We start from the raw sequence: 142455 nt of genomic DNA, 5'->3' as shown, positions 1-142455 counted from the left end.
CCCTTTTTTTTGGGGGGGTGGGGGGGTAGAATGTCTGCAAATTAGAAAAAAGGAAGTAACAACGTGCAATTCACACCACTCAAACTGAGCAACTTAAAACATTGCGTATAGTTTTGTGTATTCCTTTCAATTCTCTTCTCTAATCAGCTTTCACTCTCCAACAATGAATTGGGCCGCTTACCTGTTGGCTGGTCTTCCGGAAGAAGCGTGTCCTCATAGCGCAGGTACTCCGAAGTCTGTTTGCACTGCTGGGATCCCTGCATCCAGAGCACTTTAGCCACTCCGCAAGCAAGGATCCTAACGGCTTTGACACGAGTAACTTCACACACCTCCACTATCACCCGGCCAGCCACCTTCTCACCACTGCCGTACACCTTTTCAGGGTCGTTAAAGACCACCTCGAAAGACTTGATCTTCTTGAACATCACCATGATGGGACGGAGTTGGTTTGAGAGTTAGAAAAGACCGTGGAAGAATTTAAAAAAAAAAAAAAAAAGCACCAAATCGAGGAAACTCCTTTGCAGCAAATTATTTCACTCTTCCTAAGGAATGAAAATATTCTTAAGCAGTTTGAGCTTAAAAATAAAATAAGATTTAAACAAATGAATTTTAACTAGGTTTTCGAAAAGGCGTCCAAAAAATTTACGCCGCTGGTTACACTAAGCGATTTCAGAGAAAAAGTCTTCTTTCCCCCCGATTGCTAGAGAAGAGATCCGATCTCCGCAAGCACTCCTTCACAGAGAAAGAGAGGTTAGTTTCAAGCAGCAGGCGGAAACGGCTCTATATAGAAGCCCCGGCCAGAAGAGCCACGCGAGCGCTGGGCCGGAGGCTCGTGCTGCCCTCGTGCACATCCCTCCCATTGGCTGCCCGGTCCTTGTTTACCAGGCGCCCGACCAATCAGTGAGATCGCTGAGGCGCGTGGACACGGTGTGCTCCTGGCGGGGAAAATGGTTGTTGTGCTCGGGAGCGGCGCAGGGAGGGGGGAAGGAGAGGAATGAGAGGAAGGAGGGGGCTGTTGAGTCTTCACCCGGGCCTAGTGGAAGGAGGATACCACTGACCCTAAAACCTAGCCAGGGCGACAGGCCATCGGAGGGCGGGTGTGGACGTTTCTGGTCTGAGAGCGGTGGTTTGAGGTAAAAAGAAAATGTGCTTATGAGGGAATTTCATGCCTAGTCTTAGCCAGTGCAATTACTTTATAGTCTGTCGTTTATTCATGGCTTGTAAATAGCAAGTGTGTGAAAATCCCATAGCTCCAAGAATACTTTTAGGTTTGGGGCCGTGGAGCACAGAATGCTTGGTGTTACTGTTAAGGAACAGCCCCTTTGTCCTTCTCTTGCCCCGCATCCCTATTAAATGTAAAAAAACACCACCATCTCTGAGGGAAAGGAGAACTTTCAGGCCTCATTGCGGCTGTAGGACTGATGTCTTCTACTTCCCGTTCCAATCCCTTGGGGCTAGGGCTGGGGGCTGCGTGCGTGTGCTGTTCGTCACCCCCCCGCCCCTTGTACCCTCTCTTCCGTTCTCTCTGTTCTCTGGCACGGAAATAGGACAGGCGTGTTTACATCCTGTTGCTTATCCTGTTATCTCTTCAATTTCTGCCTGCAAAGTTGGGGAACACTTTTTCTGTGTTTCCAATTTACCTCATTACCTCTTTAGTGAGGTGTGTCCAGGCGCTGATAATCTTGCACTCCCTACTTGCTTCTGGAGGAAAAGGAAGTGGGGCGGGGGGACAAGGATGCTTCACTTTTTTCACTTTCTTCCAGAGTTATGTTCACTCTTTCTTGTCTCCCTCCCCTCTCCCAACTCACTAAATCAAATGTACGTCAATAAATCTGGTTAAAAGCAAGAAAGTTCTCTTGTTTATATCCAAATTTCCAGTGGAGAGATGGCCACACACCTGTTTGAAGGAACAATTTTTAAAAATATTTTCAAAGGTTTTTCCCTAAACGGTTTAGAAAACAGTAAGAAGGAAAAGAGAAGGAAGATCAGTCACCAGAGCACTATAAATTCAAGCCAGAAGAGACCCTACCCTCCCTTTGTTGGTTTCATTCTTTGTTGGTTTCGTTTGGCCAGCTGTCAGATGGATTTTCCCCTGCTGGCTGTGAGATGCTTTAGGAGCTGAGTACTGAGAACTTACTCTTAAATGTAATAAGAAAAACCTGTATGCAGAAGTGCAGGGATTCTTCCCCCTTTTCTTTGATTCATAGACCCTTCCCATATCTGTGCTGGGGTATCAGAAGATTATTATCTCATTCCTTGGGCTGGAAAGAGGAAGATAATGTCCCAAGATTGAGATGGGGAAGTAACTAAGAAGCATTCAAGTATATTGAAACCCTACCCAGTCAGCAAAAAAGAAACCTGTTCATCGCTGTTAAGGAGACTTCTTCCTTCCTCAGACACCCTAGCTGGATTGATACCCCAAGGCTAACAAGTTACAACTCAACCCCAATATTAAACAAGCTCAAGAATAGGCATCATGAGTCTCTTGGAAAACACACACACACACGCACGCATTAAACCCCAGGAACTTGTTGATCCTTAGGGCGTGTTTGAGGTGGCACCCTGTTCTAGAAGCTTAAGCAACTAGGCTTGAGGTGTTTTCAGTTGGTTAACAATAATGATTGAGTTACTGGGAGTAGAGGAGGTGGGACTCTGAAGTAATTTTTTTTGAGATAGAATCTCACTCTGTTGCCTAGGCTGCAGTGCAGTAGCCCGATCTTGGCTCACTGCAACCTCCGCCTCCTGGGTTTGAGCGATTTTCCTCCTCAGCCTCCCAAGTACTTGGGATTACAGGCATGTGCCACCACACCCAGCTAATTTTTGTATTTTTAGTAGGGACGGGGTTTCACCATCCCTTGAACTCCTGATCTCAAGTGATCCACCCACCTTGGCCTCCCAAAGTGCTGGGATTACAGGCGTGAGCCACCGTGCCCGGCCTGACTGAAGTAATATTTCTTTTTTTTTTGGAGTCCCGCTGTCTCCCAGGCTGGAGTGCACTGGTACGATTTCAGCTCACTGCAAGCTCGGCCTCCTGGGTTCACGCCATTCTCCTGGCTCAGCCTCCCAAGTAGCTGGGACTACAGGCACCTGCCACCATGCCCGGCTAATTTTTTGTATTTTTAGTAGAGACGGGGTTTCACCGTGTTAGCCAGGATGGTCTCGATCTCCTGACTTCGTGATCCACCCACCTTGGCCTCCCAAAGTGCTGGGATTACAGGCGTGAGCCACCGTGCCCGGCCAGTAATTTTAAAAGTTCCTAAATTGTGGCTTCTGGGAGAACGCTTAGTTTGATGGGTATGAAAGTGTAAATATCAAACATCAAAATGCTGACAAATATATGAATCAATATTGTTAACTACATAGTCAATATTGTTAAATATTGATAAATCTTAACTACATACATTTTGAGGGAATAGGAAAGATGGTGGCTAGTGATGGATCAGGGTGGTGGTAATATGGGACATCTTAAGAAAAGGGAACACTGATATTTATTTGGGCATGTCTCTGAAGTACTGAATTGCTGAGTTTTTAAAAATCCTATGACAATTCTCTTATTCTAAGTTTCTCTCCTGGGCTCTAGTTTCCTCGTATCTTCCCATTTGCAGAGCTCACTACAGACTATGTTGCTCTGTGTTATGCCTGGGTTCCTTTAAATGCCAAAAAATTATTTAGCTTTGGCAGCAGCTGCTGCCTACCAGGCCTGTAGCCAAGGCATGTTCTGAAGTGGAGCCCTCCTGGACACAGTTGTTTACAACCTTTCACCTTGTAACCTGGTATTCTGATAAAAATCTGCCCCCTGATTCTCCTTTCCCAGTTCTTGGGTCTAAGAAGAAAGACATTTTGTAAACTCTTGTCCTAAAATCAGGGTATAAAAACGCTTGTGAGGTTTGGGAAAAGACGTGGGCCAAGGAGGAACAGCAAAGTAGGGCACAGTCCAAGAGTTTTGCAAGTTGGATCATCTTTATCAGCCCCTTCAGTCCTAGTGCCAATAGGAAACCAAGTGGTGATTGTTGTTTGTTTGCTTTACTGCAAGTGATAGAATAAAGCCAGCACTTTGTTGCCAGTCAGAGACAAGACACTGATTGCATTCTTCTTTTCTTTAACCTGTGGCCTGACAAACATTTAGGACATGAAGACTCTTAGTTCTTAATGCAGAACAAAGCCCTTTCTTGGTCCTTTTAATCACTTCTGTCACCTCTACTCTGCAAACTTCCCTTTTACCCTTACTCATTTTCCTTTCTCTCTCTCTCTGTTTTTTTTTTTTTCAAGATGGGGTCTCACTCTCACCCAGGTTGGAATGCAGTGTCACTTGGCTCACTGAAACCTCCACATCCCAGGCTCAAGCAATCCTCCCACCTCAGCCTCCTGAGTAGCTGGGACTATAGATGTGCTCCAGCACACCTTGGTAATTTTTGTATTTTTGGTAGAGATGGGGTTTGCCATGTTGGCCAGGCTGGTCTCAAACTCCTGCTCAAGCAGTCCGCCTACCTCGGCCTCCCAAAGTGCTGGGATTATGGGCACCCTTTTCCCTTTCAATTTTTTCCCTAAGGAATTTAGAGGCAAACTGAGAGTTTGAAGACTGCCCAAGTCATAGATAAATAAGAATCAATTAACAATTGTAAGCCAGGTGTGGTGGCTCATGCCTGTAATCCCAGCACTTTGGGAGGCTGAAATGGGAGGATCACTTGCGGCCAGGAATTCAAGACCACCCTGGGCATTGTAGTGAGACCCCATCTCTATTTAAAAAAAAAATAGGCTGGGCACAGTGGCTCACGCCTGTAATCCCAGCACTTCGGGAGGCCAAGGCGGGCAGATCGTAAGCTCAGGAGATCGAAACCATCCTGGCCAACACGGTGAAACCCCCGTCTCTACTAAAAAATACAAAAAAATTAGCCGGGCATGATGGCGGGTGCCTGTAGTCCCAGCTACTTGGAAGGCTGAGGCAGGAGAATGGCATGAACTCTGGAGGTGGAGCTTGCAGTGAGCTGAGATCGCGCCACGGCACTCCAGCCTGGGTGACAGAGCGAGACTCCGTCTCAAAAAAAAAAAAAAAAAAAAAAATTGTATAGCATGTTACAGTTCCAAGTGACTTTTTAAGTAATTGCCATTTATTGAGCACCTATAACGAACCTTGTCCTTTATATAATTATGTCAGTGATATGTATAAGGTCATCTGTCATGTTGTTCTAGAAAGTATTTGAGATTAGATTGTTTCATTTAATTCTCTGAATAGCCATGTGACTCAGTGTTGGTTCAGTCAGGCTCAGAAGTGAAGTAATTTGCCTGAGGTCACAGATTTTGTAAGTAGAGCAAGATCTTAAACCCGCGCCTGTCTAAAAGTATGTACTCTAATGTGTTGTCTTGGCTCTCAGTGCTTTGATGCACAGTATCTTGTTTGATTCTCACAACAGTCTTATAAAGGTTTCAGGGCAAGACTCAGAGAATTTTAGAGTTAAAGGGGACTCTAGCAGTCTTTTATTTTTTTTTAAAACCAGTTCTTATTTTGGTTAAGTGACTTGACCTGGGACCTAAGCTAGTATCTGGTGGAGCCACTCTCCAAACCCAGGATTCTCTTTATTATCTATTAGTTTATTTTGTTGTTGCCCAGACTACAGTACAGTGGCACAAGCATAGCTCAGTTGTGGGAACCACTAGGAACATACACCATACCCAGCTAATTTTTTTTTTTTTTTTTTTTTTTTTGAAAAAGGATCTTGCTCTGTCACCAGGCTGGAGTATAGTGACATGACCATGTCTCACTATAACCTCAACCTCCAGGGCTGAGGTGATTCTTCCACCTTGGCCTCCTGAGTAACTGGGACTACAGGCACATGCCGGGCTAATTTTTGTATATTTTGGTAGAGATGGAGTCTTGCCATGTTGCCTGGGCTGGTCTGGAACTTCTGGGCTCAAGCTATTCACCCACCTTGGCCTCCCAAAGTGCTGGAATTATAGATATGAGCCACCATGTCCAATCTTGTTTTTTAATTTAGTTTTAACTTTTAAAAATATCTCATCTGAAAGCCCACATTTCATGTTTACTGAGATCAATTTTTCTACCATGATAAGCAAAGGACAGAGATCTCAGTATTGTCCAATGTCATGGCAAGATGGGGAGAGGGGCTGAATTAACTTGTTCGGAGGTATTGTAGTCTCATTTAAGATAGTTATTTTTGGCTGGGTGCTCCGGTGGCTCACTCCTGTAATCCCAGCACTTTGGGAGGCTGAGTCAGGTGGATCAACTGAGGTCAGGAGTTCGAGACCAGCCTGACCAGCAAGGAGAAACCCCGTCCCTACTAATAATAAAAAATTAGCTGGGTGTGGTGGTGCATGCCTGTAGTCCCAGTTACTCGGGAGGCTGAGGCAGGAGAATTGCTTGAACCTGGGAGGTGGAGGTTGCGGTGAGCCAAGATTGTACTCCAGCCTGGGCGATAAGAGCAACACTCCGTCTCAAAAAAAAAAAAAATTTTTTTTTCTTTCTGAAGGCCCTTACAGTAACTTCCTAAAGGTAGTTCTTCTTTTTCTTTTCTTTCTTTCTTTTTTTTTTTTGTAATTAGCTTCATTTATTTATCTATTTACTTTTGAGACAAGGTCTTACTCTGTCACCCAGGCTGTAGTGCAGTGGTGCAATCTCGGCTTGCTGCAACCTCCACCTCCCAGGTTCAAGTGATTCTCCTGTCTCAGCCTCCCTAGTAGCTGGGATTATAGGCACCCAACACCATGTCCAGCTAATTTTTTTGTATTTTTAGTAGAGGCAGGGTTTCACCCTTTTGGCCAGGCTGGTCTTGAACTTCTGACCTCAGGTGATCCACCCGCCTTGGCCTCTCAAAATGCTGGGATAACAGGTTTGAGCCACCATGCCCGGCTTTATTTATTTATTTTTTATATAGAGTCTCACTCTGTCACTCAGGGTGGAGTGCAATGACACGATCTTGGCTCACTGCAACCTCTGCCTCCCAGGTTCAAATGATTCTCCTCTGCCTCCAGAGTAGTTGGGATTACAGGCGTTGGCCAGGCTGGTCTTGAACTCTTGATCTCAAATGATCCACCCACCTCGGCCTCCCAAAGTGCTGGAATTACAGGCATGAGCCACTATGCTGGGCCATAGTTCTTAAAGTTGCCTTTATACATGATAAAAATATCTTATTCCCCTTCTCATGCTGTTACAGTATTCTTGGTTTTTTTTTTTTTTTTTTGAGGCAGTCTCACTCTGTCACCCAGGCTGGAGTACAGTGGCTCGATCTCAGTTCACTGCAACCTCCACCTCCCGGGTTCAAGCGATTCTTCTGCCTCAGCCTCCCAAGTAGCTGGGATTACAGACATCTGCCATCAAGCCCGACTAATTTTTGTATTTTTAGTAGAGACGGGGTTTCACCATGTTGGCCAGGCTGGTCTCAAACTCCTGACCTTAAGTGATCCACCCACCTCAGCCTCCCAAAGTGTTGAGATTACAGGCATGAGCCGCCGTGCCCAGGCGGTATTCTTTTACTGTCAAATTTCTTAAGAGAATAACCTATATCAGCTTTCTCTGTGGACTGAACTTGTCCCTTTGTAGTCTGCCTTCTGGTCTCTCTGAAACGATTTTCTTCAAGGTCTCCAGAGGAAATTAGAGTAGTTTTTATTTTCTTTTCCTTTTTTTTTTTTTTGAAATGGAGTCTTGCTGTGTCACCCAGGTTGGAGTGCATTGGTGCGATCTTGGCTCACTGCAACCTCTGCCTCCTGGGTTCATGCAATTCTCCTGCCTCAGCCTCTCAAGTAGCTGGGATTACAGAGGTGTGCCATCATGCCAAGCTAATTTTTGATTTTTAGTATAAGAGACCAGGTTTCGCCATGTTGGTCAGGCTTCTCTCAAGCTCCTTACCTCAAGTGATCCACCTGTCTCGACCTCCCAAAGTGCTGGGATTACAGATATGAGCCACCGTGCCTGGCAAAATCAACGTAGGGTTTGTTTTGTTTTGTTTTGTTTGAGACAGGGTCTCGCTCTGTTGCCCAGTCTGGAGTGCAATGGCACGATTTTGGCTCACTGCAACTTCCGCCTCCTGGGTTCAAGCAATTCTCCTGCCTCAGCTTTCTGAGTAGGTGGGATTACAGGCATGTGCCACCACGCCCGGCTAATTTTTGTGTTTTCAGTAGAGACAGGGTTTCACCATGCTGGTCAGGCTGGTCTGGAACTCCTGACCTCAGGTGATCCACCTGCCTTGGCCTCCCAAAGTGCTGGGATTACAGGCATTAGCCACTGCGCCCAGCCAATCAGAGTACTTTTTATAGGCTTTATTCCTTTTGACTTCTATATAATTTGAAAACTGCCATCTTTTAAAATTTTAAACACTTACCTTGACTTTTGGACTTCATCCTTTTCTCCTTTGCTAACAATTCTTTTTTTTCTACTCCCTAAAAATTCTTCTTAAGGGCTTGTCCTTGGCCTTCTCCTTTTCTTTCTTGAAGTTTCACTTTTCAGTTTGACTATCTGTACATCACTCTGTGTAAATTACTTTAAATCTATGCTATACCTTTAGCCTGTCTCCAAAGTTATAGCTGGTATCTCAAATTCAGCTTGTCTAACAATGAATTCATGATCTTTCCTTGGTCCTCAGACCCATTTCTTTGCCTTGTTTCCCCCCTCCCCCACTTCTTTCTTTCTTTTTGAGACGAGTTCTTGCTGTGTCACACAGGTTGAAGTGCAGTGGTGGGATCACAGCGTACTGCAACCTTGAACTCCCACGCTCACGGGATCCTCCTCCCTCAGCCTCCCAAGTAGCTAGGACCACAGGCATGGCCACCATTCCCAGCTAATGCTTTCATTTTTGGTACACATGGGATCTCATTTTGTTACCCAGGCTGGTCTCAAACTCCTGGGCTCAAGGGATCATTCCACCTTGGCCTCTCAAAGTGCTAGTATCATAGGTGTGAGCCACTGCACCCAGCCCCCTTGTTTGTTTTAATAGAACCATTGTACATTCCCCTAGTTATAAAGGCTTAAAATCCAGGGATTGCCTTTAATTCCTTCCTCTCTGGCATGCCCCATGTCCAGTCAACTGCTGAATTCTATAGAGCCATCTTTCTAGTGTTTCTAGCACCTAGCTCCTGTTTCTTATTCTACTGCCACCATTGTGGTTCATGTTTTTGTTATTTTTGCCTAGATTAATAGCTTTTAACTAATTTTCCTGCTGTAATCTATAGAACATCACTAGATCAATCTCACAAAATTGAGTTCCTGTGTGTTCCTATAATACTGCAAAATGTGTTGCTTACTGAATCACATTTAAATGCTTCAACCTGGCATTTAAAACCTTCATGAAATGTCCTCAACCAAATTTTCTCATTCATTTCCCACTATTTCCTCATATATGTACCCTATACTTCAGCCAAAACTGAGTACTCAGTGTTCCCTTAATATATCCTTCTCTGTCTTTACGTCTTTGCTTACATTTTTCCTTATACCTGGAATGCCTGTCCTTCCCTATCTCTGCTTTTTGAAATTTTACTCAGTCTTCTGTAGACAGCCAAATAATTTTTCCTCTATTAAACCCTTCTTGGCTGGGCGCAGTGGCTCACACCTGTAATCCCAGCACTTTGAGAGACTGAGGCGGGTGGATCACCTCTGAGGTCAGGAGTTTGAGACCAGCCTGGCCAACATGGTGAAACCCCATCTCTAATGAAAATACAAAAATTAGCCAGGCGTGGTGGCAGGTGCCTGTAATCCCAGCTACTTGGGAGGCTGAGGCAGGAGAATTGCTTGAACCCGGGAGGTGGAGGTTGCAGTGAGCTGAGATCATGCCGCTGTACTCCAGCCTGGGTGACAGGGTAAGATTCTATCTCAAAGCAACAAAGCAAAAACAAAAACGTTTCTTGCTTCCCAATCCCCTCAATCTCCTCACTTTTTTTCTTTTTTTAGATAGGGTCTCACTCTTTTACCCAGGCTGGAGTACAGTGGTGCTATCATGGCTCACTGTAGCCTCGATCTCCCAGGTTCAAGCAATCCTCCCACTTCAGCCTCCTGAGTGGGGCTACAGGGGCGTGCAACCACACCTGGCTAACTTAAAAACAAAACAAAACGAAACAAAAAACTTGTAGAGACAGGGTTTCACCATGTAGCCCAGGCTGGTCTTGAACTCCTGAGCTCAAGCGATCCACCTGCCTCAGCGTCTCAAAGTGCTGGGATTATAGGTATCAGCCACCACGCCCAGCCAATCCCCTCATGTTTTACCTTACAATCAAATATTTTTTCATTTTCTTTGGAATACTCCGTAGCACATTTATATTTCTCACATAGCACTGACATGTAAAGTGCCTTTTCTCTCCTAATTAATTCTTAGAGAATAGAAACTATGCCCTTTTTAATCTTTGTATTCTTCCTAGCATCTATTAGAGTACATTTCACAGAATAAATATGTTATTAAATATAAATTGAGGCCGGGCGCAGTGACGCTTGTAATCCCAGCATTTTGGGAGGCGGTGGCAGGTGGATCACTTGAGCTCACAAGTTCGAGACCAGCGTGGGCAACATGGGGAAACCCTGTCTCTGCTAAAAATAAAGTAAGTTAGCTGTGTGTGATGGTGCACGCCTGTAGTCTCAGCTCCTTGGAAGGCTGAGGTGGGAGGATGGCTTGAATCGCCATGTCAAAAAAAAGAAAAAATATGTATATATACATACACACAGACACACACATACACACACACACACATAGAGATAGATTGATTGAATTGATAGATTGGGTTATGTCTCTGGATAGAATATACCACTAATTCAGATCCTAGTATTATTTCTTATTGCCGTTAGACTTGACGCCTCAACTTCAATTTTGTGTGCTAAACTGTATCATATTTGTCCCTCCTCGAAGCCTATGGCCCAAGTATGTATCAGAGCAGGGACGGTAAGGAGGCGAGAGGTGATGGTTTGTTTTTCTGTGGGAAGAAAATTGGACTGCGTTGGTGTTTATAAGTATGAGGGAGACGGGACATTGTGTACTCAACCCAACTTCCCCTTTTCTGAGAAATTATTTCTTACACAATTCAGAAATACAGTTGACTCAGCTCTGCCACCTAGTGGGCAGCTTAATATACTGTCAAAATTCTTAGTCCAAAAATTGTCTCAAACAAGTAAAAGCTTTTCTGAGAGCGGAAGCAGCCCAGATCACTCCCTTGAGTGGCAAAGATGATTCTTGATCAGGAGAAGGAACAGATGAAGGAAATGTGGTGTTCATGACTGAGGGAAAGAAATTATACGTTAAAACAAGTTTCTATTTTTTTATCCAGACTGACAATTAACAATACTTTCTTTTCTAAGAAAAATTTTAAAACATTTATTTATTTTTCTAGATCCACCAATGCCTTTTGAAAAAATTAATTAATTTTTTTAAGAGATGGGCCTCTCTCTGTTACCCAGGCTGGAGTGCTGTCGTGCTATCAGCTCACTGTAGTCTCCGACTCTTGGGCTCAAGCAACCCCCGGCCTCAGCCTCCTGAGGAACTGGGACTACCACCATGCCTAGTTAATTTTAAGTTTTTTGTAGAGATAGGGGTCTTGCTATGTTGCCCAGTCTGGTCTCCAACTCTTGGGCTCTAGTGATCCTCCCACCTCGACCTTCCAAAATGTTGGGATTATGGGCATGAGCCACTGTGCCAGGTCAGTACTTTTTTTTTTTTGAGACAGAGTTTCACTCTTGTCACCCAGGCTGGAGTGCAATGGGGCGATCTCGGCTCACCACAACCTCCACCTCCCAGGTTCAAGCGATTCTCCTGCCTCAGCCTCCCTAGTAGCTGGGATTACAGACATGTGCCACCACGCCTGGCTTATTTTGTATTTTTAGTAGAGACAGGATTTCTCCATGTTGTCAGTCTGGTCTTGAACTCCCGACCTCAGGTGATCCACCCGCTTTGGCCTCTCAAAATGCTTCGATTACAAGTGTGAGCCACTGTGCCCGGTCAGTACTTTCTTTGTTAATTATATTTTGTCATCTATATATCTATATTTATATCTATGCATTATAACACAGTTGCACAAACATTTTATTCTCACCAGGTAAGCAGAAAGACATTTTGCAGAAGAGAATATTGTGATTCGGAGAACTCAGATGACTCCTGTGATCACACAGCAAGGACAAAATTCCTAGTGAGTCCCTGAGCCTTCGAAAAAAATCATCTTGGCCAGGTGTGGTGGCTCACAGCACTTTGGGAGGCCGAGGCGGGCAGATAACCTGAGGTCAGGAGTTCAAGACCAAGCTGGCCAACACGGTGAAACCTCATCTCAACTGAAAATACAAAAATTAGCCAGGCATGATGGTGGGCACCTGTAATCCCAGCTACTCGGGAGGCTGAGGCAGGAGAATCACTTGAACCTGGGAGGTGGAGGTTGCAGTGAGCCAAGAATGCGCTACTGCACTCCAGCCTGGGTGACAGAGGAGACTCTGTCTCAAAAAAAAAAAAAACTAAAAAGTCATCTCCTTTGTAAAACTTTCTCTGATTTCTACATTTATTTTTCATTTTTAATTAATTTGTTTTTAAATTTTTATCTATTTATTTTTTGAGACAAGATTTCACTCTGTCACCCAGGCTGGAGTGCAGTGGTGCAATCTCAGCTCACTGCAGCCTCGACCTCCTGGGTTCAAGCAGTCCTTCCAGCTTAGCCTCCTGAGTAGCTGGGACCACAAGCACACGCCACCACTCCCGGCTAATTTTTTTGCATTTTTTGTGGAGAAGGGATTTTGCTATATTGCCCAGGCTGGTCTTGAACTCTTGAGCTGAAGCAATCCGCCCACCTCAGCATCCCAAAGTACTGGGATTACACGTATGGGCCACGGCACCTGGCCTTTAATTTATTTTTAATTCTTTTATTGAGACAGGGTCTTGCTCTGTTACCCAGGCTGGAGTGCAGTAGTGGGAACATAGCTCACTGCAGCTCCAACCTCCTGGGCTCAAGTGATCCTCCCACCTCAGCCTCCCAAGTAGCTGGGACTACAGGCACATGCCACCACAACCAGCTAATTTTTTATTTTTTTGTAGAGACGGGGGGGTCTCACCATGTTGCCCAGGCTGGTGTCAAACTCCCGGGCTCAAGCAGTCCTTCTACCTTGGCCTCCCAAAGTGCTGGGATTACAGACATGAGACACTGCTCCCAGCCAGCCTACTTTTTTGAAAATTTGACTTAGTTTCTCAAAGGTAGAAGTGTTGTATCAAAGACTGACTATGTGAAACCCTTAATATTAAAAATATTGGTTCTGTGCCAGGTGTGGTGGCTCACGCCTGTAATCCTTGCATTTTGGGAGGTGGATTGCTTGAGTCCAGGAGTTCGAGACTGGCCTGGGCAACATGGCGAAACCCCATCTATACAAAAAATACAAAAACCAAAAAGTGGTGGCTAGCACAGTAGTCTCAGCTACTTAGGGGGCTGAGGCAGGAGGACTGCTTGAACCTAGGAGGTCAAGGCTGCAGTGAGCTAAGATTGAGCCACTGCACTCCAGCCTGGGTGACGAAGTGAGAACCTGTCTCAAAAAAAAAAAAAAAAAAAAAATTGGTTCTTTGAACCAATAGCAAAGAATGATTCCAAAATAGCCCTGTATTGGAAGTAGAATCTAGTTATCTTTCCTGGTTTTTCTTTTTCAGTTTCTCAAAGCCTACCCTCCATTATCTCAGGAAAGGTATGTAACTTATTTCTTCTGTTAATTGTTGGAAAAATGATTAGTAATTTGGTTTGGGAGTATACAGAAAAATTGAGGAAGGCCTTTTATTTCCTAGTTTTATGTCTTCTTTCCTTTCCTTAGTGCTGGTATAGTTTCCTGGCACTGATTTTGAGAACTATAATTACTGGGCCATGGCTATTATCTCTGTTTCCTTGAGAAGAAATGTGGGAAGGAACTTGCCATGAAGTACATAGGGTGGAGTATAGTAGGGAGGGAGGTGTTTGGTTGATCTGAGAAGTGGTTGAGATGGCCACAAAGTTAAGGGGAAAAAGCTCAGGCCAAGGTGGAAATGCTCCTTTTTTTTTTTTTTTTTTTTTTTGAGGGTGGGAGATGAAGTCTCACTGTTGTCCAGGCTGGAGTGCAGTGGCACAATCTTGGCTCACTACAACCTCCGCCTCCCCAGTTCAAGTGCTTCTCCTGCTTTAGTCTCTCAAGTAGCTGGGATTATAGGCGCCAGCCACCACACCCGGCTAATTTTTGTGTTTTTAGTAGAGTCAGGGTTTCGCCATGTCCATGGCTGGTCTCAAACTCCAGACCTCAAGTGATCCACTTGCCTTGGCCTCCCAAAATGCTGGGATTACAGGTGTGAGCCACTGCACCTGCCCAGAAATACTCCTTTTATTGGTTTTTGGGTTTTCTTTTGAGAGGGAGTCTCACTCTGTTGCCAGACTGAACTGCAGTGGCACAATCTCAGCTCATTGCAACCTCGGACTTCTGGGTTCAAGCAATTCTCCTGCCTCAGTCTCCCAAGTAGCCAGGATTACAGGCATGCACCACCATGCTAATATATGTATTTTTTTTTCTTTTTTTTTGAGACAGAGTCTTGCTCTCTTGCCCAGGCTGGAGTGCAGTGGCACGATCTTGGCTCACTGCAAGCTCCGCCTCCCAGGTTCACGCCATTCTCTTGCCTCAGCCTCCCGAGTAGCTGGGACTACAGGCACCCGCCACCATGACCGGCTAATTATTTATATTTTTAGTAGAGACGGGGTTTCACCATGTTAGCCAGGATGGTCTGGATCTCCTGACCTCGTGATCCACCCGCCTCAGCCTCCCAAAGTGCTGAGATTACAGGCGTGAGCCACTGCACCCAGACCCAATTTTTGTATTTTTAGTAGAGACAGAGTTTTACCATGTTGGCTGGGCAGATCTCGAACTCCTGACCTCAGGTGATCCTCCCACCTCAGCCTCCCAAAGTGCTAGGATTACAGGCATGAGCCACTGCGCCCAGCCAAATGCTCCTCTTTTTAATCAATGTAATGTAACATCATGTAGTTAGAAATCACATGATATTAAATGATTTTACAAAAAACAGCAGTCCTCAAGCCCAAGCCCCCTTTTCTTTTTCTTTCTTTCTTTTTTTTTTTTTTTTTTTTTTTTTTTTTTTTTTTTTTTTGAGACGGAGTCTCGCTCTGTCGCCCAGGCTGGAGTACAGTGGCGCGATCTCGGCTCACTGCAAGCTCCGCCTCCTGGGTTCCCGCCATTCTCCTGGCTCAGCCTCCCGAGTAGCTGGGACTACGGGCGCCCACAACCGCGCCCGGCTAATTTTTTGTATTTTTAGTAGAGACGGGGTTTCACCGTGGTCTCGATCTCCTGACCTTGTGATCCGCCCGCCTCGGCCTCCCAAAGTGCTGGGATTACAGGCGTGAGCCACCGCGCCCGGCCCTTTTTTTTTTTTTTTTTTGAGACAGGATCTCACTCTGTCACCCAGGCTGGAGTGCAGTGGGGCAATATCGGCCCCAGGCTGGAGAACAGTGGTAGGATCTCGGCTCACTGCAACCTCCACCTCCTAGCTTCAAGCAATTCTCCTACCTCAGCCACCCGAATAGCTGGAATTACAGGCCCACACCACCACATCTGGCTAATTTTTGTATTTTTAGTACAGACGAGGTTTCACCATGTTGGCCAGCTGGTCTCGAACTCCTGGCCCAAGTGATCTGCCCCCACTTGGCCTCTCAAAGTACTGGGATTATAAGAATGAACCACTGCACCTGGCCCCTGCCCCCGCTTTTTTTTTTTTAAACAGGATCTCACTCTGTCACCCAGGCCAGAGTGCAGTGGCATGATCATAGCTTACTGCAGCCTTGACTCTCTGAGCTCAGGTGATCCTCCTGCCTTAGCCTCCCAAGTATCTGGGACTACAGGCACACACCACCATGCCCAGCTAATTTTTATATATTTTGTAGAGACAGGGTTTTGCTATGTTGCCCAGGCTGGTCTTGAACTCCTGGGCTCAAGGGATCCACCTACCTAGGCCTCTTAAATCCATGCCTAGGATTACAGGCACGAGCCACCACACCCTGCCCCTCTTTCAGCTTTTTTGTCTGGTATGCACTTCATATTTCTTTTTCTTTTTTTTCTTTCTTTCTTTCTTTTTTTTTTTTTTTTTTTTTTTTTTTTTTTTTTTTTTTGAGAGAGAGTCTCGCTCTGTTACCCAGGCTGGAGTGGCAGTGGCGCAATCTCAGCTCACTGCAACCTCCACCTCCTGGGTTCAAGTGATTCTCCTGCCTCAGCCTCCCAAATAGCTGGGACTACAGGCCACACCACCATGCTGGGCTAATTTTTGTATTTTTAGTGGAGATGGGGTTTACCATGTTGGCCAGGCTGGTCTCGAACTCCTGTCCTCAGGTGATCCACCAGCCTTGGCCTCCCAAAGTGCTGGGATTACAGGCATAAACCACCTACCTGGCCTGGCCTATTTTCCTTTTTAAAAACATTTGTAAATCATGTGCCAGACTGGGTGTTGAAAATATAAAAATACACCTAGGCTTGGTGTGGTGGCTCACGCCTGTAATCCCAACTACTTGGGAGGCTGAGGCATGAGAATTGCTTGAACCTGAAAGGTGGAGGATAGGGTGAGCCGAGATTGGGCCACTGCACTCCAGTCTGGCGACAGAGTGAGAACAACAGAGCCTACTTCATGCCCCTTTGTAAGCCATTCCTCCTCCTCTCTGCCCATCCCTTAAGCAACCATTGATCTCCTTTTCTCACTATATATTTGCTAACATTATATATATATTTTGAGAGGCTGAGGTGGGTGGATCTCCTGAGATCAGGAGTTTGAGACCAGCCTGACCAACATGGTGAAACCCATCTCTATCAAAAATATAAAAAGTTGACAGGCCTGGTGGTGCATGCCTGTAGTCACAGCTACTCGGGAGGCTGAGGCAGGAGAATCGCTTGAACCCAGGATGCGGAGGTTGCAGTGAGCTGAGATTGTGCCACTGCACGCCAGCCTGGGCAACAGTGAGAGACTCTGTCTCAAAAAAAAAAAAAAAAAAAAAGGAAACAAAATAAATATTAGACGTATCTACTCTCTTATGGTTATAGTAATTGAAATTTTAACTCTTACATCATGCTGTATTCCCACCTTTCCTTTCCCCTTACCTCATCCTCCCAATAGAAAGTTATAGCATAATTCTGGCTGAATCAGTAGTCAGTGTTTAGTATTACTGTGTAAATGATACCCATCAAGGAGCCAAGTAGTATATATCGATGCATGTCTTGAACAACTCTTTATTTATTGTTCAATTATAATTTATTTAAAATTTTACTTCGTTTACTATGTTCCTATCTTCAATTTATTTCCTAAATGTCAATTCTGGCAAATGCCTATTAATATTTTCTCTCAAATGGTCAACATATCAAATAATCTTAGACAGTAATTTTTCTTTTCCTGGAAACTTGCCTCTTGTCTGCCAAGTCACTTTTTAGTCACTAGCACCACCTGCTGACTCTTGGTGAAGTGGAAAGACAGAATTATGATTCACAGAGTTGATGTTCTTAAATTGGAAAACCTCCTTCCTGTGGTCTCTGACTTTGAGAATGACATTCTGAAGGAAGGAATGTGGTCCTTGTCATAGGAGTAGCGGAGAATATAAAATTACTAAATATTCTCTTTCCTTTGTTCTGTCACTCTCTTCTTTTGTATGTTTCCTAGAAGAAGGAAAGTCTCTGTTGTAATCTTCCTTGTCATGCTATGGTCATTCTAAGCCTTTTGTCTGATCCACCAAGAAAAAAGAGAAAGATGTGCTACCCATTAAAAAAAGAAATCTACAGCCTTATTGAAGTATCCTTGATGTATGATAAATTGTACATATTCAAGGTGTATCATTTCATCGGTTTTGACATATACATGTATATATACGTATATAGGTATATATATACACACACACACACATATATATATCTCCATGAAACCACTGCCACAAACAAAGCAATGAACATGTCTATCATCCCCATGAGTTTCCTATTGCCCCTTTGGGTTGTTTTGAGAGAGAGTCTTGCTCTGTTGCGTAGGCTGGAGCGCAGTGGCATGATCTCGGCTTTCTGCAACCTCCAGCTCCTGGGTTCAAGTGATGCTCGCGCCTCAGCCTCCTGAGTAACTGGGATTTCAGGCTTGTGCTACCACACTCAGTAGAGACAGGGCATTTTAGTGGAGACAGGGTTTTTAGTAGAGACAGGGCTTTATATTAGAGACAGAGTTCTGCCATGTTGGCCAGGCTGGTCTCAAACCTCTGGCTTCAAGTTATTCACCCTGCTAAGCCTCCCAAAATGCTGGGATTACAAGTGTCAGCCACCATACCTGGCCTACTTCATGCCCCTTTGTAAGCCATCCCTCCTTCACTCTGCCCATTCCTTAAGCAACCATTGATCACCTTTTCTCAGTATATGTTTGCTAACATATTATATATATTTTTTTACAGTCCATGATCTGCTGAAAACTTTTAATAATTGGATATGAATGGAAGCAGATGGTATGTACTCTTTTTTTGCAGGACAACAGCTTTTTTCACTTGCGTTATTACTTTGAGATTTATCCATGTTGTGTGTATCAGGAATTGATTTCATTTTATTGCTGTGTAGTATTCAATTCTGTGAATTTACTACAATTGGTGTATCCATTCACCATTTCAACACTGAGTTGTTTCCAGTTTTTGCTTATTGCAGATAAAACTGTTAGAAGCATTTGTATATACGTTTTTGTGCAGCACATGTTATCATTTCTTTGGGTCAGTACCTAAGTTTGGAATGTCTAGTTTGTATGGTAAGTATACACTTACCTTTTTTTTTTTTTTTTTTGAGGCGGAGTCTTGCTCTGTGGCCCAGGCTGGAGTGCAGTGGCGCAATCTCGGCTCACTGCAAGCTCCACCTCCCGGGTTCATGCCAGTCTTCTGCCTCAGCCTGCCGAGTAGCTGGGACTACAGGCGCCCACCACCACACCCGGCTAATTTTTTGTATTTTTAGTAGAGACGGGGTTTCACCACGTTAGCCAGGATGGTCTCGATCTCCTGACCTCGTGATCCACCCATCTCGGCCTCCCAAAGTGGTGGGATCACAGGTGTGAGCCACTGCGCCCGGCCACACTTTTAACGAACTGCCAAACTGTTTTACAAAGTAGTTGTACCATTTTACATTCCCACCAACAGCACATGAAAGCTCCACATTTTCCCAACATTTTGTAGTTCATTTAACAGTCTTTTTCATTGTAACCATTCTAGTGGGTATGTAGTATTTTTTCACTGTTGCTTTGATTTGATTTGTATTTCCCCAATGACTAATGATGAGCATCTTTTCATATGCTTATTTTGAGCTACCTATTTAAAAATGCTCCATTAATAATAGGGCTAGTTGGGCTGGGCATGGTGGCTCACGCCTGTAATCCCAGCACTTTGGGAGGCTGAGGCAGGCAGATCACTTGAGGCCAGGAGTTTGAGACCAGCCTGGCCAACATGGTGAAACCCCATCTCTACTGAAAATACAAAAATTAGCCAGGCATGGTGGTGGGCACCTGTAAACCCAGCTACTCAGGAAGCTGAGGCAGGAGAATCACTTGAATCTGGGAGGTGGAGACTGCAGTGAGCCAAGATCACGCCTCTGCACTCTAGCCTGGGTGAGACAGTGAGACTTGCCTCAAAAAAAAAAAAAAGAAAAAGAAAAAAGGAAAAAAAAAAGTAATAAGGCTAGCTCTAAGCCTAGGCGAAGGAAGAATATTACATGACAGTTGTCATCAAAGAATTTCACCTACCAGTTGGCTGTGAAATTCTTCTCAATTTACTTGGAATTCCCACACCTGAGGGATAAAGTTGCTCTTTTAAGAGAACCAATACAAACAGTAGTTCTTCAAAAGGATGTTTTGAGTTAAAATACCTATATTTTCTGTGAAGTGAAGCGATAGCCCTGGATATGTCTCTTCCCCCAATTTTTTTTTTCATTATAACACAGTATTTTCTCCATTAGCTAAAGGTTATTTTGGAAAGCATAGAGACAGTGCTTTGAGGGAATGACATAATGGCTGTGGTCCTTAGGAGAGGTGGAGAGGAGGGACTAGAGGATAAAGAATTGCAGGAGAAATTTGAAATGGCAGACCAGATAGGACACCTTGTCTGGTAAGTACTGGCCAAAATGGTCCCTTGATAGACAAAGGGGATTGGTTCTAGGACCACCCAAACCCTGCAGATACCAAAATCTGAGGACGCTTAAGTCCCTTCTATAAGATGGCATAGTATAGTATTTGCATATAACCTATGCATATTCTCCCGTATACTGTGTGTTTTTTTTTTTGTTTTTTTTTTTGTTTTGTTTTTTGTTTTTTTTTTTTGAGACAGAGTCCCACTCTGTTGCCCATGCTGAAATGGACTGGCTGACTCTCGGCTCACTGCAACCTCTGCCTCCTGGGTTCAAGTGATTCTCCTGCCTCAGCCTCCCAAGCAACTGGGACTACAGGCAAGCGCCACCACACCCAGATAATTTTTGTACTTTTAGTAGAGACAGGGTTTCCCCATGTTGGCTAGGCTGATCTCGAACTCCTGGCCTCAAGAGATCTGCCCCCCTCGGCCTCCCAAAGTGCTGGGATTACAGGCATGAGACACTGCGCCCAGCCCGGTATACTTTAAATATTCTCTAGATTGCTTGTAATGCCTAATACAATGTAAATACAATGTAAAAAGTTGTTGGCGGGCATGGTGGCTCATGCCTGTAATCCCAGCACTTTGGGAGGCTGAGGCGGGTGGAGCACCTGAAGTCAGGAGTTCAAGACCAGCCTGGCTAACATGGTGAAATCCCGTTTCTACTAAAAATACAAAAAATTAGCCCAGCATGGTGGCGTGCGCCGGTAATCCCAGCTACTTGGGAGGCTGAGGCAGGAGAATCACTTGAACCTGGGAGGTGGAGATTGCAGTGAGCTGAGATCATGCCAATGCACTCCAGCTTGGGCAGCAAGAGCGAAACTCCATCTCAAAAAAAAAACACAAAAAAGTTAACACTGTATTTTTATTTGTATTTTTTTATTATTGTGTTGTTATTTTTTTCCCCAAACATTTTCTTTTCTTTTCTTTTTTTTTTTTTTGAGATGGAGTCTTGCTTTGTAGCCTAGGCTGGAGTGCAATGGCGTGATTTCAGCTCACTGTAACCTCCGCCTTCCAGTTTCAAGTGATTCTCCTGCCTCAGCCTCCTGAGTAGCTGGGATTACAGGTGCCTGCCACCACGCCCGACTAATTTTTGTATTTTTTGTAGAGACGGGGTTTCACCATGTTGGTCAGGCTGGTCTCAAACTCCTGACCTTGTGATTCGCCTGCCTTAGCCTCCCAAAGTGCTGGGATTACAGGTGTGAGCCACCGTGCCCGGCCACTTCCCAAATACTTTCAATGTGTGGTTGGTTGAATCTGTGGATGCAGAATTAGTAGATACAAAGGGCCCTACTATAATATTTGTTCAGGGGAGTATTGTCAGGTGTCAGGGACTGAGAGGAGAGGTAGAAGATAACGGTGAGTACTTGATTAGGGCAGGGAGGACAGGCCCTCGGCTATGGAGTACCTGAGTGGGGAGGATGAGACCAGAAACGGGGAGGATATTAAATATAAAAATTACCTCCTTTATAATTTTGTTGAGTGCAGCATTGTTACTTTAGAGCGCCCTCACCTAGAACAGCGTCTCTTCTTAGTCTTTTTTCTACAAACTAGATTCCTTCAACTTTGGGCTTTCCCTCCTTTTCCAACTCTCTGTTTTTGGCTTTATATGAGAAGAGAGTAGAAGAGAGTAGTTTTTTTTGTTTGTTTTGTTTGTTTGTTTGTTTTGACAGTCTCACTCTGTTGCCCAGGCTGGAGTGTAGTGGCGTGGTCTCAGCTCACTGTAACCTCCGCCTCCTGGCCCTGGTTCAAGCAATTCTCGATTCTCATGCCTCTGCCTCTCGAGTAGCTCGGATTATGGGATTACAGACTTGGGCTATCATGCCTGGCTAATTTCTTGTATTTTTAGTAGAGATGGGGTTTTGCGGTGTTGCCCAGGCTGGTCTCAAACTCCTGGCCTCAAGTGATCCGCCCACCTTGGCCTCCCAAAGTGCTGGGATTACAGGTGTCAGCCACTGTGCCCAGCCTCAGAGTTGCTTTTGTGGTGACATCGACCACCACAGCTCCCCTTTTAGAATCTTTACCAGGTCCACAACTAGAATGTTTAATAGCTCTCTGCTTCCTTGACAATATAGTAATAGTATAGTGATTAAAAATTAAGTTTCTGGATCCAAACGGCATAGGTTCAGTTTCTGGCTCTGCCTTTGTTAACTGTGTGACTGGAGGCAAGTTCCATAATTTATTAGCTGTGTGACTGGAGGCAATTTTCCTTATATAAAAATAGAGATAAGAATACCACCTTCCTTAGAGAGCTATGAGAATTAAGTCGATATTTTAAAAGGGTTTAAAACATTGCCTGGCAGATTTTAAGCTTCAATAAGTGTTAGCTATTAATCAAATTGAAACCCCTTACCCCCTTTTTAAGGTGCTTCATAATCTGGCCTCTGCCCATCTAACCTCCTGTCCCATTGCTCCTTATCTACTGCATTTGAGTTTTGTTCATTTCCTCACTGAATCATGAATCTATGCATAACTCCAGATGGTTTTTGTTGCCTGGAAGATCGTTAACAATTTGAATCTTATCCAGTCTTCAAAGCTCACTTCAAATCCCATCTTCTCTGTTACCTTTTATTATTCTTATTACTTTAGTTCAAATCTACCATCTTCCCGTCTGAACACACCGTACTGTAGGATTTAGTGAGTAATTACACACTCATCACTCTTTCATGTGAATGGTTTTGTCTCTCCAACAGCCTGTAAACTCCCTGAGATGGAAACAGTATCTGATACTTCCCAGCCCTCTTTCAGTGGAGTGAACACATTGCATTTACTCCATTTCAAGCATCTGTAAAGAGATTCAACATAGGCAACAGAGGACGGTGTGAAGAATTTGTAGCTTTAATAACAGATTAGTTAGGGGGTAGGGATGATACTTCTGTCCTACCTGTGCCATTCTTCCAAAGCAGAGACTCCCTTCACGTAAGAGCTAGACAACGCCCGCTTCGTTTTTGAACCAAGAAAGCAGAACATACCTTACACACACATATTCATCAAATAGACTTCTTTCCCTAATTACTTCTTCTTCCTTTGAGTTTCTTATGGCTAATGATCATGTCTTCTGCTTTCAGCTCTTGCCTCTTAAAATTCTCAACCCTTAAATCTTTACTGATTGTTAAAACCTTCATGACCTCTAAGCTTATAGGGTGAAATCTGCAGTAAATGGATTAGAACAATTTGTTTACTGTAAATGGGGCTGGAAAATTTGGTGAAGAGGTCTGGAATGCAGAAACCTTGCCCAGAATCCTTATTCTGTGATCATTTCAACCCTGGACTGCAGCCTCATCTGACTCTGGATAATGTCATTGTTTCATGTGTCTTCTGGGCCCTGCTTCCTTTAATGATTGTTTACATTCTTCTATGCCAATCTCTATCCCCAAATCATTTCCAAACTAGTAATAGGACTGATGGCTTCCTTACTGAATGCAAAGCCACAGAACAAAGAGCCCAGAAAGGAGTGGGGCTAGGAGGGTTGCTGAGGAAAGAGAAACCCCAGCATCTGAAGGGAAGAGATGCAGCTTCTCTAAGTCTGGCAGGAAGGCTCGGGCATCCTCCAGTGCTGCCTGAGCTGCCACAGTAAAGTTGGGATCACCAGAAATTAAAACATCAAAGACACAGGAATGGAAGTAAGCATCTTCCACTGGAAGCCCTTCCTTGCACAGCCGTCTGGCAGTATCAATGGTTATAGCTCCCCGACGACTGCGCTCTGATCGAGAGAGTCGCTGACTTGGAGGGCACCCCCCAACACAGAGCTGCAGGTCCTGTTCAGCTGAGAAGGCCATGGCCACATCCTCTGCTACCTTGATGGAGAAGGAGAGCTGCCCAGCTGTCTGCCGAATGATTATAGTTGTGCCAATGTAGGCAGCTTGGATCTCCACGTGGTTCCCAGGGTTAGCAGTTTGAATGGACAAACTGGATCCCCCAGGTCGGTCACCTCCATTGACAGAACCATCTTCAAAGGCTGCAGGAAGATTATCCACCTCAGCCTGATAGACTTTCTGATCAATGCATTCCTGCATGTTCTTAAATATGATGGTGAGCTGTGAGGGCAAGAAGGAAAACAGTTCATTTTGGGTTCAGTGCATCTTCCCCCCAGTCAGACCTCATACATAGTTAGGGATCTGTTCCAAGTAGAGATGCAGGACTATTATGGCCCTCAATCCTTGATAACTTCTCCTATTTACGTTCCAGTATTACCTCATCCCTACTTAACCCCTCTCTCTACTTAACCTTGGCAACTTCCTAGGAGAGGGAAAAGTTTCCCTTCTGAAACTCCTCAGGTCTGCTCTCTTCAATATCTCTTCAATGTTTTCTGCATTTGAGTGAAATTCCCATCAAGGGGAAGTGATTTACAGCTCCAAGTGTTTGGTAGAAGGGAGTGATTCAAGATGGGGGAGAGGTTGAGGAAGAAAAGGGAATTAGGGAGCACTGCTGTTGACTAGTGGCGATGGGGGGGAATGGTGCCCGTGGAAGAATCTGATGAGGTAGATCGGAAGGAAGATTGAGTGCCTGACCTTCCGGGTAGCGGTAGCGTTGGCCCCCAACGCCATGGGGGAGCTGGTGGCTTGGACAAAGAGGAAGTCGTTATCCAGTAGAGGCCAAGCTCCTTGGACACGGCATGTGTGAAAATGGTGGTGGAAGCTGCGCACATGGGGGTCCCCGAAGGAAGCGCAGTGCAAGAACCCCGGGGGACGACCATGCAGCCGGGAAAACCGGCCTTCATAGTCACAAGGGTCCGGGGCAGGGAGGCCGGAGCCGGCGCCTGGAAGGGCGGGGCCCCGGGGCGGGGGAGGGGCTGTAGGGCCCTGGCGCGAGCAGTTGTGCTGGATCATCAGGTCTTCGATGCCATGTACCGCCGAATGGAAGGCGAGGTCCCCACGGCAGGTGCGGGCGGTGCGCCGGGTGCAGAGCGCATAGGAGCGGAGGGCTCGACAGAGGCCGCCAGAGCCCACCCCTCCACCCCGGCCTCCTCCTCCTCCTCGAAGTGCTCCTGATGAACTGCCACCTCTAAGGCTCAAAGTGGACGATACATACTCAGCATTGCAGCGGAGGATCTTGCATTGAGAATGAGCTAAAGACAGAAGGGAGAGGATTGTGAAACGGTCCTCAGACCTCTGCTCTATCGGAGTATAGTTTGCTCATAACTCTTCCAAATCTCATCAGAGGATTCCAGTCTTCCTAAAACCTAACTAAGGGCCTTCCCCAGCCCCCAACCCCCTTGTCCCTAGTTCTCTCGGCTGTCTTACTAAAAATGTGTAAGCCCACATCTCTTCTGCCTGTCGACCAAGGGCTTCCCCAGTGGCCTTCCCCAAACTGAACGGGCAATAAAATATTCCTGTTTGAGAGCAGGGCGAGTGACCGGGACTCTCAGCGCACATCTCTCTTCACTCATTCAGGCTCGCATGCCCACCCTTACATAGCAGCCTACCCTCTAGATTTCCCCAAACCCTTCCCTGGCCCTTCCTTACCATGTCCACAGAGGAGCAGCAGGAGAGTGAGAGTGCTTAGAGTTGGGGGACTGCCATGGGAGGACCTGGGACTAGGGGACTGGCCTGGCTCCCCCATACCTATCCAGCCAGGTTCCCCAGGCGCCGGTTCTTCCCAGCTGATGACCCTCCTACCTAGTGAATTTTGACCGGAAGCCCTGTAAGTGACTGAAAAAAGAAATTTGGCTGGACATGGAGAGAGAGAGAAGAGTTGAAGACTGGTCAGGATAATGTGAAGCGAATCTGGGGAAATCAAGAAAAGGATGAGCAGATTGGAATTTGGGGAGATTGGGGCTCCTCAAACTGTAAGTGTGGCAGTGAAGTCTCTTTGCCCTGTTCCTGTGGCCACTTTTAGGGCCCTTGTGCAATACCCCTAGGTGGGGGTGGAGGGAAGGTTGAATGAACTCAAGGGGCCAGAGTCCACTGTATTGCTCCATCCTGAGCTACCAAACAGCAGATATGTCAAAGATGGAGGAATCATGGGGTTAGATCTGATACCAGTAATCCTAGTGGGTACCCTAATAAAATTAGGACCTGAAAATATTTCAGAAACATACTTCTTACTTGTCCCTCTCCATTAGGAGGAGATGCCTTCTAGGAGTCATACATTTCTTTGCCTCCTTTGTGTCAGAAGAACACAAGAAGGAGTAAGGGTGGCATACCCATCCCCTCTAGAACATCAGTATTCAAACGAAAAGGGAACCGATATCTTTTCATCAGCTCTAGCGAGCTGCAATTTTAATCTCTCCCTCTCATGGAATAATGGGATGCAAACCAAACATGCAAATCAATATTTGTTTTTTCTAAGTCAACGGTTCTTATATTTTCCCAAATTTCACTGAAGAACCACTTTCCATTAATCTCTCCCTTTCAAATTCTGAAGTTCTCAGTTTTTTTATGAGGACAGGAGTTGGGGAGGGGCTAAATTCCTCCTGCCTAACTCCCCTGTCTTATGGGTAAGGATATGATTGGCAGAAGAGTCCTGTGAGAGGGAGAATAGAATGGAGGGACTAGAGTTGTGGGGAGAAATAATTTAAAGGAGCAGCCCCCACCCTTGGAATCTCAATGTGAAGGGCATTGCTAAGTGGGGGCAGGATAGGAGGGTGTCAGTGAGGTCTGAGAGGTCATATTTGGCCTTGGTAAGAAAATTACGGAATAGCGGACATAGGGAACTCCTAAAACTTCATCAGAAGTCTTGAGGTAATGAGGTAAAGAGAGGGCTAAGACTGCCAGGGGGAGACAGAGAATTAAACTTCAAACAACTAGAGGCCAGAGGCCAGAAAGAAGACAGAAAGAGAAATGGAGATTGGGGCACCTTGGTAGGGAGAGATCCCAGCATTTGGACGAGAGACATCCAAGTAGGTGTTTGTAATTTTATAAAAGTCTAACTTCAATATAAAAGCTTATTAAAGGAATTGCAATTTGATTTTGACTTACTGTTTCCAGAGGTCAAACATTACTCTGCTATCCAATTCTCCAGCCATGATTCCCTACTCTGTGGGTCAGCTCCAGCCAGGGGGTCCTCTGTCTCTTTCTCCATGTCTCCCCCAGGTCCCAGGCCGGCTGCTGTCTCACTGAGGTCAGGGAGCCAGAGAAGGTTTGGTGTAGGGGGAAGGGGGAGTATATGGCTGGCCAGAGTACTGGACAGCTGAGCAGGGAGGGAGGTGGCTACTGAGTTGACGGTTTTAAAAATAGCTGAGTCCAAAATTCCAGGAACGTTGGTGGGGGTAGGGTGTGGGAGTTGGGGGAGTGGGGAGGGTTGGAGGATTAGAAAGAATATGGAGTATTGGGTGCCAAGTCAGGGAGGGAGGAGAGAAATATGACAGACAAGTCGAATATCCAATTCCAGCTTGTGTGACTCTGGTCACTGCCTACTCCAGGCAGCCCTCCAGCATTTTTAGTAACGATGAGCTCCTGGCCTTTAAAAATTACAGTGGGCAGTTGGATACCTTTCATTTACCATCTTCATCCCTGCTATGCTGAATATTACATTTAGGTTCTACAGATAGTATCTAGGAGGTAGCTGACTTTAAATAAGATCCATAGCAGAAGTAGTTCACAGCCCCTCCCCTATCTTTGCAGAGTATTTCAGAAGGACGAAAAAAGCCAGCTGTCCAGAGAAGAAATCTGAGCTGTGAGTTGCTTAGGATGAGGGTTTGTTCAGTCTATCCAGCTCAGATCCTTGCAGCTGTCTGTCCTCCTACCTACTCCATTTTCATTAGTTTGTACAGCAATTCCTCTTCCTGTCCCTCATCAATACACAAAAAATAAAGGCTCCTGAGTTGCTTAGAGAGAAGGTTAACAAAGGCAAAGAGGTGAAGAAAGAATGGAAATATGATTTTTTGAAAGAAAGAAAGACTTGGAGAAATAGAAAAAGATTCAAAGAGATACTTTATTTCCTTCCTTCCTTCCTTCCTTCCTTCCTTCCTTCCTTCCTTCCTTCCTTCCTTCCTTCCTTCCTCCCTCTCTCCCTCCCTCCCTCCCCTCCCTCTCTCCCTCCCTCCCTACCTTCCTCCCTCCTTCCCTCCCTCTTTCTTTTCTTTTCTCTTTCTTTCGGTAAGGTCTTACTATGTTGATCAGGCTGGTCTTGAACCCCTGGCCTCAATCAGTCCTTCCATCTCAGCCTCTCAGAGTGCTGGGATTACAAGTATGAACCACCATGCCTAGCCTCAGACAGATACTTTTGTGGAATAACATAATCTTGTGACTTAAAATATTGCAAAATCCCAGAACTTTGGGAGCTGAAGCAGGAGGGTCACTTGAGCCCAGGAGTTTGAGGCTGAGTGAGCTGTGATAGCGCCATTGCATTCCAGCCTGGGCAACAGAGTGAGACCCGCCCCCCACCCCCCTTAAAAAAGAAAAGAGAGAGGCTGGGCGCGGTGGCTCATGCCTGTAATCCCAGCACTTTGGGAGGCCGAGACGGGTGGATCACGAGATCAGGGATTGAGACCATCCTGGCTAACACGGTGAAACCCCGTCTCTACCAAAAATACAAAAAATTAGCTGGGTGTGGTGGCGGATGCCTGTAGTCCCAGCTACTCTGGAGGCTGAGGCAGGAGAATGGCATGAACCCTGGAGGTGGAGCTTGCAGTGAGCCGAGATCGCGCCACTGCGCTCCAGCCTGGGCGACGAGCGAGACTCCGTCTCAAAAAAAAAAAAAAAGAGATATTGCAACCAAGGGATTTAGCCATGTCATGTTTTTGCAGCCATAGGCGTATCTGAGATCATCATCTTTTAGTACTTGCCAAGTGAAATTAACACAAGGACCAATTCCAAATAGGGTCACTGTATTAGGGTTCTCTAGAGGGACAGAACTAATAGGATATATATCTATATCTATCTATATCTATATAGAGATCTGTATCTATATCCATATCTATCTAGCCATCTAGACTGGTCATCACCAGTCTCCTTTCTGTCTCTCTAGATTTATTAATATCTATATGGACATGGATATCTATATAGGTAGACATATATAAAGGGGAATTTATTAAGTATTAACTTACACGATCACAGGGTCCCACAGTAGCCTGTCTGCAAGCTTGAGGAGCAAGGAGAGCCAGTCTCAGTCTCAAAATTGAAGAACTTGGAGTCTGATGTTCGAGGGCAGGAAGCATCCAGCATGGGAGAAAGATGTAGGCTGGAAGGCTAGGCCAGTCTCTCATATTTTTCTGCCTGCTTTTTATTCTAGCTATGCTGGCAGTAGATTAGATTGTGCTCACCCAGATTAAGGGTAGATCTGCCTTTCCTAGCCCACTGACTCAAATGTTAATTTCTTTTGGCAACACCCTCACAGACACACCCAGGATCAATACTTTGTATCCTTCAATCCAATCAAATTGACACTCAGTATTAACCATCATAGTCACTAAGCCATCTTTACCAGTTGGCTCTATTTTAATACAGAATCTAGAGGCCCACATAGCACTCTTATCAGGATGCTTCTAACCAAACTATTCAAGTGACTTTAAAACATAATAATTTGACTATGACAGCCCAAGTGAAATATACTATAATGCTGAAAAAGAAATGCAAAAATATTTTTAAATAGCCATATTATGGTGATAATGTTGGTATTGTTATTCTGAGATTATTTTAGGTATATCATGAGATAAAACAAATGATTAATAATGTTGGTGTCTCTGAGAACCAGAATTTTTGGTGTGGAATAAAGAGATACATATTTATGATTGATGAAGTTAAGAGAAAACTCTGTAATTCTGAATTTAAATTGCAAATATAACTCTGAGCTCATGGTGTATTGTATCCTTAAAATTTTCCTAGCTTTATCCTGAAAAGGCCTGGAAACAATGATCCAGTAAAAATAAACACCTCTAGTATTCAAATTGTGCTATGTAAATACCATTTCCTGTTAAAAGGAACCAACCAACAACTCCTTGGGTAAGTGGCTGATTTCAGGTTTGGGGCAGGTATTGTCCAAGATAGGCAAGGAAGCTTTCAAAGAGTGTTAGGATTGTAACAAAAGAACTTAGGAGCCAACTAGAGTAGTTCCCACTGGCCAAAGATGGGACAATTTAAGTATCAAAATGGATACTATCTGCAATGGATTGAAATTCATAAAATATGCTTAAATCTATGAATTCACAGTGATACTTAAAAACACAATGATACTTAAAAATCATTGGTCATTGTTGGAGAATGCTGGCAGATCAACTCATTATTTTAAAAACTGCTAGTAATTGGAAAGAATCAAGTGTTTATCCTGGTTTTCTTATGGGAACTGTATCTTAAGATGAGGGGGATATTTCTCTTTATAGAAGCATTCCAGTAAATAAATTAAGAAGGGATAATATAATTAGAATATCAGCATCTTGTAACTCCAAATGAATTAATATATCTAGGCAATGGTCAACAATGACTGTGGCAGGACACAGTGGTTCATACCTATAATCCCAGCATTTTGGGAGGCTGAGGTGGGAGGATTGCTTAAGCCCAGGAGTTCAAAACCAGTCTGGACAACATAGTAAGAGCCCATCTCTATATAAACAAAACAAAAAAAAGGCTGTTATTCATCATAAAAACAGAGATAAACATGTTTTCCTGATCATAGAGTATATAACTCCACCTTGCATGAAGTAGCCATACCAAAAACAAACAAGCAAACTTCAGTCTGAATCTGATTAGAGCTAACTACTAATTTACAGGAAATACAGGAGACATTAAATGGTACCTCAAAGGTGCAAATTCAAACTTTGCGAATACTCTACAGGACAAATGACCTGGGTTCGTTCTTTCTTTTCTTTTTCTTTTTGTTTTTCTTTTGAGACAGGGTCTCCCTCTCTCACCCAGGCTGGAGTGCAGTGGTACGAGCTCGGCTCACTGCAACCTCTGCCACCTGGGTTCAAGTGATTCTCATGCCTCAGCCACCTGGGTAGCTGGGATTACAGGCATGCACCACCATGCTCAGCTAATTTTGTATTTTTAGTAGAGATGGGGTTTTGCCATGTTGGCCAGACTGGTCTCGAACTCCCGGGCTCAAGTGATCCACCCAGCTCGGCCTCCCAAAGTGCTGGGATTACAGCATGAGCCACTGCGCCCGGCCAATATGTTCTTATATAAATATGTATATATTACATACACACACACAAATATATATATATATATATTCTTCACATAGTCAATTGATATTGGAGAAGTTTGATCATTATCTTTGTCAGTGCTCATTAACTAAACACCACTGGAAACAAATCTGTAGTCAAAAAAGTTAAATCTACTGGCTTGCTGTAGAAAGGGAGAGAATGCCCCAAAGGAATTATGGGACCGTTTCCCTAAGGGGAGGTTAAAAGGAACCTCTTATAGAGTTTCAGCTTCTGTTGGATATTTCTGAACTAGAGTTTAGAATATTGAGGGCTGATTTTGTTTTTTGTTTGTTTGTTTTTTCCTAGTCTCTAAAACTCTGAGTGAGGACTAATTTGGGATTGAATATTAAGAAGTGGAGGCATTTCAGTGATTGAGTGTCTAAATGATTCTTATCTAGGAAGCAAGAGGATTATAACCCAAATTGGTAAAGAGAAAAAAAGCATTAGTTACTCATGTTAGTCTGAAGAGGGGATTATTTGGTCATTTTTGTGGTAGCAGAGTGGTGTGTTGTGTCTATTTTGTTGAGAACACAGCTGTGGTGTGGCTCTGATAAGCCAACATATAATAATTGCCAACCTAGACTTCCATACTCAGCTAAAATATTATTCCAGAATTAAAAATAAGTAAAACATTTTCAAGCACACCAAAACCTGAAGGAATTTACCAACAAATAATTTTTTTTTTTTTTTTTTTTTTTTTTTTTTTTTTTGAGACAGAGTCTTACTCTGTCACCCAGGCTGGAGTGCAGTGATGTGATCTCAGCTCACTGCAACCTCCACCTCCTGGGCTCAAGGGATCCTCCCACCTCAGCCTTCCAAGTAGTTGGGACCACAGGTGTGCATCACCAGGCCAGGCTATTGTTTGTATTTTTAGTAATGATGGGGTTTCACCATGTTGGCCAGGCTGGTCTCAAACTCCTGACCTCAAGTGATCTGCCACCTCAGCCTTCCAAAGTGTTGGGATCATAGGTGTGAGCCACTGTACTTGGCTGATGTCGTCAACTATTTTTCAGTCATTCTGATAGGTGTGTAATGATATCTAATTTTGGTTTTAATTTGTATTTCCCTCATGGCTAATGATGTAGAAAATATTTTTATGAGCTTACTTGCCATCTATATATTGTCTTTGATGAGATGTCCCTTCATGAATTTTTGCTTGTTTTAGCATTTTCTCATTGGATTTTTTTGTTTTAACTGTTGACTTTTGAGAGTTCTTTATACATTCTAGATAATAGTCCTTTGTTGGGTATGTGGTTTGCAGATATTTTTCTTTTAGTTGGTAGCTTGTCTTTTCATACTTTTAACAGGGTCTTTTGCAGAGCTTAATTTTAATGAAATCTAAAATTTCAGTTTTTCCTTTTATAGAGTATGCTTTTGGTGTTAAGTCTTTGTATACCCTAGATCATGAAGATTTTCTCCTATGTTTTCTTCTAAAGATTTTACATTTCGCATTTAAGTTGGTGATCCATTTTGAGTTAGTTTTGGTATAAGATATTAAGGTATGAAACTTAGGTTGAGGTTTTGTTTTGTGTTTTTTTTGTTGGTTTTTTTCCCCTATGGATGTCCAGTTTATTCAACAATATATGTTGAAAAAGCTCTTTCTGCCTTTGAATGCTTTTGTACCTTAAAAAAAAAAAAAAAAAAAAAAAGCAGAGGCCAGGTATGGTGGCTCATGTTTACAGTCCTAGCACTTTGTGAGGCCAAAGCAGGAGGATCACTTGAGGCAGGGAGACCAGACTGGGCAACATAGTGAGACCCCTGTCTCTATAAAATATTTAAAAATTTGCTGGGCTCAGTGGCTCACACCCGTAATCCCAGCACTTTGGGAGGCTGAGACGGTCGGATCATCTGAGGTCAGGAGTTCGAGACCAGCCTGGCCAACATGGCGCAACCCAGTCCCTACTAAAAATACAAAAATTAGCTGGGCCTGATGGCATGCGCCTGTAATTCCAGCTACTCAGGAGGCTGAGTCAGGAGAATTGCTTGAACCTGGGAGGCAGAGGTTACCATGAGCTGAGATCGCGCCATTGCACTCCAGCCTGGGCGACAAGAGTGAAACTCCGTTTCAGGAAAATAAATAAATAAATAAATTAGCCTGCTATGCTGAGACAGGAGGATTGCTTGAGCCCAGGAGTTCGAGGCTGTGGTGAACTATGATTGCACCATTGCACTCCAGCATGGGCAACAGAGTGAGCCCCTGTCTCAAAAAAAAGAAAAATCAGTTGGGTATATTTGTGTGGGTCTACTACTGGGTTTTCTATATTGTTTCATTGATCTGTATATATAGCCCTCTGCCAATACCACACAGTCTTTAATTCATGTAATTCTTTTTCTCTTCTTTTTCTTTTCTTTTCTTTTTTTTTTTGAGACAGTCTTGCTCTGTTGCCCAGGCTGGAGTGCAGTGGCATGATCTCAACTCACTGCAACCTCCGTGCCTCGGGCTCAGGTCATTCTCCTGCCTCAGCCTGCCTGGTAGCTGGGATTACAGACACACACCACCACGCCTGGCTAATTTTTGTATTTTTAGTAGAAATGAGGTTTTGCCATGTTGGCCAGGCTGGTCTCAAACTCTTGACCTCAACTGATCTGCCTGCCTCCGCCTCCCAAAGTGCTGGGATTACAGGTGTGAGCCACCACGCCCGGCCTCATTTAATTCTTTTTTTTTTTTTTTTTTTTGAGACGGAGTCTTGCTGTGTTGCCCAGGCTGGAGTGCAGTGGTGCGATCTCGGCTCACTGTAAGCTCCGCCTCCTGTGTTCACACCATTCTCCTGTCATAGCCTCCCGAGTAGCTGGGACTACAGGCACCCGCCACCATGCCCAGCTAATTTTTTGAATTTTTATCTTTTTTTTTTTTTTTTTTTTTTTTTTTTTTTTTCCTTTTTGTGGAGAACGGGGTCTCGCTATATTACCCAGGCAGGTCTCGAACTCCTGGGCTCAAGCTATCCTCCTGCCTCTGCCTCCCTGAGAGCTGGGATTACAGGCGTGAGCCACCGCGTCCGGCATTTTTTGAATTTTTAGTAGAGACAGGGTTTCACAGTGTTAGCCAGGATGGTCTCTATCTCTTGACCTCGTGATCCTCCCGCCTCCACCTCCCAAAGTGCTGGGATTACAGGCATGAGCCCGGTCTCTTGTCTTAAAGTTACAGATTTTTAAAACAAGGTAGTCGCTCATGCTGTAATCCCAGCACTTTGGGAGGCCGAGGTGGGTGGATCGCCTGAGCTCTGGAGTTCAAGACCAGCCTGGGCAACATGGTGAAATCTTGTCTCTACCAAAAATACAAAAAAAATTAGCTGGGTGTGATGGCATGCGCCTGTGGCCCCAGCTACTCTGGAGACTGAGAGGGGAGGATCGCTTGAGCCTGAGTGGTGGAGACTGTGGTGAGCTGAGACCTCACCACTGCACTCCACCTGGGTGACAGAGTGAAACCTCGTCTCAAAGGAAATAATAATGATGATAATAATAATAATCTTGTCTGTATCTGTAGAATCCTGCTAGGATTTTCCCTTCTTTGTTTTGTTTTGTTTTGTTTTGTTTGGACAGAGTTTAACTCACTCAGTGTTGCCCAGGCTAGAGTGCAGTAGCATGATCTCAGCTCACTGCAACCTTCACCTCCCAGCCGCCTGCCTCAGCCTCCCAAAGTGCTAGGATTACAGATATGAGCCACCACACCTGGCCCCCTTCATTATTTTTTTATTGTGGTAAAATACAACATAAAGTTCACAATTTTAAGTATTTTAATGTGTGCAATTCAGTGGCGCTTAGTACATTGAAAATCTTGTCTGCTGGGCACGGTGGCTCATGGCTGTAATCCCAGCACATTGGGAGGCTGAGGCAGGCGGATCCCCTGAGATCAGGAGTTCAAGACCAGCCTGGCCAACATAGCAAAACCTCATCTCTACTAAGAATATGAAAAATTAGCCGGGTGTGGTGGCGTGTGCCTGTAATTCCAGCTATTTGGGAGGCTGAAGCAGGAGAATCACTTGAACCTAGGAGGCAGAGGTTTCAGGAGGCAGAGTTTGTAATGAGCTGAGATCGTGCCACTGCACTCCAGGCTGGGTGACAAGAGCGAGACTGTCTCAAAAAAAAAAAAAAAAAAGAGAAAGAAAAAAAAAAGAAAGAAAAGAAAATGTTGTGCAACCATCAAACCATCACCTCTCTCTAGTTCCATAACATTTTCATCACCCCAAAAGGAAATCCTGTACCCATTAGCCAGTCAGTCCTCAGCCTCTGGCCATCACCAGTCTGGTTTCTGTTTCTCTAGATTTATTAATACCTGTTCTGGACCTTCATATAAATGGAATTATACACTATATATTTTGTGTATAACTTTGACCTTTTGTGTCTGGCTTTTTTTTTTTTTTTTTTTTTGAGACGGAGTCTTGCTCTGTGGCCAGGCTGGAATGCAGTGGCACAATCTCGGCTCACTGCAACCTCTGCTTCCCGGGTTCAAGCGATTTTCCTGCCTCAGCCTCCAGAGTAGCTGGGACTACAGGCACGCACCACTACGCCCAGCTAATTTTTTTTTTTTCATATTTTTAGTAGAGATGGGGTTTCACCATGTTGGCCAGGATGGGCTTGATCTCCTGACCTCGTGATCCACCTGTGTCAGCCTCCCAAAGAGCTGGCATTACAGGTGTGAGCCACCACGCCCGGCGTGTCTGCCTTCTGGAGCATAATGTTTTGAGGCTTATACAAGTTGTAGTATGTATCAATCCTTCCTTCCTTCTTATGTCTGAATAATATGCCATTGTATTTGTATACCACAGTTTATTTAGCCATCCATCTATTAATGGAATTTGGATTGCTTCCACTTTTTGACTGTTATAAATAGTGCTGCTATCAACGTGCATGTACAAGTATTTTTTTAAGTGCTCGTTTTCAGTTCTTTGGGGTATATACCTAGGAGTGAAATTACTGAGTCATATTCTATTTTTAGTTCTATGTTTAGCTTACTGAGGAACAGCCAAACTGGTTTTCACAGCAGGTGTGCCATTTTACATTCCCACCAGCAATACAAGAGGATTTGAATGTCTCCTTATCCTAACACTTGTTATTTTCCATTTTAAAAAATTATAGCCATCCTGGTGGTGAAGCGGTATCTTATTGTGATTTTATTTGCATTTCTCTAATGACTCTTTTTTTTTTCTTTTTTCTTTTTTTTGAGGCTGAGTCTTACTCTGTCCCCCAAGCTGGAGTGCAGTGGCACAATTTCGGCTCATTGCAACTTCCGCCTCCCGCGTTCAAGCAATTATCCTGCCTCAGCGTCCTGAGTAACTGGGACTACAGGTGTGTACCACTACACCAGCTAATTTTTGTATTTTTATTATAGTTTCACCATGTTGGCCAGGCTGGTTTTGAACTCCTGACCTCATGTGATCTGCCCATCTTGGGCTCCTAAAGTGCTGGGATTACAGGCGTGAGCCACTGCACCCAGCTGGCATTGAGCATTTTTTCACATATTTACTTTTTCATTGGGTTATTTGTCTTTTTTTTTGTTGAATCATACATACCCCCTTCATTTTTAAAGGATGTTTTCACTGGATATAGCAATCTGAATTGACAGTCTTTTCCCACAGCACTTGAACAATTTTGTGCCACTTCCCTCTGGCCTCCATGGCTTCTGATGAGAAATTGGCTTTCTAACTTGGTTGAACATGGGAGAAAACCCAACAAAACAACAAAATTAAAAAGAAAAAGAGAAAGAAATCTGCTTTTATTCAAAGTGCTTTCCCCTCACTGCATTCAATATTTTTTCTTTGTCTTTAGCTTTCAGCAGTTTGACTATGATGTGTGTCTTAGTTCATTTAGTGTTACTATAAAGGAATAGCTGAGGCTGGGCAATTTATAAAGAAATATGGTTTATTTGGGTCATGATTCTGATGGCTGGAAAGTTCAAGATTCGGCATCTATATTTGGTGAGGGCCTCAGATTGCTCCCAACCGTAGTGGAAGGTGAAGAGAAGCTGGTTTGGGCAGAGATCAATGGCAAGAGAAGAGGAAAGAAAAGAGGTAGGTGTGCAGGAACTAAAAGTGAGAACTCATTTGTCCGTGAGGGAGGGCATTAATCTATTCATGAGGGATCCACCCTGATGACCCAAATACCTCCCATTTGGCCCCACCTCCAATATTGGGGATCAAATATCAACATAAGTTTTGGAGGGGACAAACATCCAAACTATTACAATGTGCCTTGGCCTGAAGTAGTTTGGATTTATCCTGTTAGGAGTTCATTCAGCTTCTTGAATTTGTAGGTTTATCCCTGTACCAAATCCTTTGGTACTTTTTTTGTCATGTTCTCTTCCTCTTCTCCTTCCAGGAATTTGCTGATGCAAATGTTAAATCTTTTCTTTTTTTTGGGGGGAGGGGCTGAGTCTCGCTCTTTCACCAGGCTGGAGTGCAGTGGCGCGATCTTGGCTCACTACAACATCCGCCTCCCAGGTTCAAGTGATTCTCCTGCCTCAGCCTCCCCAGAAGCTGGGACTACAGGCACGCGCCACCATGCCCAGCTATTTTTTGTATTTTTAGTAGAGATGGGGTTTCACCATGTTGGCCAGGATTGTCTTGATCTCTTGACCTCGTGATCCCCCCACCTTGGCCTCCCAAAGTGCTAGGATTACAGGCATGAGCTACTGTGCCCAGCCTAAATCTTTTGTTATAATCTCACAGGTCCCTGAGGCTCTCGGCTCATTTTTTCCCCCAGTCTATTTTGTTTGTTTTTCAGATTGAGTTTTGTTTTGTTTTGTTTTTGAAACAGGGTCTTACTGTGTTGCCCAGGCTGGGGTGCACTGGCACGATCTTTGCTCACTACAACCTCTGCCTCCCAGGTTCAAGCCTCAGCCTCCCAAGTAGCTGGGATTATACGTGTGTGCCACCATGCCCGGCTAATTTTTCTTGGATTTTTAGTAGAGATGGGGTTTCGCCATGTTGGCTAGCCTGGTCTTGAACTCCTGGCCTCAAGTGATCTGCCTGCTTCAGTGTCCCAAAGTGGTGGGATTACAGGCATGAGCCATTGTGCCTGGTCCAGATTGAGTAATTTCTACTGTTCTTTCAGCTCACTTATTCTTTCCTTAGGGGGTAGCCTCATTACCACTCGCTGAGTTTGGGTGAAAATCCTGACTCTCATATTAAGTTTCTTCTGCTACCACCCCAACGGGAAAGGGAAGGGATGACTCCTAATATACTTGCTGGTGGTAGAAGTCTAGGCAGCCCATTCAGTCTTTGCCGGAATAGGAGAGGACAAGCCACAGTTTGTTTCTGCATTTGGCTGGAATAGAGCAACTATTGTCTAAAAGTTTTCTGTTTTGCTAGACTGCCTCATTCCTAATCCTCTGGCTAGAGATAACAGACTTTTGGTAGGGATTTTTTAGGCTGCTCCTATTGAGATTTCCAGGTTGCTGATTCCTTCAGCTCCAAGTATGGGGTATATGAGGCAAAAAGAAATTCTACAGAAATCAGCATTGTGTCCTGCCTTTGTTTCTGGGGCTCCTAACTGATCTACCTCCTTCTCTCCACATTTCAGTCTTCTTAGGGTTGTTTTATATATAATGTCCAGGGAGGAGGACTAGGGAAGATCACATCTACTCAATCCTCCCTGATCCATTCTCTTTTATTCACTTGTTCATATGCCCATCACCACGCCCAGCCTAGGTGTATTTTTATATTTTCAATACCTAGTCTGGCACATGATCTGTAAATGTTTTTAAAAAGGAAAACAGGCCAGGGGCAGTGGCTCATGCCTGTAATCCCAGCACTTTGGGAGGCTGAGGCTGGCAGATCACCTGAGGTCAGGAGTTTGAGACCAGCCTGGCCAATGTGGTGGAACCCCGTCTCTACTAAAAATACAAAAATTAGCTGGGCGTGGTGATGGGCATCTGTAGTCCCAGCTACTTGGGAGGCTGAGGCAGGAGAATCGCTTTAACCCAGGGGTGGAGGTTGCAGTGAGCTGAGATCACGCCACTGCACTTCAGCCTGGGCGACAGAGCAAGACTCTGTCTAAAAAAAAAAAAAAAAAAAGGAAAATAGATCTCAGAGTGAAGTGAATGCATCACACTCCTTCCTCATCCACCATTATTGCTGGCAAGAGGAGGAGGCTTAATCCTGTCTTGGTGCTTTGACGAGAGTCTTTCTGGTGCTTTCATGTTGAGACAAGTGGCTAGCTCCCATAGCTCATAGTTTTTTTCCTCCCTCCTTTCTTAACAAAAAATTACCAGCAGGTGGCAGAATAATTGATGAAAAAGTACTGTTGACCAAAACAGGAGGCTGATTTCCTCTGCAACATAGAAAAATAAATTCTGCTACCTTGTCCCCACCCTGGGTGAGATCCCAAGATGTTGTTTTGAAGGTTAGATGCTTTTTGTTTTTCAGCCTTTGTCCAGTGAAAACAGCTAGGGTAAAAGGAAGTGGGCTCTGTTAGGCTCCTTGGTGACATGATAACAGTATTCTTGTTGTCTTTGTGAAAATAAATGTCTAGCATTTAGTTACTTGTCTTCCTAATTTATGGCATTTAAACCTATAAAAAGGTGGCGACTGGATGAGTGGAAGATTTAAACAGTGTTTCTTAACGTTTTAACATTGATATTTCAAAAGCAAAACAAGACCAGGCTTGGTGGTTTATGCCTGTAATCCCAGCACTTTGGGAGGCCGAGGTGGGAGGATTGCGTAAGCCCAGGAGTTTGAGACCAGCCTGGGCAATATGGTGAGGCCTAGTATCTCTGCTACCACACACAAAAAATTAGCTGGGTGTGGTGGCCGGAACCTGTAGTCCCAGCTACTCAGGAGGCTGAGGTAGGAGCTCACCACTGCACTACAGTCTGGGCAACAAAGTGGGACCATGTCTCAAAACAACAACTACCAGAATCCCCCCAAACTCCATATCTCACCATCCATTTTTTTTTCTGTCAGGCCCTGCTGATATACACACGTCAGTGATGATTCAATCTTTCAATTTTTAAATTCATTATCAAAAGTATTTTCTGATGTAAGAGTGTGTTTGAGGAGTGGGGTTGCTTTTAAAAATTTCTGCTTGAACTCATGGGCACAGAATTCATCACTTGGGGTCATCTGACCAAAAAAGACCTGAAGGGGAGGCTTTTAATTGTTTCATTTTTTCCTCAACCTTTTATTTTTTAAAAACTTCAAGCTTACAGAAAAACTGAAAGTACAATATAGTGAACACAATTCACTAAGATTTTTTTCTTTATTATTATTATTATTGTTGTTGTTGTTGTTGTATTTTTGGTACAGACAGGATTTCACCCTGTTTCCCAGACTGGTTTCAAACTCCTGAGCTCAAAGCAATCCACCCACCTCAGCCTCCCAAAGTGCTGGGATTACAAGCTTGAGCCACCGTATCCAGCCCGCATTTGCTTTCTTTTCTCGCTCATGAAGTTAATTTGCAACACATTAATGCATGCACCCCAGTTTTCTTTCTCTTCACTCCCTCTTTTCCTTCCTTGCAATTTTTATTTTGTGTTGCTCTTGTCGCCCAGGCTGGGTGCAATGGCGCCATCTCAGCTCACTGCAACCTCTGCCTCCCGGGTTAAAGGGATGCTCCTGCCTTAGCCTCCGGAGTAGCTGGGATTACAGGCAGGCGACACCATGCCTGGCTAATTTTGTATTTTTAGTGGAGACAGGATTTCACCTTGTTGGCCAGGTTGGTCTCGAACTTCTGACCTCAGGTGATCCGCCTGCCTCAGCCTCCCAAAGTTCTGGGATTACAGGTGTCTGAGCCACCGCGCCCGGCTTCCTCAGGGGTTTTTTTTTTTTGAGACGAAGTTTCACTCTTGTTGCCCAGGCTGGAGTGCAATGGCACAATCTCTGCTCACTGCAACCTCCGCCTCCCGGGTTCAAGTGATTCTCCTGCCTCAGCCTCCTGAGTAGCTGGGACTACAGGCACTCGCCACCACGCCTGGCTACTTTTTGTATTTTTAGTAGAGACGGGGTTTCACCATGTTGGCCAGAATGATCTCGATCTCTTGACCTGGTGATCTGCTCGCCTCGGCCTCCCAAAGTGCTGGGATTACAGGCGTGAGCCACCGCGCCCGTGACCTCGTGAGTGTTAAAGGTTCAAGACCCTGAGCTTCTCTTAGTCTCCCACTAGTGAGTTGAGCTCAGATCCTGCTGAGCACCAAGTACCTGTTGGCCGAGGGATTTTCACTTGTCAGTAATATTTGTTTTAACAGTTTGTCCTACAATTCACACGACATGAAAAAAAGGTACAGTGGGCCCAGGATCTCCTAGTGTTACTCTCATGACGTCCTTTATATTCCTTAAGTAAAAGTTCATGGTTGTTTTTGACAAAGACGTAGCTGGGTCTCTACTTTTCTAATGGTCACAATTCAGGAAATCACTGCAACTACAAGGTGGTGAGCTTCCTCTCTGTCTCACCCTCTTCTCTCCGGACGTTCATCTCTGGTCTTGGAGACTGTAATCACGTGTACGCGATGCTCCCTAGGCTCTGAGAGCCGGGTTGGAGAATTCTTTCACAGTGTTTTCTACTCCAGGAAAGAAGTATCGGGAAGAAGCCCCAACATAGGAAAGGCCCAGTATGGAAGTATCTCAGAATCTAGGCAGTGAAAAATAATATGTAAAAGAATAAGTGGAAATAAACGTTTAGTTAGAATCATATAATTTTTTTTTTTTTTTTTTTAAGGAAGGATCTAGCCCTGTCATCAAGCTGCAGTGCAGTGGCGCGATCACGGCTCACTGCAACCTCTGCCTACCGGGCTAGAGCGATCAGGCCTTCCGAGTAGATGGGACTACAGGCAAGCGCCACCAAGCCCGGCTACTTTTTTTGTGCTTTCGATGGAGCCCGGGTTTGCCACTTTGCCCAGATTGGTCTCGAACTCGTGAACTGAAGCAATCTGGCCACGTTGGCCTCAGTGTTTTAGGAGTTACAGGCATGAACCACAGCACTTAGTAGAATCATATATTTGTAACAGCAGGGTTTTTAACAGCTTCCCTGGTGGTCTAGTGGTTAGGATTCGGCGCTCTCACCGCCGCGGCCCGGGTTCGATTCCCGGTCAGGGAAGGAACGGTTTCCTTTTTTTTTTTTTTCTGCTTTTCCCTCAGGATCTTTTAAATAAACGTTATCTGCTAGTCAGTCTCCCCCATCCCACTAAAATCTGAAATACAGAAAATGTAAAAAAATACAAATAAATCGCTCACAATTCTATCACCCAAAGACCACTCTTAATATCTAGATTTTGAAACAACGTGGAGGTATGCTGTACGTACTATTTTATCTCCAGCTGTTTTTGTTGTTGTTGAGACGGAGTTTCGCTGTCTTTGCCCCAGGCTAGAGTGCAGTGGCACGATCTCGGCTCACTGCAAGCTCTGCCTCCCGGATTCAAGCGATTCTCCAGCCTTAGCCTCCCAAGTAGGTGGGATTACAGGCCTGCGCTACCACGCCCGGCTAATTTTGTACTTGTAGTAGAGACGGGGTTCACCATATTGGTCAGGCCGGTCTCGAACTCCTGACCTCAGGTGATCCACCCTCTTCTGCCTTCCAAAGTGACGGGATTATAGGCATGTGCTACTATACTCGGCCAACACCAGCTATTTTTAAGGTTAACAATATATTTCTAACACTTTGCAGTGGAAATAAATATCCTTCAATAACGTATTTTCTTTCAATTTAATTACTGAATTTTCGAAAAGGTCATATATTTACATGGTTTAGGATTCAAATATGCAAAAGGACAGAACTGATAAACCTGACTTTAACCTCTACCATTTATTTTCTCTCTAATGATGTAACCGCTGTTAAGTTTGTTAATTATAATGTTAAGAGATGTTTTATGCAAATGCAAGTACATGCATATATACATACGTATATATATTTAAACATTCTCTCCCCCTTGTACAAATGGAAGTAATCGATACATACTTTCTGCACTTTGCCTTTTCCATTTAACAGTATATTTTAGAAGTACTTACAGATTAGACATGAAGAACTTCCTCATTCTTTCTTCTGGCATATAGCATTCCGTTCTATGGATTTTCCGTAATTAGTTTAGCCAGCTTCCTACTATAGACACTTAGGTTATTTCTAGCTCTTTGCTATTTGGAAAAAAAAAAAAAAATGTTGTCGTGTATGGTCTTGTACATATGTAATTTTGCCCATGTGTGGAATAAATGCCCAGGAAACTAGAATTGACTTTTCTTAAAGCTGTGAAACAAGATACTACCACAAAATTTTCAATGGGAGAAATTCTAGAGAGCTTCCTTTTAATTTTCCTCTTGTAGGTTTTTCCTGCAGTCTAAATTTCTTAGTCTAGAAATAAACGGGAAACCCAAACCTGGTTATTTAGTTCTCATAAATAAAGGAAGGAGTTTTCCTTCAGATGCGTTGGTGGTATAGTGGTGAGCATAGCTGCCTTCCAAGCAGTTGACCCGGGTTCGATTCCCGGCCAACGCAGGTTTGGTTTTTCCTCTCAGCTTTTTAACTGAGTAGGCCTGGAAACCGAGCAAAGCAGGGAACAGAGGAAAAGAGCTTTTGACAACTTTTGTGTCCTGCGTCTGCACCAGTATGGTCTGTCCCTCCCACAGAAAACATCTGTATTTTGGTAACTGCACGTGCGAGCGCCAAGCCCATCTGATGGATTCGGCCGCCAGCGTCGCCTGAGTTAACAATAACTCTCCTTCTAGGGGTCTAGGGAAGTGTCTGAAATAGAGGCTGGTTGGGTTTGTTTTTCTGAATCTGCATAGGTGGCTCTGATATACTGATGAGTGAAGATGAGGAAGTCAGCACAAGCTCCCACAATGCCAGTGAGAGAGTACGCAGCGCTTCTTGTGCCTGTGACGGAAGCAAAAAATAATTAAGACGGGGCTCTCATCCCCTCCCCAGCTCACTTAGCTCCGTTTTTCTTCCGCTTCCACCATTCTGGAAAGAGAAACCTCAATTCCATGGTACAGGCTGCAGATGTAATTTGTAAAATCCTTCGAGGCTGCCCCTCGCATCCCTGGGCTTGATTGATTCTTTGGAGGGGGAAGAGGGGAATGGAGGCGGAGAGGCGAGAGGCGACGTGGTCCCGGGTTGCAGCTGACGCTTTCTGCCTTCTAGTCAGGACCTGGGCCCGCCGCCGCCCGGCGGAGCGGGTGGTGCTACAGCTATCATCAAGGGATTTAGCGTCTAAGAACTGATTCGGGTGTCGGAGCTTCAAGGTTGCAGAATGGAAAAGTTTGGAATTGATTGATGTGGACCTCACGCACCTGCCAAATAGCACGAAACAGCCATTCCTCTTTCAAGAGGCATTAAATCCAGCTGCAATGCGCCGCCTTGCTGGTGGCTCGCCGTGATCGTATAGTGGTTAGTACTCTGCGTTGTGGCCGCAGCAACCTCGGTTCGAATCCGAGTCACGGCATGTTACGCCTAACTTGCTTCGGTGGCTTTTCTTTTTCTTTCTTTCTTTTTTTTTTTTAAATCAGCACTTTTAAAAGAGTTACATGCTTGTAATTCTGCCTTTGCTTAAGGCATCCCCGCGGAAGTGCAGTCCACAAATTCAGTGAATAACAATAGCTCCAGGCCGACGTGGTGACTCCCGCTATTAAGTAATCCCAACAGCTTTGTGAAGTCCCGGAGGCGGGAGAATCCCGGGAACCCAGAAGTTCGCGACCAGCTTGAGACGCCTCCACACACGCTTAGAAAAAAAAATTTTTTAAGATGGTGGCGGGCGCTTTTGGTCCCAGCTACTTAGGGAGGGTGAGGTGGGAGCATCGCTTGAGCCCGGGAAGTAGAGGCTGCAATGAACTGTGATCTCGCCACTGTACTCCAGCCTGGGCAACAGAGCGGGACTCTGTCTCAAACAACAATAGTTCCAGTTGGCTCACACTGCGGCTCGCCCACCAAGGCGCTAGGCAGCCCAGGCGGGAAGCTTTAGAGCAGTATGGAGGCCCACGGAGCTGGGACCACGGCTGTTCTTTTGGCCTTCACTTGAGCAGAGGAGAGAACCCTTCCCTGGTGACTCTGGAACTCAGTGCCTCTTTCAGGATGGAGAACTAAAATGCTTTGCAGAGAGGTCTTTGCACCTCTCATCTGAGTTTTCTCGGGCTCTTTCGCACCCTCCTCTGAAGTCGGTGAGGAGGTTCCCTCAGTGGAAGGAATCTGCGGAAACACTAAGGTTTCAGACAGGACTCGTGATTCCCTAGTCTTCCGCGAGTCTTCCTGGCTGTCCGCAGCCCCCATCGCTCTCTAAACCTCGGATTCCTCCGTGGCAAAAAGCTATTATGAAAAGGCTATTGCCGTGTCCTCCAGTCCTAGGTCCTGAAACCTCTTTCACAGGAAATAATATACAATTAGATCATACAACCTCTACATCAGTGGAAAATGATTTCATATAGGAAGCACACATCAACGGTTGCCCGGCTAGCTCAGTCGGTAGAGCATGAGACTCTTAATCTCAGGGTCGTGGGTTCGAGCCCCACGTTGGGCGCTGTGATTTTATTTAACCCTCTCGGTTTGCTACCATAGAAACATGAAGTTCTAAATCGCCACCGCGGCTACTGTCCTTATATGGTAACTGACTCCAGAAATCGTCTCCATTCACCCCAAATTCATCAAGAAAACAGGAATCTGGGCCAGGCGCGGTGGCTCACGCCTGTAATCCCAGCACTTTGCGAGGCCGAGGCGAGCGGATCACCTGAGGTCGGGAGTTCGAGACCAGCCTGACCAACATGGAGAAACCCCGTCTCTACTAAAAATAAAAAAAATTTCCGTGTGTGGTGGCGCAGGCCTGTAATCCCAGCTACTAGGGAGGCTGAGGCAGGAGAATAGCTTGAAATTGGGAGGCAGAGGTTGCGGTGAGCTGAGATCGCGCCATTGCACTCCAGAATGGGCAATAAGAGCAAAACTCTGTCTCGGAAAAAAAAAAAAAAAAAAAGAGAAAGAAAATGAGGGAGCCACTGATAGTCCAGAATGGTACACTGTGATAGATTGAAAAATATGACTGGGCGCGGTGGCTCATGCCTGTAATCCCAGCTCTTTGGCAGGCCGAGGCGGGCAGATCACGAGGTCAGGAGATCCAGACCATCCTGGCTAACACAGTGAAACACGGTCTCTACTAAAATACAAAAAAATTAGCCGGGCGTGGTGGCGGATGCCTGAGGCTGAGGCAGGAGAATGTCGTGAACCTGGAAGGCGGAGCTTGCAGTGAGCCGAGATCGCGCCACTGCACTCCAGACTGGGGTACAGAGCGAGACTCCGTCTCAAACAAACAAACAAACAAACAAACAAACAAACAAAAAAAAAAAAAAAAAAAGAAAGAAAAGAAAAGAAAAAAATGGTGGTTATATTTTGCAGCTTCTCTCAAGAGAATCTATTTCTCCTCTGTCTGAATCTGGGATTGGCTATGTGACTTCCTTTGGGCAAATGTTGGTGCCTTCGCAAACCTGGCAGAAGAGAGGCTTGCACATGGGGGGATTACCTGCTTTTTCCTTCACTTGAAATCCTGAGACCATGATCTGAAGATCCCCCCAAAGCAAGCCTGCTGGAGAGATCACATAAAGAAAAAGATCCATACATTCCACTTGTTCCAACCTATCCAGCCATACCCCAGATGTGTGAGTGAGGCCATCCTAGACCATCCAGCCCCAAATGAATCAGCTTGGACCAGAAGAATTTCCAAGCCAACTCACAGAATCACTAAAAATAATAAATTATTGTTATTCTAAGTCAATAAGCTTGGAAGGGTTTATTATGCAGCAAAAGTGTATCAAAAGGGTGATGGTAGTTGCAGGAAATATATACCTTTAATTATATATGCATAAACATCTTTGGAGTGATACCTCCGAAATATAAATTCCTATATTGAAACAGCACACTGAGTACCCAGCATAGTGGATGAAAATAGATCACGAAGTTTCAAAATAGTAGGAACAAGTAGAAGATTCTATAAGCTTTTGGGAGGAGAGATGGGAGAACAGTTTAAGGCAAATAACAAAGAATCAGAATGGGCTGGGCGTGGTGGCTCATGCCTGTTATCCTAGCACTTTGGGAGGCCGAGGTGGGTGGATTCCCTGAGGTCAGGAGTTCGAGACCAGCCTGGCCAATATGGTGAAACCCCATCTCTACTAAACACACACACACACAAATTAGCCGAGTGTGGTGGCGGGCGCCTGTAATCCCAGCTACTCGGGAGGCTGAGGCAGGAGAATCACTTGAACTTGGGAGGCAGAGGTTGCAGTGAGCCGAGACCGCCCCATTGCACTCCAGCCTGGGCAACAAGAACAAAATTCTGTCTCAAAAAAAAAAAAAAAAAGAAAAGAAAAAGAAAAAAAAATCAGAATGGCATCCATCTTCTCTACCATGTGGAGGCGCTCTAGTCTATAACCATCAGGAACAAACCTATAGTCAAACCTGAGTATATTGGCTCATTGCAACAGAGGAGACAGCAAACACTATGGGGAAATTGTGGGACAATTCTTCCTTTGGGAATCTCAATATTTTTATCTAGAAAGTGGGAGGAATGGTTGCAGGACTAAACACATAATTGGTAAAGAATCAACAGTCAATACAAAAGTTAGCCGAGCATGGTTAGGCATGCCTGTAATCTCAGCTACTTAAGAGGCTGAGGGAGGAGAATCGCTTGAACCCAGGAGGCGGAGGTTGCAGTGAGCTGTGATGACACCCCTGTACTCCAGACTGGGCGACAGGGACTGTGTCTCAAAAAAAAAAAAAAAAAAAAAAAAAGGCCGGGCGCAGTGGTTCACGCCTGTAATCCCAACACTTTGGGAGACCGAGGCAGGCGGTTCACAAGGTCAGGAGTTCGAGACCAGCCTGGCCAATATGGTGAAACCCCGTCTCTACTAAAAATACAAAAATTAGCCGGGTGTAGTGGCGGGCGCCTGTAGTCCCAGCTACTCAGGAGGATGAGGCAGGAGAATCGCTTGAATCCGGGAGGCAGGGGTTGCAGTGAGCCGAGATCACACCACTGCACTCTAGCCTGGCGACAGAGCAAGATTCCGTCTCAAAAAAATAAAAAAAAGAATTGACAGTCACTATTAGTAGCTGGGAAAGTGAGATGTTTGATCATATTGTGGTTTGAACAGTGTGCTCTGTTTGTGCTCAAATGCGATTGTGAAATAGTCTTTCTTTCATCTTGGTGAGAGGGTAACTTTGATAATGGTGTTGTGAAATTTTTAGTTTTAACCGGAGAACATCATGACCTAGGTGTTGTCAGACCAGCTTTAGCTGAGAGCAGAAAAGGGTTACTTTTTTCTTCCTCAGAAACGACTATGGAAAACAGTAAACAGCAAGGGCCGGGCCGGGTGGCTCACGCCTGTAATCCCGGCACTTTGCAAAGCCGAGGGAGGCGGATCACTTGAGGTCAGGAGTTTGAAAATGTAGCAGGAGGAGTCCTAGACAAAATCCCTCAGACACCGATTGTGGAAGATAAGAGCTTTATTCAGCGGGGAGCGTCGGCCGACTCACGTCCTAGAAATCACGCCCTAGAAACCCAGCTCCCGGAATAAGTAACTCCTGGCCCTCTTAAGGGCTCACAATTCTAAAGGGGCTGTGTGTGTGTGTGTGTGTGTGTGTGTGTTGGGGGGGGGTGGGTCATGATCGATTGAGCAAGCGAGGGTTACGTGACTGGGGGCTGTATTCACCGGTAATCAGAACGAAACAGAATAGAAAAGGGAGTTTCATAATGCTTTTTTATACAATGCCTGGAATTTATAGATAGCGCAAGTGGTGAGGTCAGGGATTGAATTTTAGCAACCAGGACCGAAATGTGGCGCCCGGTTGCCTGACGGTGATTTTTACTTCTACCCATTGTTTCAACCTCCACTTTTTCAGCAAACAAGAAATTAAGTATAAGACAATATGAGGAGTGGTCTCCTCTCTCAAAACCAGCTTGGCCAACATGGCGAAACCCCATCTCTACTAACATTTAAAAAATTAGCCAGGCATAGTGGCGGGTGCCTGTAATTTCAGCTACTCTGGAGGCTGAGGCGGGAGAATCACTTGAACGCGGGAGAATCACTTGAACCCGGCAGGTGGAGGTTGCAATGAGCCGAGATCCCGCGGCCGCACTCCAGCCTGGGCGACACAGCCAGGCAAGACTCTGTCTCAAAAAAAAAAAAAAAAAAAGCAGTGCCTTTAAAAATCTGAGAGAAAAATTATTTCAACCTATCTCTTGGTTTTTTTTTTTTTTTTTGAGACGGAGTCTTGCTGTGTGCCCCAGGCTGGAGTGCAGTGGCGCGATCTCGGCTCACTGCAAGCTCCGCCTCCCGGGTTTACGCCATTCTCCTGCCTCAGCCTCCCGAGTAGCTGGGACTACAGGCGCCTGCCACCACGCCCGGCTAATTTTCTTGTATTTTTAGTAGAGACGGGGTTTCACTGTGTTAGCCAGGATGGTCTCGATCTCCTGACCTCGTGATCCGCCCGTCTCGGCCTCCCAAAGTGCTGAGATTACAGGCTTGAGCCACCGCGCCCGGCTAACCTATCTCTTTGTATCTCTATTTAGTAAAATATCAATTAAGTGTATGGGTATAATAGACATTTTCAGACATGCAGTGTCTCAGAAAGTTTATTTCTACGGTAACCCCTTTATAGGAGGTTTTGGAGGATATGCATCATCAAAAGGAAGAAGAGAGTGAGGAAGGAACCGCCTTGAGATCCATGAAGCAGGGGATCTGACAACAGAGAGAGGTAATGGAAATCCCAAGATGCTGCTGTAAAGAGAGATATTATGATAACAGCTGTGAGATAAGCCTGAAGAGCAAGTCATCCAGAATGGAGCAGGTGGAAATGTGCCAGGAAAAATTTATTTCTCTTTCTTTCTTTCCTTCTTTCCTTTCCTTTCCTTTTCTTCTTTCTTTCTTTCCTTTCCTTCTTTTGCCCAGACTGGAGTGCAATGGCGTGATCTCCACCCACTGCAACCTCCGCCTCCCGGGTTCAAGCGATTCTCCCGCCTCAGCTTCCCGAGTAGCTGGGATTACAGGTGCCTGCTAGCCTCAGTTTCCCTAGGAACTGGGAGTACAGGTGCCCGCCACCATGCCCAACTAATTTTTGTATTTTTAGTAAAGACAGGGTTTCACCACGCTGGCCAGGTTGGTCTGGAACTCTTGACTTCAGGTGAGCCACCTGCCTGGGCCTCCCAAAGTGCTGGGATTACAGGCATGAGCCACCACGCCTGGCCAGGAAAAATTTCTTGAACAAACATATAAGCAAGCAAACCAACCAAAATGATTGTGTGTTTCTATGTGTTGAGGGGAGATTTACAGAACTGGGGAGAAATTGGCTAGTATTAAGTAATAAATACATGGAAAATTTACCAAATGGAAAAATAAGATGACTATTGCCAGGGTAAATACTGTACAAAAAAAAAAAAAAAAAAAAAATCACTATCTAGAAGCTAGGAAGAGGACTCTCACCAAGAACCAAACTTGCTGGCACCTTGATCTTGGACATCTCAGCCTCCAGAACAGTGAAAAATAAATGTTTAAGTCACCCAGTAGATGGTATTTTGTTACAGCAGCCTGAGATAACTAAGACATCCAAACCTCTGAAAGAATCAAAATAAGACTTGACTTCAGTGTAGCAGGACGAGCCCAGACAAAACTCCTCAGACACCGAGTTAAAGAAAGAAGGGGTTTATTTGGCCGGGGGCATCGACAAGACTCCTGTCTCAAGAGCCGAGCTCCGGGAGTAAGTAATTCCTGTCCCTCTTAAGGGCTCACAACTCTAAGGGGGTGCGTGTGAGACGGTCGTGATTGACTGAGCAAGCAGGGGGTACATGACTGGGGGCTGCGTGCACCAGTAATTAGATCGGAACAAAACAGGATAGGGATTTTCCCAGTGCATTTCTACACAATGTCTGTAATCTATAGATATGTCAGGGGTTAATCTTCAACTACTGGGCCCAAGGTGCAGCACCTGGCTGTCTGCCTGTGGATTTCATTTCCGCCTTTCAGTTTTTACTTCTTCTTTCTTTGGAGGCAGAAATTGGGCATAAGATGGTAGGGGTGGTCTCCTCCCTTACTTGGTATATCTACTTGAGAATCCATCCTCTATTTCTATTTGCTTAGCTTTAAAGAAAATTTGGGGGTGCTATGGCAATAGGTGTAGGGACCACTGCAACAGAATATTGCAGTGCAGGAGAGAGATTGGACTCAACTCCTATTTCTGTTTCTTATGACCTTTTCTTTAGCTACTTGCCTATCCAGTTCACCAGACAGTGTTTCATAGCAAGTACCATGTACCAGCATAGACCAAACAACTCCACAAGAGCAGTGGAATAGCCAGGATTATTACATTCCAACAATAAAAACTCAAGAATGCAATCTCTCCTCTTGTTGCCACAATAAAATAAGAAAAAGATCTATTATATAAAGTCTCAATTAGATGAAAATTTAAAATCTCCCCTTTTCAATTTTTGTTTAGCTAAGGACCAAATATGTGCCAAAGTAAAGGTCCCGCTCTGGAGGGTTAGGTCCGAGTTCTTCTTCAGCAGCTGAAGTCCGGGCTGTCTGTCACAGGAACAGTGGGAACACCCATTGTCAGCACTTTTACAGTCAGGTGAATCCAAACTCAAGTCTCTTGTGAACGACTTTTCCAGAATTCCCAGGGGTCAGGAGAACAAAGGAGAACAGCGTAGCACCAGCTCCTTACCTGTAAGATTCAGGGCTATGTGTGAGACCAGCAAGCAATAACAATCCCCAAACAAAAGTGAAGAGTTTGTGCTGCTATTAAATGTCAGATAGTGTGGCCAAGGAAGGAGCATTCTCTTAGGGTGTGGGAATATGACTAGGCCCAACTTCATTAGAGGTCAATTAACCATCAATTAGAAAAATTGGAAAGGCACAAATACTCTGACCAGGCAAGTCCATTTCTAGAAGTGTGTTTTAAGAAATCCTTACCCAAATGATGAAATATATTTGTATAAGGATGTTCCCTGAATAATTTTTTATAAGAATAAGCATTAGACACAATTTTGTATCCATTAGCCAAGGACCATTTAAATAAATACTGATTCATCCATCCTATAAAAAGATAAGCAGTTGTTCAAAAGGCTGAGGTAAAATATGAAACTGGTGATGATGATGCCACTGAAAGTAATTACAGCAACTACACATTTAATGAACATTTATTAGGTGCTTAAATGCTTTATGTGTATTTCTCATGAAATGTGTAAATCAAAAGTAAAATTCTAAGGCCCCCCCAACCATCTGAATGGACCCCTCCTCTAGGTCAAGGGCATTCCAAGGTTAACCTGAAAAATCAGGCCACAATGGGAAGGAGAGGTTGGACATGCCTCTGTATACCCTCCTTCCTTTTGGAACTCAGGAAAAGCCAACCAGCATTAACATCAACACAGACCTTAAGTCTGATGAGAAACATTTACAATCTATTTTCTCTGAAGCCTGCTACCTGGAGGCTTCATCTGCATGATAAAACCTTGGTCTCCACAACCTCCCTATCTAACCCAGAAATTCCCTTCTGGAATAATAACCCTTTCAACCAATGGCTAATCAGAAAAATTTTAAATCTGCCTATGACCTGGAAGCCCCCCACCCTTTGAGTTGTCCCACCCTTCCAGATTGAAGCAGTGTAAATCTTACATGTATCAATCGATGTATTCTGTCTCCCTAAAATGAATAAAAGCAAGCTGTACCCGACCACCTTAGGCATATGTTACCAGGACCTCCTGAAGCTGTCACTGGTGCCTCCACCTTGCAAAGTAAACTTTCTAAATTTATTGAGACCTGTCTCACATACTTTTGGATTCACAAATGTTAGATGAATCCATGAGGGAAGCATTATTTATTATTATTATTATTATTATTATTATTATTATTATTTTGAGATGGAGTCTGCTCTGCCACCAGGCTGAAGTGCAGTGGCACAGTCTTGGCTCACTGCAACCTCTGCCTCCTGGGTTCAAGTGATTCTCCTGCCTCAGCCTCCCAAGTAGCTGGGATTACAGGCACCCGCCATCACACTGGGCTCACTGTTGCAGTTTCAGTAAAGATGGGGTTTCACCATGTTGGTCAGGCTGGTCTCAAACCTCAGGTGATCTGCCCACCTCATCCTCCCAAAGTGCTGCGATTACAGGCGTGAGCCACCACGCCCCGCCAAGGGAAGCACTTTTTTTTTTTTTTTTTTTTTTTTTTTGGCTGTTTTTTATAGACAAAGAAATTGAGGTGCAGAAAATTCAGTAATGTTTTGAAAGTCACGTTGTGAACAAACCAAGATTTCAACTCAGAAATTGAGGCTTCACCACAAGTGAAGACTGGTGTTTTCTTGAAAGTTTTCAATAATTGGGAGTTTCGGATTTCCAGGAATGTGCAATTGTAAAAACCCAGCTTCAGGAAGTGATGAAATAGATGCAGTGGATATGGGGTAAGCTCTGAAGCCCCAGGCTCAGGCTCTATTGAAAAATTACTTTTGCTGAAATATTCCTGTTTTTAGGACCTTCCATGGAACTTGAGCCTTCGCGCAGCATATTTTGGCATCTGATTTAAAGCTAGTAGAGGTCCGGAGGATTCCCAGGATTAGAGTCTTTAAACAGAAAGCGTGAATCTTGCTTAAGTAAAGGGCACGGTCCCTGGGTGGGCTTGAACCACCAATCTTTATGACTAACAGCCCAACACGCTAACCGATTGCGCCACTGAAACTACCGGGTTGTGCCTTAAACTCATTTGCTGATACCAGAAATGGCTTTTTAATCTCTGGCTGCAGATAATCTCAAATGTTTGTGGCCTGTCCAATCCCGCGCACTCCAGAAACCCAGAACACGGGAGACAATGAAGCCAAGAGTCGAGTCTTTGGGCACGTTTGGACATTCTACCCGGCCAGAGTCAGCTGGGGGACTCCAGCGGCCAAACGGCCGCCTGCTCCTCACCGTCTGCTCCTCACTGCTTCCCCCGCCTGCTCTTCACCGTCTCAAAAGTCGCCGGCCCCTCCACAGGCGACAACTGCAGCCTCTCCGGCGGAAGTCACTCCCTTTCCCATTCTTGGCCCCGCTTCACACCTTGCGCTCACAGTCATTTCCTCCCGGCCTGGGCCAGTGGACGCGCGCGTGGGAAGGACCAGAACCCGTGGTGTCCTCACCGCGCAGCCCTTGGGCCTTCAGAGGTGGAATCCACCGCACAGGGACCTGGAGTTTGCACAGGCTGCAGCCCAGAGCCCAGAGCCAGCCTAGCACCTAGTAGGCGCCCAGTAAATGCTCGGTGAAGGAAGGCATTCCATCGCAGGGTTTTAGAAGAACCATGAATTCCCGTGTGAACATTAAGCGTTTAGTCCTACTAGGAAGTCTGGAATATGGAGACCTGAACTGTTTCTCAAAGGCAGCTGTTCTTGTATTCCGAGAGCTAGTTTAGAACTCAGCAAAGGTCCCCGCTCTGTGGATCCCACCTCTGGAGACCAGAGGATGGTGCGGTGCGGGGCACTGCGGGTTATTATCCTTCCCAGGCTCACGTCCACCGGCCCAGGCCCAAAGGAAATGGCTGTGAGGGCAAGATGTGAAGATAGTTACAAATACCAGCTAGGGCCAGCGACAGTTGCAGAAATGAGGACTTGTAATAGTTATGAGTATTTCTTCATTATTTTGAGATGAATACATTTGGGTACATATTAACCAATACTTTTCTTAATAATTCTCCTCTTCCATCACCCTAGCTAGCATATTCATTAATAATTAACCTTTAGAAATCTCCATATTTAGGTTACAGGATAGCAAATATGGAATGTGATCTAGCTAAAAAAGGAGTGAACATCATTCAAAGACAAATAAAGGACTTTATCCTGTTGGGGAAAGGGTTGGCATATTTTCACTGAATGAGAAAAAGTATGATTTTCCTATTGTCTTTATTTGAACCTTAAGTATGGTTTTACGAGGAGGAAAAAGGAGGAGGAAGAAGAGAAAGGAAAGGCCGGGTGCGGTGGCTCAAGCCTGTAATCCCAGCACTTTGGGAGGCCGAGACGGGCGGATCACGAGGTCAGGAGATCGAGACCATTCTGGCTAACACGGTGAAACCCCGTCTCTACTAAAAAAATACAAAAAAACTAGCCGGGCGAGGTGGCGGGCGCCTGGAGTCCCAGCTACTTGGGAGGCTGAGGCAGGAGAATGGCGTAAACCCGGGAGGCGGAGCTTGCAGTGAGCTGAGATCCGGCCACTGCACTCCAGCCTGGGCGACAGAGCAAGACTCCGTCTCAAAAAAAAAAAAAAAAAAAAAAGAAGAGAAAGGAAGAAGAGGAGGAAAAGAAGAGGAGGAGGAAGGTGTACATTGATGCCACGTTGAGAAGTGAACTGTGGTGGATTTGTAATGTGTCGGTTTTGCTAAGCTGAATGCACATTTCCCAGATTTGCCTCTTTAGATAGATCTGGATTAGCCTGGGCCACAGGAGACATTTGGAAGATAGAATTCAAGTGGCTGTTATAGGCTTTTGTATACTGGGAAGGGCGTTGTTACAGCTCAGGCATGATCTTCAGCTTCCCTAACCCTTGGACTGGTGGGTGTTTTGCTTCTTGATCTAACATTAAGGTTAGAAATTGCAGGATTCCAGTTGGGTTTTGTTACATCCAATCTGGTTTAAGTTCCCATATTATTAGGAAAGCTTGAGGGCGCTTCAGGAAAACGCTTTTTAAAAAATCAAATTTGGAAAATATCAAATGGAATTATAGGCAATAAGCATAATAAGCATAACCCAGTGGAAACATGAATCAAACTCTCTAAAGCAGGGTTGTCTACATTTTGGCTTCCTTGGGCCACACTGGGAAAAACAAAAACAAAAACAAAAACACAAAAAAAAGAAATGAACACTAACTGCAATTGAACTGTGCATGTAAAGTTTGTAAACAAAATGTGTCTGTAACAGGCCGGGCGCGGTGGCTCAGGCCTGTAATCCCAACATTTGGGAGGCCCAGGCGGGAGGATAACTTGAGGTCAAGAGTTCAAGATAAGCCTGACCAACATGGTGAAACCCTGTCTCTCTCTTTTTTTTTTTTTTTTTTGAGACAGAGTCTTGCTCTGTCGCCCAGGCTGGAGTGCAGTGGCGGGATCTCAGCTTACTGCAACCTCTGCCTCCCGGGTTCAAGCGGTTTTCTTGCCTCAGTCTCCCGAGGAGCTGGGATTACAGGTACGCCTGGTTTATATATATACACATATATTTATTTTGTATTTTTAGTAGAGATGGGGTCTCACTGTGTTAGCCAGGATGGTCTCGATATCCTGAACTCATGGTCCACCCTCCTCGGCCTCCCAAAGTGTTTGGATTACAGGCGTGAGCCACTGCGCCTGGCCCGGCGAAACCCTGTCTCCACCAAAAATTCAAAAAATTAGCCGGGCCTAATTTTTTGGTGGCCTGCGCCTGCAATCCCAGTTACTCCGGAGGCTGAGTAGTCTCTGGCTGAGGCAGGAGAATAGCTTGAACGCAGGAGGCAGAGCCTGCAGTAAGCCGAGATCCCTACATGCACTCCAGCGGGCTGTTTGCTGTTCATAAATGTCCACAATTGGCTCCCAGGGGGAAAAGAAAAACAATTTTTATAGAACAACAACAACAAAAGCTGAGAGAGTAGTAAAGAGAAGTTCACCCATATTGGACTCCTGAGCTCGAACGACATTAACATAAACATCGCGTGGGATTACAAGCGTGAGAACCACTACCCGATAAAATCTCTAGTTTAAGCGTAAATTGTAACCGGGAAAAAAAAAAATTTGTGTGTTAACTCACGTTTAACGCCTAGCATTAGCTCTTGCAACGCATTAGATCTACTTTTAAAACGACAAAACTCAGGGGAAAGCGCGAACGCAGTCCCCCACTACCACAAATTATGCAGTCGAGTTTCCCACATTTGGGGAAATCGCAGGGGTCAGCACATCCGGAGTGCAATGGATAAGCCTCGCCCTGGGAAAACCACCTTCGTGATCATGGTATCTCCCCTGCCAGGTAAGTATGAGTTCCGCCACCTCCGCCCCGACACAGCCTCATAGTCTCCCCTTTTACACGCACGGTCACTTGCCTTGCGCGCATCCCCGAGCCCTCCTAGCCCTGACACACAGCTGGAACTCTAAGTTCCGACCAGCGGTCCCAGACTCGCTACCACAGCACGGGAACCCCTTCGTGGCGAAGCAGCAGGCGGCGAAGCGGCAGCCCCTGCGCTGCCTCATCTACATAGAAGTCGCCCTCTCCGTGATGTCACCGACAGCGCATTCCGGGTCCTCGTCTGTTCCTCCGCCACTCAGCGGACCAACCCGCCGCCGGAGCCGGGAGGAAGTGACTTATACCTCTCCCTTCTATCTCTCCTGTCCCCGCCCTTCGTCTCCCGCAAAGAAGCGTGTACTTATCTGTGTCCTATGGAGGTCCCCTTTGGCGGCCAGCTGGAAGCCCGTGCACCCTTCTTCAAATAATGGCTTTCAATGAGCAGACTAGAACGTTTAGGATTACAAAGGAAACCTATTCCTTTCAAACCTGATTATCTTTGTGATGTGGCACTGTGTGCATACCTTCGTTAAAACGCATTAAAGTTAAAATGCACTCCACCCTGGGCAACAAGAGGTGACTGAGTATTAAAAAAACAAAAACATTCCCCCCTCGCCCCCAAAGCATTAGACGTCAAGGTTGGCAGCGATGTCTGTTCTCTTGAAAGTTCAATATCAAAATACTTGGAAATTAAACTAAAATTCGTAGAAGCAAGAACAAAAATTAAGTTGAAGATAATGTCAAGAATATTTCCCAGAAACAAAAATACGAATGTAAAAACAGGAGAGAAAAGTTCAGGAAGTTCAGGAAGGTATGTTCAAGGTCCAAACATGATTAGCACGCATTTCAGAAAGAGGATAGAAAAAATTAGTACAACAATTCAAAACACTTTCCATACCAATAGGTTGAAACTACAGTGAATTTAAACTATTGAATAATGATATTGAACTTTCAAGAACATCTCCATCCCTTCCTAAGAAAAGCATGAATATTCCTCCCCTTGCTCATTCCCTTCACTAAAGGTCCTCTATATTTGTAACTTCCTGGTTCTCAGTAGCTGAGAAGGAGATTTGCAAACTATACAACTTCTCCAATTCCATGCTATGCTCCTAATCCTCCAGTGCCATTGAATAGAGCCTGTGCTGCTTGACGCTCACTCTTGCTTTCATACATTGGCTTTGCAATACTAAACAGGAAAGAGTCCTTTTTGGGGTGAGACCCCTCAGTAACTTCTGCAGCCCCTCTAAATAGCCATCTCAAAGTATACCAAAGAAGTGTATTTTGGGGTGGCATATTTTGGGTTTCCTGCATGGCTAAGCCAACATAATAGAATTCTTGCTGAACGCAGGGTGATCAGACATCACCTAGAGGATGGTGAAGGATGAGGAGCCCTATTAGATATTATGAGTGATCAGCTATTGAGGATGGGGAGTTCTGGCTAAATTGACTGAGAAGGATTCTTGCTGAGATTGAACAATGCAGGGAGGAACACAGAAGCTCAATAGTTGAGGCCTAGTGAGAAGAGGACTCAGAAGAGCCTGATTAGAGTTTGACCAAGGAGATGTCAACCTGAAATAATTGAAAGGTTCAAAATTTGGTATTAAAGAGTTTATTCAAAAGGGCCTGATTCAGTTTTTTCTCCAGGGCCATGGCGGCTTTCATGGCATCCGGGGTTTTACCCCACTCATCTTCAGCTGGCTTCTTGACGTCCTGAAAAAGAGCGCGGCCGCCACGCTGGTTTTGCATCTTCAGGAGACGCTCGTAGCCCTCGCGCTTCTCCTCGGCCAATTCGCGGAAGAAGTGGCTCACGCCTTCCAGAGCCACATCATCGCGGTCGAAATAGAAGCCCAGAGAGAGGTAGGTGTAGGAGGCCTGCAGGTACATATTGACCAGGCTGTTGACGGCTGCCTCCACGTCGGTGGAATAATTCTGACGAATCTGGGAGCTCATGGTTGGTCGGCAAGACGGAGCTAACCACAAAAACGGTGCTGGTAGGTCCCAGAAGCAGGAGATGGCCGAGAAGATGGTCCCGGAGGTTCATGCCCTGGGTTCTGCCCACACGGATCCCCATCTCTGTGACTTCCTGGAGACTCACTTCCTAGATGAGGAAGTGAAGCTCATCAAAAAGATGGGTGACCACCTGACCAACCTCAACAGGCTGGCCGGCCCGGAGGCTGGGCTGGGCGAGTATCTCTTCGAAAGGCTCACTCTCAAGCACGACTAAGAGCCTTCTGAACCCAGCGACTTCTGAAGGGCCCCTTGCAAAATAATAGGGCTTCTGCCTAAGCCTCTCCCTCCAGCCACTAGGCAGCTTTCTTAACGACCCTAACAAGCCTTGGACCAAATGGAAATAAAGCTTTTTTGATGCAAAAAAAAAAAAAAAAAAAAAAAAGAGTTTATTCATTCTGCTTGTGGGAACTAATGGTAAAAATTTAAAAAGAGTGTATTCAAACAAAAATCTGGGAATAGCCGATCAGGGTACACAGACTCCAGAGAAATGGGGTCAGTGCTCCAAAGGCAAAAGTCAAGCTCTTGCTTACATAGAAAGAAAAAAATATTTAATAGGATCACAACATTTTCTTTTTTCTTTCTTTCTTTTTTTTTTTTTGATATGGAGTCTCACTCTGTCGCCCAGGCTGGAGTGCAGTGGCTGATCTCAGCTCACTGCAAGCTCTGCCTCCCGGGTTCCCGCCATTCTCCTGCCTCAGCCTCCGGAGTAGCTGGGACTACAGGCGCCCGCCACCTCGCCCGGCTAGTTTTTTGTATTTTTTTAGTAAAGACGGGGTTCCACAGGGTTAGCCAGGATGGTCTCGATCTCCTGACCTCGTGATCTACCCGCCTCGGCCTCCCAAAGTGCTGGGATTACAGGCTTGAGCCACCGCGCCCGGCCTGGATCACAACATTTTCTATACAGGGCTGCTTTAACAGCTACAACAAATTAGTTGCAGAATTTTTTTTTTTTCATTGTTGTTCTGAGATGGAGTCTCATGCTGTTGCTAAGGCTGGAGTGCAGTAGCACGATCTTGGCTCACTGCAACTTCTGCCTCCTGGTTTCAAGTGATTCTCCAGTCTCAGCTTCCTGAATAGCTGGGATTACAGGTGCCCACCACCATGCCCAGATAATTTTTTGTATTTTTAGTAGAGATAGGATTTCACCATGTGAGCCAGGCTGGTTTCAAACTCCTGACCTCTAGTGATCCGCCTGCCTCGGCCTCCCAAAGTGCTGGGATTACAGGCATGAGCCCCACTGTGCTCGACCTCTTTTTTTTTTTTTTTTTTCCATACTGCTTATTTTCTTTCTCTATAGCTGGCTCACATTTCCTTTCCAATTTAAAGGAGTGTACTGAACACTGGATCTTAAGACAATGCAATAACCATGAAGTCTTTATGAGAGCAAGGTAAGAAGGAAGTTCATCTACAATGAAAATCGGCAGTGAAAAGGGAAGCAATCTTCCCTGGCACCCTTCAGTAATTTATATAACATGTTAGAAAACAATGCATGTGGCCGGGCGCGGTGGCTCACGCCTGTAATCTCAGCACTTTGGGAGGCCAAGGCGGGTGGATCACTTGAGGTCGGGAGTTCGAGACCAGCCTGACCAACATGGAGAAACTCTGTCTTTACTAAAAATATAAAATTGGCCGGGTGTGGTGGCACATGCCTATAATCCCAGCACTAGGGAGGCTGAGGCAGGAGAATCGCTTGAACCTGGGAGGCAGAGGTTGTGGTGAGCTGAGATCGTGCCATTGCACTCCAGCCTGGGGCAACAAGAGTGAAACTCCGTCTCCAAAAAAAAAAAAGGAAAGAAAACAATGCATGTGGCCAGGTGCGGTGGCCGGGCGCGGTGGCTCACGCCTGTAATCCCAGCACTTTGGGAGACCAAGGCGGGCGGATCACGAGGTCAGGAGAACGAGACCATCCTGGCTAACATGGTGAAACCCCGTTTCTACTAAAAAATACAAAAAATTATCCGGGCATGGTGGTGTGCACCTGTAGTCCCAGCTACTTGGGAGGCTGAGGCAGGAGAATGGCATGAACCCGGGAGGTGGAGGTTGCAGTGAGTTGAGATCATGGCACTGCACTCAAGCTTGGGCCACAGAGCAAGACTCTATCTCAAAAAAAAAAAAAAAAAAAGAAAGAAAAAAAAAAAGAAAGCAATGCAGGTAAGGAAGAAGGCCAATCTATAATCAGAGAAACAAAGGTTATAACTGCCTGGTTTACAGGTACCTCTCATGTGGCTTAGGCTCTATACTCACATTTTCTTTCTTTCTTTTTTTTTTTTTTTTTTGAGACAAAGTTTCACTCTTGTTGCCCAGGCTGGAGTGCGATGGTGCCATCTCAGCTCACTGCAACCTCTGCTTCCCAGGTTCAAGCGATTCTCCTGCCTCCACATCCTGAATAGCGGGGATTACAGGCATGCACCACCATACCCGGCTAATTTTGTATTTTTAGTAGAGATGGGGTTTCTCCATGTTGGTCAGGCTGGTCTCGAACTCCTGATCTCAGGTGATCTGCCCGCCTTGGCCTCCCAAAGTGCTGGGATTACAGGTGTAAGCCATGGTGCCTGGCCCATATTTACATTTTTTTAAGGCTCAAAATAATTTGGAGTTCCAACAACTTACATTTTAAATTACTTAGTTTTTCTTTCTTTCTTTTTTTTTTTTTTGAGACGGAGTCTATCGCTGTTGCCCAGGCTAGAGTGCAGTGGTGCAATCTTGGCTCACTGCAAGCTCCTCCTCCCAGGTTCATGCCATTCTTCTACCTCAGCCTCCCAAGTAGCTGGGACTACAGGCGCCCGCCACCACGCCTGGCTAATTTTTTGTATTTTTAGTAGAGACGGGGTATCACTGTGTTAGCCAGGATCGTCTCCATCTCCTGACCTTGTGATCCACCTGCCTCGGCCTCCCAAAGTGCTGGGATTACAGGTGTGAACCACTGTACCTGGCCTTAAATTACTTATTTTTCACAGAAAGAATCTTTGTCAGTTGTCACTCACTGATTCCTCCAAAGACCATAGTCCTGTCCAGTGATCCTCCCCGAGGCAATAGGTCTCTCTAGTAACTACTGGTTTTCTTTCCCATTTCAATTTCCACTCCAGTTGACTGAATTGTGAACACCAACTCCCACACTTAAATGTTGAAGCCCTAACCCCCAATGTGATGGTTTATGCAGCTAGGGCCTTTGAGAGGTAATCAGGATTAAATGAGGTTATGAGAGTGGGGTCCTCATGATGAATTTAATTTCATTATAAGAAGAGACACTAGAAAGCTTGCTCCTCTGCCTTCCCCCTGGTGCACAAAGAAATGGTCGCATGGGCACACAGTGAAACTACAGCCACTTTCAGGCCATAGAAAGAGACCTCAGAAAGAAATCCGCTTTGCTAGCACCTTTATCTCGGACTTCCCAACTTCCAGAAGTGTGAGAAATACATTTCCATAGTTTAAGCCACTTGGTGTATGGTATTTTGTTACGGCAAGCTGAACAGACTTATACAACAATCCAGTCCTACAGGCAATATAACTTCTCCACTGATTCTAGATTCTGAGCGCCTCTCAGTCCTTTGTTGGGTTATTTTGATCCTGTCTATATATTTATAAATATTCTCTTCATAAAACTCTCTTTAAATCACACATCCGAGTGTGCCCCTTGTTTCCCATCAGAGCCAAGACTGATTTGAGATGATTTCTTAAGGTCAGGTTGATGTCTTAATCCAGTTGTGCTGCTATAACAAAATACCACAGAGTAACTTATAAACAACAAAAATTTATTGCTCACAGTTATGGAGAATATGTCCAAGATCAAGTTGCCAGCAGGTTCAGTGTCTAGTGAAGGCCCATTCCTCTGTCACCCAGGCTGAAGTGCAGCGCTGCAAGCTTGGGTCACTGCAACCTTCACCTCCCAGGCTCAAGTAGTCCTCCCACCTCAGCCTCCTGAGTAGCTGGGACCACAGGTGCTCACCACCATGCCTGGCTAAATTATTTTTTTGGTAGAGATAGGGTCTCACCATGTTTCTCAGGCTGGCCTCAAACTCTTGGCCTCAGGCAATCTGCCAGCCTCATGAGGGAGTGCTGGGATTACAGGCATGAGCCACTGTGCCCACCTCCAAAATTCCACTAATATGTATGCATAATTAAACAGTTACCAGCCATTATTTTCTGATACTTTGCTTGGCAATTGGTTGAAAGAGTTTATCTAAAGACCTGGAATCCACAGAAGGGAGTCTCCTGTTAAGGGGTTGTTCGTATTATGCAGATGAAGCCTCCAGGTAGCAGGCTTCAGAGAGAATTGATTGTAAATGTTTCTTACCAGACTTTAAAAGGTGCCTGGATTAGGGAAAAGACCTGGAAAGGGATTCCCTATAGCATGTAGACTTTCCCCACAAGAGACAACTTTGTAGGGACATTTCAAAATATGATAAAAAAAATATTTTAGGGTAAAATATTTGTATTTCTTTCAGGGCCTGCTATCTGTCATGTAATGCTACACTAGAGTCAGGCTGGAATTTGGTGTCTTATTGCTACAAAAAGTGTTAAGATTTCTGTTGTAATGCCTGTTGGGCCTGGTCAGATGTGCTGGTCAGTTGTGCCTGAATTCCAAAGGAAGGAGGGTAAATGAGGCATATCTCACCCCTACTTCCCATCATGGTCTGAACTAGTTGTTCAGGTTAACTTTGGAATGACCTTGGCTGAGAGGAGGGGTGCATTCAAATAGTTGAGGGGCTTAGAATTTTATTTGTGGTTTACACTATAGAAAGTATTACTTGGACAATGTGTCTCCCTGTCAGTATCCAGGGAATGGCACCTGGATTAAGCATTTAGTATTCAATTGCTACACTCTCACCTAATCCCTCATTTTCAATATTTTGCCATGTTTTCCAGTGACCTAACTGGCCACCATGTCACAGACTTTATGGTCTCCAAAGGAGACCCCTCCATTTCATGTTTTGTGATTTGAGCAACAGAATAGAATCTACTTGTAAATGTTCAATGGTCTTTGACTTGGGCTTTCCAGTTTTGCTCTACTTCACAGTGTTTTCTGGGTTATATACAAGGAATATAAAATACTAATATGAGGTAAGCACTAAGGTTCTGAGATGGCCGTGGAAGAGACGACAAAGTCCATCACCATGCCTGAGAGTGTCCAATCGTCTCTGCGTGGGCCTCATATTTTTGTATTTCACTGTATTTGAAACAACAACAACAACAACAATCCTTCAAGATTCATGAAATTGGACAACTGTCTTTGTAACACTTCTAGTGGTAAAACCAGTAAGGATGGCTCGTTTGCACCCTGGTTTCATAGCCTCTCTGTTTTCATAGGTATGTTTTCTCTCTGACATTGAACGTCTTTCAACTTGAAGTGGAATGCTACATCACAAAGATAAACAGGTTTGAAAGGAAACGGTTTTCTTTGTAATCCTAAATGTTCTAGTCTGCGAATTAAAATACATTATATGAAGAAGGGTGCACAAACTTCCAGTTGGCTGCCAGAAGGGTTATCTGCAGGACACAAGTCAAGTATCACCCTCTTTGGGGAAGGCCAGATGCGGAGTCTCTGCGCACCTCCCCGAAGAACAATGGCAGGAGAAAAAGGAGGGAGAGGCAGACTGTCACTTCCCCCACCAGCTCCGGCAGCGGGTTGATCGGCTGAGTTGGCGGCGGGTGGGGCGGAAGAGCAGACGGGGACTGGGAAAGGCGTTGTCGGTGACATCACGGAGAGGGCGACTTCTATGTAGATGAGGCAGCGCAGGGGCTGCCGCTTCGCCGCCTGCTGCTTCGCCACGAAGGAGTTCCCGTGCTGTGGGAGCGAGTCTGGGACCGCTGGTCGGAGCTGAGAGTCCCAGCTGTGTGTCAGGGCTAGGAGGACTCGGGAGCACGCGGGGCAAGTGACCACGTGTGTAAAGGGGGAGGCATGTGAGGCTGTGGCGGGGCGGAGAGTTACAAACTCATACTTACCTGGCAGGAGAGATACCATGATCATGAAGGTGGTTTTCCCAGGGCGAGGCTTATCCATTGCACTTCGGATCTGCTGACCCCTGCGATTTCCCCAAATGTGGGAAACTCGACTGCAAAATTTGTGGTAGTGGGGGACTGCGTTCGCGCTTTCCCCTGATGTTATTGTGTCTTACATGATAGATAAACGCTAGTGTTTCTGGGTTTCTCTGCAGCGCATTATTTTATTGTTGTTTCCTGTATAGTTAGGTGTTTGTTTTCGCGTGATTTGGGGTTCAATTTATGAGTTCATACTTGGGGCCAGATACAGCTGTTATTCACTTTCTTGGAAGGCGAGTTCCCGTCTCTGTTGGGGTGGTCTCCCAGGTTAGATGCTGCGGTACATGTTAGGCGGAGCTCAGGTATCTGGGCCGGGCAGTTTTCTAGTTTGTTCTGCGGTCCCAGGGCTTCTGATATCGCTTAAAAATTTTGTTGTTTTCCCGCCGGGCGCGGTGGCTCACGCCTGTAATCCCAGCACTTTGGGAGGCTGACGTGGGCGGATCTCGAGGTCAGGAGATCGAGACCATCCTGGCTAAAATACAAAAAATTAACCTGGCGTGGCGGCGGGTGCCTGTAGTTCCAGCTACCCCACAGGCTGAGGCAGGAGAATGGCAAGAATCCGGGAGGTGGAGCTTGCAGTGAGCCGAGATCGCACCACCGCACTCTAGCCTGGGTGACAGAGCAAGACTCCGTCTCAAAAAAAACCACAAAAAACAAAAAAACTTTGGTGTTTTCCGCTGTCCTCAGAGTTACCTCTTAGGCTCTGTTCCGCCCTCCCCCCCCCCAAATACAAGAGTCTCGGTGTACCGCCCAGGCTGGAGAAGTGGCCCAATCTTCCCATCTCAGGCTCCCGAGTAGGACAACCACACGCCACCACGCACGGCTAGTTTTTTTCTTTTTCTTGTATTTATTTTCTTTCTTTTCTTTCTCTCTCTTTCCTTTCTTTTTCTTTCTCTTTTTCTTTTCCTCTTTCTTTTTTTTTTCTTTTTTCGTAGAGGTTTCACCATTCTGCTCAGGCCGGGCTCCAACTCCTGGGCTCAAGTGATCCGCCCAGCTTTCTGAAGGGCTGGGATTATAGGTGTGATCCATCTTGCACGTACGTGCAGCTCCTGCTTTTCACCACAGCATTCACGGGAGTTTGTAGGATTTCTGTACTGGGGAAACGTGTACTCAGCTAATAGAGGCAGGTAGAAGTTGTACTCAGAACTGGTGGTTTTCTTTGGAATGAAAACAGTGCATTTTGGGGGCTCTTAGTGTCCCCGTTCGGTTGTAGATATAACACCCTTGCTTTGTGTAGGGGAAGGTCTTTGCCCGTGCCCTGGTGCCCCTGCGCAGGTCATCAAGGACTGCAGATCAGAACCGCAGTCTAACCTATGTCTTGGCGGAATGCCCTGCTATTCTCCCTGGAATGTAAGATGGGAGGTCTTGTGAGGAGGTTTCTACAAGTAAGTTTTTATTGACTCAGTTTTTATTGACAAAATTGAAAATTATAATAACTGAGTCCAGCCTCTCAGACGACAAATGTCTTTTGCACTGAGAGCCGAGAACTACCGCTTGCCTCAGTTCCCTCGTGCAGGTGCAGCCCTCGCTTCCCTCCACACTTTCTCCAGCGGGGGTCACTTCCTCCACAAGAGGGAGACAGCCTTCTGGGGGACCACAGCGCTCAGGGCCTTCCAGAGCCAAAAAATCTCGGAGCCAGCTGCCCTGTCCTGGCTGTACCTCACAACTGACCTAGAAATGGCCTTTGCTAGGAGCAAAGGGTGGGGGGAAGATGGTCGTCGAAGTTTGGGCCTGTGCACTGGACCAGGTTGACCCACGGGAGGGGAGGTACCCAGAGTTAGAAGGGGACCAAGCACTGAGACCTCACCATCCTCAATCTCCAAAAGGACTCAGAGAGATGCAGAAACTGAGACAGGGTTCCTTTTTCAAGGAAAGAGAAAACTACTGAGCAAAGGCCCCAGGGGCTCTGAACCAAAATCCAGATTGTTTTCCACCTGCCGCTTTTTTAAAATTTTTGTTTGAGAAGGTGTCTCGGTCTGTTGCCCAGGCTGGAGTGCAGCGGCACAATTTTGGCTCATTAAAACCTCCATCGGCCGGGCGCGGTGGCTCAAGCCTGTAATCCCAGCACTTTGGGAGGCCGAGACGGGCGGATCACAAGGTCAGGAGATCGAGACCATCCTGGCTAACCTGGTGAAACCCCGTCTCTACTAAAAAATACAAAAAACTAGCCCGGCGAGGTGGCGGGCGCCTGTAGTCCCAGCTACTCGGGAGGCTGAGGCAGGAGAATGGTGTGAACCCGGGAGGCGGAGCTTGCAGTGAGCTGAGATCTGGCCACTGCACTCCAGCCTGGGCGGCAGAGCCAGACTCCGTCTCAAAAAAAACAAAACAAAACAAAACAAAAAACCTCCATCTCCCGGGTTCAGGCAATTCTCCTGCCTCAGCCTAGTAGCTGGGATTACAGGTGCCCGCCATGACCCCGGTTAATTTTTGTATTTTTATTAGAGACGAGGTTTCACCATATTGGTCAGGCTGCTCTCAAACTCCCGATCTCAAGTGATCCACCCACCTTAGCCTCCCTGAGTGCTGGGATTACAGGTGTGAGCCACCGCGCCTAGCTGGCACCTGCAGCTTAATCCCATTTCGTTGGTGCAACTTCATCCTTCCCTATGCTCAGGCCAATAAACAGTACTGTAGGCTGGTCCTTCTTTGACCTTATACATCCTATTGGTCGGAAAATTATGTTTTCTCTTTGGTGAACTGCAGACTTTGATATGAGCACTCTTTCTCTTTCTTGGTCTGAAACCCATCCAATAGTCCCAAATGTAGATTTTTGGATAAACATAGAAATGGACCCTTCTGATCTTAAAGCTTGAAACTTAATATGTTTTATTTGAGTTCCTTCCTTCAGGCCTCTCAAAAAAGATATCAAAGAACTGAAAGTCACCCAGACAATGAGATGCTGGACCCCTCATTCATCATGATTGCTTTCTTGCCCCTCCCTAGTTCCTGTTTTCTTTTCTTCTTCTTCTTCTTTTTTTTTTTTTTTTTTTTTTTTTTTTTTTTTTTTTTGAGGCGGAGTCTCGCGCTCTCTCCCAGGCTGGAGTGCAGTGGCCGGATCTCAACTCACTGCAAGCCCCGCCTCCGTGGGTTCACGCCATTCTCCTGCCTCAGCCTCCCGAGTAGCTGGGACTACAGGCGCCCGCCACCTCGCCCGGCTAGTTTTTTGTATTTTTTAGTAGAGACGGGGTTTCACCGTGTTAGCCAGGATGGTCTCGATCTCCTGACCTCGTGATCCGCCCGACTCGGCCTCCCAAAGTGCTGGGATTACAGGCTTGAGCCACCGCGCCCGGCTTTTTTTTTTTTTTTTTTGAGACTGGTATCTCGCTCTGTCTCGCAGGCTGGAGTGCAGTAGCGTGATCTCAGCTCACTGCAAGCTCCGCCTCCCGGGTTCAAGCAATTCTGCCTCAGCCTCCCGAGTAGCTGGGACTACAGGCACCTGCCACCATGCCCGGCTACTTTCTTTTTGTATTTTTGGTAGAGACGGGGTTTCACCATGTTAGCCAGGATGGTCTCGATCTCCTGACCTCGTGATCTGCCCGTCTTGGCCTTGCAAAGTGTTGGGATTACAGGCATGAGCCACTGCGCCTGGCCAAGTGCTGGGATTACAGGCGTGAGCCACGGTGCCTGGCCAAGTTCCTGTTTTCTTACACATTGTTACCTTTCTTCCCGGCCATCTAAGCCTCTGGTATTGGTTGGTCAGGGAGATGGATTTGAGACTGAGTTCTCATCTCCTCTGCTGCAGCACCCTACTAAAGCCTCTTCCTTGGCAATAATCGTCTCAGTGATTGGCTTTCTGTGGGGCAAGCAGCAGGAACCCCAGGTCTCTGAATTTTGGCAAAGGAATCTCCTGATGAAGGTGGAATCGATTCTACTGACCAACCTGAAAACGATCAGATGTTTGAAAGCCCTTAATCTTGGGGTCAGAGTTTGGTCTGCCCTTGTCTTTTCTTTGGGCCTACCCGTCAAAATCAGCCTGGCCAAACCTGTCTTCAAGGACCAGGAGCAGGGCCAGCTTCTGTCCACGTGGCTTCTGCCGCAGGGTCGGCAGCCACCTTCCTCTTCCCTGTGACTTGAAGAGAAGCTTCAGGGGGTATTTACTCAAGTTGCTAGAAGCCCGTGAGGCGCCGGTCCGCGGTGACCCTGTGGTTCCCACCGTACCCGTCGCCCTCTTTGGTTCTCTGGCTGTCATCAGGGGGCAGTAACGTTCGGGTGAGTTAGGGCTTCGAAGACACTAGGCAGGGAGGGACCAGTAGGGAAGGGCACCACCCCCTTAGGTCCTGCGCATGAGGGATCCCAAAAGGTCTTGAATAGAAAGGGAGGGCCAGGCGTGGTGGCTCATGCCTGCAATCCCAGCACTTTGGGAGGCGGAGGTGGGTGGATCACAGGTCACCCTGTTTGAGACCAGCCTGGCCAAGATAGTGAAACCCATCTCTGCTAAAAATACAAGTAGCCGGGTGTGGCTACAAGAGGAGCTCCTGTAATCCCAGCTACTCAGGAGGCTGAGGCAGAATTCCTAGAACCTAGGAGGTAGAGGTTGTGGTGAGCTGAGATTGCCCCACTATGCTTTAGCCTGGGCAACACAGCAAGACTCCCCCTCAAATAAATAAATACAAAGGGAGAGTTGGAAGTAGATCAAAGAGAAAAGAAATCCTAGATGATTTTGTATCTGAAGGCACCATGAAGATGAAGTCGATGCCTTCTGGGCCGGGTCCTCCTGTTGCAGGTGAACCAAGTTCTAGCCTCCATTGGGACCGAAGGAGGTGACTTTGGCCTGGCTCCTAGTGAGGAAGCCATGCCTGGTCCTGTTCTGTTTGGGCTTAATCCTGTAGCACTTGATGGGCTCTCCCGGGCTTCCCATGGATTCCAAGGATGCAACTGAGAAGTATATTGTTAATGCACTTACTTGAATGAAGGGGTGGCCTGCCTATCCACACCTGTAGGCATTTCTTGTCAGGTGGAATGAGAGACTTGAGAAAATAAATCAGACACAGAGACAAAGTATAGAGAAAGAAAAAGTGGGCCCAGCAGACAGGCGCTCAGCATACAGAGGACTGGCGCCAGCAAGTCTCTGAGTTCCCTCAGTATTTATTGATCATTATCTTTACCATCTCGGAAAAGGGTAAGTGGCAGGAAAATAGGGTCATAGTAGGGAAGTCAGCAGAAAGACATATGAATAAGTTTAAGGAAAAGTGCTGTGCTTTGATGTGCATGGCACATCAAAGGCACTTGTTTAAAAAGCACATCCTGCACAGCCCTAAATCCATTAAACCTTGAGTAAACACAGCATTCGTCTCTGCAAGGACAGGGTTGGGGGTAGGGTTATAGATTAACGGCATCTCAAGGCAGTATAATTTTTCTTCATATAGAACAAAATGGAGTCTCATGTCTACTTTCTACATAGACACAGTAACAGTCTGATCTCTCTTTTCCCCACATTTCCCCCTTTTCAACAAAGCTGCCATCGTTCATGGCTCATTCTTGATGGTCGCCGTCTCTCTAGAACTGCTGGGTATACCTGCGGACTAACAACAGACAGAACAGGCACACAAGGATCAATATGAAATTTTACAATGGTACTTCCAATGGTCTTAACCCAAGTGACAGGGTTAAGATTTTCGAGGTCATCAGCAACTCCTGCAATTGCCTCAGTTTCTGGTACCAACACAGAGATCACATACTTCACAAGATAATAAAATATCACAAAGCAAGTGGAGGCAAGGCGAGATCACAGGACCACAGGATGGGGCAAAATTAAAGTTGCTAATGAAGTTTTGGGCACGCATTGACATTGATAACATCTTATCAGGAAACAGGGTTTGAGAGCAGGCAACCTGTCTGACCAAAATTTATTAGGTGGGAATTTCCTCATCCTAATAAGCCTGGGAGCGCTACAGGAGACCGGGGCTTATTTCATCCCTTCGGCTTCAACCGTAAAAGGTGGCCACCCCCAGGGGGCCGTCTATAGACCTACCCTCAGGGTGCATTCTCTTTCTCAGGGATGTTCCTTGCTGAGAAAAAGAATTCAGCAATATTTCTCCTATTTGCCAAAGAAAGAAGAGAAATATGGCTCTATTCCGTCCGGCTCACCGGCAGTCAGTTCAAGGTTACCTCCCTTGTTCCCTGAACATCGCTGTTATCCTGTTCTTTTTTCAAGATGCCCAGATTTCATATTGTTCAAACACACATGCTCTACAAACACTTTGTGCAGTTAACTCAATCATCACAGGGTCCTGAGGCAACATATATCCTCAGCTTACAAAGAAGATGACAGGATTAAGAGATTAAAGTAAAGACAGGCATAGGAAAACACAAGGGTATTGATTGGGGAAGTGATAAGTGTCCATGAAATCTTCACAGTTTATGTTCAGAGATTGCGGTAAAGACAGGCGTAAGAAATTATAAAAGTATTAATTTGGGGAACTAATACATGTCCATGAAATCCTCACAATTTATGTTCTTCTGCCATGGCTTCAGCCGGTCCCTCCATTTGGGGTCCCTGACTTCCTGCAACATCTCTCCCTTTCTTTTTATGTAAATGTGCCATGGCAATGAAGGCTTGTTCGTTCTCTCGCTTTTGATAGAGGATTCTTTGACTGGTCCGGCACACTAAAAACAAGCGGATTAAACAGAGAAACCTAATTCCGAAATTTACTGCAGTGGAGCCCCCAGTAGACTTAATCTAATGCCTCAGCTCCAGGCACAATGGACAAGTGGAGCTTGAGAGACTTCAAATATTTTTTCTTTTAATTTAGAAATGTCTATAGTGAGATTATCTTCTCTTCCCTGTAGATGGCATCTAACCATGTTCCAGTGATGTTCAGACTCATTATAAACTTGGGGTGTAATAAAAAAATCTGACATATTCCAGTCACACTGTAACTGGAAATGATGTTCCAAGCTCATGAGTCTATCTCCCATCCAAATGAGTTTGTCTAAGATCATTAATTTGATTTGCCAATTTTTGATCAATGCCAGATTGTGAATTCCACAATCTTGTAGAATTCTTTTGCCAATCATCAACAAAGCTTACTGTCTGAACAGAAGAGTGCAATGCAACTCCTGCCACAGCGGCTGTAGCTGTGACTGCAATTAATCCCATAACCACTGCAATTAAAGTAAAAATGAATCTTTTGGATCTATTTTAAAAGCCTGTTAATACTTCAGTCAAAATATGGATGGATGGCGAGGCCTCCCATGGTTGGTCCATGGACACAGGGATCCACACGCCTTCTCTTGCTCTCACTAGCAGAAGAGGGTGTTGCCAATTAAAAGTCGAATCAATGCAAGTAAAATATCTGCAACTTTCACAGGTTATAGTCTGGGAATCTGGTTTAATGACTGTATTTCCTACAACTATCATATAAGGGGACTTTACACAACTTTGTAAAGGAACTGTTAGACTGGAATTTAGGTTGACAGCATAAAATGGCTTATGATCTCTTGTTTCTCTAGTTTGATTTCCAGACCAAATTCTAAGGTGGTATGAACCCACAGTAAGCTTCCATAATTCTGGATGTTCAGGACCAGAAACAGGACTTACTATTTTTGGTCTTGGAGTAGGTATTACTTTTTCTCCCCATTCCCAAGAGTAGAAAGACTGTAATTTTTCGTGCTTATGTTCGTCTAAACTTTCTGTTAAGTCACTATCAACAGCTGGATTCACTTGTGCACTGGAACACGATTGAGTTTGTCCTGTGCAATGTGGTGGAATTGACCTTGAGGGGCCCAATCTATAACAGTTCCAAATTGATTGTTTTGTAATATCACCGCACTATCGGCCACATGTTCTTCCCAAACTAAAACTTCTGTGTCTCTTGATTCTTTGGGAATTTTCTTGAGACAAGGTTTCCCTTTTGGCCTAAATTTTAATGATCTTTGATAGGAAAAGTCTTGTAAATAGTATATACCTGTGGTTTGAGTGACATTCCACTTACCATGTGATAAGTAAATCTACTGGTGGGACTGACAGTAGGTACTTCTACCAACCAATTTTGGATTGCAGGCAAAAAACATCCTGGTGCTCTCCCTAGGCAAATAGGAGGATAACGGTACCCAGTGGAAATATTTATCATCATTCCTTCTTCCTGTGGTTTGGCAGGGCAACAATCATCTGTGGGACCAGGTACCCACACACTATGATTAACATATACTTCAGTAGGATTATCCATCCATGTAACTGTGAAGGGGTGGCCTGCCCCTCCACACCTGTGGGTGTTTCTCGTAAGGTGGAATGAGAGACTTGAGAAAAGAAATAAGACACAGAGACAAAGTATAGAGAAAAGCGGGGCCCAGGGGACCGGCGCTCAGCTTACAGAGGACCCACGCCGGCCCCGGTCTCTCAGTTCCCTTAGTATTTATTGATAATTATCTTTACCATCTTACAGACAAGGGAGTGGCAGGACAATAGGATCAAAGAAAAAGAGGAAATCGACAGTAAGACATATGAACAAAAACCTCTGTGACATGAATAAGTTGAAAGGAAAATGCTGTGCCTTGAGATGCATATGCAAACATTTCCATAAATCTTTTAGCAGCATGTTTTCAGTCTATCACATGGGGAGAAACCTTGGACAATACCTAGCTTTCTTAGGCAGAGGTCCCTGCGACCTTTGGCCGTGTATGTGTCCCTGGGTAGTTGAAATTAAGAGAATGGTGATGACTTTTAACCAGCAAGCTGCCTTCAGACATTTGTTTAACAAAGCACATCCTGCACAGCCCAAAATCCATTCAACCTTGAGTTACCGCAGCACAAGTCTCTTGCAAGGACAAGGTTGGGGGTAGGGTCACAGATTAACAGCATCTCAAATACAGAACAAAATGGAGTCTCTTATGTCTACTTCTTTCTATATAGACACAGTAACAGGCTGATCTCTCTTTCTTTTCCCCACATTTCCCCCTTTTCTTTTCAACAAAACCACCATTGTCATCATGACACCGAGATTACATACTTCACAAAGTAATTACAAGGCAAGTGGAGGCAGGACGAGATCACAGGATGGCGTTAAAATTAAAATTAAAAATGAAATTTTGGGCACGCATTGTCATTGATAACATCTTACCAGGAAACAGGGTTTGAGAGCAGACAACCTGTCTGACCAAAATTTATTAGGTAGGAATTTCCTCGTCCTAATAAGCCTGGGAGCGCTACAGGAGGCCGGGGCTTATTTCATCCCTTCGGCTTCAACCGTAAAAGGCGGCACGCCTCCAAGGGGGTCGTTTATAGGCCTACCCTCAGAGCGCATTCTCTTTCTCAGGGATGTTCCTTGCTGAGAAAAAGAATTCAGCGATATTTCTCCTATTTGCATAAGAAAAGAGAAGAAATATGGCTCTGTTCCGTCCGGCTCACCGGCGGCCAGTTCAAGGTTGCCTCCCTTGTTCCCTGAACATTGCTGTTATCTTATTCTTTCTTTGAGATGCCCAGATTTCATATTGTTCAAACACACATGCTCCACAAACATTTTGTGCAGTTTAAGGCAATCATCACAGGGTCCTGAAGTGACATATACCCTCCTCAGTTTACAAAGAAGATGATGGAATTTAAGAGATTAAAGTAAAAACAGACATACGAAATTATAAAGGTGTTAACTTTGGAGAACTAATAAATGTCCATGAAATCTTCACATTTTATGTTTTTCTGCCGTGGCTTCAGCCAGTCCCTGCATTCAAAGTCCCTGACTTCCCGCAACGTTCTCCCTCCCTTTTCCTCTATATAAATGTGCCATGGCGATGAAGGCTTGTTCGTTCTCTCGATTCTGACGCAGGATTCTTCGACTGGTCCGGCACACTAAAAACAAGCCGATTAAACAGAGACACATAATTCCAAAATTTACTGCAGTAGAGTTTCCAATAGACTTAATCCAAGTCGTGGGGTTTAATCCATAAAGATTTTTTGCCACTTGATCTAACGCCTCAGCTCTAGGCACAAGATTTAAGTGACTTTGAGAGGCTTCAAAAATTTGTTCTTTTAATTTAGAAATGTCTAAAGTAAGACTATCTTCTCTTCTCTGTAGATGGCGTCTAACCATGTCCCAGTGATGTTTAGGCTCATTATAAACTTGGGGTGTAATACAAAAATCTGACATATTCCAGTCACACTGTAACTGGAAATGATGTTCCAAGCTCATGAGTCTATCTCCCATCCAAATGACAGTTTGTCTAAGATCATTAATTTGATTTGCCAATTTTTGATCAATGCCAGATTGTGAATTCCACAACCTTGTGGAATTCTTTTGCCAATTGTCAACAAAGCTTACTGTCTGAACAGAAGAGTGCAATGCAACTCCTGCCACAGTGGCTGTAGCTGTGACTGCAATTAATCCCATAATCACTGCAATTAAAGTAAAAATGAATCTTTTGGATCTATTTAAAACGCCTTTTAATACTTCAGTCAAAATATGGATGGATGGTGAGGCCTCCCACGGTCGGTCCATGGACACAGGGATCCACACGCCTTCTCTTGCTCTCACCAGCAGAATACGGTGCTGCCAATTAAAAGTCGAATCAATGCAAGTAAAATATCTGCAACTTTCACAAGTTATAGTTTGGGAGTCTGGTTTAATAACTATATTTCCTATGACTAACATATAAGGGGGCTTTACACAACTTTGTAAAGGAACTGTTAGACTGGAATTTAGGTTGATAGAGTAAAATGGCTTATAATCTCTTGTTTCTCTAGTTTGATTTCCAGACCAAATTCTAAGGCGGTATGAAGCCACAGTAAGTCTCCATAATTCTGGATGTTCAGGACCAAAAACAGGACTTACCATTTTTGGTCTTGGAGTAGAGATTCCCTTTTCTCCCCATATCCAAGGGTAGAAAGACTGTAATTTTTTTGCTTCTGTTTGTCTAAATTTTCTGTTAAGTCACTATCAACAGTTGGACTCACTAGTGCAGTGGGACAGAATTGAGTTTGTCCTGTGCAATTGTGGTAGAATTGACCTCTAGGTGCCCAATCTATAACAGTTCCAAATGTATTGTTTTGTAATATTACCGCACTATCGGCCACACATTCTTCCCAAACTAAATCTTTTGATTCTCTGGAAATCTCCTTGGGGCAAGGTTTCCCTTTTGGCCTAAATTTTAATGATTTTTGATAAGAAAAGTCTTGTAAATAGTTTACCTGTGGTTTGAGTGACATTCCGCTTACCATGTGATAAGTAAATCTACTGGCGGGACTGACAGTAGGTACTTCTACCAACCAATTTTGAATAGCAGGCATTAAACATCCTGGTGCTCTCCCTAGGCAAATAGGAGGATAACGATACCCAATGGAAATATTTATCATCATTCCTTCTTCCTCCGGTTTGGCAGGGCAACGATCATCTGTGGGACCAGGTACCCACACACTATTATTAACATATACTTCAATAGGATTATCCATCTATGTAACTGCCCGAATTAAGGGCGGGAAAGGCACATAGGCCCAGTAGGTATAATTAGCTGCAGCTGCTCCTGCAGGCATGGGGAGACTTACCACCATTGATACAATCATAAAAGCTGTAAGCAGCATTTTTTCTGGGGTTTGTGTCACCTTTGTGCTAGCTAGGCTTTTTCCAGCTAAAGGTGTCAGCTTCTTTAACTGTGCCCAGGTCAGCAGCTCCGCCTTCTTGGTGCGTGGTGACTTCATCTGTTCTTCTGATATCATCACTTGGTTCATCATGCGAGTCAATGGTGCTCGATTGTGGTGTTTCCGTCTCCGTGGAGGCGCTTTTCTTTGCATCTCCGATGGGTTCATTGTAGAACTTCAAATGTTTAGTGGGTATCCAAACAGGAAGCTGATTTTCTCCTGGTGAAACACAAGCAAAAAACCTCTTCCCCAGGTTATCACCTTCCCTATTTCCCATGTCTTATTTTTGTTGTCTTAACACCAAATCAGTTTTCCTTCATGTGGACTGTTCTTTTTATCAGTAAGATGTTGTTCTGCAGAAGTAGTAGTCTGATTTCTATAAATGTTTAAAAAATTTAAAGTATAGAGTGCTAGATTAAGCTGCATCTGAGGAGTGGTACACTCCTTACTGTCTCCCCCTTTTTTTTGTTTAACTAACTGAGTTTTGAGTATTCTATTAGTTCTTTCAACTATGGCCTGTCCTTGGGAATTATAAGGAATTCCTGTTGTAAGTGTAATATTCCACTGATTTAAGAATTTTTGGAAAGCTTTACTACAATAACCTGGTCGGTCCATTGTCAGTTTTAATTTTTTCTGGAACTTCCATTACAGCAAAACAAGATAATAAATGTTTTTTAACATGGGAAGTACTTTCCACTGAAACCTGGTGGCTGGTTTTTTATTATTTATGGCTGGTATAGTAAAGGCAAATTTTTCACAATCTTGCTCTGCCAGAGGAATGGTAAAAAAGCAGTCCTTAAGATCAATTATAATTAAAGGCCAGTCTTTTGGGATCATGGCCGGAGAGGGCAATCCGGGTTGAAGAGGCCCCATGGGTTGAACTACAGCATTTATGGCTCTTAAGTCCATTAACATATGCCATTTGCCTGATTTTTTCTGAATTACAAATACAGGAGAATTCCAGGGTGAGAATGAAGGCTCAATGTGTCCCTTTTCTAATTGTTCTTTTGCTAATAAATGTAAAGCCTCCAGTTTTTGCTTCGGTAGCAGCCACTGATTTACCCATACCGGTTTTTCTGTTTTCAAAGTTAATGGAATGGGTTTAGGAGGCGCTACAGTGGCCGCCCCTAAAAAGGATACCCTATTCCTTTTCTTTCTTGATTTTTCTCAGTCTCAATTGGGACTTTAATGCCATTTTCATTTTTTCCTAACCCTTTTCCTGGTGTATATCCCATCTTAGTCATGATTTTTTGACTCGTGGGGCTGTATAATGGAGCGGGCATAATGATTTCTGCACCCCATTGCTGTAATAAATCTCGACCCCATAGATTAACAGGAATTGAAGTAATCATTGGCTGAACAGTACTTTCTTGATTATCTGGTCCTAAACAATGTAAAATCATTGTACTTTCATACACTTCAGAAGCTGTGCCTACACCGACAAGTCTTGTAACAGCCTTTTGTTTAGGCCAATTTTTGGGCCACTGATTTAAAGCAATGACAGAGATATCTGCTCCAATGTCTACCAACCCTTCAAACTGTTTTCCTTGAATAATGGCCTTACACACAGGTCTGCTCTCAGAGACCAGACTTGCCCAATATGCAGCCTTTCCTGTTGGATCAGTGCTTCGGAACCCTCCTGTTCTTTTTATCTCACTGTTTCCAACTTTAATATAAGGTAGGAGTAATAATTGAGCAATCCTGTCTCCTGGACTGGCACTCCAAGGAATTGAGGAACTAATAACCAATTGAATTTCGCCTTTATAGTCTGAATCAACCACACCAGTATGAATTTGAACTCCTTTTAGATTTAAACTTGATCTTCCTAAGATTAGTCCTACAGTCCCCTCAGGCAATGGGCCATATACCCCTGTGGGGATTTTTCGAGGAGGCTCCCCTGGAAGCAGAGAGACTGCTTGTATGGTGCATAAATCTACTGTTGCACTGCCGCTTGTGGCGGGGGATAATTGCTGTATTGTGATAATTGGCTTATTCCCTGAGACACTTGTGGCAGTGGGGGTTGTTGTTCTTGAAAACCCTGAGGAACAAAGGGCTGAATTTGGAATGCCCCAGTTTGTTGCGGGGCCTGAGGCTGGCCCCTCCTCTCGTTTCCCAACAGTGGTTGCCCATTTTTATCAAATTTGGAACGACATTGATCAGCCCGAAGTTTTCCCTTTTTACATCTTGGACATAGGCCAGGTGGCTCTTTATCTGTTCTTGTAGTAGCTTGAGTAGTTACATTGTTTATTTGAGACTAGGCAATTCTTTTTTAGATGACCAATTTGACCACAATTATAACATCTTCCCCCAAATGTTCTAACCTGTCCTCCTAAAGCTACTCCTGTGATTGCTTGAGCCATAAGCATAGCTTTATGCATAGCTCCTCCAATTCCATCGCAGGCTTTAACATACTCTGAGATTACATCTGATCCTGCGGGAACCCTTACTTTTAATGGCTTAATGGCTGATTGACAATCAGGATTGGCGTTTTCATACGCCATCAACTCCACTATGACCTTACGGGCATTTTCATCGTTAATTGACTTTTGAGCATTATCTTGAAGTCTTGCTACAAAATCAGGGTAGTGCTCTTTAGACCCTTGTCTTATTGTATTAAAGGAGGGGCAGGTGGTTCCTGGGTCTTGGATTTTTCTCCCAGGCCCTAAGGCAGATAGCCCTGATTTGCTCAATGGCCTCATTTGGCATTATTACTTGTTGGTCAACAGTGCTCCAATTTTGACCTATTCCTAATAGTTGATCTGCATCTATGTCAATTGGAGGATTGGCAGTCCTATTTTTTCGGACCTGTACTTGTGCCCCATCAATCCACCAAGTCTTAAATTGTAAAAATTGAGAGGGTGAGAGTGAGGATTTTGCCAGAATCTCCCAATCATAAGGAATGAGTCTATGTCCATGAGCAATGGAATCTAATAATATTCTCATGTAAGGAGAGTTGGGTCCATACTGTTTTACTCCCTCTTTCATTTCTTTTAGCATTTTTATATAAAAAGATTTATATCTGGCTTCAGCTACGGGAAGCTCTCCCTCTTGGGCCCCTTCTCCAGGTGGTCTTGCTTCTAATATTACTGGGAATTGCCAAATCTCCTTGTTTTCTTGCCTCATCAATAATTTTATGTAACGCACTAACCTGTGTACTAGGCGGTGCTGTAGGATTAAGTCTCATGGTGGGCAGCTGAGGATATGGCACCCTGCCCTGTGGTGCTGGAAATGTTCCTGGCTGTCCATACAGATTTTCTGGGGGCTGCCGATACTGCAAGTTCAGCTGGCGGCCAGTATTGATAGGCTACTGGGAGCTGGGTCTTATTTTCTACTGGCTGATATTGTGGACACTGTATTTGGATGGCATTGCCATGACAGAGACTCTATCTTTTCCTATTTGATCTTCTTTTGGAGTTAGTACTTGTTTAACCTGCATTTGAGGTTGTAAAGTTACAGGCATCTGAGCTGCTGGAAGAGGAGTTGGCCATCGTGGTTTAGACTCTGATGGCTCTGCTAATTCTGGATCTTTTTCCTCTAATTTTAACGTTTCAGGATATATTACCTCCTGTAATTGATTATTGTCAACATTTTGCATTGACTGAGCCATTACCGGCTCTGATACACATTCACAGTGTGAACTTTCCTTTCCTTTCCGGGATTCTATCCCTGACTCTTTTCCACAATCTACTGCACAGCTTTTAGGGACATCAGAAATTGGAACGCTGTCTTCTTCTGTTTGAAATAGTTCTAAAGCTACTTTAATAATGACCCAATCATTCCATACTGTAAGCAGAATGATTTTACCTTCCCTACTTGCTTGTTTTAATTCTTTGCCAATTTTTTCCCAGTCTTTTAGATCTAAAGTTCTCTGTTCTGGAAACCATGGACAAAACTGCTCTATTGTTTGAAATAGCGTAATTAGATTTTTGGTAGAGACTTTCACTCCCCCTCTTTAAGAGAATTTTAATAAAGCTGCGATAAGAGGCATATTTACTCTTAGTTTGCCCCATTGTTACCCTAGGTTCTTCCGAGCGCACAAGCTTACCGCAAGGCTGACTGTAGACGTACTCGGGAGTCTCTCGTCGACTTGTCCTCAATGACCACGCTCCAGCGTACCTTCACCTTAGAGAAAAGCTTCCACGTTGGGCACCAGATGAAGGGGTGGCCTGCCCCTCCACACCTGTGGGTGTTTCTCGTAAGGTGGAATGAGAGACTTGAGAAAAGAAATAAGACACAGAGACAAAGTATAGAGAAAAGCGGGGCCCAGGGGACCGGCGCTCAGCTTACAGAGGACCCACGCCGGCCCGGTCTCTGAGTTCCCTTAGTATTTATTGATAATTATCTTTACCATCTTACAGACAAGGGAGTGGCAGGACAATAGGATCAAAGAAAAAGAGGAAATCGGCAGTAAGACATATGAACAAAAACCTCTGTGACATGAATAAGTTTAAAGGAAAATGCTGTGCCTTGAGATGCATATGCAAACATTTCCATAAATCTTTTAGCAGCATGTTTTCAGTCTATCACATGGGGAGAAACCTTGGACAATACCTAGCTTTCTTAGGCAGAGGTCCCTGCGACCTTTGGACCTTTGGCCGTGTATGTGTCCCTGGGTAGTTGAAATTAAGAGAATGGTGATGACTTTTAACCAGCAAGCTGCCTTCAGACATTTGTTTAACAAAGACACATCCTGCACAGCCCAAAATCCATTAAACCTTGAGTCACCGCAGCACATGTCTCTTGCAAGGACAAGGTTGGGGGTAGGGTCACAGATTTACAGCATCTCAAATACATAACAAAATGGAGTCTCTTATGTCTACTTCTTTCTATATAGACACAGTAACAGGCTGATCTCTCTTTCTTTTCCCCACATAACTGCCCGAATTAGGGGCGGGAAAGGCACACAGGCCCAGTAAGCATACTTAGCTGGAGCTGCTCCTGCAGGCATGGGGAGACTTACCACCTTTGATAAAATCATTAAAGCTGCAAGCAGCATATTCTCTGGGGTTTGTGTCACCTTTGTGTCCTCTAGGCTTTTTTCAGCTAACTGTGTCAGTTTCTTTAATTGTGCCCAAGTTGGTGGCTCCGCCTTCTTGGTGGATGGTGACTTCATCTATTCTTCTGATATCGCCACTTTGTTCATCTTGCGAGTCAATGGTGCTTGATTGAGGTGTTTCTGTCTCCGTAGACGTGCAGAACTTTGAATGTTTAGTGGGTATCCAAACAGAAAGCTGATTTTCTCCTGGTGAAACACAAGCAAAACCTCTTCCCCAGGTTACCACCTTCCCTATTTCCCACGTCTTATTTTTGTTGTCTTTCCACCAAATCAGTTTCCCTTCATGTGGGCTGTTCTTTTTACCAGTAAGATGTTCTACAGAAGTAGTAGTCTGATTTCTATAAATGCTTAAAAAATTTAAAGTATAGAGTGTTAGATTAAGTTGCATCTGAGGAGCGGTACACTCCTTACTGTCTCTCCCCCTTCTTTTTGTTTAATTAAGTGAGTTTTGAGTGTTCTATTCGTTCTTTCAACTATGGCCTGTCCTTGGGAATTATAAGGAATTCCTGTAGTATGTGTAATTTTCCACTGATTAAGAATTTTTGGAAAACTTTACTACAATAACCTGGTCGGTCCATTGTCAGTTTTAATTTTTTCTGGAATTCCCATGACAGCAAAACAAGATAATAAATGTTTTTTAACATGGGAATTACTTTCTCCTGTCTGGCAGGTTGCCTATATGCAATGTGAATAAGTATCAACTGTTACATGAACACATGATAATTTGTTCAATGTACAAATGTACAAATGAAGGTACATGTGTAACATCCATTTGCCATAACGCATTAGGACACAGACCTCTGGGATTAACTCCTGCGTATTGAGTGGGCAGGTTTAGGACTTGACACTGGGTGCAATGTTGTACAGTATCTTTTGCCTGTTTCCATGTGACATCAAATTTGTTTTTTAATCCTGCTGCATTTACGTGAGTCAAAGCATGAAGTTCTTGTGCTTTTATGAATGCAGAGGATACCAGTAAGTCAGCTTATTCATTTGCTTCAGTTAAAGGTCCTGGTAAATTAGTGTGTGCTTGAATATGAGTAAAATAAAATGGAAAATTCCTTCTTCTTACAGTTTGTTGTAATAAATTTAACAGCTGGTTTAACTGATCATCCATGCTATATTTAATTAGAGCTGTCTCAACATCCCTTGTAGCCTGTACTACATATGCAGAATCTGATATAATATTAACAGGTTGATTAAAATCTTGTAACACTGTAATGACTGCAAACAAGTCTGCTCTTTGAGCAGACTGATATTGAGTTTTGATTACTCGCTCTTTTGGCCCTGTGCAAGTCGCTTTTCCATTGCTGGAACCATCAGTAAATGAGCATTTTCTAAAGGTTCGTGTCTGGTAATTTTAGGTAAAATCCAAGTAGTCAATTTTAAAACCTGGAAGATTTTTGTTTTCGGGCTATAATTATCAACAATTCCCACAAAATCAGCAAGACCAATCTGCCATGCACCAGAATTGATAAAGGCTTGTCTAGCTTGTTTCTTGGTTAAAGGAACAACTATTTTATCTGGGTCATTTCCACACAATTTTATTATTCGTAATCTTGCCTGACCAATTAATGTAGCTATTTGATCCAAGTACAATGTAAAAGTCTTAATTGTACTGTGAGGAAGGAACGACCACTCCACAAGATCAGTATTTTGAACGATGATGCCTGTTGGAGGATGTACAGTAGCAAAAATCAAAAGTTGGAGTGGCGCTAAGGGATGTATTTATTTGCGCTGACTGAATTTTTTCTTCCACTAATTTAATTTCTTTTGTGCCTCCGGGGTTACTATTCTTTTATTATTTAAGTCTGGGTCTCCTCTTAGGATAGAGAACAAATTTGACATGGCATAAGTAGGAATGCCTAGAGTTGGCCGAATCCAATTAATATCGCCTAGCAATTTTTGAAAGTCATTTAATGCTTTTAATGTGTCTTTTCTTATTTCTATTTTTTATGGCTTAATTTTTCTACTTTCTATCTGCATCCCTAAATAATGAAAAGGAGTAGAGGTTTGAATCTTATCAGATGCTCTTGTCAGTCCTGCGTTGGCAACCTCTGCTTGCAGAAATGTGTAACAGTCAACTTAATTTGTCTCTTGTTTCTGCAGCACATAAAATATCATCAATATAGTGAATGATGTAACAATCTGAACATTTGTCTCTAACTGGTTGAAGAGCTTGACCTAGGGAAGTCTGACAAATAGTTGGACTATGAAGCGTTCCCTGAGGTAACACTTTCCACTGAAACCTGGTGGCTAGTTCTTTATTATTTATGGCTGGTATAGTAAAGGAAAATTTTTCACAATTCTGCTCTGCCAGAGGAATGGTAAAAAAGCAATCCTTCAGATCAATTATAATTAAAGACTAGTCTTTTGGAATCATGGCTGGGGGAGGGCAATCCGGGTTGAGGAGGCCCCACGAGTTGAACTACGGCAATTACAGCTCTTAAGTCAGTTAACATCTGCCATCTGCTGGATTTTTTCTGAATTACAAACACAGGAGAATTCCAAGGCGAGAATGAAAGCTGAATGTGTCCCTTTTCTAATTGTTCCTTTGCTAATAAATATAAAGCCTCCAGTTTTTGTTTTGGTAGCGGCCACTGATTTACCCATACTAGTTTTTCTGTTCTCCAAGTTAATGGAATGGGCTTAGGAGGCTCTACAGTGGCTGCCCCTAAAAAGGATACCCTATTCCTTTTCTTTCTTGATTTCCCTCAGTCTCAATTGGGACTTTAATGTCATTTTCATTTTTTCCTAGTCCTTTTCCTGGTATATATCCCATCTTAGTCATGATTTTTTGACTCATGAGGCTGTATAATGGAACAGGCATAATGATTTTTCACCCCCTTTGTTGTAACAAATCTTGACCCCATAGATTAACAGGAATTGAAGTAATCATTGGCTGAACAGTACTTTCTTGATTATCTAGCCCTAAACAATGTAAAATCATAGTACTTTGATACACTTCTGAAGCTGTGCCTACGCCAAGTCCTGTAACAGCCTTTTGTTTAGGCCAAGTTTTTGGCCACTGATTTAAAGCAATGACAGAGACATCTGCTCCAGTGTCTACCAACCCTTCAAACTGTTTTCCTTGAATAATGGCCTTACACACAGGTCTGCTCTCAGAGACCTGACTAGCCCAATATGCAACCTTTCCTGCCGGAGCAGTGCTTCTGAACCCTCCTGTTCTTTTTATCTCACTGTTTCCAACTTTAATATAAGGCAGGAGTAATAGTTGAGCAATCCTCTCTCCTGGACTGGCACTCCAAGGAATTAAGGAACTAATAACCAATTGAATTTCACCTTTATAGTCTGAATCAACCACACCAGTATGAATTTGAACCCCTTTTAGATTTAAACTTGATCTTCCTGAGATTAGTCCTACAGTCCCCTCAGGCAGTGGGCCGTATACTCCTGTGGGGATTTTTTGTGGGGGCTCCCCCGGAAGCAGAGAGACTGCTTGTATTGTACATGAATCTACTGCTGCACTGCCGCTTGTGAGAGGGGACAATTGCTGTATTGTGGTAAATGGCTTATTCCCTGAGGCACTTGTGACAGTAGGGGTTGTTGTCCCTGAAAACCCAGAGGAAAAAAGGGCTGAACTGGGAATGCCCCAGTTTGTTGCGGGGCCTGAGGCTGGCCCCTCCTCTGGTTTCCCAACAGTGGTTGCCCATTTTTGTCAAATTTAGAGCGACATTGATTAGCCCAATGTTTTCCTTTTTTACATCTTGGACATAGGCCAGGTGGCTGTTTATCTGTTGTTGTTGTAGCTTGAATAGTTATATTTTGTTTATTTGAGACTGGGCAATTCTTTTTTAGATGACCAATTTGACCACAATCATAACATTTTCCCCAAAATGTTCTAACTTGTCCTCCTAAAGCAACTCCTGTGATTGCTTGAGCCATAAGCATAGCTTTATGCATAGCTCCTCCAATTCCATCACAGGCTTTTATGTACTCTGAGATTACATCTGATCCTGCCAGGACTCTTCCTTTTAATGGCTTAATGGCTGATTGACACTCAGGATTGGCGTTTTCATATGCCATCAACTCCACTACAACTTTACGGGCATTCTCATCCGCAACTGACTTTTGAGCAGCATCTTGAAGCCTTGCCACAAAATCAGGGTAGGGCTCTTTAGAGCCTTGTCTTATTGTATTGAATGAGGGGCAGGCGGTTCCTGGGTCTTGGATTTTCTCCCAGGCCCTAAGGCAGACAGCCCTAATTTGCTCAATGGTCTCATTTTGCAATATTACTTGTTGACTAGCAGTGCTCCAATTTTGACCTGTTCCTAATAGTTGATCTACGTCTATGTTAACTGGAGGACTGGCAGTCCTGTTTCTTCGGACCTGTTCTTGTGCCCCATCAATCCACCAAGTCTTAAATTGTAAAAATTGAGAGGGTGAGAGTGAGGATTTTGCCAGAATCTCCCAATCATAAGGAATGAGTCTATGTCCATGAGCAATGGAATCTAATAATGTTCTTACGTAAGGAGAGTTGGGTCCGTACTGTTTTACTCCCTTTTTGATATCTTTTAGCATTTTTATAGAAAAGGACTCATATCTGGCCTCAGCTGTGGGAGGCTCTCCCTCTTGGGCCCCTTCTCCAGGTGGTCTTGATTCTAATATTGCTGGGACTGGCCACGCCTGAATATCTCCTTGTTTCCTTGCCTTATCAATAATTTTATATAATGCACCACCCTGTCCAATAGGTGGTGCTGTAGGATTAAGTCTCATAGTGGGCGGCTGAGGATACAGCGCCCTGCCCTGTGGCGCTGGAAACATTTCTGGCTGTCCATACTGACTTTCTGGGGGCAGCGGATACTTAAGTCCGGCTGGCGGCCAGTATTGATAGGCTACTGGCGGCTGGGTCTTATTTTCTACCGGCTGATGTCGTGTCTTAGACTCTGACGGCTCTGGTAATTCTGGACCTTTTCCTAATTTTAATGTTTCTGGATATATCACCTCCTGTAATTGATTATTGTTAACATTTTGTGTTGACCGAGCCATTACTGGCTCTGCTACATATTTACAATGTGAACTTTCCATTCCTTTCCGGGATTCTATCCCTGCCTCTTTTTCACAATCTATTACACAGCTTTCAGGGACATCAGAAACTGAAACGCTATCTTCTTCTGTTTGAAACGGTTCTAAAGCTACTTTAATAATGACCCAATCGTTCCATACTGTAAGTGGGATGATTTTACCTTCCCTACTTGCTTGTTTTAATTCTTTGCCAATTTTTTCCCAGTCTTTTAGATCTAAGGTTCCCTGTTCTGGAAACCATGGGCAAAATTGTTCTATTGTTTGAAACAGCGTAGTTAGATTTTTTGTAGAGACTCTAACTCCCCCTCTTTTTAAAATAATTTTAATAAAGCTGCGATAAGAGGCATATTTACTTTTAGTTTGCCCCATTGTTCCCCTGGGTTCTTCCGAGCGCACAAGCTTACCGCAAGGCTGACTGTAGACGTACTCGGGAGTCTCTGGTCGACTTGTCCTCAATGACCACGCTGGAGCGTACCTTCAACCTAGAGAAAAGCACCCACGTTTGGCACCAGATGAAGGGTGGCCTGCCCCTCCACACCTGCAGACGTTTCTCGTCAGGTGGAACGAGAGACTTGAGAAAAGAAATGAGACACAGAGACAACGTATAGAGAAAGAAAAAGTGGGCCCAGCGGACACGCGCTCAGCACCGGCACTGGTCTCTGAGTTCCTTCAGTATCTATTGATCATTATCTTTTCCATCTGGAAAAGGGGAAGTGGCAGGACAATAAAGTCATAGTAGGGAGAAGGTCAGCAGAGAGACATATGAATAAAGATCTCTGTGACAAGAATACGTTTAAGGAAGTGCTGTGCTTTAACATGCATATATGCAAATATCTCCATAAACATTTTCAGTGCTTAAAGAGCAGGATTGCCGCTAGCACGTCCAACCTTCAGCCCTAAGGCGGTTCTCTCCTATCTCAGTAAATAGTACAATTGGGTTTTAACCGAGACATTCCATTGCCCAGGGACAGGCAGGAGACAGATGCCTTCCTCTATCTCAACTGCCAAGAGGCCTTCCTCTTTTACTAATCCTCCTCAGCACAGACCCTTTACCGGTGTCGGGCTGGGGAACCATCAGATCTTTCCCTTCCCACAAGGCCATATTTCAGACTATCACAGGAGGAGAAACCAGAGGTATTTGGACAATACCTGGCTTTCCTAGGCAGAGGTCCCTGCGGCTTTCCACAGTGTTTGTGTCCCTGGGTACTTGAGATTAAGAGAATGGTGATGACTTTTAACAAGCATAATGCCTTCAGGCACTTGTGTAACAAAGCACTTCCTGCATAGCCCCAAATCCATTAAACCTTGAGTAAACACAGCACAGTCCTTGTCTCTGCAAGGACAGGGTTGGGGGTAGGGTTACAGATTAGCAGCATCTTAAGGCAGAAGAATTTTTCTTAGTACAGAACAAAATGGAGTCTCTTATGTCTACTTCTTTCTGCACAGACACAGTAACAGTCTGATCTCTTTCTTTTCCCCACACTTGAAGTAGGAGTATTTTAAAATTTTTTAGCAAAGGAAATGATTTCTGACAGGTTTTGCACTGAAGACATTCACGTGTCAGGAAAACAGGAAAAACACTATGCTGTGAAAAGCAAATGCTGTTGAGATTGTCTCACAAACACAAACTGCGCTTCAGCATGTAGGTTTGGGCCTCAGGTTGGGCACATTTTACTTTAAGCGCACTGTTGGTGAAACTTAAGGTGAATCTAGGACTTATATATACACACATACATATAATACACACACACAGACACACGGTCTTCCTATCTTGTCCAGGGTGGTCTCCAACTCTGGGTCTCCAGCGATCCTCTGCCTCCCCTTCCCAAAGTGCTGGGATTACAGGCATGAACCACCTCGCCCAGTCCATTTTAGTTTAATATTTTTAATTTAAATACACAATCCAAAAATTACATAACAAGTACAGGAAGCCCACTTTATGCCAGTTTTACAAAAACAGTAAAGATATATCAATGACAAAGCGTCAAAGTGGCAAAATCCTAAAGTACTGAGAGGAAAAAAAGTTATTCTAGAATTCTATGCCAAATTGAAATATCTTTCAAAATTATGACTGAAATCAGAACATTTAAAGACATACAAAAAATGACAGAATTCACCGAACCACACTACAAGAAATGTTAAAGGAATCCCTCCAGGCGTAAGGATAAGGATACTAGACAGAAATCTGAACCTACACAAAGAAATGGAGACGACTGAAAATTGCTATATACGTACTTGGATGTTGGGGTTTATAACATGTCCAAAATCAAATTACATGACAACACTAGCATGAAGGCCAGAAGGGGAGGTATAATGTCACTTGATGGCAGACGGATAAAGATGTATTCTAGAAACCCTAAACCCATCACTGACATAACAAAAGAAAGAGTTACACCTAAGAAGCCAAATAAGGAAAGAAAATAGAATGATATTTAAAAAAACCATGCAATCGCTGGGTGCGGTGGCTCACGCCTGTAATCCCAGCACTTTGAGAGGCCAAGGCAGGCAGATCACTTAACAACTGCTCTCCAGGCCTCTATCCTATAGAAATACACAAAAGGCCAATGAGAAGTGTACAAGAATGATCACTGCAGCATTATTTGTAACCATAAAATAATAGAGCCAAAGTAATTTCAAAGACACATGAAAATAGTCTTATTTATTCAACAAACACCAATAATTGAACAAACAATGGAAGCAAGTCCTTTTCCAAAAGGAACACAGAGGTTCATGATCCTCCAAGGATTTTAGGGTTCCTAGGAGCCTAGTTTTTGGTCTAGTTCTGCGACATCTTATGCTTGGGGAGCTACAGGTTCTCGTGTTTGGGGGATCTTTCAGGTTCTATCTCCATTATCCCCTCTATTCCTCCCCATTCTGCTACAATAAAAAAACAATTCTCACCTCCGGAAGATCCCGCCTGTGCCTCCGCACGAGCCTTTCAGGGGGTCTGGATGTCTGGTCCACTGAAGGGGTGGCCTACCCCTCCACACCTGTGGGCGTTTCTCGTTAGGTGGAACGAGACACTTGAGAAAAGAAATGAGACACAGAGACAAAGTATAGAGAAAGAGAAAGTGGGCCCAGGGGACCGGCGCTCAGCATACAGAGGACCCACGCCGGAACCGGTCTCTGAGTTCCCTTAGTATTTGTTGATAATTTTCTTTATCATCTTAAAGATAAGGGAGTGGCAGGACAATAGGATCAATGTAGGGAGAAAATCAGCAGTAAGACATATGGATAAACATCTCTGTGACATGAATAAGTTCAAAGGAAAATACTGTGCCTTGATATGCATATGCAAACATCTCCATAAACCTTTTAGCAGCATTGCTCCAGCAAGTCCCACCTTTTGCCGGAAGGCGGTTTTCTCCTATCTCAGTAAACAGAGCATACAATCGGGTCTCACACAGAGATGTTCCATTGCCCAGGAATGCTTTTCTCTATCTTAACTGCCAACATCCGCCAAAAGGCCTTCTTTCCTCTTGTACTAGTCCTCCTCAGCACAGACCCTTCACCGGGGCGGGCTGGGGGACGATCAGGTCCTTCTCTTCCCACGAGGCCCTATTTCAGACTATCACATGGGGAGAAACCTTTGACAATACCTAGCTTTCCTAGGCAGAGGTCCCTGCGACCTTTGACCATGTACGCGTCCCTGGGTACTTGAGATTAAGAGAATGGTGATGACCTTTAACCAGCAAGCTGCCTTCAGGCACTTGTTTAACAAAGCACATCCTGCACAGCCCAAAATCCATTAAGCCTTGAGTCACCACAGCACATGTCTCTTGCAAGGACAAGGTTGGGGGTAGGGTCACAGATTAACAGCATCTCAAATACAGAACAAAATGGAGTCTCTTATGTCTACTTCTTTCTATATAGACATAGTAACAGCCTGATCTTTCTTTCTTTTCCCCACAGTCCACTGCTCCCCGGCTTCTTTTTTTGCTTTTGCTTTTCCCTTCCCCCCGCTCCTGCCCTCAGGCCTCAAGACCCGACCACCGCCCAGGTGAGTCCCCGCGGCTCCACTGCGCAGAAAGTGCACTGGAGGCCTTGCCCCTTGCAGCCCCGCGGGGTGCCGAGAAGTCAACTAAATAAATGCTTTGTAAAAATAACTTTTCCATGGAAAAATCTCTCATGATTTCCATTCTGAATGCTCTTCAAAGGACTAAAAACTAAAGGTGACGATGGATTCATTCGACAAGTCCTAGTCGGGCGGCCTGGTGAGTGGCAGACCCTGCTCCCCGGGAGGGGACCCACGAGCGACCCTCGCCACCATCCCTGCCCTGGTGGAGCCCCCATGCGGGACACAGGATCCAAAGATGGCAGCGGCAGCTCTGCAGGGGCCCGAAAGCGACTGGGCAGGGTGGACACAGGCTCCCTCACTGGGTGAAGGTGGCACAAGGAACGGGAAGAGCCATCCCGGGAGCCACCCGGGGTTCAGCTTCCCCTTGGGCCCCCAGGCGGTCGCAACAGGGGCGTTTCTGGGGGTTTCTGAAGCAGGCGAGGGGCAGGGCGGGAGAAGGCCATTCGGCTGTCCTTCTGGCTCCAGAATCTCCCAACGCACAGGTGTCCAACGTGACCAGCGCGACTCACCGCTCCAATCTTTCCGATTTTCCAAGGGCCTTGCTCAGTGGTCCTGCCTGGCGGGCTCTGAGGATGGAAGGGAGGGAGAAAGTTTAGTGAGTGCGCCCTTCCTGTAGCGCCCAGTAGAGCTCACAGTACCTGTCTCTGTGGCGCAATCGGTTAGCGCGTTCGGCTGTTAACTGAAAGGTTGGTGGTTCGAATCCACCCAGGGACGCTTGTTGAATGCTTTTAAAAGCATTCATGCATTGTCAATCACTACATGAATGGGCAAGATTTTTACCTTTCCGGAGTCCTAGGCCACTAATTTGTGACTTATCCATGTCAAGGGCCAGGGCACCTTCCCGACCGGATTCTTAACCGGGTATCTCCTGAAATCCTGGGTTTATACCTGTGTAACTCAGGAATCCTGAAACAGAGACCTAGGAACCCACTTTTAGTGCGATAAAATTCTAATTCAGTCCGTCATACGCTTAAACGAGTAATTTACATGCCTCCATTTTTTCATATTTCAGTAATAGGAGTCCAGTAGTATCCCCAGGATGTCACGGGATTTACTGATTGTTCTATCAATAATGTGACCAGTGGAATCATTCATCATCACAGTGATCCTCTCTATCATTTTTGAAAACAGTATTTTTCCCCAGTTTGTGCATGATTTATTTAACCCTTTTCAAAATGTTTTTGTTAGCCAGGCGTGGTGGCATGTGCCTGTAATCCCAGCTACTTGGGATGCTGAGGCAGGAGAATCGTTTGAGCCTGGGAGGTGGAGGCTGCAGTGAGCTGAGATCGCACCACTACACTCCAGCCTGGGCAACAGAATGAGACTCCATCTCAAAAAAAAAAAAAAAAAAGGTTTTTGGGATGAGGTTGGTTTCATGGTTTTAGAATTACAAAGAATTACAAAGAATTACAAAGCCACCATTCTTGTACACATATCTTTGGTCATTGTGGAAATGTCTACACCGCAGATATTTCTATGGTGTAGAGAACTGGATGCGCCATTGCTACATTATAGTGTTTATATAACGCTTCTAATTTGAGTACATTCTGCAAATGTATCTTTCACGGGAGCAATACCTAATAATATTCCAATTTGAATATTTATAAGAGAAAAAATGGGAAGATGTGCAATTGAGCTTCGTGCCTCTCCATGGGGCCCATGTTCATAAAATGGTGGCATTAGCTATCTGAGAGTGGAGTTTGCGGCCCTCTGACATCAAAAGCTGAAGCAGAGGACATGAAAACCCTCACTGCACATCCTCTGTAGTCTGGCCAGAATCATTCCTAGGTCAGCGGTCTCTTATCAGGAGGGAATGCTGCTTGCTTGCTTTGTCAAAACCACGGAAGGGAGGGAAAGTATCAGGGTGTTGGTTGATAACAGTGGTGAAGCAAGTCTTTCCAAAGGCCTGGTTTGTTAACCCTTAGGGAAAAAAAGCCTAATTCTTTTTTTTTTTTTTTTTTTTGAGACGGAGTCTCGCTCTGTCACCCAGGCTGGAGTGCAGTGGCGTGATCTTGGCACACTGCAAACTTCGCCTCCCAGGTTCACGCCATTCTCCTGCCTCAGCCTACCGAGTAGCTGGGACTACAGGCGCCTGCTACAATGCTCGGCTAATTTTTTTGTGTTTTTAGTAGAGACGGGGTTTCACCTTGTTAGCCAGAATGGTCTGGATCTCCTGACCTTGTGATCCACCCACCTCGGCCTCCCAAAGAGCTGGGATTACAGGCGTGAGCCTCCGCGCCGAGCCAAAGATGTCTAATCTTTAGCCAGTGTTTGTCTTTTGATTGATAGGTGGGTTGCTTGGTTACTTTGGCCCTTGTGTGCTTGAATGTTGCCTCCATCCCATAATTTTAAGTACATGCTTGATATGCAGTCCATATGTATGAGCCTTAATGAGCTAATTATCATATGAAGTCATTTTAAGGATACATTTTCTCTCTAATCCACATGCCTATCTCTGAGGAGCTGCCCCTTTACTGGTTTGGATCTTGCTGGCCATGGGGTCCTTGCGTGCCTTTTTTTTTTAAAGACAAGTTCTTGCTGTGTTGCCCAGTCTGGAGTGCAGTGGCACGATCTTGGCTCACTGCAACCTCTGCCTTCCGGGTTCAAGCAACTCTCCCGTCTCAGCCTCCTGAGTAGCTGGGAGTACAGGAGTGCACCGCCATGCCCAGCTAATTTTTTGTATTTTTAGTAGAGAAGAGTGTTTCATGTGTGTCCGTGTGAAGAGATCACCAAACAGGCTTTGGGTGAGCAACATGGCTGTTTATTTTACCTGGGTGCAGGAGGGCTGAGTCCGAAAAAGGAGTCAGGAAAGGGTGATGGGATTATCATTGGTTCTTATAGGTTTTGGGATAGGCGGTGAGGTTAAGAGCAATGTTTTGGGGGCATGGGATGAAGCTCACCAAATACATTCTCGAGGGTGGGGAGAATTACAAAGAAACTTCTTAAGGGTTTGGGGGATTATAAAGAACCTACGTAAGGGTGGGGGAGATTACAAAGTACATTGATCTGTTAGGGTGGGGCAGAAACAAATCACAATGGTGGAATGTCATCAGTTAAGTTATTTTCACTTTTGTGGATCTTCAGTTGCTTCAGGTCATGTGGATGTACACGTGCAGGTCGCTGGGGATATGATGGCTTAGCTTGGGCTCAGAGGCCTGACAAAGGGGTTTCACCATGTCGGTCAGGCTGGTCCTCAAACTCCTGACCTCAGGTGATCTGCCTCCCTTGGCCTCCCAAACTGCTGGGATTACAGGTGTGAGAGGCTGCGCCCGGCCTTGCTTGCTTTTTTTAATCTTACTTTTTGTTTTGGCTGCTCAACTTCTGCCTTTTATCTTGCTTCTTGCTCTCCCACCCCATCACCTTGCTTCTGTTTCTGCTTTTACTCGTTCTGCCTTTCATCCAACTTCCAATTCCCTCTGCTGTTCTGCCTCACAATGGCAGTTAGTGAGGGAGGGGTTTTAAGGGGGCATGTCCGACATCCTATCCTGTCACAGCCAGAAACATTTTTCAAGGTTTCTCTGCGGTCCTGTCAGCCAAGAGGGAGTCCGTTCAGTTGGTTGTAGGGCCTAGGGCTTATTTTTATTTCTCAGTCCTGACAAGGAAAGGCTGGATTAATGCAGATTCTCTGCAGGTGTAAATTTCCCCTACAAAAGATAGTTTTGCAGAGTTACTTCTGTTTGCTGGCTCTCTGACAGCCATCTTAAAATATGCCAAAGACACATATTCTGGGGTAAAATATTTTGATTTTCTTCATCTAGCTACAACTTCACCATGCTGACAGCCTCCAGTCCAAGCACACCTGAAGCCTTTTTTTTTTTGAAACGGAGGCTCACTCTGTCACCCAGGCTGGAGGACAGTGGTGAGATCTCTGCTCACTACAAGCTCCGCCTCCTGGGTTCATGCCATTCCCCTGCCTCAGCCTCCTGAGTAGCTGGGACTACAGATGCCTGCCACCACTCCTGGCTAATTTTTTTATCTTTTTAGTAGAGACGGGGTTTCACCTTGTCAGCCAGGATGGTCACGATCATCTGACCTTGTGATCCTCCCGTCTCGGCCTCCCAAAGTGCTGGGATTACAGGCATGAGCCACCGCACCCGGCCTGAAGTCTTTCTTTTTAAAAAGCTGCCCCACCCTTCTGACCGCCTTCAAGTCTCTGCCAAAACACAAGTAACAGTGGCTGACTCCCTGCTATAGCAAGCTCAGAATAAATAGCCTTTGCTTTTTTTTGTTTGGTTGGTCTTTGTTTACTTGCAGAAGCTTCAATGTAGCATTGACAAGGACTCCATCTTTGACCAAACCTTAGTTGCCGCTGAACCCTTTTCTCTATTAGTTCTTGGCCTGCCAAGTCCAGTTTTAGAAAAGAGTACTGTTGAGTCTAGTTTAGCAAGAGTCCTCCCAACCACTTTTGATAGTTAATCAAGTTCCTCTTAGTAATTTTCCATCCACTAACTTTCTTATCTTGCCGATTGGCTATACACCTTCAACTCTTTTTGCTGTATTTGGAGTTGAGCTCAGTTCTCTGCTGGTCTCTCTTGCCTACTGTAGTACATACAATAAAATCCATCTCAGGTTTTTAACAAGTGTCCAGGGTAGTCCCTCTGAAACTACTTTTGCAAAATTCTGACAATAAGAGAAAGCAGACACGGCTGACTCCATCTTGGTTCTAGCCTCACAGACTAGCTGTCTTTGCTCATTCCTGTGCAATTTCTCCCAAGCAATCTTTGGGAAAAATTTAGTTTATAGTTTAAATCAGGGATCCCCAAACCCCAGGGTCACAAGACAGGTACTGGTCCATGGCCTGTTAGGAACCCAGCCGAACAGCAGGAGGTGAGCTGCAGGCTTTCAAGTATTACTATCTTGTCAGGTCAGCATCGGCATTAGATTCTCATTGGAGCTCGGACCCTATTGGGAACTGAGCATGTGAGGCATCCAGACTGCGCACTCCTTATGAGACTCTAACTAATGCCTGATGACCTGGGGTGGAACAGTTTCATCCAGAAACCATCCACCACCCCCTTCCATGGAAAAATTGTCTTCCATGAAATCAGTCCCTGGTGCCAAAAACATTGGGGACAGCCAAAAAGGTTGGTTTAAATGATAACCTTCCCCAAAACTAAATTACCCCTGTAAAACTAATGAAAGGCCACCAAGTTAGGAGGATGAAAGGGGCGTGAATTCTGCTAAGATGTATGCCTCATTAAATAATTACCAGTCATTCCAGAGGTCACAAGATTTGCAGCTTCCCCAATTACTTCTGTGAAGAACATCACTACTGTAGAACCTAAGATTGGCCTCTTGAGATATCTTTTCAGGCTTTTGCATTTCTGACTACTGGATGGCACCATTTGGCCCAAAAATCAACCAGTCCCTTAGCCCCCACCCAGAAGTTTGCTCAGGGCAGGAGGGCCAGTTTCCACTTCCCTGTGATTTCATCCCCAACAATCAGCACTGCCCAAACCCTAGCCCCCTCCCCACCAAACTGTCTTTGAAAAATCCCTTACCTCCAAGCCTTCAGTGAGATTGATTTGAGTAATAACTCTGTCTCCCACAGGTTATGGCTGGCCTGTGTCAATGAAACTCTTTACTGCAATGCCATGGTCTCCATGAATTGATTTTGTGTGTACAGTGGGCAGGAAGAACCCATCAGGTGGTTACATCTGCAGGATGGTGCCAGTTCTTTCCACAAAGGCTGGTCAGATACCCAGAAAGTATTTCTCCACTATTACGTGGACCGTGTGTCTTCCCTGTCAGTCTCCAGGGAATAGGGCCTGGATCAAGTATTTAGTATTTAGCAGTTGCTACACTGTCACCTAATCCCTCATTTTCAAGATTTTGCCATGCCTTCCAGTGACCTAACTGGCCACCATGCCACAGAATCTTTACTTTATGGTCTCCAAGGAGAACTCTCCACTCGATGTTTTATGATTTGAGCAATGGCATAGAATCTGATACTTGTGGACTGAGGGAGGTCCCCGGATGCTGGTGGGATCTCGACCCCAGCTGTGGTGTCCAGGCTCTTGACACCATCTCCAGAACGAAGTCAAGGATGAGTCAGCAAACAGTGAAAGAAGAGATTTATTGCAAAGCAAAAAGTACACACTCAAGAAAGGGGAGTTCGGGCATACCCGAGAGAGAACAATGGGTTCTGGGGTTTCATCTTGATGGATTACTTTAACCAAGGAGTGGAATATTCATAACAATTCCTGGGTAAAGGTGGAGATTTCTCAGAACTGTGGTGCCATCCATTTTTACATCAAATATTGGTCTCAGAACTGTCATGGCACTAGTGGGTGTGTGATTTAGTATGTTAATGAGCATATAATGAGGGCCTAGGTAAAACCTACATCAAATCAAGCACCACATTGGGTCCAGTCAGTCTTAGACAGCTTGGTCCACACCCTGGTTTTTCAGCATCTTATCAGCCCATAGCCTCAAGTCAGGTAAATCTGCTGTCTAGAATTTGTTATCCTGTGACCACCCTGTACTATTCCTGTCTCAAATCTACTTGTAAATATTCAAATGGTCTTTGACTTGGGCATGCCAACTTTGCTTACTTCACAGTGTTTCATGCATTGTAATCCAGTATAAGAAAAGATGATCCAGACATTTGTTAAACATCACTAAGATGGATCCCAGGTATTTGTGTCAAATTTGGATTATTTTGGTTTTGTGTTTGCAGAACATAAAAAACTAACATGAGGTAAGCACTAAGGTCTGGAGATGGCTGTGGAAGAGATGACAAAATCCAACACCACGCTTGAGAGTGTCCAATCATCTCTTCTGGGGCAGCATATTTTTCTATAATACTGAATTTGGGGGAAAAAAAAGAAAAACCAACTACAAGATTCATGAAACTGGACAACTGTCTTTATAACATTACCAGTGATAAAACCAGTAAGGAAGGCTGGTTTGCAGTCATCTGAGCAGTCTCTTTACTTTCATAAATATGGTTTCTCTCTGATATTAAACGGCTTCCAATTTCAAGCGGAATGCTACATCCCAACAAGGATGTGAAGCAAAGCGGTTTCTTTTGTAATCCTAAACGTTCTAGTCTGCGAATTAAAAGTCATTATTTGAAGAAGCATGTCCAGGCTTCATCGGGCCGCCGAAAGGTTGTTACACAACACAGGTTAAACACCAGCTTCTTTGGGAGAGAACAGATGCGGGGGCGGAGGAAAAAAGGGAGAGGCAGACGTCACTTCCCCTTGTGGGCTCCGGCAGCGGGTTGGTCCGCGGAGTGGAAGAAAGGCAGACGGGGACTGGGAAAGGCACTGTCGGTGACATCACGGAGCGGGCGACTTCTATGTAGATGAGGCAGCGCAGGGGCTGCTGCTTCGACATCTGCTGCTTCGCCACGAAGGAGTTCCCCTGCCGTGGGAACGGGTTCAGGACCGCTGGTCGGACCTGAGAGTCCCAGCTGTGTGTCAGGGCTAGGAGGGCTCGAGAGTGCGTGGGGCAAGTGACCGTGCGTGTAAAGGGTGAGGCGTATGAGGCTGTGGCGGGGCGGAGGGTTGCGAACTCATACTTACCTGGCAGGGGAGATACCATGATCACGAAGGTGGTTTTCCCAGGGCGAGGCTTATCCATTGCACTCCGGATGTGCTGACCCCTGCGATTTCCCCAAATGTGGGAAACTCGACTGCATAATTTGTGGTAGTGGGGGACTGCGTTCGCGCTTTCCCCTGACTTCTTGTAGTTTAAAGAGTAGGCATTATTGTAAGGTTAGTATTAATTCTAATATTGGTTTGTACCTTGGTTGTAAGTGTTATTCTTGGTTTCGGACGCTGAGGAATGGGAAGTAACATGTCATCTCACTGTAGAGATTGGTACGTGGTCTGCAGGGTCTTTGGATTCTCACGCTGTGAAAATCTTGGTGTTTTTACCTAACCCCCATCACCTTTTACACAGCCTCCGCTTCTAACCGCAGCCCCCTCAGGAGTTTGTGGGATTTTTGTGCTAGCGGGGAATGTGTTCTCACCTCGTAGAGCCAGGTACAAACTACGCCGACGGGCGCTGTTATTCGGGAAGAAAACATGGTCTTTGGGACTCTTAGTGTCCCCGTTTGGTTGTAGATATAACTCGCTTACTTTGCGTAGGGGAACGGCTCTCCTGGCGTCCAGGTGCCCTAAACCATATTCATCGAGGTCCGCAGGCCTCACCTCACCTATCTTGGCCAAAATGTGCCGCGGTCCTCCCTGAAATATAAGGCGGGAAATTTTATGAGGAGCCGGGTCCAGTTTCCCTGCTGTCTCCTGCCGTTTACATATCTAATCTTTCTTCAGTCTTTATTTAAGCGACAGCTGCTTGTTTGATGTCTCGCTTCCACATCCTACATCCATTGCCAGGCAGCTTTCTAGGTAGCACCCCCACTCATCCTTCCTACCGCCAAGCAGCCCTTTCCTATTTCTGGCGCTGTTTCTGGCGCCAGCGTCCTCCCCCGTCCCTCTTTCTTCAGGCCCCGGCTGATCACCTTCATGGACAGAAAATACTTAGCTCCCTCAACCTGCGGGTTTACACCTGACACGTGTCAGTACCCTGGCAAATTCCTTAATACCCCTTCTCAAATGGCACTGTAAATTCATCTCTTTTTAACTCCCAGAAGTATCTAATTGGTTTTGTCCCTGCACTACGTGAATACTAGTATCCACTACAGAAGAAAACCCCAGGCCTAGCGATGGCGGTTCTGGGCATTGTGCCAGTTTCTCCCAGGGTATGTTTTCTGACCTCACCTACTTCTGATCAACTGAGGTCAGGAGTTCCAGACCAGACTGACCAACATGGTGAAACTCCGTCTCTACTAAAAAAAAAAAAAAAAAAAAAAAAAAAAAAAAAAAAAAAAAAAAAATAGCTGGGCGTGGTGGTGTGTGTCCGTAATCCCAGCCACTCGGGAGGCTGCCAGGAGAATCGCTTGAACCCAGGAAGTGGAGGTTGCAGTGAGCCGAGATCGTGCCATTGCACCCCAGCCTGGGCAACAGAGCGAGACTCTGCTTCAAAAACCAAAAAACAAAAGCAAAAGCAAAACAAAACAAACAAAATAGAACAAAAAGCTAGTCCATCTGAGACATATTACTGGAGACGGTAGAATCCTGCATCCAACAGGCACTTAGTGCAGATCTGGACCCACTGAGCGATTGGCTCATGTTCCCTCTGTTCTATTAAGTATCAAGAGCAGAAATTGAGCTGTTTGGCTTTTACCCACTAAGTATGGCTATAGGACAGGTCTCTCTCTCTCTCTCTCTCTCTCTCTCTCTCTCTCTCATTATTGCATCATTATTTTTTGCCATTAGTGTGGGTTTTTGGTTTTGATGTTATGGAGTGAATTTCTGGGGACAAATCTCTGTTGGGTGTTGTTGACAAGGATCCAGTCCCTGTTTGGTGATACATGACAGCTAATCTGCTCTGTGAGTCTCCTTTACTGTCTATGTATTGTCCTGAGAATAATGGTATTTCCTGCTATTTGAGACTGCAGCAATGATAAGTTGTTCGTATCTTGTCTTTCAAATGTCTGGTAAAATTTTTATGAGCCCAGTAGTTGTCAATATCTGCAAGAGTGGCATCTCTATTACAAGAGTGATCTTACTACTCAATGTCCCCCCTCCCAACAAATTTCGTTCCATAGGAGCTCTTGGCTTTAACAAATTTGCTATATCTAAAAGACATCTTAGTCCAGGAAGAAAACTAAATCTGTAGCATGTAAGGAGCAGTTTTCCTTGATTGGTATATTCAGGTTTCTAACCAGCTGAAAAATTCAAATACATGGCCTTTAAGGATTAAGTTTGAACCACACTACAGAAAGGAGAGAAAAGATTTATATGATCACATATAAACAATGGAATCAGCAATATGAGCACTTTTCACAACTATACAAATCAAATGTAATAATCTCCAGAACATTAAGGAAGTTCATCCCTTAATGAAAATGAATGAAAAGAAATTATTCACCCACTGTTATATGCCCTGGAAAGAGAATGTCCTGCCGGACTCAAAAGGGTATCACAAAATCACTCAGATTTTCAGCAATGAAGGCCCTCCAAGGATCTAATGATGTTAATATTTTCAGTTTATTTCCTTCACTGATAAACATTGTTAATAGATACCATTGCCTCTGTTTTCACCTTACTTAGCACAATTCATTTCTTTAGAATGCCACCTAGTTTGGTGGAAGGAATTTTCCTTCTTTATAAATATAGGATATTTTCTCATGAAACAAACTATCATACTCTTTCAGTGAAGTGAATAGACAAATTAGGTCTCTAAAATTTTAAAGGAGTCACTGCCCCAATTATCTTAGGAATAGTAATGATCACTTATATAAAATTAAAATAAGAAAATTAAGCCAGGTATGGTGAGCCAGGAGGATCTCCTGAGCCCGGAAGCTCCAGCTGAGCCAGGAGGATCTCCTGAGCCCGGAAGTTCCAAGTTGGTCAGCTATGATTGCCCCGCTGCACTCTAGCCTGGATAACAGAGCAAGACACTGTGCCTTATTTTTTATTTTATTTTATTTTATTTTTTACTACTTATGCTTATTTGTTTATTCATTTTTGAGACAGAGTCTTGCTCTGTAGCCCAGGCTGGAGTGCAGTGGTGGGATCTCAGCTCACTGCAAGCTACGCCTCCCAGGGTTGAAGCTATTTCCTTGCCTCAGCCTCCAGAGTAGCTGGGATTACGGGCGAACGCCAACACGCCCAGCTAATTTTTATAGTTTTAGTAGAGACAGGGTTTCACCATGTTTGCCAGGCTGGTCTCAAACTCCTGACCTCAAGTGATGCACCTGTCTCGGCCTCCTGAAGTGCTGGGATTACAGGTGTGAGCCACCTTGCTCAGCCTACTTATGCTTGAAATGTGAGGTTTCATTAGGGAAAAATTTTCTTGTTGAATTTCTAACATGAAAAAATAATAGATTTAACTGTAGATTAAATGAATGGTCTTGATAGTTTGGTACAATAAAATAAATGAAATCAAGTTGATAGCAGAGAGGAATCTTTGATGCTTTTGAACAATTTAAATAATGTAAATATTTAATATATATATAAACGATGAAAATGTTCATTATGTTATTATTTATTTATTTATTTATTTATTTTGAGACAGAGTCTCACTCTGTCGCCTAGGCTGGAGTGCAGTGGTGCAATCTCAGCTCACTGCAACCTCTGCCTCCTGGGTTCAAGCAATTCTGCTGCCTCAGTCTCCCGAGTAGCTGGGATTACAGGCACATACCACCACACCCGGCTAATTTTTGTATTTTTAGTAGACACAGGGTTTCACCATGTTGGTCAGGCTGGTCTCGAACTCCTGACCTTGTGATCCACCTGCTATGGCTTCCCAAAGTGCTGGGATTACAGGCATGAGCCACCGCACCCAGCCCGTTACATTATTTTTTAAAAATCAGTGTGACTCTTTTGACAAATTAGAATGGTTTAATAATCTTGGTTGGGCTGGGTGCGGTGGCTCATGCCTGTAATTCTAGCACTTTGGGAGCCCGAGGTCAGGAGTTCGAGAACAGCCTGGCCAACATGGTGATAGTGTTTTATCCTGTAGCACTTGATTGTCTCTCCCGGGCTTTCTATGGATTCCAGGGATGCAACTGAGAAGTTTGTTTTTAATGCACTTTTACTTGAAGTAAGAGTATTTTAGGCCCAGCGTGGTGGCTCGTGCTTGTAATCCCAACACTTTGGGAGGCCGAGGTGGGCAGATTACTTAAGATCAGGACTTTGGGACCAGCCTGGCCAATATGGTGAAACTCCGTCTCTACTAAAAATACAAAAATTAGCCGGGTGTGTTGTCGCAGGCCTGTAGTCCCAGCTACTCGTGAGGCTGAGGCAGAAGAATCCTGTGAACATGGGAAGTGGAAGTTGCAGTGAACTGATCTCAAAAAAAAAAAAAAAAAAAAAAGTATTTTAGAATTTTTTGGCAAAGGAAATGAATTCTGACAAGTTTTGCACTTAAGACATTCAAGTGTGATGAAAACTTGAAAACCACTATGCTAGGGATGCTAGGTGAAACAAATGCTGTTTAGAATGTCTCACAAACAAAAATTACATGTCAGCAGGTAGGTTTGACCCTCAGGTTGGGCACATTTTACTTCAAGTGCACTGTTGGTGGAACTTAAGATGAATCTAGGACATTCATGATATATGTATAAGACATTCACATATATATGAGAGACAGAGAGACAGGGTCTTGCTATCTTGCCCACACTGGTCTCCAACTGTGGACCTCAAGCAATCCTCCTGTCTCCCCTTCCCAAAGTGCTGGGACTACAGGCGTGCACCACCTCATCCAGCCCATTTTAATGTTTTAAATTTAAATACACATTCCAAAAATTATATAACAAGTACAGGAAGCCCACTTTATGCCAGTTTTACAAAAACAAAGTGCCAACATCCTACAGTACTGAAAGAAATAAAGTTTTCCTAGAATTCTATGCCAAAATGAAAAATCTTTCAAGAATGTGACAGAAATAAGGACATTTAAAGACATACAAAAAAATGAAAGAATTCAGCAACCCAAGCTACAAGAAATGCAAAAGGAGTCCTCCCAGCCTAAGGATAAGGATACCAGACAGAAAAATGGATCTACACAAAGAAATGGAGACTACTGGAAATCGGTATGCACATAGTTAAATATATATGTTCTTATTATTTAAATATTTTAAAATAATTTGACCAATTAAACAAAAGCAATAATAATGAATTCTGGGGTTTATAACGTGTAAAATCAAATTACATGACAACACTAGCATAATGGCCAGAAGGGGAGGTAGAATGTCACTAGATGGCATGGACGAAGATGTATTCTGGAAACCCTAAAGCCATCACTGAAAAGCAAAAGCAGGGAAAGAAGTCGGAGAGTGGTAGACCAGAAGAAAGAGAGTTATAGCTAATAAGCCAACAAAGGAAAGAAAATGGAACGATATAAAAACCATGTAATCACTATGCTGGAGCAACTGCTCTCCAGGCCTCTACCCTATAGAAATACACCAGTGGCCAATGATAAGTGTACAAGAATGACGACTGCAGCATTATTTGTAATCATAAAATAATAGAGCCAATGTACTTTCAAAGATATATGAAAAGGGTTTTATTTATTTAACAAACACAAACAATTGTACAAACAGAGGAAGCAAGTCCTTTGCCAAAAGGAACACAGAGGGTCATGATAATGCTACTCCTCCAGGGATTTCAGGGTTCCCAGACTCGTAGTTTTCTGTCTAGTTCTTCTGGAAGATGTTATTCTTGGGGTCCTCGCGTTTGGAGCTCTTTCATGTTCTCTCTCAATTTTCCCCTCAGTTCCTCCCCATTCTGCTTCAACAACAGCAACAAAAAACAATTCTCTCCTCCAGAAGATCCATCCTGTGCTGCACGAGCCTTTCAGGAGATCTGGATGTCTGTTCCACCGCTCCCCGGCTTCTTTCCCTGCTTTTGCTTTTCCCCTCCCCCGCTCCTACCCTCCTGCCTTACGACCGTACACTGCCCATCTGAGTCCCTGCGGCTCCACCGCCGCAGAAGGTGCACTGGAGGCCCTGCCCGTTGCCCTCTCCAGGGGATGCCAAGAAATCAATGTGAATAAACGCTTTGAAAAAAGAACTTGCCCATGGAAAAATCTCATGATTTCTATTCTTGGGGTTCTTCAAGGGACTAAAAGCTAAAGGCGACGATGGCCTCGGGAGGTCGAGGCTGCAGTGAGCCGTGTTTGTACCTCTGCACTCCAGCCTGGGCGACCAAGCGAGACCCTGTCTCAAAAAACAAAACAAAACAAAACAACAAATCAAAACTTCCCCAAGGTAAAATATTTCATGATTTCCATTTTCGGGGCTCTTCAAAGGACTAAAAGCTAAAGGCGATGATAGATTAATTCAACAAGTCCTAGTCGTGCGCCCTGGTGAGGGCCAGACCCTGCTCCCCGCCAGGGGCCCCACCAGAGGCCCCACGAGCCACACTCACCATGATCCCTGCCCCGGTGGAGCCCCCGTGCCGGACACAGGATCCGAAGATAGCAGCGAAAGTTCCGCAGCGGCCTCAAAGGCGACTGGGCAGTGTGGGCACAGGCTCCCTCAGTGGGTGAAGGCGGCACAAAGAACCATCCTGGGAGTCCACTGGGCGTTCAGCTTCTCTTGGGTCCCCAGGCGGCTCAGGTCCGGGTCGCAGGCCGGGGCTTTTCCAGGGGCTTCTGAAGCAGGCGAGGGGCAAGGTCGTCCTGGTTCTAGAATCTCCCAACCTGCGGGTCTCCGATGAGACCAACACGATTCACCGCTCTAATCTCTCCAGTTTTCCAAGGCCTTACACAGTTGTACTGTGTGGTGGGCTCTGAGGATGGGAGGATTGGGGAGTGTTTGGTGAGTGCACCCTTCCTATAGCGCCCAGAAGAAGGTAAACTACGTGTCTCTGTGGCACAATCGGTTAGCGCGTTCGGCTGTTAATCTAAAGGTTGGTGGCTAGAGCCCACTGAGGGACGCCTGCTCCAGGTTTTTTTTTTGTTTTTTTGTTTTTTTTTTTCTCTGAGACACGAGTCTTGCTCTGTCGCCAGGCAGGAGTGCAGTGGCGCGATCTCGGCTCACTGCAACCTCCGCCTCCTGGGTTCGAGCGATTCCCCTGCCTCAGCCTCCCAAGTAGCTGGGAATACAGGCTTGCTCCACCCCGCCCGGCTAATGTTTTGTATTTTAGTAGAGACCGAGGTTTCACTTTGTTGGCCAGGACGGTCTCGATCAGCTGACCTCGTGATCCTCCCGCCTTGGCCTCCCAAAGTGCTGAGATTACAGGCATGAACCACCGAGCCCGGCCGCCTGCTCCAGCTTTTAAAGCGTTCATGCATTATCGATCCCTAGATAAACCAGGGAGATTATACCTTCCCAGAGTCCTAAGCCACTAGGGTTGTGTCTCTGCGGCACAATCAGTTGTCGCATCCAAAGGGCCTAGCTAATTTTTGTATTTTTTGTAGAGAAAGGGTTTCGTTATGGTGCCTAGTCTGGTCCCCAACTCCTGGGCTCAGGCACATCCGAGGTCTTCCCAAAGTGCTAGGATTATACCGGGCCTTATATAATGTTTCTAATTTCAGCACAGTTAGCAAACTTATCTTCTGTGGGAAAGGTACCAAATCATATTTTACTTTATTTCTCAACTCTAATAATGTCCCTTTCTTCGTTTCTTTGCTGACACAACAAATTTTCTCCCCTCTCCTACTTTTTGTTTTGAGACTAGGTGCCACTCTGTCACCCAGGATGGAGTGCAGTGGTGTGATCTCAGCTCACTGCAAACTCACTGCACCTGCCACCCCGGCTCTAGTGAGCCTCCAGAATAGCTGGAACTACAGGTGTGTACCACCAAATCCAACTTTTCTTTTTTTTTTTTTTTTTTTTTTTTGAGACGGAGTCTCGCTCTGTCGCCCGGGCTGGAGTGCAGTGGCCTGATCTCAGCTCACTGCAAGCTCCGCCTTCCGGGTTTACGCCATTCTCCTGCCTCAGCCTCCCGAGTAGCTGGGACTACAGGCGCCCACCACCTCGCCCGGCTATTTTTTTGTATTTTTTACTAGAGACGGGGTTTCACCGTGTTAGCCAGGATGGACTCGATCTCCTGACCTCGTGATCCGCCCGTCTCGGCCTCCCAAAGTGCTGGGATTACAGGCTTGAGCCACCGCGCCCGGCCTCCAACTTTTCTTTCTTTTTTTTTTTAGAGATAGGGTCTTGCTATGTTGCCCAGATTGGCTCCAGGAGCTCTAACTTCTGGGCTCAAGAGTTTCGCCTGCCTTGGCCTCTCAAAGTGCTGGGATTCCAGGTGTGAACCACCACACCCAGCCTAACAAACTTTCTATACGTGTGCCCATGATATTCTTTTCTTTGCTTTTTTTTTTTTTGATACACAGTCTTGCTCTGTCACCCAGGCTGGCGTTCAGTGAAGGAATCTCAGCTTACAAGACTGCACCACCATGCCCGGCTAATTGTTGTATTTTTAGTAGAGACAAGGTTTCATCATGTTGACCAGGCTGGTCTCAAACTCCTGATCAGCCGCCCAACATGCTGGTATTACAGTCATGAGCCACCATGCCCGACCATGTGCCAGTGATATTCTAATAAGTGCACAAATGCCTTCCTGGCTTAAGTAAGGGGGAAGTACAACAGGAGGACATGGTGGACATTACACAGAGATATTCAGTTTCATAGGATGGACAGCTAAACTTTTAAGACATTTTATTTTATTTTTTGAGATAGGGTCTTGCTCTGTTGCCCAGGTTGCAGTGCAGTAGCACGATCATAGTTCACTGTGTTCTCAGTCTCCTGGGCTCAAGTGTTCTTCCTGTCTCAGTCTCCCGAAGTGCTGGGATTACCCGAAGTGCTGGGATTACCAGCCTGAACCACTGCACCTGGCTATTTTAAAGTCCTCCAACATCTGTAATTGTTTCTCTTTTATTTTATTATATATAATAAAATATATACATATTTTATTATAATTATATAAATATATACAGTTATATATTATGTATGATAAAATATAGTATATATTTTATTATATATATTTATTAAAATATATGTATGTATTTTTTAGAGATGAGGTCTCACTATGTTGCCCAGGCTGGTCTCGAACTCCTGAGCTCAAGTGATACTCCCATCTTGGCCTCCCAGAGTGCTGGGATTACATGTGTGAGTCACCATGCCTGGCCCTGTTTCTTTTTTATTTATTTATTTAATTAATTAATTAATTAATTAATTTTTATTATTATACTTTAAGTTCTATGGTACATGTGCACAATGTGCAGGTTTGTTACATATGTATACATGTGCCATGCTGGTGTGCTGCACCCATTAACTCATTTATATTAGGTATATCTCCTAATGCTATCCCTCCCTGCCCCCGCTCCCCACAATAGGACCTGGTGTGTGATGATCCCCTTCCTGTATCCAAGTGATCTCATTGTTCAATTCCCACTTATGAGTGAGAACATGTGGTATTTAGTTTTCTGTTCCTGCGATAGTTTGCTGAGAATGATGGTTTCTAGCTGCATCCATGTCTCTACAAAGGACACGAACTCATCCTTTTTTATGGCTGCATAGTATTCCATGGTGTATGTGTGCCACATTTTCTTAATCCAGTCTGTCACTGATGGACATTTGGGTTGATTCCAAGTCTTTGCTACTGTGAATAGTGGCCTGGCCTTGTTTCTTTTTCAAATTTAATTCATTTATTTAGAGACATGGTCTTACTCTGTCACTCAGGCTGGAGTGCAGGGATGTAATCATGGTTCACTGCAGCCTCAACCTTCCCAGGCTCAGGTGATCCTCCCACCTCAGCCTCCTGAGTAGCTGGGACTACTAGCATACACCTCCATGCCTGGCTAAATTTTGTATTTTTTGTACAGACAGAGTTTCATCATATTGCCTAGGCTGCTCTCCAACTCGTGAGCTCAAGTGATCCGCCCGCCTCTGCCTCCCAAAGTGTTGATATTACAGGCATGAGCCACTGTGCCCAGCCTGTAATTGTTTCCTGTGGTGACCAAGTCACATTGGTCTGGAGAAGACAGGTCACAGTGACCTCTTTGATAGCTTTCTGCCAAGTTGCTTATCCAAAGGGAGCAAAATCACAATGGTCCCAGTCATTTTTTTCTCCTCCCCTTTCCTCTTTTCTTTATAAATCTTGATTTTACTTTTATTTGATGAAAACAATCTAATGCCAGTTTCCCTTCTATAGTAATGGAGAATGAACATGCAGATAAGTGTCTCTATATTATTCCTCGACTGATTTCTTTCAGAGGCTATGTCCATAAAATTTAGCCCATCTGAGACCCATCATTGGAGCCAACAGAATCCTGCACCTAACAGGCCCTTGGTGCAGACCTGGATCCTTAGAGCTATTGGCTCTTGTTCCCTTGGTTCTTGCTTTCATGAGCAGAAGTTGAGCTCTTTTGCTTTTATGTACTAAGTATTGTCATTGGGCAAGTCCTTCCTCTATCTCCCTCTCTCTCTTTCTCGCATCATTGTTTTCTGCCATCAGTGGCATCAGTGTGCGTTTCTGGTTTTGATGTTATGAAGTGAATTTCTGGGGACAATCTCTGTTGGGTGGTGTTTGACAAGGATCCAGTCCCTGTTTGGTGATACATGACAGTGGATCTAGTCTGTGAGTCTCTTTTGATTGTCTATTCATTGTCCTGAGGATAATGGTATTTCCTGATATTTGAGACTGCAGCAATGAGAAGTTGCTCATATCTTGTCTTTCCAATGTTTGGTAACAATTTTTTGGGCCCAATAGCTGTCAATACCTGCAAGAGTGGCATCTCTATTACAAGGATGATCTTACTACTCAATGTTCCCCTCCCACCTAACTTCATTCCATAGGAGCTCTTGGCTTTAACAAATTACTATATTTAAAAGAAATCTTAGTACAGAAAGAAAGCTAAGTCTGTGGCATGTAAGGAGCACTTTTCTTTGATTCGTATACTCAGGTTTCTACTAGCTAAACAACTCTAACCAGCTGAAATACATGTCCTTTAAGGATTAAGTTTAAATCACACTACAGACAGGAGAAAAGAGATTTATAGGATCACAAATAAGCAATGGAGTCAGCAATATAAGCACTTCTCACAACCACACAAATCAAAATTTTTTTTTGCTTAAGACAGAGTCGCGCTCTGTCACCAAGTCTGGAGCTCAGTGGCACGATCTTGGCTCACTGCAGACTTGGCCTCCCGGGTTAAAGCGATTCTTGTGCATCAGCCTCCTGAGTAGCTGGGATTACAGGGATGCGACACCATGCCTGGCTAATTTTTGTATTTTTAGTAGAGATGGGGTCTCGCCATGTCGGCCAGGCTGGCCTTGAACTTCTGAACTCAAGTGATCTGCCCACCTTGGCCTCCCAAAGTGCTAGGATTGTAGGCGCAAGCCGCTGTGCCTGGCCACAAATCAAATTTAAAAATCTCCAGAACATCAAGGAAGTTCAGCTCTTAATGAAAATGGATGAAAAGAAATGATTTACTCACTTTTATATGCTCTGGAAAGAGAATGTCATGCAAGACTCAAAAGGGTGTCACAGAATCACTCAGATTTTCAGAATGAGGGTTTTCCAAGGATCTAACGATGTTCATTTCTTCAGTTTGTTTCCCTCACTGATAAGCATCGTTAATAGATACCATTGCATCTGTTTTCACCCTAAATGATGTTACTTAATGCAATTACTTGCTTTCGAATGCCCCCTAGATTGGTGGAAATAAATTTTCTGATTTATAAATATATTTTCTTATGAAACCAATTGGTATACTCTTCCAGTGGAGTGAATAGATAAATTAAGTCTCTAAAACTTTAAAGAGATTACTGCCCCAATTATCTTAAGGACAGTAATAATTACGTGTATAAAATTAAAATAAGAAACTTAACCAGGGTGTGGTGGCTCACACCTGTAATCTTAGCACTTTAGGCAGCTGAGGAGAGAAGAAGGACTGAAGCCAGGAGTTTGATACCAGCCTGGGCAACACGGTGAGACCCCTGTCTACAAATTTTAAAAAATGAGCTAATTAAAAAAAAACTAGCCAACACAGTGGCTCATGTCTGTAGTCCCAGCTGCTTGGGAGGCTGAGGCAGGAGGACTGCTTGAGCCCAGCAGATCCAGGCTGCAGCGAACTATCATTGTACCACCGCACTCCAGGCTGGGTGACAGAGTAAGACCTCAACTCAAAATAAAATCAAATAAAGAATAATTTCTATTTATTTATTTATTTATTTATTTATTTATTTTGAGACGGAGTCTCGCTCTGTCGCCCAGGCTGGAGTGCAGTGGCGCGATCTCGGCTCGCTCTGCCTCCCGGGTTTACGCCATTCTCCTGCCTCAGCCTCCTGAGTAGCTGGGACTACAGGCGCCCGCCACCACGCCCGGCTAATTTTTTTGTAATTTTTAGTAGAGACGGGGTTTCACCATGTTAGCCAGGATGGTCTCGATCTCCTGACCTCGTGATCCGCCCGCCTTGGCCTCCCAAAGTGATGGGATTACAGGCGTGAGCCATCGCGCCAGGTCAAGAATAATTTCTTGACTTTTTTTTTTTTTTTTAAATTCCTGCAATGCCAGGCTGGTTGACTCATACCTGTAATATCAGAAAATCAGGAAGCTGAGGTGGGAGGATTGCTTTAGGCAAGGAGTTGGAGACCAGCCTGGGCAACAGGGCAAGATGCCATCTCTAAAAAATTCAAAGGCAGGCTGAGCTGGGAGGACTGCCTGAGCCCAGAGTTGCAGGTTGGTCAGCTGTGGTTGCACCAGTGCACTGTCACCTGGATGACAGAGCAAGACACTCTCTATTACATTTTTTTTTCTACTTATGCTTTATTTTTTTATTTTTTTATTTTTTTATTTTTTGAGACGGAGTCTCGCTCTGTCGCCCAGGCTGGAGTGCAGTGGCCGGATCTCAGCTCACTGCAAGCTCCGCCTCCCGGGTTCCCGTCATTCTCCTGCCTCAGCCTCCCGAGTAGCTGGGACTACAGGCGCCCGCCACCTCGCCCGGCTAGTTTTTTGTATTTTTTAGTAGAGACGGGATTTCACCGTGTTAGCCAGGATGGTCTCGATCTCCTGACCTCGTGATCCGCCCGCCTTGGCCTCCCAAAGTGCTGGGATTACAGGCTTGAGCCACCGCGCCCGGCCGGTTCTACTTATGCTTTAAATGTGATATTTCATTAGGGAAAACTTTTCTTGTTGAATTTCTTGTTAATATGAAAAAATAATAGATTTAGCTGTAGATTAAATTAATGGTCTTGGCTGGGCATGGTGGCTCTCGCCTGTAATCCCAGCACTTTGGGGGGCCGAGGTGGGTGGATCATCTGAGGTCAGGAGTTCGAGACCAGCCTGGCCAACATGGTGAAACCCCGTCTCTTCTAAAATACAAAAATTAGCCAGGCATGGTGTCTGGCACCTGTAATCCCAGGTACTCAGGAGGCTGAGGCACGAGAATCACTTGATCCCTGGAGGTGGAGGTTGCAGTGAGCAGAGATCATGCCACTTCACTTTAGCATGGGTGGCACGGTAAGTGAGAGTGTGTCTCCAAAAAAAAAGAAAAGAAAGAAAATAACTTTTTCATGTGAGGAAAACGAGTGCTTTCAAATTAGCATGCCCACAACTAGGCATTAAAATGAGACAGCAACCACATCCTACTTCCTGCTTTCTAAAATTGTTTAAGTTAAAAAAATTTTTTTTTATTGTGTTGAGATGGAGTTTCACTCTGTTGTCCAGGCTGGAGTGCAGTGGCAGGATCTTGGCCCACTGCAACCTCCTCCAGTCAGGTTCAAGCCATTCTCCTGCCACAGCCTCCCAAGTTGCTGGGACTGAAGGCGCGAACCACCACGCCAGCCTTTTTCTTTTTTTTTTTTTGTATTTTTAGTAGAGACGGGGTTTCATCATGTTGGCCAGGCTGGTCTCAACCTCCTAACCTCAGGTGATCCGCCCATCTTGGCCTCCCAAAGTTTTGGAATTATAGGCATGAACCACTACCACCGGCCACTTCCCCTCTTTTGAGCTATGTATTCATCCACTGAAACTGCTTGCTATTGCCACAGTTAGCTATAAAGTAACCTAATCATGTGCACTGGACACCATCTCTCACTCCCTGTAGCTGAACAATGTATAGCTAATCCCTAATCAATGTTATTTCTATAAACCACTGGGAGTTCCTGGCAAACAACTTTCTACCAGCCAACTCCCTGTCTCCTTTTTTGGTCTTTACAAACCTGCTTGTAACAAAGGCCAAACAGAACCCATATCCAAGATTGCTTGGGTCTGAGCCTTCCGGGCATCTACCCTCACATTGGCTCAAACAAACTCTTTAAATCATATTTTGTGCTTAAGCCCCTTCCTTCTAGGTCGACATTTTTGGCCCTGGGAGCAGGATTCAGAGCAACTCATCTCTGACCAACTGACTGTCCCTCTCCAAGGCCTCCAGGGTGGCTAAATAGTAGTAAGAATTTTACTGGTGAGATCAGTTTGCAGTCCAGGAAGAGACAGTCTCTGTGTGTGTCTTTGAAGAGGTGCTTTCTCTTCAGAGAGAGAGAGAGAGAGAGAGAGAGGGCAGGTTGGTTTTTGTACCTCACAGGGTGTGTATCACACAATGGAGTTATACATATTCAGCAGGTTTGGGGAAAGTCCATTTCTGAGGGGTATTGAGCTCATGTGCAACGGGTAAACATATATGTAACATGTACCCCATCTTCACATTGGGAAGGGATTTTAGCATTAAAATGAGGTGGAAATTGGTTCTTTATGTCAAAAGGTGAACTACTGGACACGAAGTCGGTTTGTGTGCAGTTCCTGTAACATGGCTGAAACTGGCTTGATATCTGCAGTTGCTTATCAGGAGAGAATGGAAGGCCACTCCTCTGTCCTATTGGAGGTCTAGTGATCTGGGTTGTAAATCCAGTTGAGAAGGGCTGGGAAGATTTTGACAATTTGCCTGCTAGCTCCTGTTGTTAGGAGTTTAGCAAGAGTGTGGTTTTTCCTGCAGCCATAGGAATTCAGGAAGTTGTCATGCCAGCTGAGGCCCGAACCCTTGACCTGTAGCTAACTTTTGTTTCCTTAACCTTAGAGTCTTATTCTCTAAGGGGCCATGTATTTTCGTCTCTCAGATCACACCACATTCCTCCCGGACTGGGTGCCTGGCCAGCTCTGAAGCCCTTGAGTTCTGACTCTGAGAGAAACAGTTGGGCAGTAGGAAAGGGTGAATCCTCCTGAAATCTGGACCTTCCCACTCTTTGGTTGAAGGCCTGGGGTTTGCTTGAGTGTCCTTTCCAGCTCTCGCTTTCTAGAACGGAGGTTTTCTGTCTTTACCCTGTGGGTAAGAGCTTTGAGTTTCAGGGGAAATAACTGCCTTTTCCACCTCTGCGTCAGGACAGAATGTTTGGGTTCAGTCAGGCAAAGAGCTCTCCAGAGAGCTTCTGCCTTTTCTGCCTCTGTTCCTCGGCAGGAAGGTCTGGGTCAAGGTATTGGCAGGTAGGCACTGGTGGTTTCGTTTCATGTAGCATGTTGTTTTGAACATTGGGACTTAGCTTTTCATTTGTGACTAATTCCTGTTAGTTCTTAACTGGAAAGTGTATGGAGGTGCGTTCTGCCCTGAAGAAAAGAAGTGATCTGCTCCCGCTGACCTCTTCAGGTGCTCCAAGTGACTACGGACCCTGCAGAGGTGTCAGGGTCATTACTCACCATGTGAAGGCAGCCTCATAGGGCACTCCCCATCAGAAGAACATCTTTATGAACCCCCTTTCCTGCTCTTCCGGGAGGGTATATGTGAGACGGGTCCCCCATAGCACATACACTCTGTGGCCACCTGGTGGTTAGAAACAGTGGGAACCACTGAGACAGCGATACACAACTCTGGTGTTATCTGTAGGAGTGACTTCATAAGCACCACACTGTGACCCAAATCACATTGCAGGCCTTGGTCATCTGAAAAGCTCTTGAATTATGGGAGATCAAGCTTCAAAATTTAGCACACTGTGAAGAAACAAACACCTTTAGAAACACCAGCTGGGTTTATGTATAACACGAGGCATCCTCTTGTAAATGTCCAAGAAACTGGACCCACCTAACCAGGAAAAGTCATAAGCAGAATAAAGGAAATGGGGATCTTTTGAAATGCTTAAAATAATTTATTAGTGTGCACAATTGGAAAAATATGGTTTTAGAACTAAATTAAATGGGAGACTTACTTCCAATGATACCTAGAAACTTCTAAAAGAACTGAGAAAATTGCCTCCAGTGAGGAAGTAAGCTGAAGGAGGTAAACTGACATGTTTTCTGAATTGATAAATATTGAGGAGACTTTGTCTCTTTCGCCTCCAACTGCTCCTTCTCCTCCTGCCCCTGCACCTGCATAGTCTCCCTTACCTGAGCCCTCCTGTCCTGCCTTGCCTATTCTTCCATCACCATCACCTGAGGAAAGTCCCCAGGGCTCTGGCCCCTTCCCTGAAACTTCCGTTCTGACAGCCCCTTTCAAGGTAAAACCCACAGGAAGAGGGGAGCCTACCATTCTGTATACTGCTTCACCTAAATGTGAAATAAGAATATCATAAAAGACTTCCCTGGGCCGGGCGTGGTGGCTCATGCCTGTAATCCCAGCACTTTAGGAGGATTAGGCAGGTGGATCACGAGGTCAGGAGTTTGAGGCCAGCCTGGACAACATGGTGAAACCCAGTCTATACTAAAAATACAAAAATTAGCCGGTCATGGTGGCACATGACTGCAATCCCAGCTACTCAGGAGGCTGAGGCAGGAGAATTGCTTGAACTCAGGAAGTGGAGGTTGCAGTGAGCCGAGATTGCAATCCAGCCTGGGTGGCAGAGCAAGACTCTGTATCAAAAAAAAAAAAAAAAAAAAAGACTTCCCTGATCGAAATTTAAATAAAATATCCCCTTCTAATTCTAAAGCAACCTCCAAGATCCTATAGGGTTGGGGAGAAAATTTGACTTAATTGTCCAAACTTTTGAGCCCAGATATTCTGATTTTTATCAATTAATTCACATGCTGGTGTAAGAAGGCAGGGCCACTAAATGGTTGAAAAGGGCAAATTGGAACAATCCTTTAGAGGATTTTTTAAAACAGACTGAAGCAGACAATGAAAGGGTCTGCATTTTGGCCAAATACCTCCATGATGTCATTCCCCAGGTTGTTCTCAAAAATGTAGACTGGAGAATTCAGTAATGCACTTAAAAGGCCAAACAAATGTGTCATTGATATTTTAAATGGTTGAGATTTATTGATTGATTGACTGAGACAGGGTCTCACTCTGTCCCCTAGGCTGGAGTGCAATGGCTCCATCATAGCCCACCACATCCTCAACCTCTCAGCTCTAGCAATCCTAACCACCTCAGCCTCCCGAGTAGCTGGGACCACAGGTACATGCCACAACGCCCGGCTAATTCTTTGATTTTTTTTGTAGAGGGGAGGTCTCACTGTGTTTTCCAGGCTGGACCTGAGTGAACTCCTGGGCTCAATCAATCCTCCCACTTTAGCCTAATATTTACACTGATGGCAGTGATGCATTTGGAGTAGGTGATGATTTTGGAATGCTTTAGAAGCAACATAAGTATCTGATTTCATCAGGTCAAACCATCAAAAATGACCAATAAATCTCTGACCTCTTAGAAGCAATTTGAAAACCCAAATCTTTGGCCACCATCAAAATTCCTGGTCATTCAAAATTAGATATTCCGGAGAGCAAGGACGATCATTTTGCTGATGCAGCAGCTAAGAATGCAGCTCTGAAGGTGGCAGCAGACTCAGAACTTCTTGAAATGACCTTGCTGACTCATGACCCATTGAAGACTTCATTAGAAGTACAAGTAGGCTGGGCATGGTGGCTCATGCCTGTAATCCCAGCACTTTGGGAGGCCGAGGGTGGTGGATCACCTGAGGTCAGGAGTTTGAGACCAGCCTGGCCAAACAGCCAGGATTTTGGTGAAATCCTGTCTCTACTAAAAACACAAAAATTAGCTGGTGTGGTGACACATGCCTATAATCCCTGCTACTTGGGAGGCAGAGGCATGAGAATTACTTGAAACTGGGAGGCGGAGGTTGCAGTGAGGCAAAATTGCACCAATGCACTCCAGCCTGGGCGACAGAGCAAGACTCTGGCAAAAAAAAAAAAAAAAAAAAAAAAAAAGCATAAGTGGGAGTTCCCAAGCAGGAAAGGGGTCTCTGGAAGGATAAAGGGAACAAGTTTCTTCCAGAAACAGGCTTATGATATGGGCCCAATGATACACTGATCCACCCCTTAGGCTTCAATTACCCTTTTTACAGTACTTCATAAGCTGAGTCATTGGAATTCAGACAAAATGTTAGCGGGGGAAAGCAACAGTATTGAAAATCATTGCCTATGATTGCAGAAAATGTTTATTCTTGCTATACTGTCTGTCCCAAACATAACCCTGGAAAACCCCTTCATGGGTCACAGGGACATTGTATCTTTAGGACCCTTTGAGACATGGCACTTAGACTTTATCCAGCTGTCTCCATCTCAGGGTCACAGATACCTTCTGGTGCTAATTTGTATGTGCTCACTGGGGTGAAGCATTTCCACGCCGATGAGCCACAGCCCAAGTAGTAGGTAGACTGTGATTAGAAAAGGCAATTCCTCATGGGGATTGCCATCTGAACTCCATAGCAACTGAGGAATACACTTCATGGGTCAGGTAATTGGATCCATTTGTAACGTTTTTGCCTATGTCCCAACATTTCCATTGTGCCTGTCACCCCTAGTCCTCCGGGCTGATGGAATGCACTAATGATACAATAAAAACTCAATTGGCAAAGCTAACAGAAGTTTTTAACCTTTCTTGGCCAAGGAGCTCCTACTTGCTCTGGAAAATGTCCACACTCTGTCTCTTTGAAATAATAACAGGAAGACCCATGCAGTGGTTAGATGAAGGCGCTTATGAATCTGCAGTTCTTAAAGTTGACATTCTCCATTACTGCTAAGATCTCACAAAACTTACTAAGAACTTTACATTCATAAAGGATTCCTTTCATAATGAACTCCTGGGAGATGAAAATATAAAAAATCACGGCCTATAACCTGGGGATGTTGTTCACTGGAAACAACATCAAATAAAATATTCCCCCCAAGACTGTTGGAAGGGACCACATCAGGTATTATTATTATTTTATGTTTTTTTTTTTTGAGATGGGACCTCATTCTGTTCCCCAAGCCAGAATGCAGTGGCACAATCATGACTCACTGTAGCCTTGAACTCCTGGGCTCAAGTCATCCTTCTGCCTCAACCTTCCAAATAGTTGAGACTACAGGAATGGACCACCGCACCTGACTCACAACAGGTATTACTGACCAATCTGTGCCAGTAAATTTAAGGGCATTGACACACAGATTCATGTTTCTCTTGTAAAAGGCAACCCTACCAGAGTGGACATCTGTCAGTGGAGATTTTCACTTAAAGGTAACTCGCAATCTTCCTGACAGAGATGGCAAGTAGCTGACACCAGATGTAGTCTGCTTTCGCTCAAGATCCTGGCCTATATAATCAGTTACAATTCCAGTGCTCACTGCACCTGAAAGAGTTAGTCTCTTTTTCTGTTGACTGGAATACATACACTGTTAGGGCTCCTTTAAGTTGTAGGGGGTCCTCTCTTGGTGGTTTTGGTAAAATCACGCTATATGCATATTCTCTAAAGATATGACACACTAGTCCTATTGTGTGTATATGTATTTATATATACCTACACACATAGCAAAATGCCTGTGATCAGATTTCTGTTTTACTGTCCCTAATTAATTTGATTACAGCAGGGAGGGATCATTCTCTGATCAGAATCTCACAAACCATTACCACTGAGAGAAATTTGACAAGGTTCCAGGTTTGCCAATCAAAACCACAAACCACTTTTGACCATAATGACCCATTGGTACGTCCTGTGCTAAATTTCACCTGTATTTCTCTTGATTGCACTCACGATGCAACTCAGGGTCATAACAAGCAAAACCTGTTTATTGAATCTGTCTGACTCACCCTAACCTTCCTGCCCCACGTCTCAGTTTAACCCATCATAATCCTATTGTCAAAATAACTGTCTGTAATTCCAGCACTTTGGGAGGCCAAGACAGGAGGATTATTTGAGCCCAGGGGTTTGAGACTAGCTTGGGCAAAATAGTGAAATACTGACTCTATAAAGTATATAGAAATTAGCTGGGGGTGGTGGTGCCCACCTGTAGTTGCAGCTACTCAGGAGTATGAGGTGAGAGGATTACTTGAGCTCAGGAGTTTGGGCCTGCAGTGAACCCTGATGATGCCCCTGCACTCCAGCCTGGGCAACAGAGTGAGACATTGTCTTAAAAAATAAATAAATAGGCCGGGCGCGGTGGCTCAAGCCTGTAATCCCAGCACTTTGGGAGGCCGAGACGGGCGGATCACGAGGTCAGGAGATCGAGACCATCCTGGCTAACATGGTGAAACGCCGTCTCTACTAAAAATACAAAAAACTAGCTGGGCGAGGTGGCGGGCACCTGTAGTCCCAGCTACTCAGGAGGCTGAGGCAGGAGAATGGCGTGAACCTGGGAGGCGGAGCTTGCAGTGAGCTGAGATCCGGCCACTGCACTCCAGCCTGGGCGACAGAGCGAGACTCCGTCTCAAAAAAAAAAAAAAAAAAAAAAAAAAAATAAATAAATAAATAAGCTGAGTGTGGTGGTGTGTGCCTGTAGTCCCAGCTGCTTAGGAGGTTGAGCCATTGAGCCTTGGAGGTCAAGAGGTCAAGGCTGTACTGAGCTGTGATCTTGCCACTGCACTCCAGCCTGGGAGACAGAGTCCTTGTCTTAAAAAGTAATTACAATAAAAATAAAAAGTACAAAACCAACCAAACAAAAAATTGTCGCTTCATTCTGAAATAACAGTGGTAAACACCATGATGCCGCTGGAAAGTTAAAAGAAAAACACTCCCTCCTGCTATCAGGATCCAGCCTGCCCCCTTGCTCTACATTTCTGAACCATGTTTTAAATGCCCAAAAGCTGTTGTACTCAAATTATAGCGCACTTACCTGTTCTGCACCAGCGTTTATATTTGTCTCCTGAAAAGATCACCATCTATGGACCTATAAATGTGTAAGGGCATGGAATGATGATGTGCAATGTCATTATTGTTATGTATTTCTCATTGTTTTACTTCTGGGAAAACTAATTTCATGATATTCTGAAGACTAGAGATGATTCAACAAGTGGCAGCAGCTGTAGACTTCACTGAGTCCTGTCTCTCTCTTTTTTTTTTTTTTTTTTTTTACCACTCTATGATGCCCTTTTTTCTTTTTTCTTTTTTTTGAGACCGAGTCTCACTCTGTCACCCAGGCTGGAGTGCAGTGGTGTGATCTTAGCTCAGTGTAGCCTCGAACTCCCAGGCTCGAACTCCCAGGCTCAAGCAATCCTCCCACCTCAGCCTCCGGAGTAGCTGGGACTAAGGTGTGTGCCACTACACAGGGCTAATTTGTGTATTTTTTGTGGAGATGGGGTTTCGCCATGTTGCCTAGGCTGGTCTCCAACTCCTGGACTCAAGCAATCCACCCACCTCGGCCTCCTGAAGTGCTGGAATTACAGATGTGAGCCACCGTCCCTGGTTGTAATGCCCTTTCAATTGGACTTTTGGACATTCTTTTTTTTTTTTTTTTTTTTTTTCAGACGGAGTCTCGCTTTGTCACCCAGGCTGGAGTGCAGTGGCCGGATCTCAGCTCACTGCAAGCTCCGCCTCCTGGGTTTACGCCATTCTCCTGCCTCAGCCTCCCGAGTAGCTGGGACTACAGGCGCCCACCACCTCGCCCGGCTAGTTTTTTGTATTTTTCAGTAGAGACAGGGTTTCACCGGGTTAGCCAGGATGGTCTCGATCTCCTGACCTCGTGATCCGCCCGTCTCGGCGACTTGGACATTCTTAAAAATTCCTCAGTGAGGTGGCTCCTTTCTTCCCCTTTCCCCTCCCTGGGACAGGCCTATCCAGGAATGAGCCTTTCTGGCAAAGAGGGACACCTTGACTGAGCTTTTGATAATCAATGCTTTCAAGAAGAAAGATTTAAAACATTTTTTATCTGAGGAATGTGAGCCCTTTCAAATTATCAGGCCCAGAGAGACGTTAAATCCAGACAGCAACCACTTTCCGCTCCTTCCTTTTGAGCTGCACTGAGCTATGTATTCGTCTGTTGAAACTGTTTGCTATCGCCTCAAGTAGCTGTAAATTAACCTAATAATGCCACACCGATCACTATACCCCCATGCCCTATAACTTAACAACATACAGCCAATCACCAATCAATGTTATTTCTGTAAACCAATGAGAATTCCTGACAGGCACCTTTCTATCAGTCCACTGTCTGTCCCCGCTTTTGACCTTCAAAAACCTGCTTGTGGGCCGGGCGCGGTGGCTCACGCCTGTAATCCCAGCACTTTGGGAGGCCGAGGCGGGCAGATTATGAGGTCAGGAGACCGAGACCATCCTGGCTAACACGGGGAAACCCCGTCTCTACTGAAAATACAAAAAAAAAAAAAAAACTAGCCGGGCGTGATGGCGGGCGCCTGTAGTCCCAGCTACTGGGGAGGCTAGGGCGGGAGAATGGCGAGAACCCGGGAGGCGGAGCTTGCAGGGAGCAGAGTTCGCGCCACTGCACTCCAGCCTGGGCGACAGAGCGAGACTCCGTCTCAAAAAATAAATAAATAAAAAAAAATAAAAACCTGCTTGTGACAGAGGCCAAAGGGAGCTCAGATCCAAGGTTCCTTGGCTGTGAGTCTTCCAGGCAGCTGTCTTCATGTTGGCTCAAGTAAACTCTAAATTATATTTTGTGCTTCAGCCTCCTCCTTTTAGGTCAACATGTTCAACAACAGTAGAATAAATAAATAAGTTAATGTATATTCATAGAAAGGAATACACATAGAAACAACCACATGAGTAACATGAAAAATTCATAGACATAAGACTAAGTGAAAGAAGTCAAACCTATGCCTCTGCTTCTGAAACCGCCTTTGCAAAAATTACAACTGGGACAATTATCACAGCGAAAGAGATCTGACCTAACTGATTCCATGTTGTTTCTAATGTCCGAGCTGTCCTTGTTCATTCCTGGCCACAGGCCGAAATAACTTTGGGAGGAAATTAGTTTATGGTTTAGCTGTGAAACAAAGATGATAATATCCCTTTCCCAAAGCAAACCCCCTTCCTGCCTGAGGACTAGACTGCCTTTGCAGGACTAACAAATTAGCCATGAGATTAGAAATTATGGTTTAGGAGTCACATAGCCTCTGGCTGCAAGATTCTAAACCTCCCCAAATTGTTCCTGGAGATCACATTATTATTGGAAAACCTAAGATGAGTGCTTGAGATATTTTGCCGACCCTGCACTCAGTGGATCAGGTGGCATCAGCTAGGCTGATAACCTGGCTCATCTGATCTTGTGGCCCCCACACAGGAACTGACCCACCACAAGAGGACAGCTTTAGCTCCCTGTGATTTCATCTCTGACCTGACCAATCAGAACTCCCAACTCACCGGCCCTCATCCACCAAATAAAGAGTGCAGCTCTTTATTGCAATTCCCCTGTGTCGAAAAGTTGGTTCTATCTAAGCAGCAGGTAAGGTGTACCTGTTGGGCAGTAACACTCCCCCCAAAACCCACTACACACTGTATGACTCAGTTTATAGGAAAGTAAAAGGGCAGGAAGAACTTGCCTGATAGATTTGCAGAGACGGGGTGGAGATCATTAAGTCTGTGCAGTATTGTCAGAGTTTGGTGTTGTAGTCTACGTATTAATCAGTTAAACAACTGAAATAAAATTTCCCCCAAATATTTTTGCCAAATTTGGATGACTTTGTTCCTGTCTTTGCAGAATATTAAGTGTTAACATGAGGTAAGCGCTAAGGTCTAGAGAAGGCAGTGGAAGAGATGATAAAACGACTTCAGCACCATGCCTGAGTCCAGTGTGCTCTGCTGGGGCAGCACATTTTTGTACATTGCTGTATTTGAAAAAAACCTACAAGATTCATGAAACTGGACAACCATCTTTATAACTCCTAGTGATAAAACAAGTTGAGGATGGCTGGTTTGCAGTCATCTGAGCAGCCTCTCTAGTTTCATAGATACAGTTTCTCTCTGATATTGGAACGACTTCTAATTTCAAGCAGAAAGCTACATCACAAGGATAACCCTATGTGAAAAGAACCGGTTTTCTCTGTAATCCTAAACTTTCTAGTTGGCGCATTAAAAGCCATTATTTGAAGAAGAGAGCACAGGCTCCAGCTGGCGGCCAAAGGTGTCCTTGGCATCACAGGCTAAGAACCTACTTCTTTGGGAGAGACCAGGGGCGGGGAAGGGAGGGAAAGGAGATAGAGGCAGGTGTCACTTCCTCCACAGGCTCCTGCAGCTGGTTGGTCGGCTGAGTGGCGGAGCGGAAGAGCAGACGGGGACCGGGAAAGGCGCTGTCGGTGACATCACGGATAGGGCGATTCCTATGTAGATGAGGCAGCGCAGGGGCTGCTGCTTCGCCACAGAGGATTTCTCGTGCTGTGGGAGCAAGTCCAGGACCGCCGGTTGGACGTGATCGTCCTGGCTGTGTGTCAGGGACAGGGGGGCTCGGGGGGCGTGGTGGGGGCAGTGCGGGGGGTGGGGGGGGGGCATGCGGGTGGTAAGTGACCGTGCGTGTAAAGGGTGAAGCGTCTGGAGCTGTGGCATGGTGGAGGCCTGTGAGCTCATACTTACCTGGCAGGGGAGATACCATGATCACAAAGGTGGTTTTCCCAGGGCGAGGCTTATCCATTGCACTCCGGATGTGCTGACCCCTGCGATTTCCCCAAATGTGGGAAACTCGACTGCATAATTTGTGGTAGTGGGGGACTGCGTTCGCGCTTTCCCCTGAATGTTGTGGTACAAAAAGCAGATATACGTGAAGAAATGGTTTGGTATTATTTTGTTAGGTAATGTAATTGGTTTGTTAGTTTTACAGTGGGATGCTCAAGAGTCAGGAAGTAAGGCACGTCAGCCATTATGAACCTGTTTATCGTAAACTAAGTGTTGTATAGCTCGTTTCTTTTGTAAGTAAGCGTGATTTTTTTGCACAAGTTGGTCTGTGGTCTCCAGTCTCTTGGGGTCTTACGGTCTGTGAAAATAGTGGTGTTTTTCCCTAGTCTCCAGAGTCATCTCTCAGCGTCTGCTTCTAACCGCAGTCCCCACAGGAGTTTGTAGGATTTCTGTGCCAGCAGGGAATGTGTTCTCACCTCATAGAGCCAGGTAGAAACTACGCAGACAGGCACTGTTCTTTGGGATGAAAGCAGGGCCTTTGGGGCTCTTAGTGTCCCGGTTCGCTTGTAGACATAACACTCTGTGTAGGGGAAGGGTTCTCCCGGCGCCCACGTGCCCTAACGCACATTCATCGAGGCCCGCAGGTCAGAACCGCAGTCTCACCTGTCTTGGCGGAAACGCGCTGCGATCCTCCCTACATTGCATGAGCACGAGAATTCCACTACAGAAGAAAACCCCAGGCCTAGTGATGGCGGTTCTGGGCATTTTGCCAGCCTCTCCCAGGGTGTTTGTGACCCCACCTGAGCACTTTTGCTCTGTAATACCTGGCCCAAACGGAAAAGGCAAGGAGGACCACGGCAGGAAGGCCCATGGCTTCCCCTGGTGGCTACCCCGGGAACAGCACGCATAGATCCGCGTGTCCGGAGAAGCCTCTGCCATCCCGTCCCGGGTGAGGTGCAGAAACCCGCGGCTCCAAAGAAAACCGGCTAGAACGCACAGGACGCCCAGCGAGTGTTCAGGACGCTGCAAGTGGAAGCCGTACGTCCTATGGACTTCATAGTTTGATGAAGACGAGCCATTTACTTCTAACCCCAGCAGCGGACATTGCCTTGCTCCAATATAAAATATATGAACCAAGACCGAAAGCAACTTTCATTGCGTTACTGATGAGCAAATGGGTTCTTAGAATGTTTAAGAAATGTCCCTTGTTTCGGGACCGGCATCACTAACGTATGCTTGGGATTCCTGATCGGTATTTCTGATGCGCCTGGAAGCCAATATCCAAGCAGTTCTCAGCCACTGGATTGGTGGGCTGCTTTCGCTCAGAAACTCCTCGATCAGGAATACCGAGGTTCTGACAAAGACCTGAGCTTCTGTCAGCCGTTGGGAAGGCTTTCTTCCAGTCCTGGCGCTGCCACTTGCCTTCTGTTTGACCTTGGGCCACGTCCTTCAATTTGCTAGGCTTCAAGTTGGAAAGGGTTACAGAAAAATAATAATATGAAGTACTTCTTAGAGTTGTTGCACAGATTACAGAAGACAGTCTAATAATACACCTAGCATCGTGTGTGGCTTACATTAAGGATTTGCTGACAGGAAACAATATCCCAGATAAAGTTTTTTTCCCCTTAATTATGAAATATAACAAAGGAAATTGTGTAGACTTCTGCTTCAGGCCTCTGTAACATTTGAATGAATTTTGCACTTGTGAAGGTGACATCCTTTTACAAAGTAAGTTAATACTAAAGAATGACAAATGGAATTTACAAAACATATATTCACAAAAAGAGCCTGTTCTTAGCAGCTTTGTTTACAATAGTCTCCAAACGGGAAATGGTTTATATGTATCAAGAGGTGAATGGACCTATTGTGATATATTCATCCAATGGAGTACTACCCTCAATAAGATGGGACAAATCATGGAAACATGAGATATCATGGATGAATCTCAAAAACCTCATGCTAAGTGATGAAAAGAGTGTATCCTGTGTGGCACCATCAAGCTGAATTTCTAGAACAGGTGAAACTAACCTGTATAGTGACAAAAACTACATCATTAAATGCTGGGGTCAGGGAGTCGAGGGGACTGACTGCAAAGGGCACGGGAGGACCTTCTGGAGTAGTAGACATGTCATCAAACTTGAAATGGATGCATTGTACCATATTCAACCAATGTCTTAATCAATTTGATTGTAAAAAGTAGTAAGAAAACCACTGCAGGCCAGATGCGGTGGCTCATGCCTGTAAATCCTAGCACTTTGGGAGGCTGAGGCAGGTGGATGGGAGGTGGAGGTTGCAGTGAGCGGAGATCGAGCCACTGCACTCCAGCCTGGGCAACAGAGCAAAAACAAACAAACAAACAAAACAACAAAAAACACTGCAAATCATAATGCATTCTACTTAATTTAACGTATGTTTAGCTTTGAAGGATTCCTTTAGAAAAGTGTCTCTCTAAATGTGATTGAGAGTTCAGGAATTCCTTCATTTCTGTTTCTGTCTCTTTGTCTTCAGTTAAATTCATGCACGATTAAATGGAGTATTTGTAAAATAAAAAGAATCTAAGCTCAATTTTACAAAAGCATGTATATACATGTGTATATATACACACAATATATATAGCTCCCATATATATTACGTGTGTGTGTGTATCTATCTATATATATTTTTTTATTGTTCTATTTTTTCTTTTGCGGGGATGCGGGGGGGCAGTCTAGCTAAAATATACATTCTTCTCTCTGTAGATATACCAGAAGAACATGACTCGATCAGTGTTGCCCTAATGTTGACAAAAGTTATTTTGAACTTAAGGTGATCAGAAATTTTACATATCTGTACTTTTTCTGTATTGGTGGTATGGTCTATGCTAAGCATGTATACTTTCAAAAAAATGAGAGTAACTTTAAAATGATTTGGAAGAAAAATATGTACATATGTGAACAGTACTTAATTCCAGGTGGTGGGAATATGGATGACTGGTTATCTTCTTTCTGTATCTTTTATATTTTTAAATGGAAAAACTCAATGACCTGGAAGTGAAGGAAGAGATTTGGAAGGGGTGTGGGGCAGGTGAGAGGAAAATGCAAGGGAAGGACTGTAGGGAGACCCCCTGAAACTATTGCTACCGAATAAAAGATGAAATGCTCCTGATTATTGTAAATACAAAGTTGCATGCAGGATTGTGTAAAGACAATGCCAGGTTGGACTGCCAGAATGAGCCAACAGCGCATGATGTGCTTCCCCCTGCAGAGAGCCTGTGAATGGACATGCAGTCAGGGAGGTTTCACATCACCAAGATTCCTATCCCAGAAAAGCAGATGTTCATAGCTCTGAGAATGGAATGCGACCCTCGTGGAGAGCCTATAAATGGACGCATGGGGGGTGCCTGTCCATATGGAAAAGATAGGGCTATAAACACCCTCATCTTGCCACGGCTCTTCTAGGCCTCTTTAGGGTTAAGGCATACTCCCTTCTGAGAATTTCTGGTCTAACCGGTTGTCTAGCTTCACAGCCTGTTTCTATGGATTGTTTGTAACCAGCTTTTGCTGCAACTGTTACTGCTGATTAATATCTTGCTAATCATAGGTTATGGAAAGACTGTGTTTCTGTTTTAAGGCTCTGTTAGAAATTACTGATGCACACACTATATTGTCAATTCTTACCTCTGTATACTGTACTTCTGCATACAGATGTCATGTTAAAGAATTACTTCATCCCCATGTGACCATCTCACCTCATAATCAAATGACCCTAAATCCCTCACTAACCTACCCCCACCCTCACTAAACTTAATAATAAATGCTGGTATATCCAGTGCATTGTTGGCACCACAGGACCAGAAGGTGGTGACACCCCTGGACCCAGTTTTCACTATCTTGTGTGTGTCTATTATTTCTTGACCTGCCGATCCACCTGGAAACAAAGAGAGAGCCCCATTGCATTGTGGGCTGCTGGCCAGATCCCGCAATAAAGGACAAACCCAGTTCTGGCAGGACCATGTTTAAGCTGAAGGTTTCTGGGGAGCAGTTGTTGGGATAAGAAGGATATGGGGAGGCAGGAGAATCATGAAAATATTTAGGACACTGTATTGCCTGTCATATAATTCCTCCTCCTTTCGTGTTTCTTCAAAAGAAATACACAGACTTACGTTTCTTTTCAAGCATATGTGCTATTTGTGTTTCTCTTTTATTAATGTAACTGGTGAGTTTATCTTGTTGGTTGCCCAGAAAAGCCAATGGAGCTGAGAACAGCAGACTTTCTGCAATAGAGAAAGAATCTAATAAATGCAGAGACAGCTAAGTGACTGGGACAGAGGTTTATTATTACTCAAATCTCTCTCTCTTTCTTTCTTTCTTTCCTTTCCTTTTTTTTTTTTTTTTTTTGACTGAATCTTGCTCAGTCAGACAAACATAGTCAGACTCCGTGTTGCTGTGTCTTCAGACACAACAATGCACATTTCCTCTGGGTACAGAGTGGGCACCTCTCACATGAGAGCCTTATGATTGGCTTCAGGGAAGAAGGGTAGGGGGAGGGTGACAGTGACTTTTCTGCTTCTGTTGTTTTCTCAAATTCCTTTAGCATAAAATATTCAGTACCCTAAGGTGTTATATTTTGGAGTAGTGTGTCCTGAACCCCACCTTGTACATGCTACAAAACCCAGAATCTTTGAAGAGTGATACTTATGACTATAAAATATTTAAATTCAAAATACAAATGATGGCTGGGCATGGAGGCCAGCACAAAATCCCAGCACTTTGGGAGGCCTGGGCAGGCAGATCACTTGAGTCCAGGAGTTCAAGACCAGCCTGGCCAACATGGCAAAACCCCTGTCTCTACAAAATATACAAAATTAGCTGGACACCATGTTGTACACCTGTGGTCCCAGCTACTTGAGGAGGGTGAGCTGAGGATCAACTTAAACAATATCATATGTAAAAACAAAATTTTTTTTCCCTTTAAGTTTAGTCAAGTGAAGCAGTGGGAGTGGAGAAGGAACAAAGAAATCTGTAGCTAGTTGTGATAATTGGTTGTAAATAGGAATGATTTTTTATGCACTATACACTGTTATCAAAGTTACATATGCTTCAAAGCTGGTGGTGAACAGCAACAACAGCAGTGTCCTGGTCCCCCCTACACTTCTTTCCAGGGATAACAATTCTTCCTTCCTTCCTTCCTCCCTCCCTCCCTCCCTCCCTCCCTCCCTTCCTTCCTTCCTCCCTCCCTCCCTTCCTCTCTCTCTCTCTCTCTCTCTCTCTTTCCTTTTTTTTTTTTTTTTTTGACTGAGTCTTGCTCTGTGGCCAGGCTGGAGTACAGTGGCGCTATCTCAGCTCACTGCAACCTCCGCCTCCCGGGTTCAAGCGATTCCCTTCTCTCAGCCTCCCGAGTACCTGGGGTTACAGGCAGGTGCCAAGACGCCCAGCTAATTTTTGTATTTTAGTAGAGGCGGGGTTTCACCGTGTTGGCCAAGATGATCTCCATCTCGTGACCTCGTGATCCGCCTGCCTCCGCCTCCCAAATGCTGGGGTTACAGGCCTGAGGGATAACTATTTTCTTTCTTTTTTTTTTTTTTTGGAGACGGAGTCTTGCTCTGTCGCCCAGGCTGGAGTGCAGTGGCCAGATCTCGGCTCACTGCAAGCTCCGCCTCCCGGGTTCACGCCATTCTCCTGCCTCAGCCTCCCGAGTAGCTGGGACTACAGGCACCCGCCACCTCGCCCGGCTAGTTTTTTTGTAATATTTAGTAGAGACGGGGTTTCACCGTGTTAGCCAGGATGGTCTCGATCTCCTGACCTCGTGATCCACCCGTCTCCGCCTCCCAAAGTGCTGGGATTACAGGCTTGAGCCACCGCGCCCGGCCGGGATAACTATTTTCAATGCATGCAGCCAACCTCTACATATCGTTACTCTTTGACTGTCCAATTTTCCATCCCAGGCCCTGCAGTCCAGCCTGCAAGGGGAAATGGGTCTTCTGTGTTTTCTTTCCTGCCAGTCCACTCTAAGCAGCCAACAAGGCACCTCTCTCCCGTCCCCCACCCCTACGCCTCCGCACGCCCTCCAAACTGAGCCCCTCAAAGACTGCGGTGTTTTTCAGTCCTTCGTAACCGCTGAAAATTTTCATCTTTTCAAAATATGAAAATCAGAGTGATGGTCCTGAGCCCCTGGAGGGACATCTTAGCTTGCTCTCAAGATCCACCATGAGCCGCCCCCACTGTCCCGCACTCAACCCTGGGAGCTGCTCAGGCTCCTCTTACCCGTGGCCCTGCGGGAGTCCTCCCGGGGGACCGAGGATCAGAACCCGCGTTCCCAGGCCGTGTGCTTGAAGAGGTCGCCGCGCAGATTTCTCTTTCCGGCTGAAATCTTGGGACGAAAGAATGAGGTTTCCCGGAGTCAGGTTCCAAAGCTTAGTGAAACAGCGACTTTCAGGACCCGCAATAGAGATTTGGGAGCTAGAAATTCGGCATGGAAATCTGAATATGAAGAACAGATTAAATAAACATTCGGAATAGGATGGGCCATTTGAATAAAACAGTGTTTTTCCTAAGTTAGGTCTCGAACCATCTACCCTAAACTGAGACACAATCTCCAATGACTGAGCTAACCCCATCAGAATTTCTCATGCCACCGTTTACTTACCAAAAAGACAACGGGTGTCATTACGAGATTTCCCGGGTGAAAGGAATCTCGGGGTCTAGGATTGAGTGGCGGCAGCCTTTTTAGTGTAGAAGACCTCTCACCCCGAGGCCCAGGGTCGCCCTGAGAGGTGGTGGGGACTTGTTCGGTTGCTGGGGCGCTGGCTGCGAGGTCTGGGCCTCTGATTGCGGGGGGCCAGGAGGCTCGTCCAGGGCTGGGACCAGGATTGGTGACTCCGATTGGACGTTTGGGCAATTTCCCTGTGTACCAGGCCACTGCGAGAAGCCAGTTTCTGGGACCCGCGGACCCCTGAGGAAGGGACGGGAGAGGAAGAGGGACATCTCAGGGGGCGCATTGCGAGGAGGGAGAAGGAGGGACGAGGGGACCTGCAGCAGCGGAGCTTCCTTCCCCGGGACCCAAACCTTTCTCTTCTCTAACCCAGGACTTGGTACAAGGGCAGATGTAAACCCCATCCCTTTCACTTTGTCTTTGAGAGGGGAGTTTGCTTCCCAGTGTCTTCTAGCAACAGAGTAAAAGACCAGCAAACAGGCCGGGCGCGGTGGCTCAAGCCTGTAATCCCAGCACTTTGGGAGGCCGAGACGGGCGGATCACGAGGTCAGGAGATCGAGACCATCCTGGCTAACACAGTGAAACCCCGTCTCTACTAAAAAATACAAAAAACTAGCCGGGCGAGGTGGTGGGCGCCTGTAGTCCCAGCTACTCGGGAGGCTGAGGCAGGAGAATGGAGTAAATCTGGGAGGCGGAGCTTGCAGTGAGCCGAGATCTGGCCACTGCACTCCAGCCTGGGCCACAGAGCAAGACTCCGCCTCAAAAAAAAAAAAAAAAAAAAAAAAAAAAAAAAAAGACCAGCAAACAACAAGGTCCCACGGAGATCTGAACTCGGATGGCTAGATTCAGAGGCCAAGTGCTCACCATTACCCCACGGAACCAGCTGTTGAGAATGCTCTCAGTTACTGGCATTTGGCAAGTGAATTCTCAGCCTCCATATTCACCAGAATTTGCAGGTATTTTTTTCTCCTTGTCACACAGGACTTGAGTACCTTTAATCTACAATAGGAGGAGACGCCCCAGACTTATGTCTCTCTGCCCTTCTCTTTAGGTTTCTGTCTCAGAGAATGAGATTAAGCACCTTTCCGGATTAGGGACAGGGAAGAGCTATATTTAAGTCTCCACTAAAGCCACCATGTCTGCCTGGGTTGCCAATTTTCTGCCCTGAAACAAACATTCTGCCGAGACCCCCTACCCGCTGGGGTTTCTTTCTTTTTCTTTTCAACTCTCCTTTTCCCTTTATCCATGGAGCACTGATGACCATTTCCGGAACAAGATTTGGGATATGCTGGAATTTCCACTCTTCTTATTCTGCTTTCTTCTCCTCCTGTTTCTCCTCCTCCTCTCATTCTGTTTCCAATCCCCTCTCTCTCCTGCTCCCTGCCTTCCTCATATTACCTGCACACCCATTTTTCCCAGCTCCCTCCAGCTCTCCATATTTCCTGCCTCCCTCTGTTCCTTCTTGGCTACCATTTCTCTTCCTTCTCTAGGCTCCCACCCTACCCACCACCAGCCTCCCACACACAGCCTACACTAACAGAAGAATGGACTACCACGATCTGAGAGGAAGTTGAGGAATATATTCCTAGTCAGCACACTTTGGGGGATCTTTGCTGGGGAGTGTGAGTGCGGTGACAGCAACCGAGATGATGAACGTCAGCCAGTCCTTGAGGCCTGGGGAGGACTGGCAGATCCAAGGCCATGCCATACCAGGGGTGACCCAAAAGAGTCATCTTCCCATTCCAAAAGGCTAAATCTGATTGCCAAAGTCCAAGGAAATTGAAAGCAGCAGCAACCATCGTCTTTGCAAGTCCAGTTCCAAGTGGAAAGATCATGGTGCTTCCTTCCAGCCACCACAAGGTCAGCACACAGGCATTTGCATTGCCCAAGACTCAACCAGTACCCTGGATGCCTGACTGGGGCCTGTCCAGAGAAAAGCTAGGTGTAGGGACCATTTCTATCTAGGCGGAGGTTCCTGGGGAAGTAGGCGCTTGCAAGAAATTGCCCCTTACAGTCCTCCTAAGGGTGTGTGGAGCCTCAGCGCTGCTACCTCTTGGACTCCACCCTCCAGATGCCACCAGCTCCCACTGTCCAGGGCTTGCAGCGAAGTCTCCAAGGCTCTGGTTTTTGAATTGTCCTGATTTGGTGCGCCAAGAGCTGCCTCCCACAAAGTGAGCAGACGTGGAGAGCTGCCAGATCCGAAAGGGAAAATCACAAGGCATTGCCAGCTAGATAGGGACAGAGTCCCCTCTATTATGATTTGGATTCAAAGGGTAGATGTCATGGCCCCTAAACATCACAGCATGACCAGGACATGCCACCCATGACCTGCAGTGCCCTTGCACCTGGTTAGGTGTAAGTGATTTTACTTTAGCAGACAAATGTTCTCTTCTGGACTTTTTCCTTCCTTAGTGGCTAGATCTGCTTCTCTCTCTCTCTCTCTCTCTCTCTCTCTCTCTCTCTCTATTTCCCCATAAGCCCCCCCATTCTTTACCCCACCTTTATTTTCTCTCTCTGTTTCCACCCTGCTGCCCCCTTCCACCTGCTTTCTCCTGTTCAGCTTTCATGGTTCACCCCTTCCCTGCCCACTGGCATCCCCCAAACTAATGCTGCTGCACTGTCCTGGGTGGGGAGATGGGTATGGCTGTAGATGGTGCCCTCCAGAGTGTCCAGGATGGGGAAACACGGTGCAGCGGCCAGTATAATGGTTTAAAAGAATGGCCACTTTCAAAAGCCTTTCACATCTCCTAACCTGGGATCTTTTGGGACTAAAATGTTATGGACCATAGTGGAATTCTTCATTCTCCAGGACCTTGTGGTGGATGCCTTCTGTCACTGAGCTTTCATGGTGTGGCTATTAAGTGCCAGGCCCTGCTCTTGGACACTGTCATCATTGTGAGGAAGTCTCAAGTCACCACTCATAGAGTGGGTCTGGAGCTCACCTCTGCAGGCATCAAGAGGTGTCAGAGAGAAAGGGGCATGACCAGTTTGTGTCTTTCCCACGTGGCCACTCATTGGGTCGTGGGGGAGTGGAAGTCAGTGCAAGGAAGAAGCCCAGTGAGAAAGCAAATGCACAACATCAGACCTGGGGCTGAGGCTCCCACCTGCGGGGCAGCCTCTGAAGCAGGCAAGGGGCAGCAGGGAAGGTGGTGGTCTGGTGCAATCTGGTGTCGGGGGCCCCAGCTCGTTCATGTGGATGCCCAAACTTACCCAAAGGTGAGATTCAATATCTCTGTTCTTCAGAGGAGAATGTATCTTCAGAGGAGAATGGAGAGGCTGGGGAGCACCTTCTCACCCCATGCTGACTGTATTTGATGTTACAGTATGCTATCTCTGTGCTATAATTCGTTAGCATATGGCCATTAATGGAAATGATTGATGGTTTAAGCCCATTCCCAGATATTCTAGTCTTCATCTAAGTTCCCTCCCTTCCTTCCTCTCTCCCTCCCTCTTTCCCTCCTTTCCTTCTTTCCTTTTCTTTTCTTTTTTTTTTTTTTTTTAAGACAGAGTCTCGCTCTGTAGCCCTGGCTGGAGTGCAGTGGCGCGATCTCGACCTCAGCTCACTGCAAGCTCTGCCTCCCGGGTTCACGCCATTCTCCTGCCTCAGCCTCCTGACTAGCTGGGACTACAGGTGCCCACCACCGCGCCCGGCTAATTTTTTGTATTTTTAGTAGAGACAGGGTTTCACCGTGGTCTCGATCTCCCGACCTTGTGATCCGCCCGCCTTGGCCTCCCAAAGTGCTGGGATTACAAGCATGAGCCACAGCACCCGGCCTTTCTCTTTCTTTTTAAATAGACCACTTTGCACTTAAATCTGTTCTTTTTCTGATTTAATTATCTCACAAAATTTACTGAAATCTCTGAAGCTGCCTTTATCTTTCAGTCAGGGAGCTCATTCTGTAGCCTGAAGTTACTCCCTGTCTCCTCCTTTGATCTGTGGTTCCAAGTATTTAGCAAGTTCTGCCTTCCAAGGTAGTTTCACCCTGTCCTTACAGGAACCTACACTGTCTGGAATGCCAATGTCACTATGACCTAACTGATCTGCCATCTGTAATCCAGGGGCACCCCCATGCACAGAGGCTGAAGGCACAGACAGTGAAGCCTTCAACTCCTCTGACTCTAGGTTGGTGCATCTCAATGCCAAGTATTAACCACGCGATATCAGGATGCCACCAAAAATTGAATTTGGAGCTTTCACATTCTAACTTAGAAAAATTCATAGATATTACTTTATAGAACAGTTCTAGGCTTACAGATAAATTGAGCAGCTACTATAGAGAGTTCCCATGTGCCTCCCTGTCCTTCAATACACAATTTCCCCCATTAGTATCTTGCAGTAGTGTGGTACATTTGTTACATTGGCTGAACCAATATTGATAATTATCATCAACTAAAGTCTACAGTTTACATTAAGTGTTCCATCCTTTATCTTATTTATTTTTTAAAACAATTCTGTGGGTTTTGAAAATTCCAGTGTCATGGCTCCTGAATACAGTATCATATGTAATAGTTTCACTGCTGAAAACTCCCTGTGCCTCACTTAATTCATCCCTCCTTTCCCTCCTTTACTCTTGGCAACCACTGATCATTTTACTATCTCTATCTTTTTTACTTTCTCAGAATGTCCTACAGTTGGAATTATATAGTATGTAGGTTTTCAGACTGGCTTCCTTCAAGCGTTATGAATTGAATGTTCCTTTATGTCTTCATGTCTTGATAGCTCGTTTCTTTTCATCACTGACTAATATTCCATTGTGTGGATACACCACAATTTGTTTATCCATTCACTTGTTGAGAAGAACATCTTGGTTACTTCCAGTTTTTGACAATAATAAATAAAACTGCTGTAAATACTTGTGTGCAGGTTTTCGGGTGAACATAAGCTTTCCTCTCATTTGGCTAAATAAGTCAAACTGCCATTGCAAGATTATATGGTAAGACTATGTTTAGCTTTGTGAAAAAATAAAATACAAAATAAAAAAACCCCTCCAAACTATTTTCCAAAGTGATTGTACCATTTTGCATTTCCATCAACAGTGAATGAGAGTTCCTGAGTCTGTTTGTTTGACAGCTTTTGGGATTGTCACTTTTTACAGATTTTAGCCACTCTAATAGGTGGGTTCTGTTACCTCATTGTTTCATATGCAATTTTCTAATGACAAATGACTTTGAGTATCTCTTTCATACACTTATTTTCTCTCTGTACATCTTTTCAGTGAGGCGTTCAGATCTTTTGCCTACTTTTAAATTGGGTTGTTCACTTTCTTATTATTGAGTTTGAAGAGCTCTTCATTTATTTTGGACACCAGCCCTTCATCAGATCTGTATTTTGCAAATATTTTCTCTCAGTCTATGACTTGTTTTTTCATTCTGTTAAAACAATGTCTTTCACAGAACAGAAGGTTTTAATTGTAATGAAGCTCAACTTTTCAATTTTGTTTCTTTCATGGATTGTGCTTTTAAAGCTGTTTCTAAGAAATCATTACCAAACCCAAAGTCACCTAGCTTTTCTCCTGTGTTATCTCCTAGGAGTCCTGTGGTTTTGAACCTTACATGTAGCTATAAGATCCATTTGTGAAAGTTATAAGATCTGTGTGTATATTTATGTATTTTTTCATGTGGGTGTCCAGGTGTTCTAGCAGCATTTGTTGGAAAGGCCATCCTTGCTCTGTTAAATTGCCTTTGCACCTTTATCAAAGATCAGTTTATTGTATTTATGTAGGTCTGTTTCTGGGCTCTGTTTTCTTTTCCATTGATCTACGAGCCTGTTTTACCTTTTTTCACCAATTCCACACTGTTTTGGTTACTGTAGCTTTACAATATGTCCTGAAGTTGGCAGAGCCAATCCTCAGGGATTTTTTCTCATCTTCACTATGAGAACCTTGTTGGGTTCCTAGTGGTCAGACTTAGGAAAGTGTGATATCCCCACATGGCTGGTTCTCAGAGAGTTTTTAATGCTCAAACCAGGCCACCCTCAGCTTCTAGTAATCTGTCAATACCTTTTACGTGCTCCTCCCAGGTGCTGGCTCCAGCAGCTTGTGTTCCTGGCAAGCTGTGACTCCCCGTGTTTGCCTGTCTTTCTAGTTTTCAGGGTGGCAGTGACCTCAATTCTCTGGCCATCTAAGAAGAGTTGTTGGTTTTCAGTTTGTTCAATTTTTTTCTTGTTGTGAGGACAAATGGTGACTTCCCACCTCTTTATATGTCAGAGTTGAAAGCAGACATTTTGTTTAAAAAGTTGCTTGTGACCAGGCGTGGTGGCTCACGCCTGTAATCCCAGCACTTTGGGAGGCTGAGGTGGGTGGATCATGGGGTCAGAAATTTGAGACCAGCCTGACCAACATGGTGAAACCCCGTCTCTACTAAAAATACAAAAATTAGCCAGGCGTGGCGACGTGTGCCTGTATTCCCAGCTACTCAGGAGGCTGAGGCAGGAGAATCGCTTGAACCCAGGAGGCGGAGGTTGCACTGAGCCAACATCACGCCATTGCACTCCCGCCTGGGCGACAGAGTGAAACTCTGTCTCAAGAAAAAAAAAAAAAAAAAAAAAAAAAAAAAAAATTACTTGTAATAAAACTTACCAATTTAAATCTACGATGTAATCATTTAAGGAGGTTCGTAGAATTATTCAGCCATCAGCAGAGTCACATTTTAGAATATTTTTGTCATTTCCCCAAATTCCCTCAAGCCTCTGCACAGTCGTTTCCTGATCTCCAATGCCCATGACTGGGCCCCAGCAAAATAAAAGTTTGGAAAACTGACATCATTAAATTTCAATCTTTCTTAGATTGGGATTTTTTTATAGTGACTAATTGTTTTACTTTTGTGACATTTAGAGGAAATATTGCATTTTAGGGACTTTTTTGAGGAACTTAATAATAGTCCTTTTCATTGCTCTTCGTGAGTTGTTTCACTTTTACTGATAACTGGTAGTTGCTACCAAACCTGGTCTGGCAAGCCTAAATGAAGGAGCTAAAAAAAAATCTGCTATAAGAAATAGAGATAGATGGTGAATTTGCACATAAGATTATGTGGAGTTAGTATTGTACCATCTTTATTCTTTCAGAAATTTGGTTGGTAACATTAGAGATACTCCTCACGTGCTTGGAATGCCTCTCATTGTCTTCTTCAGGTTACAAGGGCTCCAGAATAGTGACATAAAGGTGAGTGCAAGATTTTTGCTATAGTTCTTTGCTTTTTTTTTTTTTTCTCTTAGAGTGGTTAGCATCCATGTATCTGAAATAATAAATCAAGAGTAGAGATAGGCATCTGTACTAGTTTTCTATTGCTGCCTATTAGCACATGCAACAAACTAATGGATCGAAACCACAGAAGTCTGGAACAGAGGCTGGGTTCTATGATAAGGGTTTTAGGAAGCTGAATCCAGGTGTGTCTGGCTATGTAATTATGTGGAGCTCAGGCTGCTTCTTCAAGTTCACTTCAGGTGTAGGAGGAATTCCTTTTGGGGGGGTTGAAAGACTGGGTTTTCTTTTTCTGTGCTGACTGTCGGGCAGGAGATACTAACTCCAGAGGCCACCTCCATTCCTTTTCACCTGGCCTTTTCTGTTTTCCAACCAATTACAGCTCATGGAGTCCTTCTGAAGCTCCCATTCTTCCTGACATTATCTTCTCCTGAAAGCTAGAGAAACCGCCGGCATGTATGCAGCGATGTGATTAGATCCAGTTTACACAGGTAACCTCATCATCTTAAAGTCATATAGCTGGCATGTAACAACATAATCACAGGAATGATGTCTCATCACCTTAACAGGCTTCAGAGACAAGGGTGTGGTGTGTTTGGAGACCATTTCAGAAATTCCATCTACTACGGTCAGACACTCACATTCCTCCATCTGCAAAATACATTCACCCTCTCCCCTAAGGTTTCCAAATTTCATGTCATTAAAGCATTAGTTCAAAGTGAAAAATGTTATGTAGAACACATCAGATCAAAAGTTTAAAATCTCATCTTAATCATCTACACCAAGTGTGAATGAGGCTTCTAAGGGTGTCCATTAAGTCCAGATCCTTGACATAATTCCCTTCCCTCAATCAACCTGTGAAACTGAACTGAACAAACAGCTTATCTGCCCTCAGTGTGCAATGGTGGGACGGACATAGAAAAACGATTCTAGTGATTCTTGTTCACAAACGGGGAAAGTGGAAGTACCAAAGAAGTCACTGATCCAAAACCTTTTTGAAATGGGGCTGAGCAAAGTCCAGCAGGAATTTCTTGGTTAGGATCCACAACCTGGAACTAACCCTCTGTGACACGGGCTTTGCCTCTGGGGTCTGCATTTCCTTCTATCTTTACAGAAATCATTTTATTTTCCTTCTTCTCCTACTCCTTTGGTTCTTCCCCTTTCTCCATATGGCAGCATCCTCCCCTTAATCCTTGGCACATCATCCCCAGCAGAATTAGTCAAATGTTGCCCATGTCACGATCTTGACCATCTCCATGAGGCCTGTCCTTGTGACCCCTGCTCCCCTGGGACCCTCTTCACTGACCTGACCTCTCTGTCATGATTGCTTTCAGCTGACCTGGCTGGTTTAGGAAAAAACCTAGAATTGTGGAGCCCGAGAACCAATCTCTGCCCTCTCTTATCTCCAAGAAAGGAAGAAAATAACAGGTATCGTCATGGAGAAATGACCCACGTGAGGGCTGAGACTCTCCAGCAGTTACAGCAGAGGAAACTCCCTGAATGGTGGAGCTGAGATCCCAGACTGGGAAAGCAGGCTTGTGTTAAGCATTATTTAATCTTTATGTCCTCCCTGCCCCAGTCTACCAGCCAGTGAATGACAACTGACTGAGTATAAATACTAGGACTACAGAACCGTGATAAAGGGTTTGTCCAGTGAAATGCCCTTTTACTTTATTTGTTTTCACAGTGGAAATTGCTGTTTTTCATCCAGAGTTTTCTGAAATGCAGCAGTGAGTTCCTGGAAGGTGAGTTAGGTGCTTTGGACCTGGAGGCTGAGGCCAAGGCTTGTGTGGTTGATCTGCTGCCACCATGTGGTAACGGAGCCTGGGAGAGTCTTAGCCTTTCTTGGCTTCACTTTCCTTGTCAGTAAGGTAGGGGCTTATTGCTCCTCTCTGAGGTCCCTTCCTGCTGTGTTTTCTCTGAGTCTCTGAGGAACTGAGATGGTTTTTAATGCCATACAGCACCGGCAGCTGAGACCTGACTCTGTGTCTCCTACAGGGGCCTGAGCTGAGTCCATACCCTGGAAGCCCAGAACTGAGGGAACAGATGAAAGAAAGAAAGTCAGCAGGTTTAGGGGATGAGAACAACCCACAAAGGACAAGCCACTGGTACAAGGAAACCAAAGAAGGGGGGAATAAGGACAAATTGGGACAGAAGCCTCAGGGGAAATGGGCAATGCCTGTCATCATCCAAACCCTCAAGGAGCAGCGCGAGCTGAGCAGTGGGACTGAGAGAAAATTACTCCACAGGAGTTTCCTGCCCCTGGCCAGGGAGAGCCATGGGGTGGATCAGAGCTGGTTTATAGGGAGGGGCAGCAGCAACTCCAAGAGGGGGAGGATGCGACCATGAGCCCCCACCTGAGACCCAGGAGCCTCGACCTTGGGGCTGCCGTAGCAGTGGATGCTCTTCAGGTCAGTGTGGGTTAGAGGGAATAACCATGCTGAGAGAAGGGTTGGAGACATCCATTCTTACATTAAAAAGCTCTGCCCTAGGTCAGGTGCTAGAGTAAGTGTTTCTTGCTAGTATACAAAGCAGTGATACTTATAATATTCTTCTGTACTTACAGTTGAAGGAGGTTTCCAAATGGTATCTCATAAATATTTATTGGATGTTTAATTTTCTTTACACTGTGTTAAACACTTGGGATTCAGATATTAATGTCCCCCTAAAGGAACTCAAGCCCATGAGAGAAAGAACAGAAGCATAGCATTTTAAGAAAATATGGAAGTTCCCCCACACTGGGGAGTTGTGGCAACCCAGAGAATGGGAGTTTAGGTGAAGACATTGCTCCTAATGACACGGGGAACCATAAGAGGACTTCTTCAGAACAGATTCATTTTCCTCCAATGTCCCACAGAGAGGGATCCTGGGGCATGAATGGTGTAAGGTAAGGGCTGGTCTAAGGAAAGGGATTTGCTGCATCCTGGGAGAAATCTCAGCACCCCTGACAGGACATTTGGGACAGGAATGCAGGTAAGAGGAGGTTTGCAATCACTTTTACTCAATAACTGATGAACACTCTCCTGAGAACTCCCTCAATGCTAGACCCTGAGCTGGGCACCATGAACACAGAGATCAGTAAGACATGATCTCAGCTGTCACAGAACTCTCAGTCTAGTGACCAGCGATTCCTGAGAAGTATAGTGATGGTGGGTTCATTGGAACCAGTGGCCCATGCTGCATGGAGATGACCCCAGTGGATGGCCTGGGCTCGCTTCTGTTTTTTTCAAATAGCTGAATGACCTGTCCTGGGCCAGTGACCCTGGACTTCAGCCAGATGTCAGCATCTCAAGGTACAACCAACACCTTGGCTCCATGTTGGCTCAAAACCGTTAACACAGCCTAAGTATCAAGGTATCAGTAGATACTGACTATGTCCTGGCCAGCTGTGAAAAGAAAGAGGTGAGTTTAACAAGTATTCTAAAATTGTCCTTCACATAGTAATCACAGATGATCTATCTCCTGTCTGGTAATATATATATTTATTTTTTCCTTTTTTTTTGGGGGGGGATGGAATTTCATTTTTTTTGCCCAGGCTGGAGTGCAATGGCGTGATCTCGGCTCACTGCAACCTCTGACTCCGGGTCAAGTGATTCTCTTGCCTCAGCCTCCTGAGTAGCTGGGATTACAGGCCTGTGCCACCATGCCCGGCTAATTTTCTATATTTTTAGTAGAGACGGGGTTTCACCATGTTGGCCAGCTGGTTTCGAACTCCTGACCTCAGGTGATCCGCCCACCTCGGCCTCCCAAAGTGCTGGGATTACAGGCGTGAGCCACCGCGCCCGGCCTCTGTCTGGTAATTTAAATGCTTGGCAGACTCCAAGATTCATCCATGTTCAAAATAAATTCTGTATCAATCATAGTACTAGCATTTATAAATTGTGTGTTTTATCCTCTAATTATAGATTAAACACCTAAGGTGGAAAGGAGTAAAGCAGCTTCCATGAATGTAGTGAGAAACTAGGGGGGGTCAGGGACTAGAGTGCTGCCTTAGGATTCCCCAGCAGTTGCCAGTCACAATTTTTATACTCTTAGAAACAACAACAGCAACAACAAAATGACAACTGTTTTGTTCCTCTGCTTACCCTATCCAGTTCTCTACACTATAACATCTCTGCTTATCGAGACAACTTGGATTCTCAATTTGTTGAACTCAACAAATGCATCTGCTGGGCCCCTGTGGGTAAAAAGCGTTATGCTAGTTACGGTGGGTGATACAGAGGAAGCACAGAAGAGTCCTTAGTGACAAGAGCTTGGGATTTCTGTTCCCAGCTCAGCGTGAGGTGCCTGGAGGTGTGAAAATCAGTAGCTGACACCCACAGGTGCATTCTGGTGAAAGGGTTGGTAATAATGAATAGTGGTTCTGACAGGCTGGGCTCTTAACCTCCCAGAGATACTGGTCAAACAGGATCTGGAGGATCCCTGCACATAGTGTCTGACTGCCGACTGTCATAATTGAATGTTACCAAGTCTTGGCCTGGATCCCCTCCCTTTGTTTCATTTCACAGATTACATGTTGACAGCAGGATAACAACAGAAAGACCATGAGGCCAGACTCCAAAAGACTTAGGAATGCTGCTGGGTGGGCCATGAGTTTTTAAAAACATGTGAAGGTCCTTCTCAGAAGTGAAGTTTTAGGAAATATAAAATGCGTAGCTGGGATACATGACAGTGTAATGATAGAAAAAATATTGTATATAGTAGCATCTAATAAGTTCTGGAGGAAAAAATATTTTTCACATTACTCCAATTATGGCCTTATATGTCCAAAAAAAAAAAAAAAACCCCAAAAACCAAAACCCTAAGAGAATCACTGACATCCATTGGTTTTGCAGAAACAGGATACCCTTAGTGCACTTAAAGTTGGAAACATGGCTCTGCCTTTAGGGCCATGCAATGAAACAGACGGTGTGGTAGTTGACATAGGAAGAGCAGAGTGGAGTTTATAACGATGGCCACAAGACGGTGAAGAAAATGCTTTGGGATTTTTAAGCAGCAGATGAGGTGACTCAGAAGAATGTTAGACAATAGCACAAAAGCAATTTTAGCAAAGTTTTTCATTCAGTGGGCACTACATAGTTAGTCCATGCTCTGCATCCATTCTTTCACAGTCTGTCCCTTCATCGACTTGGGCCTACAATGACTTTTCTGAGAGACAAGAGGGATCAACGCAACAGCACGCACACACCTGAAATAAAGAATGAATTTCTAATTTTCAGATTTAAACTCTGACCTAACCAAAGAAGTGACTACCATAGAGGTTAACTATTAATAACATAAATGATGCTCACAAATGTGCAGATCTTATAATAACAAGGTAAAACAGCTTAAAAAGTAGATGGTAGAACTGTAGTCCAGGGATGCTAATAGAAGTGACCCATAACATTACATCATCTCCACTTCCAACAAAAATCAGGTAAAAGAAGGAAGGAGACTGGCAACCCAATGCACAGAACTATAT

General features: G+C 44.9%; 2 protein-coding genes, 9 non-coding genes and 4 pseudogenes across 11 annotated transcripts in view; 9 read left to right on the top strand and 6 right to left on the bottom strand.

The window, feature by feature from the left end:
• The window catches only part of TXNIP (thioredoxin interacting protein), a 4027-nt gene extending 3264 nt beyond the window's left edge, over positions 1 to 763 (bottom strand). Inside the window, exon 1 of the mRNA XM_007977281.3 lies at positions 182 to 763. Coding sequence (XP_007975472.3) covers positions 182 to 431 — 250 coding nt within the window. The 5' untranslated portion in view covers positions 432 to 763. The remainder of the gene's footprint in view (positions 1 to 181) is intronic.
• A 21854-nt stretch (positions 764 to 22617) lies between these two features.
• On the bottom strand, positions 22618 to 25644 carry HJV (hemojuvelin BMP co-receptor). Its single transcript, XM_007977277.3, has 3 exons — positions 25548 to 25644; positions 24594 to 25150; positions 22618 to 24119 (listed from the first exon to the last, which is right to left on the bottom strand). The coding sequence occupies exons 1-3, from the start codon at positions 25642 to 25644 to the stop codon at positions 23496 to 23498; spliced, it is 1278 nt and encodes a 425-aa protein (XP_007975468.1). The 3' UTR covers positions 22618 to 23495.
• Positions 25645 to 42121: 16477 nt separating this feature from the next.
• On the top strand, positions 42122 to 42193 carry TRNAE-CUC (transfer RNA glutamic acid (anticodon CUC)). The gene has a single exon. It is a non-coding gene; the product is annotated as a tRNA-Glu (tRNA).
• A 1317-nt stretch (positions 42194 to 43510) lies between these two features.
• On the top strand, positions 43511 to 43582 carry TRNAG-UCC (transfer RNA glycine (anticodon UCC)). Its single transcript has one exon. It is a non-coding gene; the product is annotated as a tRNA-Gly (tRNA).
• An 874-nt stretch (positions 43583 to 44456) lies between these two features.
• On the top strand, positions 44457 to 44528 carry TRNAH-GUG (transfer RNA histidin (anticodon GUG)). The gene has a single exon. It is a non-coding gene; the product is annotated as a tRNA-His (tRNA).
• A 995-nt stretch (positions 44529 to 45523) lies between these two features.
• Positions 45524 to 45596, top strand: TRNAK-CUU (transfer RNA lysine (anticodon CUU)). Its single transcript has one exon. It is a non-coding gene; the product is annotated as a tRNA-Lys (tRNA).
• Positions 45597 to 56899: 11303 nt separating this feature from the next.
• Positions 56900 to 57063, bottom strand: LOC119624677 (U1 spliceosomal RNA). The gene has a single exon (XR_005240826.1). It is a non-coding gene; the product is annotated as a U1 spliceosomal RNA (small nuclear RNA).
• A 1612-nt stretch (positions 57064 to 58675) lies between these two features.
• LOC140709283 (ferritin light chain pseudogene) lies at positions 58676 to 59128 on the bottom strand (annotated as a pseudogene).
• A 5905-nt stretch (positions 59129 to 65033) lies between these two features.
• LOC119624680 (U1 spliceosomal RNA) lies at positions 65034 to 65197 on the top strand. The gene has a single exon (XR_005240829.2). It is a non-coding gene; the product is annotated as a U1 spliceosomal RNA (small nuclear RNA).
• Positions 65198 to 69507: 4310 nt separating this feature from the next.
• LOC140709282 (endogenous retrovirus group K member 7 Env polyprotein-like) lies at positions 69508 to 74379 on the bottom strand (annotated as a pseudogene).
• LOC140709332 (endogenous retrovirus group K member 25 Env polyprotein-like) lies at positions 74076 to 77231 on the bottom strand (annotated as a pseudogene).
• Positions 77232 to 91523: 14292 nt separating this feature from the next.
• TRNAN-GUU (transfer RNA asparagine (anticodon GUU)) lies at positions 91524 to 91597 on the top strand. Its single transcript has one exon. It is a non-coding gene; the product is annotated as a tRNA-Asn (tRNA).
• Positions 91598 to 98404: 6807 nt separating this feature from the next.
• LOC119624676 (U1 spliceosomal RNA) lies at positions 98405 to 98568 on the top strand. The gene has a single exon (XR_005240825.1). It is a non-coding gene; the product is annotated as a U1 spliceosomal RNA (small nuclear RNA).
• A 5104-nt stretch (positions 98569 to 103672) lies between these two features.
• On the top strand, positions 103673 to 105193 carry LOC140709281 (uncharacterized; annotated as a pseudogene).
• A 17865-nt stretch (positions 105194 to 123058) lies between these two features.
• On the top strand, positions 123059 to 123222 carry LOC119624670 (U1 spliceosomal RNA). The gene has a single exon (XR_005240820.2). It is a non-coding gene; the product is annotated as a U1 spliceosomal RNA (small nuclear RNA).
• Positions 123223 to 142455: the final 19233 nt, after the last annotated feature.

Source organism: Chlorocebus sabaeus, chromosome 20 (assembly GCF_047675955.1).
Source record: "Chlorocebus sabaeus isolate Y175 chromosome 20, mChlSab1.0.hap1, whole genome shotgun sequence".
NCBI lineage: Eukaryota > Metazoa > Chordata > Mammalia > Primates > Cercopithecidae > Chlorocebus > Chlorocebus sabaeus.
This window is presented reverse-complemented; position numbering and strand designations above follow the sequence as displayed.

What these genes read in the sequence shown, in the direction of transcription:
- HJV (XM_007977277.3), bottom strand. Translation starts at nt 25,644, where the DNA reads ATGGGGGAGCCAGGCCAGTCCCCTAGTCCCAGGTCCTCCCATGGCAGT. An exon ending in GCTGCTCCTCTGTGGACATG is followed by an intron (nt 25,151 to 25,547) that starts GTAAGGAAGGGC and finishes TTCTGTCTTTAG; the next exon opens with CTCATTCTCAATGCAAGATC. An exon ending in ACGCTACCGCTACCCGGAAG is followed by an intron (nt 24,120 to 24,593) that starts GTCAGGCACTCA and finishes TTGCCCTCACAG; the next exon opens with CTCACCATCATATTTAAGAA.